The 144179-nt window shown below is 41.4% G+C and overlaps 2 protein-coding genes across 2 annotated transcripts; both read right to left on the bottom strand.

The window, feature by feature from the left end:
* Positions 1 to 72143: 72143 nt before the first annotated feature.
* LOC311182735 (serpin B8-like) lies at positions 72144 to 82046 on the bottom strand. The gene is made up of 6 exons (XM_084251776.1): positions 81873 to 82046; positions 80440 to 80577; positions 78797 to 78914; positions 77119 to 77261; positions 75490 to 75642; positions 72144 to 72642 (listed from the first exon to the last, which is right to left on the bottom strand). The coding sequence occupies exons 1-6, from the start codon at positions 82038 to 82040 to the stop codon at positions 72238 to 72240; spliced, it is 1125 nt and encodes a 374-aa protein (XP_084107902.1). The 5' UTR covers positions 82041 to 82046; the 3' UTR covers positions 72144 to 72237.
* Positions 82047 to 89998: 7952 nt separating this feature from the next.
* Positions 89999 to 120749, bottom strand: LOC311183377 (plasminogen activator inhibitor 2-like; the record flags this gene model as incomplete). The annotated part of the gene is given in 15 exon segments (XM_084252715.1): positions 89999 to 90403; positions 91191 to 91346; positions 94499 to 94641; positions 99363 to 99480; positions 101243 to 101380; positions 101929 to 101994; positions 104100 to 104276; positions 111777 to 112169; positions 112490 to 112654; positions 113271 to 113413; positions 115209 to 115326; positions 115828 to 115968; positions 115971 to 115979; positions 118259 to 118378; positions 120582 to 120749. Coding segments are annotated over 15 exon segments (2460 nt in total).
* Between the last annotated feature and the right edge of the window lie 23430 nt (positions 120750 to 144179).

Genomic DNA, 144179 nt, shown 5'->3' with positions numbered 1-144179 from the left:
TTTCCTTGAAAGCTGCTGATTCTCGGAAGGGGCTGCTAGTGTGGGCTGTTCTGTTCGCCAGTGCTCACAGGTGAGAGAAGTTCCAGAGCCGGGGGGCAGGAGAGATGCAGGATGAGGATTTGGGTACTCAGCCCAACTGGCTTCAGGTTTATGCTAGCATGGAGCTGTGCATCATCTCCTTCACCTGTAAACGAAGAGCATTAAGGGAGGTGAAGGCTGAAGCTCCTTAAACTTGCTCTATTTATGCAAAATAAATACCAGAAGCACCCCTGACTAGAATAAAATACCTCCGAGCTGTTCACACTAAGTAATTACTTTTATATAATGCATTCAGTCCGGAGAACTCGGGCTCTCTGAGATTTTGTTCTCCCTAATTGTTAGAAAATCTCCCTAAGATGGGTATTGCTCACCACTCTTTAAGAAACAAAACAACGTATCAGAGAAATGACATTGCTTATTTACAGAAGGGCAAGAAAAGAGAAGCAGGCAGGGCCTAAAACAAGCCTGATACCAGGAGATGGTTTCATTTCCACACATTATGAGCCTCTCAAGGTGGGCTTGACTGTAAATATCACTCTTCCAGGCTCAGAGGGAAGAAATACCCAGGAACACAGAGAAAGCAGCTGGATCTACTGGTTGGAGGACCTAGAATTGTGCTCTAATTACACAGCGGTGATTTTACCACTCAAATATCTGACCCAGATACTCTTCCAAAAACTCTTCTGAGTGGGGTAAAGAGCTGTTAAATATGCGCCCCCTCCCCCAATAAAGCTGCTCTGTTTCTTCTGCTCTCGTTGCACATACTTCCATGGGCCAAGACACTCACTATGAGGATTTTATCCCTTAAGTAAAGGTCACAGAATTCCAAGCCCCGGAATGTGATTTATGCATCGGCTATCAATCTCCCCACTTTACAGACGAGGAAGGAGCAGAAGGCACAGGAAATGTACTGCTTTTGCAGCCAATGAGAATGAATTTTGAAATCAGCTCTTGATTACTTATGAAAGCTGGAGTATGAGGCTTTCCTTATCTGCAAAGCAGAACTAATTCCTTTCTCCTATAAATGCGATAAGCACTAGATAAGATTGTTCGATAAAGGGCCTGTCATAGTAGGGGTGCTTAGTAGGAGTCTAATTATTGCTAACCTGGAGTGCTTGGGAAGGGGCAGGCTGCTTTATCCAAGTCACAGGGCTCCCGAGGGGCCGTGTTCAGTGTTCAGGACCTTGAGTCAATGCTCCCATTCCCTGCAGAACAGAACCCGGCAGAAAGATCAGAGTTAGCATTTTGTTCCAATTCCTGAAAATGTTCCAAGGATTGTCTTTAAGCATTCAATTTATTGAAGTAAGTGAAGACTGAGAGCCTGAGAAAATTACTAGAGAGAATAAATTAGGCGCTGCGAAGAATGAAACTAATTGTTATGCAAACATAGATCAAAGCTGCAGTTGTGTGAATTTTATTTTGCTTTGTTTTCACAAAGGAATCAAGTATGTGGGTTTTAGCACACAACCCCAAAAGATGCGCTTTCCCACCTCAGGACTACAGAAGGTCTATGGAAAACTTGGACCTAAAATAGTTGTGAATTAGGACTTTTTGTTGTGTAAGAAAGCAGGGCAATCATTTTTACGCAACTATCAAAACAAGAATTGCATTAGTGGGCCTCCCCGGTGGTGCAGCAGGTTGAGCGCAGCGCTGTGAAGCTGTCTGCAGCCTCTGCAGCGCCAGTTCGATTCCCGGCCGGCCAGGGAGCAACCCACATCGCGACGCAGACCTCTCCTGTCTCGCTCGCTGCTCCCCTCAGCAGTGTCTTCAGTCCGTCTGCCTCTTCTGCTCCCCACTCTGTCTCTGGTGAATCCTCTCACCCTCCCGTGCCTCTGACCTGTGCCCTAGTTCTTCTATAAATAAAAATAAATCTTAAAAAAAAAAAAAAGAATTGTATTAGCTACATTAAACAGGCAGGGAAGACATTATTCAAGGCTATTGCAGTGGAGAGAGAGTGCGCAGAACTCTCTCAAATCTACTTAAACATTGAGCTGAAGGGTTTTAAAGAACTGAGGTGGGGACATTAGGCCTCTGTGTTTGCTGATTGGCCTTATCCAAGGAACTGGCAGATCTTCTCCTAACTCCTAAGGCAGTAGTTCTATCTGTTATTGTTTTTTTTTTAAGATTTATTGTTATTTATTTATGCATACAAGAACTGGGGTGTAGGCCAGAGGTGTGGGGGGAAGAGTACGAGAGTGAGAGGATTCAGCAGAGACAGAGTGGGGAGCAGAACAGGCTGAATGGCTGAAATACACTGCTGAGGGGAGCAGCGGGCAAGGCAGGAGAGGTCTACTACCTAAGGCAGTAGTTTTAAAACTTGGAACAAGGTGGGCTCCTACCCGCCCACAGAATCTGGGAAATAGGGGTGCAATCTTCTTTGGTAATGATATTTCAATGTGTCTTTGGTTCTCCCTCCACTGTCCCATCTGATGCACCCTCTTCCTCCTTCTTCGCTCACCCTCAGACAGTCCCCCCCAACACACACATGCACACACATTCACACTCACCCACAAGTACCTCTGACCTCACTTTCCTTCTTTCTTGCAAAGTCCTCAAGCTGAAAAATCTAACTTTGTTCCTAAGAAAGGTCAGGATGCCTCTAGCACCCCGCTTCTTGGGAAAGTTTCACTTTTAGTCCCTACAAAACATTCTCCCATTTCTGTATGCTTTTCATAGATCTCATGAAACCCTACTCAGATTCAATAGTCACTTGTGAAGTATCAATGGAAATTCACATTTGAGAAGATTACAAATGTCAATGTGTTCTAGAAAGTCTGAAGTTCTCTAAGAGAGATCATGGAAAATAGCAGCTTCTTATCATGGCTGGGTGGATTTCCAGTAGCAAAGGTCAAGGTCATAATCACAACCTCTTCCCTTCACATCTGCACTTTACATGTTGGTTCCACACACCCCATCATGGGGTTCAGCATATCTGGCCCTCTTCTCCCTGGTGGTGGAACAGGGTCCTCAGGGTGAAGCAGACCCAGTGCTCAGCAGAACCTACACTCATCTCTGGGGTCAGAAGGAAGCAGAGAATGGAACCTCGACACTCTCAATTACAGTGTCACCAGCCTAGGGGTCTAAACCTGCAGGGTGTCCTAGTAACTTAACAGTGCTTACTTTCCATTTCAGGAAGCTACTTGGGGTAGAGATGGGAAGAGCATAGAGAGCAGAGATAATGAACTGAAAGAAATAGTCCAACCAAAGGAAATAATTGACAGCTGTATGGCAGAATATATATGCATGCTAGATATTAAATGTGGGGTAACAATTACAACAATCTCATTTGGAGTCTCTTCCTAACCGCGAGGCATCGTGAGACATTATCTACAAGGTTTTGTTTTCCATGGAAAGGGGACTCTCATTTTAACTAGAAAACCAAGCGAATTGCTAAGGCACTAAATAAATTGCTAAGTGGCCTGGAAGAGGTGGCCCCATCCATGGGACCGCACACCCCACACTCACACTGCCTCTAGCTTGTTCTTTGGGATGTGCCAGAACAGGGAGCAGCTAACCATGTTAGAGAGTTTCACAAGAGTGGAAAGCCTGGGAGTTGAGTGTCAGAAAGAAATGGTTTCAAATGCCGACTCTGCAATATCCTCAATGTATAACCTTTAGACAAGTTTTTTAATACCTCTTAGTGTCAGTTTTCTATCCTGTAAAATATAAGACATTGTCATGAGCGCTGTCAGCAGAAGGCCCAGAATGTATTAATAGGCTCACAGTAAGTCTTAAGTATTAGAAGCTTCCTTTCTCTTCCTGGTATATGGGGAGGAAAAAAATACCACTGTTTTCTCATCAGGGGTCGGGGGCGGGGGGAGATTGTAATCAAATATGAAACTAAACCATTGATTGGAAAATAAAATATAAAGGATATTTTTAGAGAGGGAGATTTATGATGAGAGACAGGTACTAGGGTTAACAGAAGCAAGATTGGTGACTAAATATGAAGCACATTCTTCCTTATGAAGAGACGAAAAATGAAAGAATTAATAACCAATTTGATGAAATGTTGGCCAATCCTGAAGGACAGGATCTTGTTCATCAAGACAAATGAAATTATACCGTTAATTTTACTTACGTTGCTGTCTTGATTGCTCGATAAAAGCAATACCAGAAATACTGTTTCTTTCTGACAAACATGCATAGGCAAATCTTAAGTCACATAATTTATTCCAGGGGTAAATGTGACTTAACATTCTATAATAAATGTCCCCATTGTTCTTCAGGAGCAAACAAGTTTGGATTTTTTAAAGTAATGTGCAAAAGGGAAACATTTGAAAAATAATTTCTTAAATAGCAGTGTGTAGTTGCTAATGGACTATGACAAGCGATTTTTCTAGTCTTCCATTTTCAATCCATATTTCTGAATAGCTCTGTGAGATTCTGCATTAGTTTCACAGATTTCCCCAAATGATTATGCCACAGTAATAGAATAAGGAGCGTCTGCAGCTGACTGATTGTATCATAGTGTTTACTGAGAATGGAAGACTGTCACATGCAGGCTGATCGGAGAAATAAGCTTGAAGATTACTATTATTAAACAACCAACTGTTAAAAGACCCACACACCATATTAAAGGAAAATACAGAAAAAGTTGGTTTTGTTGCTTAAGCTAAATATTTTGGAATTCATCCACATTAAGCTCTCACTTTTTCTCACTATGGTGCTTGATTTTGTGATAAGTTTGCATACATTATTCTTCCCTGAGGTACATTTAGTTTAATTAAATTTTACTATTAAAAAGTATTAAAACCTGCTTCTCATAATCCTTAGGAAGCCTGGCGTGGAAACATGTCGCCTCCGTAACACTTTCCTGAAAGAGCTCACAACTGCTTTTTCTCAGGCAGGTGGAGAGACCTGCCTGCCCAGGGAGGACAGAGTTGCAGAACTCTGCTCAGTTCTCACCCTAAGACTTGATTCTGCCCCGTCAAGTCCCCTTTTAAGGGGTTCAGGGGAAGACACTTGTCTTCTGCCTTTGCATCCATCCAACTGACCTCAGTTCTTCTAGATGCTATTTTCTGAAATCACAACTGTTTATTTTCCTTACTGTTCTACAGACAAGAATCACATCGAAAACATCAGCCATGAAGGGGTGTTGGGGAGCTGATGTCTCTGAGCCTGAACGAGCACGGTAGCTGCTCACTGCTTCTGCGCTGAGGCACCGTGGACTGAGCACCTACTGTGCGCCAAGTGTTAGCCAGGACCTGGACATCCAGAGATGAGGAAAGCCAAATCCTTTATGCCAAGGAATTTGCCATGTGGTATTAAAAACACCCGCCTTAGTTCCTATCTCACACTGACAGCTGGTCTTAAAGGAAGGATGGCTGTAAGCTCTGTTAGTCATTCTTAAAAGAGATGAAATGGGAAAACATGATATGTCATAATAAGGAAATCAGCCCAACTAACTGAAGGCTACAGGACTGAAGATGTTGGTAATATTTTCCCCACACATTCATTCCTCTGACGGCTTCACCGAGTGCTCATTTGATCTGCAATTGCCAATCATCCAATCCGCCGTATTTAACAAAATGGAACCTCACTCTGTTCCCGGAAAGCACCACACAGGGATTCGCAAGCACTAATCAGGATGTACAAAAACACCCCAGTCACCTGGCATTGAAAACCCAGAAATGCTTCTCGAGCCATATTTCATGCTGGGAGGTCATTAGCGGTGCGTCCATCCACAGCCAAGTGTTTTGCCACAGGTAATAATGGCTGTAGTTATTCCTGATGTTTTCAAGTGTAGCGTGAATGAATGAGCTGGAGCTCAGACAGGCCCAAGAAAAGGGTCTTGTATGGTGGCTGTTTATTTTATTCAACATTCCACACTCGGTGGACAGGGAGTTTTTGGAACTTCAGAATAACTCAGGTGGAAAGGGTAGATACAAGGGCCTCAATGAGGCTAAGTTTCTTCCAAAAAGAAGGTGCACAAGTCCTCGGTGACGGTACCTTTATGTTACCATGATAGACTCAAATGTTTCTTCTTCCAAACCCTGCTCATTTATCCCCTCAAGGCCTTTTCGCTTTTCCTCCAGGCTGCCGTGCCTCCGCAGTGCTCTCAGTGTGGTTAGCTGGTTTAGGGAGCCATTCTGTCGTCCTATTGTCAGGCTTGGGGGACAAATACAGGTTCATACTTCAGTTCAACTGGCTTGGGCTTCCCAGCAACATCACTCCAGGTGCTGCCAATCCAAATAGAAAGAGTGGGGAAAAGCTGTATTTTTTCTTTCTCCCTTTTCCTCTCTACTAGCCTAAATCCAGTTCTTCCTACATCTTATTCATCTTATTTCTCCACCTTAACTCCCTAAAAGTACCACAAGGACATCTGTGTTCTCGTTCCACACACCTTGGAGTGTGGCCCAGGGACTCATTCTGAAATACTGGAAGAACAACATGAAATGACAAATTGATGTTATTTTTTCTCATATTTCAGGGTCAGTTGCAGCATCACAGGACCCAGAAACTGCATGTGACAATTAGCTAAGGGCAGGGAGAGTAGGAAAATAACTCAGGGGTAGGGAGCATTAAAGTGCCGGTGATAGGGGCCCGGAGTTTCTGGGCAGGGAATAGATCACATTTGCAGAATGTGACCGAAAAGAGAAAAGCAGCCATGTGGGAGTATGGAGTCTGATGTCACTTCCAGAGGAGCCAAGGCACTGGCATGGTCTCAGCCACCGTCTCAGTCGATGCTTCTGGCCAACACGCTTGCCCACATTTACAGAAACTGGCTGGGAAAAGCTAACCTCAGAGCAAGGGGATTAGGGGACTAAGCAGAGGTCAGTGACGGATCACTGGATAAAGCATATAGAAAATTCCAAATTGAAAGGTAACCTGAAGACATTGAAGCTGTGTAGCATTAAATAAACCTTCTAAAGTTCAGCTGCCAATCAGAACTTCAGTTTATAAAAGTAGAAACCTCAAAGGCTAACTCTGTTGACAAATCACTAGCATTTCCCTCCATGGGTCAGGCCAGAATGTCACTGGAAACAATGAATGTTGTGTACATTACCACAGTCTGCAGTGCCCAGGAATGCCTGATTGCAGTGGGGCAGACCCCAGAACAAAGAAAGTCTTTTTAATTACAGTTCTTCAAGGACACGCAGGATGATATTTCCCCCCAATTCAGTTCATGTAATATAACTGAACTGTTGAAATATGTGCAGCATCTCTCACCTGCTACCCCACCTTCTGTTTGTGTGAGATGGAGGAGTTCTCATGGCAGAATACGGGCAGAGTCGAAGCACCATCCATTGGGCGTGGCCCTAGGAAAATGCACCCCAGCTTTTGGGGATGACAACTTCACAACCAGTGTGTCCAGTGAGAAAGAAACAATTGGAGATGACACCTTGGATATTTTATGTTTACACCTTGAATGGACTTTCTACTCTCCTTTTTGACCATAAGTTTTATCAGACATTTATATTGAACCATAACTCGTCCCTATTTTCCTTCCCACAAGCAGGTGGAAGGAACTGCTCCACGCTATCTCTGGGAAGCTGAGTGGAAAGTTGGAAACACAAATGTCCTGCACTAATTTTCCTAAGTCTTTTTTGTGCCAAGGGTTTGTGGAGGAGGTTAAGAGACCAGGGTGGGTTCCTGCCATAATGAAGAGAGAGCTTCCTGGAGACACCGTCTTGATGGGGAGAAATGGCTGCATGGTGAGGGTCCAGGCAGACAAGATAGTGGGAAGCCTCTCAGAAGATTTGCTCATTGGAAGGAGAGGCAAAGCACCAGGGGTCACCCCTGCCCAAAGAGTCATCCAAACAAGACAGGTCCTTATCTCCCAATGAGGTTTTACTCTATAGGGTCCACAGAGGCTTTGTTGCTTCCCTATCCATGACAGAAAATAAACACTGCATCACCCAGTGAATCTACTCAGAATGCCCAGGTGTGACTCCTTTGACCTCCCCCATCACAATCAAAATCAGAACCGAAGCTGCAGAGCAATGAGGATGCTGCAGTGTCACAACTGCCAAAGGGTAGGCAGTAGCTGCTTAAGTTGCGAGATGAAAGACTGCCAAATCTTCCAGAATGCTCACAGGTTAGACTCCCAAATAAGCTCTGCTTTTCCTTTCTCTGAAGAAGAGATTGGCATCTGCTTTCCTCTGAAACACTCTGTCCCTCAGCATCTCCTTATAGAACTTTCAGGGTGGAGTAGCGGAGAGAAAACAGGAAAGGCACAGACCTCAGGCCAGCCTGGCTGGTATTCAAGGAAGGAGGGAGTGGTAAAGGCTTCAAGTGGTTGCTCACTCCCACCCCCAATACCACAGCTTCACAATAGACAGCCTGGAGACCCACCACCCATACTCACAGTATAAACTGTGTTCTGACCCCTGGTGTCCACTCTAGACAGAGTCACACAACCAGTCCTCATGCAGGTACCCCCAGTTCACAGAGATCCTCACCCTAGATGGGGACATAACACCACGAGGGTGGAAGGTTGCTTTCTGTCAAGAAATAAAAATTAATTTAAATTCTGTTGTGGCATAGCCCAGACATAGATTAAACAAAGAAATATTTATTTTTTATAAATAATGATACAGGTATAGACATATTTGCATCTGGAGAACTTCACAATGCTTAATTATGTGCCCCGAGTTGCATTACTGCCTATGTCCACAAGCCACAGTAAAGATTTGAAGCTGAAGTTAAAATATTCCCACCTGCACTAACAACACCAAAAGAAGAGAAATAAGGGTGGCACAGGGCAAAAGTAGCATAAGAAATAATGCTAAAAGTAGCATAAGAAATAATTCCAAAAAGTGGGTAGGGATTCTGCTCTCTGTTGTAAGGGCTTTCGTCTTAAAACACACAATGACTGTTGAGAGCCATGGAAGCCTGAATGGAAAGTTCAAATATACATTTAGTAGGAGCTGTCTGAGGTGTAAAAGAGAGAAAGTAGGGGAGATACAATACTCTGAGAGCAACTAAGAATGAACAAAGATATACATTTTCTAATTAAGAAATAAACTTAGGCAGGACACATCAACGCAAATACATTTCTTTTGGTTTTTTTAAAGATTTATTTATACAGGAACTGGGGTACAGGCCAGAGGTGCGGGAGAGTGAGAGGATTCACCAGAGACAGAGCAGGGAGCAGAACAGGCAGACAGACTGAAAACACTGCTGAGGGGAGGAGTTGGCAAGACAGGAGAGGTCTGCCATGCCATGTGGGTAGCTCCCTGGCCTGCTGGGAATTGAACCCGCACTGCAGAGGCTGCAGACAGCTTCACAGTGCTGCACTCAACCCTCTGCACCACTGGGGAGGCCCAAATACATTTCTAAAATGGAGAACAGGGAGGGAAGCTAAAAGGAAACAACCAGGAAGGAGAAAAAGGCCCCATAAAAGAATGCAATTAACAGGTTTTCCATTAGCAACAAGAGAGACAACAAATAAGGAATCATGTCCTCAGGCTATTTAGAAACAAACAATTGTCAACACTTATTCAGGTGAACTTTCATGTCAAGAGCAACAGCTAAGTGAAGAATTTTAACACATATAGGGCCTCCCGGTTTCTCAGCGGTTGAGCTTGAGCGCTGGGTTGCGAAGCTGCCTGCAGCCTCTGCAGCCCCAGTTGGATCCCCAGCCACAGGCGAGGGTCCCACATGGCGCGCAGACCTCTCCTGCCGCCCGCTGCTCCCCTCAGCAGTGTACTTCGTCAGTCTGCCTGTTCTGCTCCCCGCTCTGGCTCTGATGAATTCTCTCACCTTCCTGTGCTTCTGACTATACCCAGTGCTTGTATAAATAAATAAATAAATCTTAAAAAAAAAAAAGGTAACACAAATAAAGACAGAGAGAGTATTTCAGGAAGCAAGAAACTGATAAGGAAAGAGTAGATTAGAAGCGACACTGAAAAACGCTACAACTATGGATAAATCGAGGTCTGATTTTGTGTTTTACTTTTTTTAATTTTGTGATCAGGGAAACTGGATATGGAATGTGTTAAGGGAAAAAAGTAAGCAAATTAGGAAGAAATTGAGAGTTGCTTCTATTGTTAGAAATTATAAGGAAACCATTACAGGGTACATGCAATGCGACAGCTGTAAGTCGGGGTCCAAACATAAATTGCTCCAAGGCAGAACTACCCAGACTTACTTCAAGTGTTTTTTTTTTCTTTCCTGGTAACTGGCTGGGTGTTTATCTTTCTTTCTATATCATCACTTGTTAAATATCAAATATTTTCGATTTCTTTTTATTTTATCTGTTATGTTCTCATTATGAGACAGAGGACCTGTACACTCACACTGAATGTTCCTGAAAGCTGACATCCTAATGTCTGTTGAAAATGCATCCAAAAGTTGCTGTGAAACCTGAAGAAAAGGTGGCAGATAAAAATGTTAGTTTTTGTTATTTTTTTATCCCCTGAGCACATTATGTCTGATCTCACCAGATGCAGAATTAATGTGGATGAATACAATAGGGACAAGGTAATCAATCGGCCCTTGGAATTCTCGCACAAATGCCTTTTGGTGGGTTGTTGCTAAGTATTTATGGCCGTTAAAGAAAAATTTCAATTGTCTCTGAAATGAATGGCAGTCACTGGGGCACCGGCTTGGGAAGGTGCTGTCAGATTGTGAAATTGACTAAAGTGACCAGACTTTCCAAGGCTCACGTCCCAGGCTGAGTTTACACCAGACTGTAGGAAATGCAGGGGAATCTGTGCTCGAAAACTGTGTTTTGACAAATCACACCTAGTAGCCTGGAAGGGTCAGCCACATTCAAGAAGCCACATTCACTGTAGCCAACGGCTACACTATGAAAGAATCTGACTTTATATTTACATCATACTCAACTTGGGTTCCTATTTGGATAAATGATCCCAGAAAATTGGTTTGATTTTTTTTTTCCTGTGAAGCAGCTCCGGGAAACTGGAGACGCCTTCAGAGGATGAACTGGATTGGAGAGTTTACCCCTAAAACTCGTGACTACCCAAAACTTGTGAATGTGAACTGATTTGGAAATAGGGTCTTTGCAGTGTAATTCGTTAAGATGAGGTCATGCTGGATTAGGGTGAACCGAATTCAGTGACTGATCTCGTTAGAAGAGGCCGCTCTGGACACGTGCGCATGTACGGAAAAGACTATGTGAAAGCAGGAGGGAAAATACCATGTGACGATGAAGACAGGCGGAAAGCTGCTAGGGTCAGAAGAGAACAGGAAAAGCCTTAGAGGAATAAGGAAGGCTCCAGAGAAAAGGGCAACAAACTTCACAGGGGATGTGTCAACACCCCAGGACTAGGGGCAACAGGACATTCTGGAACAAAGATGATAAAGGAAAAGGACTCTAAGATAAGGGCTGGGACACAGAGACTTAATTCTGGGCACAGAGAGATTCAGGCAGAGTGAACGAGGCCACCGAGAACTAGCCAATCACACAGACTGGTGGGGCTTTAGAATAATTAGGGCAAGAAGGTGCATATACCCTGAGGCACGGCTCCACTTCGGCCTCCTTGCTTCTCAGTCCTGCTTTATTTCTGTTCCTTTTCTCCTTAATAAAATTTTCTTTCTCTAAACAAACCTGCCTCTTTGCTTGCTGGCCTGAGCGTCAGGGAAGTTCCTCCTGCAGCTCCGTGAGACAGCAGCCCATGGTGGTCTAGTGCCTGGGGCTCAGCGCTGCCCCCACAGCCTGGGGTCCATTCCTGGCTGGGAGACTAGGCCTGAAGACCTGAAATAATGGTATCAACAATGCAGGCAGACAATGGGGGGATGCATCTACTAGCCAAGAACCCCAGAGATGGCTGGTGCAGCCCAGCTGGAAGAGTGTCATGGAAGTGTGCCTCCTTCCAGCCTTCAGAGAGGGCGTGACCTGATCAGTAGTTTGGTTTCAGAATTCTGGCCTCCAGAACCAAGAGACAAGAAAATGTAGTTGAGTTTGCAGTGTTTTGTCATGACTAACAGCTCTGAGAAATTATAAGACTCTCATCCCGCAAGAGTGATATTATCTTCAAGGTAGTCATGTTCTCCTCCCTCAACCCTGAGTTTCCATCTCTGAGCTGAGTTCTTTCTCCCGAGTTGAGGCAACCATAATGGGTTTACCAAATACAAACCCACAGTGGACTTAAGTTAGAATGTAGGTCAAGAGCACCTTAGGCCTGTAGAAACTGGGTTACTCGGTGCCTCCCTTCCCTGATGTCCACATGAAGTTCCTCATCAGCAGTGATCGTTCTGCCCAGAATTTCCAGCAGATGGACTTGCAGAGGAGTCTGGATCTCTGGAAATGAGCATGCTGTTCCCCTCCATAAAATAAAGGGGGATACAAATGTGTTTTATGTCAAACAAAACCACAGTGACAACTCAGCAGCGGCCTTCGGGATGAAATTTGTTCATTGCCATCCCACTCGGAGCCCTAGCACTGAAGGAGGCCGGCCACAGCCTGGAGGCTAGCCACGCCTGATGTGATAAAGCAGGAGTAAGAACATGTGGGCCCAGATGCGCACAGGGCTCTAGAGCACTGATTTCAAAATACAGTAAATCCCGAGAGAAATGCATAGGCCAAATCTGCGTCGGAGTCAGTATGGCAGGTAAAAAGAGAATCTTTATTTTTGATTTCAGATAAAAGGAGACATTCAATGTATCCTAAGTCTTGGAGTCATTTCAGTTTTTCGACTTTACTTGCTTAAGCATGTGGGGAAAGGTAGGTTAAACTCATCTTCCGCCATCAGCTGCTGCTGAGTTGTTTAGAAGATCCTTCAAGTTGTTTAGAAGATTCCCTGGGCAAGACCCAACCCTGGTGCAGGGACAGTCCTGACATATTGAGTGGCACTGCCTCTCCCCCAAGGGGCCTGTTCACCTATGCAAGGAGTGAAGGGTTCCCATTTATTGTGTGTGGATTTTATGAAATGATGCACCGTGCGTGATTAGCTTTGTTGGAGAACTGAAGAATCACACAGACCAACTCCTTCGGTCCACAGCTCACTCATTATTTTATGTGTTACATGGTGCACAGAACTTTCAAGAGGACCAGAGAATCTGGGCATCCAACTCCTTTGAAAACAAACAAAATCCCCTTCTACCTAATACTTGGAGTGAGCAAGCCGTTGTCTTATAATAATAATTAACTGTTAAGTTTTTCTTTTAAAATATATGATTTATGGAGCCTCCCTGGTGGCGCAAGGGGTTAAGAAGCAGCACTATAAAGCTATCTGTAGCCTCTGCAGCACAAGTACCAGCCAGAGAGCTGACCCACATGGCTCAGCAGACCTCTCCTTTCTCACCTGCAGTTCCCCTCAGCAGTGTATTTCAGTACATTTACCTGTTCTGCTCCCCACTCAGCCTCTGGTGAATCCTCTCACCCCCCGCAAAAATAAATCAATCTTTAAAAAAATATATGATTTATGTAAAAGTGGGGTCGCATTACTAATAGACACTGTTGCTAACACAGAGTCTCAAATGCTGCTACGGAAGGTCCTACAGCTTAGCACGACTGAACTAATGTGTCTGAAAGGTGGTACATATGGAAACTGGAAAGCACAGTTTACATTTTCCCAGGCACTTTGACTGGCAGACTTTGTTGTATAGATCAGGTAAGTGCAGCAAATCATTTGCAAGGTGGAGATGCTATAGTAAGCTAGAGCAAACTACACACCAACTGTAGTTTTGCTATTAAAATGAAGAGCATGGGAGTAAGAAGTATAACCTAGAGTGCAGAATGTAACAGTCATGAAGATACTTCTTTGTTAAATTAGCATTGATTGTGCACAAGTTCTGCATTCAATTTTTGGTTCCAATATAGCATCTCCAAGCACCCCTAAGTTTATGAAGTGCTCAAACATACGGGCAACTGAATTACTCGTTTTAAATCTGAATGTTGATACAAAAATGTCTTTGATTAGATTGATGTATGGATACTTTCAAATTTGGCATTTATAGCATTATCCCAAATGAACTTTGTCTCTGTGTCTCTACTAAATAGCTCATAATAAAGTTTTATTCAGTCGTGACCTGTACATGTCTACTTATCACCTGCCATCTTGTTCTTTGGTTCATTCACCAACTTTACTACATACAAGAGAGAAAAACTAAAATGTATAAGTAAATACTTCAAACAGCCAGCTACCTTGTTGGTTAACAAAATTTACAAAGGTCAAATGTGTAAAGTGAGGACAGTAGTTGGAGTAAGAGATGAAATTCCCTTGATTAAGAATGAAGAAAAGTTCAGTATCTCATTAAATCATGAAACAAAATGAATTTTTAAAGCTATCATAAAGAAATATTTCTGTGGCTACATAGTTTTTCATTAGTATTCAATGTGTGGACTTGAAATAATATTATACTTGTGATAATAGAGTGCTTAGATTTTTTCTACTTTTTGCAATCTAAAAGCTCCCTCTTCTGACTGTGTGGAGTAAGTTTTCAAACAGTGTCTGCATTTTAGAAACTCTTGCAAATCTTCATAAGACCAAACAAGTCTGATATAATATAAAATATAGTTTGTACTTAAACCCCTGTCTGAAAACATAGCAATTGTAAATTTTATTATTTTTCTCCAAGTTATAGTAAATAGTATTTCTGAGAAAATCAGAATTCATTGTCTTAAGTAATAATTGTGTGGTTTTTATTACAAATGCTATTTTACTGAATCACCAGTGCTGGAACTCTGTTTTTTTATAAAAATAATATAATTTTATATTATATTTAAAAAAAAATTACTGAAAATATACAATGTATTCAACTCACAGCATATTACTAGCTTTTGAAATTTATCTTTCCTGGCTGCATAATATTCTCTGATAATCATATACCTTAATTTTCTTATAAAATAGCATAAGGTACATAGTTGGATTATTTCCAGTTTTCACCATTGTAAGTAACAGTGCAATTATTTATTTTAAATAAATATTTCTGATTATTTTATTATGAAAAACATAATAACTGAATGGCCCTAAACTTATAATTATTTCTTAACATTTTGGCACTGGGGCCTCCCTGGTGATGCAGGGCTTAAAGTCTCAGCACTATCAAGCTATCTCAGCCTGTGCAGCATGAGTTCGATCCCCAGGGCAACCTACATGGCGCAGCAGACCTTTCCTGTCTCGACTGCTGCTCCCCTTAGCAGTGTATTTCAGTAGATCCACCTGACCTGTTGCCCACTCTGTCTCTGGTGAATCCTCTTACCGCCCCCACACCTCTGGCCTACACCCCAGTTCTTGTATGCATAAATAAAAATAAATCTTTAGAGAAAAAATATATATATTGACACTAAGACATCTTTCTAAATTCCCTTTCAGAAGCATACAAAAGTTAGCAAGTCCATCAACAGTAAGAGTTATCTTTATGTCCTCAATTCAATTCTTAGGATCTTAGTAATTCAGCAAATTCATAAAGTAATATAAATGCTATATTAAAAGCATTTTATTAAAATCATAAAAAAACTTTTCCTTCCTGCTTTTGACACTATTTTTTTAAAGATTTATTGATTTATTTATACAGGAACTTGGGTACAAGCCAGAGGCACGGGAGGGCGAGAGGATTCACCAGAGACAGAGCGGGGAGTAGAACAGGCAGAACAGCTAAAAACACTGCTGAGGGGAGCAGCGGCGAGATAGGAGAGGTCTGCTGTGCCATGTGGGTTGCTCCCTGGCTGGCCGGGGATCGAACTCATGCTGCAGAGGCTGCTATTTTTATCACTTCTTTGTAAATCAACCTAGAGTTCTTCTAAAAATTTCTAGTAGGGTGTTCAAGAGTTTCTAATGGGTTTAAGTAGTTCTTCATATAATTAACTAGTTTCTTAATATGTTCTTTTGCTATAATATATTTCGTAATATAGAGTATTTTAATATGCCATACAATGAAACTCACATTTATATGTGGACATATTATTTCCCTTATGTTTATTATTTTATGGAATTGATATTTTAGGTAATTTTGTAATTAATCTAGAGTTAATTTTATAGCACAAAAAAGAAAGAAAATAACAGTTTACAAATAATAAACATTCTCAATATTATTTAATAAGTAATTCATATTTTGTACATTGATTTTAATGTCAATTGAATGATAAACTATAAGATTCTGTATTTGTTCCTATTTCTGTCTTTCTATTTTTGTTTACTGACTTCTCTTTCTAGTCAGCTGTGTTCATATTAACACTATAGTACAAAAATCACTCTTAGTTATTCCAACTTTTTGAAAATTTTTACTCATTTTTTCACATTGATAATTTCATAGACTCATTCTGCCAAGTCCCAAAACATTTCTATTGTTATTTTAACTGTAATTTGGGAAAAATTTTTATCACTGCAATATCAAATCTTTACCTCTAAGATTTGGAATTAAGTTCCCACTTATTATAGTTCTAATCCACATCACTCAGTCAAGTTTTATAGTATACACATAAAATTTATAGATAGATAAGTTTGTTCCTAGCTATTTATTATTATTAATTTTATATTTAATACTTATTTTAATAAACTGCTTTGACCAGTAGATAGAAAAGCTAATCAATTTTGATATTTTTTTATCAGTATTATTACAAGGCTCTGTCAACATCTTTCTAGTATTTTTTTCTATTTTGTTTACATAGCAAATATTCATGGAGAGAAAATTTAGATTTTGGTGTATTTTCATAACATTCCCCATGTTTCATAACTTTTCCAGTCCTTATTGAACTCTCTCTATATGAAGACTTGAAATTCTTAGAGCTCAGAAAAATTCTATTTTATGTCACTGAATAATTATACTTGTTTTAGTCTATGGCTAGGAATTATCAAATATGCATTTATCAGAACTCCTAATCTGTTGCATCAGCTATTGGTCATTTATCCATTTCCATGATGTTTAAGTTCCTGCTATGTGGATTCTATCTAGTTTTTACAAATCTTGTAGTATAGACAATCTTGATTGTTTTATGACTTCTAATACATTTTAAATTCCATAATTACATTGTAATTTTCTTAAATTATTTGACTTCATTTAGTTTCCTTTATTTTTGGCTTTCAGACAACTCAGATGACAGTCCTGTCTTCCATGATTCCTGTGGCATCTTTCACTTCTTTAGAAAACCCCCTTTTGTCTTATATTCTACTGAGGCTGTAAAGGAGGTATTGCCAAATATAATTTATTTCCTGTAGTAAGTGCTTTCAAAACCAGCTCTTTGCTTAGACATTGAGTATTATGTCCCTTTCTTTATTTTGAGCTGTAAAATCCTTTCACGGGCCTCCTGTCAGTGTTTTCTGTTTGCACATCCTTGAGAGAGGAAGGGTCTCCATGAGCCTCGAGTCTGCACATAAATAGAGTGGGAGGATTCTCCTCATGTCTCCTCACTGTCCATCTGTTTGCTGTTGGAAATCTCCTCTTACATTTAAAGCTTGACAGGTTTTTTTATTTGTTTGTTTTTATTTAAATTTGTTTTACCACTTTTGTGAAACCAATAGTCTAAATGGAATGAGAGGAAATCAGGATGGTGGGCAACCAAGTAAGTGTTGGGTTTCTCTGTGTGACTTGGGGGACAGCTCTCTGCAGGGGACTGCACTCGTCTGGGGCTTTATGACAAAACATGCCTTAGGAGGCTGCTTGTTCAGGAAGAATTTCTGCTTTATTACTGTCTGGAGAAGAGACTTTTCCACACTGCACTCTACTTGACATAGCTTTGCTGGAAGTCCTGAGCACTCAAGAGGATCTGTCATGGGTTGTTCCTTCATTCCCAGCAGCAGAAGTGATTCTGAGAGAGAGGGCTTCCAGTCTAACCACTCTGACCATAGAAATATTTTTAAATATTTATTTATTTATGTATACAAGAGCTGGGGTGTGGGGCAGAGGTGCAGGTGAGTGGGGTGGTGAGAGGAGTCACCAGACACAGAGTGGGGAGCAGAACAGGCAGATCCACTGAAATACACTGCTGAGGGGAGCAGAGGGCAAGACAGGAGAGGTCTGCTGCACCATGTGGGTAGCTCCTGGATGGCTGGGGAATCGATTTCATGCTGCAGTGACTGGCAGTAGCTTGATAGTGCTGTCTTTAACCCCTGCACCACCAGGGAGGCCCCCTCAACATAACAAATTAAGAAATATCCATGAAGTTACTCTGGACTTCTCTCTTTAACTCCCAGGTCTGCATCATCTTCTCAGAAGAGGACATTGTGAAATAGTCTTCAATTTGGCCCTGAAACTGAGGTTAAATAGTTAAATTGCTGCTAAGGCCTTAAAGTATGAAAATAAAAACAAAAACAACCTAAACTTTTCTTTGAGACTTGCTTTGGCAGATAAAGCAGTCTCTGGAGGTTTATCAGCAGGTTATACAATCTGAGCAGAAGTGACTAATCTTGAACGGAACCCCAAACCAACCAGATTTGGGAGACTACAAATACAGAGAAAGGAGTTACCCAGAGTTGAGGGACCCACCAATAGAAAATTCAAAATTCCAGTTACTGAAAAAAAAAGCCTCTTCCTACTCCTCCATGTATGAACTTCCCTGTAAGTAGACAATGAAACTTAGCCAAGTGCACACTTCTTTACTCTTAGTCTCTCCTTAGTCAATAAAATTTAACACCTTTGTTCTCAAATTTTCCCCCCACAGACTCCCCAAACCTATGTAACTTCATTTCCTTTCTTAATTGGGAAGGTATATTTGAGTTTTTTCCCTTCCTCCTTGCCAACTGATTTTCCATAAACCCTTTTTTTCCCTCAAAACCTGCATAAGAGTAATAGGTTTTTATGCACATTATTTAGCAAGCTCATTTCTAGGTAACATCTCATTTTTTCTTTCTCCAATTGAAATTCTATAGGATTTCCCTCAGGAGATTGGTTCTCTTTCTAGTTTTCAGTATAACAACATTGTCTACCTTAGTTTTATAATATTTTGTTCATTTCGAGTAAGATCTAGGAGAGGAATGAAACCCCCAGACATGATCAAGATCCATCTGACTAAAATACCATTCATTTAATTTTTCTCCTCCAGTCCCCAGGTATATTAAGGATTTGCACTTACCTAATCCTAAAATCTTTCAACTGAAAATTATTTCTCCCTCTTCACAACTGAGGACAATTATTTCTCAACCTCTATGTATACATCTCTTCCCAACCAGATCAGAAATTCTTTAGGAGAAGTGAAGTGATCAACATCTTCGTGTTTGCCTGGAGTCTCTCCAGAGTTGAATCCAAAGGACCCCTGCAGGCATCCATTCGGGCCTAGAATCAATATTACCCTGATTAAAGTCAAGGTAGGTGGCATTTAAACCCCCCCCCATACCTAAAGCAGGTGCTAGTGAAAGATATGTTGAAGTAGTCATTTTTCCCTGCCCTGGACTATAAGCACATGTTTATAGCACTAGTATATCAGCCTATGATTGTGAACCAGACAAAATAAATAAATTAACTAGCATGTCATGTATAGTCATGTAGTGAAGTTGCAAACTTCACTAATAATAACATAATAAATCACATAATATAGTTCATGATCTCAGATACTTACAAATTAGAAGAAACCTCATCACTGGAGAAGACATAATTGCAAAGAGTAAAGTAAGAATGAGTCTTCTAAGACTAATATTTTCAGAATCTATTCTTCTGTTCAATAGATAAGCAAAATCTGTTTCCAAGAGCACTGGTACCTCAGGCTGTCCTCCGTATCCATTTAAAATATTATAATTAATTACTTACTGGATGTGTAATAGTATACCAAATGTGCTTCAAGATATGTTCCCTGTCCTAAAGAAGATTTTTTCCAGAAGGTGTGAGGGCTGTATCTGTTTACATTTTCCCTACAGCCAACTCAAAATCACCCAACTACACCCCTAATAAAATATGTTCTGAGAAGTTTCTCACTTCTTCAAATATTCCTAAATGATTTTCCCTCTTTTAATAGGAAGAACATGTCTTGCTATCAGTTGTGAAAAAAGATGTTCGACGCAAATTAAATCGATGCCATCATGTGCTTGAAACTCCATCTTATAGAACTTCTCATTTTAAACTATTTACTGACTGGCAAGAACTACTTTCCAGCTAGACACAGCCTTCTCTGAGAACGATGCAAAGACTTTTTTTTCCCCACTTCTTAGAACCAAGCTTAACTTAACTAAAAGCCAATGCACTGTAAGTATAAAATCTGTAATGAAGGCCTCCCTGGTGGCGCAAGGGGTTAAGCACTGCACTATGAAGCAATCCACAGCCTCTGCAGCATGAGTTTGATAGCCAGCTGGCCAGGGAGCAACTCACATGGCGAAGCAGACCTCCCCTGCCTTGCCCGCTGATCCCCTCAGCAATGTGTCTGTCTGTTCTGTTCCCCACTCTGTCTCTGGTGAATCCTCTCGCCTCCCGGATCTCTGGCTTGTGCCCCAGTTCTTGTATGCATAAATAAATAAATCTTTAAAAAAAAAAAAAAGAGTTCCCTTAAAAAAAAAAATCTGTAATCAATCCTAGTACTTGACAGTGTTTGTAATCCTGATCTTCTTCCTTGATTCCTTTGTCCTTTGAAAACCCCCTAAACAAAGTCAGCAGCAGGACAGTTTGGGTTACTGTCTGCAATTTTGCTCCCCAATTTGTACATCTAATACCTTCAAATAAATGCTTTTATTTGATTTTAACTTCCTCATATTTTTCGCCATCAACACAATAATCGTTGTATGCAAGTCTCAGAGAATTTCATGAGGAGGAGAGAAGTCACTTGAGTCCCTGGTGGAGAGCACCCCCCCCCATTCGTCTGCAGCATCTCATATACATGAGTACTTCAGAGGTATCAGAATACAGTGGAAGGGAAAAAAAGACAACCTGCTTAATTTGAGGGATTGGTTAACTCAACAAGCATTTTCTAAACCACTGCAATATAGTAGACGAAAAAAAAATCATGAAGGCTATAGCAATTGATGTTAAAAAAAATAGAAATTAGAAAAATTCTGTTAAGAGGAAAGGAACAATTTGAAAATATGAAAACTTGTAAAAAAAAAAAAAAAGGCAATGTTGGTGAACTTTTCCAAAGGGAATTTTAGCTTTCAAACATATTTGAGTTTCTTGAGGACAGAGAAAAATTCTTATAAACTAATCCATTTTTACACTCATACCTCGGTGCATAGGAAGTGGCTTTGTGTGGAAATGAAAGAGATTGAATTTAGATAAATATGGCTACAAGAGCAGATGTTTAACTTGGATAAATGAATGAAGCACAGAGAGAAAAAGTCATTTGGAAATTAAAATTAAAAATCATCTATTGATTGTAGAGTGACTAATCATTGGACCAAACTACCCAAGACTGTGCCATCTGTCTTCAGAGATCTCCAAATATAGCAGCTGGAGGGCTGAGCTTGCTGAAGCTGAGGCAGTAGATCCCACAGTTAGCACATGGACTTTGGAGACTAACGACCTCATTCAAATCCCAGTTCTGTCACTTTCCAGGCAAAGCGACATTGAATGTCACTTTACCTCAGTTTTCTGAATCATAAGATAGGGATAATATTAACACTCCCTATGTGGGACAATAAATACCTCCTTAGAAGAATGAGATTGTGGGAGATGACATCACAGCTTTCTGTTATTTGATTCTTAGCATATGAGTCTGTGTTTGGCAAGTGTTCTCATTTACCTCTTATTTTATAATGGACCCATAATATCTTTATAGTCTACTGAAGAGCACACTTTATGCTTTCTGCTTCCAATCATTTAGTAATTAGGTAAAAATTCTCCTACTTGGGTTTAAAGAGATCTTTCTTTTTAAAGATTTATTTATTTATGCATACAAGAACTGGGGCGTAGGCCAGAGGTGCAGGAGGTGAGAGGATTCACCAGAGACAGAGCGGGGAGCAGAAAAGGCAGACTGATTGAAATACACTGCTGAGGGGAGCAGCGGGCCAGACAGGAGAGGTCTGCTGCGCCATGTGCATTAGCTCCCTGGCCAGGGATCGAACTTGTGCTGCAGAGGCTGTAAGATAGCTTCATAGTGCTGCGACTTAACCCCTTGCACCACCAGAGGCCCTAAAGAAGTCTTTCAAATTGGTCTCATTTCATTCATTGAACAAGTGCCCTTATATTCCTAAATACACGTTTCCATGGCTTGTGCAACCTGAATAGTTGCTTCACTGTACCCCACAAATGCTACGTGTGTTTCTACTATGTCTTTGGTTCTCCTGCTTGTTCCCTGAATTATCGTTCCCTGTGCCAGATCTGTGCCTATTTGCTTGATAATATTTCCCCGCCCTCCTCTTATTCCTGACTTTTGCAAATGATATTACTCAGGCTTTGTTGACAACTAGTAACCTTTTGGGTTTGGCCAGTGAAGCCTGAAGAGCAGTGGGCAAAGAGAAACTAAAACATGTCTTTTCACTGTTCCCCAACTCTGGCCCTAGCTGGGTCTCCTGCTGCTGCTGCCAGAGCCCCTCCTCCTGGCTCACCACAGGCAGCCCTGTCCCCTTAGTGCTCACAACACCAACTTCCCCTTTGTCCCTCTAGCCCTGAAACTGGTCCATGTTCTGTTGATGTTAACTTCTGGCTTGAGTTCTGTCCTCTTCTTTATCTCCAATTTTTTCATTGTGGTAAAATACACAGCACATAAAATTTGCAATCTGAACTATAAAGTGTGCAGCTAATTGATATTCAGTGCTTTCAAATTCTTGTGCAACCATCTCCACCACTATCGCCAGAACTCTTTCATCTTGGAAACTGAAATACTGTAACCAGTAAAACTTTAATACTCCCCACCCTTTTTATCTAGTTCTAACTGGATGTCCTGTCAATGTCCTTAGTCAATGTCCTCTCTTGATGTAACTGTCATGGGGTCTTCTTTCTTGTTTGGGTCTCCCACATTCAACTTAGAAGATTTCCAAAATTATTTAACAAGTGATTATTGAGTGTCTGTTGAGGGCATGACATTAGTGATACAGAAATGAGTTAGACAGTATAGTTGCTATTCCCAAAGAATTTATAATCTCATGGGGATAAGATTGAATTTAGATAAATATGGCTAAATGCATATATGATTGCATTACGGTATTTTGATAAGCAAGTGGGCTTTGGAAGCAATTCACATGGGTAGGAATCCTGGCTTATGACTTACTGGCTCTGTGAATATGGACAAGTTGAGCTCCCTTCCCACAGGTGTCTTTGACTATGAAATTGTATTGGGTGGCACATTTTGAACATCAGGGAGAAGGTTAGGACAACTGCCCAAGTAGGAGCATTTGGAATGCAGAAGGAATGTCTGACTGAGTGCTGGGTTCCCATTAACAGGATGGCACCATAGTTCAGGCTACTGGCAGTGCAAATGAGATGTTGGATGATTGGGAGAATCATCTGGAATTACCAGTAAACTGAGAGAAAGGGAAAGATGGAGAAATAACAAATGTTCTAGTCATTTCTAAAATCTTCGGTGGAACATTCCAGGTCAAGCTGAGATCTTCTTTCTGAATTCCTATTGAGAAATAGTTTCATTATTTGTAGATCATTAAGCCATTAACTCTTGCCCTCCTCCATCCAGACTGAAAGATAGGTCCTTAAAGAAAAAAGCATTAACTTACCATTTTTTATATCCCTCAGTGTTCCTTATAATATTTCATGTATCAGGATGTTGAACAGATTTCTTTGAGCAATCTGGATTTTTTAAATGTTCTTCAGAAATGATATATTATCACAAGGCACATTAATAATTCAAGAATTTAATAAAATAACTCTCAATTTGTAGCTTTCCAAAATATCAATTTAGTAAATACTAATTACCAAATGGAATAAAAATGCAATCTTATTTTCCAGAGTTTGATCTTTATGGAATCTGCTTAATCTTACTAACCTTCATTAGTAATAAAGAGCTAGTAAGGCTTGATGATTTGAATTCAGAAGCCCAATTTGATTGGAGTTTCTGATTAAGTGGACTAATGTTAACTATGCAATGTAATTATGCATAATAATATTTCAAACCCCATTTTTTTGGTTCTCTTTTAATAGAGGACTTACTGCATGGTTACAAAATGAAAAATGTAATTTTTCAGGATTCATTTACTGTAAATTGACTGAAATTGAGTGGAAGAAAAACCCAGGCCTATTTGCCTTATTGATGCTTTTTCCATGTATATAATAATTATATCTTAACATCGATTTGAGAAACTGTAATTTGCTTTCACATTTAATCAATGGAGAGCAATATTTGGATCAGAATCCTTCTGGAGTAATATCATAATCACCACATTATAGAGCCCTCTCTTGCCTTTCTCGTGCTAGCGATGTCAGGTTTCCGTTTCCTGCTAAACTGTTTGGAATTCAGGCGACATTTTACATGGGAAGAAGTGTGAAATGCCACTTTCCATACTGCTACCTTATAAATTATTCATCCCTGCCGTTTATCAAGGCAGCTTCTGCTTCTAGATAAGAAGTCACCTCTCACTTGCCACACGTATCTCAGGGACCTCAACAATCCAAAATAGTGTGTAGCCTGCTAAGAGAGCAAGAAGAAAATCTAAGCAAGCACAGGAGGGGAGGAAACCCTCCCACTCTGAATCCAGCCCCACAAATCTTCCCTGACGTGAAATGATGATATTTAGCTTGCCAAAGTGGACAGTTGGGAGAGAAATTCACATCCTCACCAGAGGACAGGCAATCTAGAGGAAATGTTCTCTATCTCAATGGGTAGTTTTACTCAATCAAAAACCAAACGAGAAACCATTATCACCCTTACAAGCAACTTCACAAATTGCCAAACCTGCAACTATCAAGAAAATCTCTTTTTTTCACTCTTGAGAAATGTGCAGCCTTCCTGTCTATGTGGTCTCATTATGCACACTCCTCTCCCGGCCACTTTGTGAGCCCTAAGTTGGGGGTGACTTTTTTTTGCATAGGAGAACGGGTTTGGGCCAGAAGTGCAGGGGTGTGAGCATTCACCAGAGACAGAGTGGGGAGCAGAACAGGCAGATCTCCTGAAATACACTGCTGAGGGGAGCAGCGGGTGAGACAGGAGAGGTCTGCTGTGCCCTATGTGGGTTAGCTCCTTGGCTGAGGTTTGAACTCAGGACTTAGTGGTGATAACCCTGAGACTTAGGAGTTGGCTTTTGATCTCACTTGTATTTTAATTCGAATATTCATTTTTCATACCAATTTAAAATAATAAATCCCTTAATAAATATAAATATATATGTATAATCCACAGTCAAACACTTGAGAATTTATCGGATTATAATTTGATAAAGGATGGGGTTTATTATGACTTTTCTCACTGACAGATCACTGAACAAGCTATAACACTTCTGGATCAGCTCTGTTTTTCCCATTGAGTAACATTCTTTGCTGCACTTGGTTCAATCCTAACTATGTATTAGATTGAGATTAGATTTTTTTTTTTGGACTTTTATCTCAGTCCTGCTGTGTCTAGTTTAATGAAATGGATACTTACGGGAATACAAAAGATAGAAAGCCTCACCCCTGTTCTCAAGAAACCTATAGTTTAGTTGACATTATAATATGCCATTAGGTGGCACACAGAGAAACAGACAAGTTACTTAGCTATATAAAAGTAGAAATTGCCTTCCTTGAATCACTATCTGTATGGGAGACATTGCTAACCAGCTGAAGAAAAATAGGGAACTAGCATAACGGTGAGAGAACTCCCCGAGGGACTTCAAGACGTCTGGGAAGGAAGCCTGTGCAATTCTGATTTCCATTCTCAGTCTGAATGTGAACCCTGGAGGTTCAGAATCGCAAGCCCTCGTCACCCACATCCTCCAAGGTAACAACAACCCAGCGCAGGGGCCCTGGCCATGAAGAGTTTCTGGGGAATAAGGTCCATGTCCAAGATAACAGCCTTTCTCCTCAGGCAAGGCCCTCCAGGCAGTTTAGATTGCCAGTACAAATCCTAGCAAATTAAGATTGCTATCAAGTAAGCTTATTTATGTGTATACATATATCCCTTAAGAAAAAAAGAGGGGGAAAAAATACCTCTACTCTAAATAGATGCCCTGCAAACTTTGGTAGGCCCAGAAATTTAGGAGCAGCTCTGGGAGATGATGCAGAATAGCCCCTGGAAGCTTCTATCAGCATAGCCGTGAGGCTAACTTGCAGAGAAGGGCTTTAGCCGCTGGCCCACACTCCTCCCTATGAGCAGCTCAAGCCCACTTTCTTGTTCACCATGGACAAGCAGGCCAGACAAGGCTTTTGCCTGAAGCTTCTCGTCTGGGCTGTGATCAACCAGATAGTGTTTTTCTCTTGGCCATTTGTTTCAAATGCAGTGGGGTGTGCATCCGTCAGTAGGTTTTAAATTCACAGGCCTTAGGTAAAGGCCAGAAAGTGTGAGAATTTAGGATGAGACACTATTCTGGGAAGTCAGAAGTGTCAGGCATACAAATTGAATGATAGCTGGTGGGACAGTTGGCATTTCAAGGTGAGAGGTTGAGGAGTGTTCCTTGCTCGGCCTAGGAACTGCATGAGGAGAGCCCGGGGAAGCCACAGAGCTTGTGGTGGGAAAGAGGACGTGGCCCCAGCAGCTCCTGTCTGTGGTGGGGGGCAGGGAGCTCCCCACAGCTCTGATTAAATACTGAAGTTCTCTGGCTGTTTTAGAATTATTTATGAAGAGAGAAAGAAAACAGTGGAAAAGCAGGAAAGAAAATTTGCAACAGGAGACCAAGGGAGGCAGGTTGCTAATAGGTGATGAGAAGTAAAATTGAAGGACAAGGTAAGAGAGAACCAAATGATTAAAGTTTAATAGGAACAATGAAAACCCCAATAATATACAAAATTTGAATTTTAAGAATTGAATCAAATAACTTAGGGAGTTGTCCATTTTTACATGGTGTTGAAGTCTACTATTTTTCTTTAAATATGTTAAAAACAGGAGTGTCAAAGGAAGAAAAAGACAAAAAGGAAGCAGCAAGAAGCCTCAAGCAGGTGAGATTAACTGAAGGATAAATGGAAAATAAATGTGAACTAGTCATCACTTAGCAACCAGGGGCCAAGCACAGCCCCTGCGGGTGAAGAGGGCGCCTGGCAGAGCAGGCAAGGAGTGGTGGGCGTGGAGGCACAGAATTCACACAGTGACCAGAGTGACAGAATTTACATGGGCTAGGGTGGTAGCTCCTGATTAGGCCTCGTGGGATCCATTTTTTGTTTATGCTGCTCATAGACATCAACCCCCAAAGCCTCAGGTTGGAGGTTCACCAAGGCCATCTGACATCTCCCCCGAATTTGCCCAAAGAATAGTCTTGTGAAAGCGCACATCACATCCCAGGGGGCTGTGCCCACCCAGAAGGGCTATTCTGCTCCCCGTGGTCAAGCAGCCTGGTCTTCCCAAAGTTTGACATCTCAAACGCTTAAGTCTTTGTATTCTTTTAATCTAGTCTGTATATGATTCGCTTTGAAAATATGCAGGAGTGAAATTCAAACTGGTATGTTGAACAAAAGCCACTTAAATTCTATAATAAATCACTTTTTATTGGCAGCAAATTAACCTAGGGAATCACTAGTGTTGTTAGCCTTTGAGAAGCGTGTTTTTTCTCTGCACCTGTTGGTTTATACAAATCGCTCTCTCTTAAGAGCTCACCCCCGACGTGACAGCTGGAGCACGCCACAGTCTCCTTCAAATGTTCCCTTTCATCTTCCCCCAGCCTGACCTGGTCCTTGTATGGTGTAATCCTTGTATTAATATTTTAATATAGGTTTGATCTGGGTTGAAATGAGCAAGAACATTCACGGGATTCTATCTAAAGAGATTATTTGTGTGATTTCATTTCACTGCATTAGTATTCTAGGAGTGCTGCATTCTATTAGCAGAGCATATCTGCTCAGAATCAATGTCTTGCCACCAGGTAAGGTGACAGCTAAGCTTGAGGTTCATAAAAAATAACTATTTGGCTCAGAAAAAATCAAACAGCTCTCAACTTTTCAGTTAAACCCAACTTGTTCCTCTTTTCTGGTGGATTATATTGGATAAATTTCTTTATCCTCATCTTCAATACTGACACACACAATTTGGACCTTGAGACCAATATTTTTCCTTTCTATAATAAATAATTCGACTACATTTTTATAAACAGAATGATTTTATATTTAAAACATAATGAATTGTAAAAAGAAACTAAAAGTTTCTTTAGAGATTTCTAGTCATACCTATAACAAATAATTATTGCTAAGATTTTAAATATAGTCTTACAAATATGTTATGTGTACATGTAAATGCCCATACAACCACGTATCTTAAAAGCTGATTCTAATTGAAATATCTCCCACTTATCATCATATCTCTTTCAAGATTATCTTTTAATTAGATAAACCATAAATTATATGACCTAGGACTTGAGATCTCAATCAATAAACTTAAAACTAGTTTATGGGCCCTAATTTGTGAATAATTCTTGATGACCTTCCTTGTGTAGATATAGATTCATACAATTATTTTTAGAATAATTGCCTGCAAGTAGAATTCCAAGCAATTATTTTTTAGAACAATTACTTGCAAATAGAATTTCTACTTCAAAAAGTATGCACACCCTAATTCCAGTATGTATACATTCTTATCATTTGGTTAAGATTTTTAAAATCCCTTGAGGTTTTGATGGGTTTCTTACTGAATTTGTAGAGTCGGTTAATGAGAATTCATTCATTTATTCATTTAACAAATATGAATTTAATTCCTACTATGGGCCAGACACTGGCACAGTGGAGGAAAAAAAAAGAGCCTTCCATAGTGTACATCTGCATAAAAGAGTAGAAACCAATAAATGAATGGATATATGGCAGGGAATCAGGGCGCTGCGTTGGGGGTTAAATCACATGGAGTCAGGGTGTGGGAAGATATATCATATGGAGTTAGGGGGTGAGGGCAGCTGAAGGGTAAGTGATCTGAAGAGAAGATAAAGCAACATAAGGAAACAAGGAATGAGAGGGTTCACAGTGTACAAACAATGATTAGGGTGGTTTCTGAAACCAGTATTGATCAGAGACCTGTAGGAAGTCACCTTTTTCACCAAACAGAAGAGGCAAAGAGGCAGAGGAGCAGGAAAACAGACTGGAAAGGGCCAGAGGTGTGCTACAAAGACCTTAGGATAAATGTAAGGCTTCAGATTTCATTTTGAGTGTGTTCAGAATCCATGGAAGGATTGTGTGCGGGGGAGTGACAATTCTAAACTGCTCCATCCTCTCTTCCTGAAGTAAGAGCTGCTCTCCGTTTGTCTTCTTTTACATCTCCCAGTAGAACATTTAGCTTCGGCACAGTCTTAATAAATGTTTTATTGCATATTTGTTTTACTCCATTGCTTTTCTAAATAATAATTTATTTACATTACTTTCTTAGTTAGTAGTTTACCTAAAATGTCTTGCAGGCCTCTTTAGTACTTAATTCTTGAAACTTTGATCCCAATGCTACTGTCAATGATTCACACATCTATGTGGTTTCACCTGGGAAAACAGTATATTTGTCTTTAATAAAATTGTTGGAAAACCAAACATGAAAATGCCTATTAAAGTATTCTATTAACAGCTACACACTTACAAACTGTCTTTCCATTTATGGTTCTGGAAAGCACATGCCAGTAGTGAGTGCTCCTTTACACAGTCCTCCTCAGGACAGAGTAGACAGACATTCAAAACTTGGGTGAAGACTACTTCTGACCTGATCCCGCTAGATAATTTGAGATCACAAAGCATCTGTAAAGACTGAAATTTATTAATAATACAGGACTGATTTTTTTTCACCAACTACTGCCCGCATATAAAAATAACAGGAAAAAATAAAATAAAAAACCATTGGGAAATACCCAGTTGCCTTTTTCACACTCACAGCACAGGACTCCTAAGATATTTGCAGTCTGCCTTGTAACACAAGCCAAGAACCACAGAGAAAGGACAGAGAACAGATGACACACAAGACCCAGCATTGTGACTTATTCAACTATTTTCTAAAGTTGATCACATACTCTATGAAACAAACTCTATTAAGCACTGAAGGGCATCGAGAGAGCAGGAACCATCAAAGAGCTTACAATTGGGGCAGGAAAGACAAACACACACCTGTGAACATTCAAGTAGTAAAATGACAGATTAAATAGCTTCCCCAGGAGATGTTAAAATAGAAGCAACAATGAATAGGATTCAATATACAGTAGGGACAGAAAAATCTCACTCTGGTTTTCCAAAGAAATGACATGTGACTGTCACATTGGAGAGTGACATTTAAAAGGATAATTCTCAAAAATAGGTATAGAATGAATACACGTTAAAAGTTTTATTTAACTCATCAATAATGAGGGAAACAGGAAGATGCTACAAGTAGCTCCAGAGAAGTGAAAAAGCATAAATTTAGATGTGAAGAATTTAATATGTAAAGAAATGTTGAAATGAATTTATAAATATAAAGGAAGCTGACTATGTAGAGAGGAAAGTCAATTAAACCACCAGACAAAATTATTTTTATCTGTCTAAAGGTAAGACTAAGTTTGTGTTGTTCAATTATTTATATCTTCTATAAACAGAAAAGTAAAGGCAGGGAAAGGCCAGGGTCCCCACGGCATTCAAACTGAATGACCCATGAGTCTGTCCCAATAACATGCTTAGCTTCCCACTAAAGCAAAAAGTTTCCTTCCAAGTCACTCAAATCCTAAACTGCCATTTTCCAAACTTGGCTTCCAAAGTGGATTTTGTCAGGAAGATATTACTAGCATGAGAAGACTTCCTAAGATTTATTATGTATTTGTACCATCCAAAATATTTTAATGACTTTAGTAATTAGCAAGTAAATCAATCAATATATTTGTGTCTTGATATGATGATGTATGAAATGAACTGTATTAATTGAAAGTACAGATCATCTAATGGAATTAAACATAAAGTGTTAATTTAAATTGTTACATATAAAAATATGAGACATCTGTAAAATGAAGTCTCCAGCCACATGTGAAGAGTCTCTCAAAAGGCTCAAAAGGTAAAATGTTTCTCAAGATCAGTTAAATCACTTGGTACACATTATTTTAAAATTTTTACAATTGAAAATAAATCTCAGAAAATTCTCTTTGGACAGTTCTAAAGAGCTTCTCTTTAAATCTTGTTTTTTGCCAAGGTATATCATACCGCTGATCTAATGTTTATCCCACAAAATAAATAAGTCTTAATCCCGAAGGAAGACAAGGATAGGGAATTTATAGTAATTCAAATCAATTTTTCTCTCCCCAAATAACAGTATTCCCAAAATGGAAAGTTTGTGTCCTGCTGAGTCATGGTTCTAAATAGTCACCTTGATTCCTGCTTCTCTTTTTGTCATTTAATTGCAAGTCTAGGATCTGCTAAATATAGCATTTGGCTGCTTTTACCTCCTCTGAGGGTTCTAGGTGATTTACAAAATGACACTGAAATGAGCTGGCTGACTCCCCGGTGTCCAGCCTGGAGATGGCACCCGGGACCCTTCTCTGGGCTCTGAGCCCTAACATTTGGGAGGATTGATCACTTTATATGCAACTCGTAAGTCTCAAAATAGACTTGCCTCTTAATTTCCCCTAGACTTAAAACCATGTGCTAAGGAAGCATTAAATCCCAAATTTAATTTCAAATTCTAGAAGGATGCAGGAGTGTCATCTCCTCCCAAGGATAAGTAATAGGATATTAGAGTCTAAAGAGTAGATCAACCCAACTTTCATTCTTTCTCGCACACGTTTAACCAACTCTTCCTGGGGAAAAGGTCCTGTGGAACCCAAAGCACAGAGGAGGGGCCTTCACTTGTCTTCAGCTTGACACCAAGCCCAAGATGCATTCCTACAAAATACTAGGGATACACGACACTGGTGAAGTAATTGGGGGCTCGCCATATCAGTTTATAAAAAGAATGGGAAAGATTACTTCTGGGAAACTGCATGACTTCTAGCTTATGAAACAGCTACATGTATACAGTCTTGGAGTGAGGCAGGTGCTGGAGCCAAGAGGCCACAGGTGGACGTGGGGCTTGGCTCACCCGAATTTCAGTCCCAGCTCTGCCACTCATCAATTCTCTAATCCTTTGAGCCTCAACTGGTTCATCTGTAAAATTGGAAACAGCATAGCTACTTTACAGAGCATTCTAACAAAAGTGAAAAACATGTGGACATTTAATGAGGTTTTTATAATTACTTTTTTAAAAAATCCTTTCTCCAGTAAATGAAATTACAAACACAAACTTATAGGCAAAAGGTTCTTCCAATGGGCTCCACAGAGAGAGTTTTTCATTTAAAATAAGAAAACAATGCACAATGTTCAGTGGGGTTTGTTCACCTTCAGGCTGATCGGCTCCTTACTCCTTTTCATCACTCTCAGGAGTGGCTGCTGTGTGCACCAAAACACTGACGCACAGTGTCTGAGAGAAACTGCAGCCCAGGTACATGACCCGTGGGAGAAAGAGCAGACACAGCTTCCCATCCCGGCTCCATTACGGTCTTTTCAATCATCTCCAGACTTTGTTCTCCAGCCTATAAATAAAGAAAATATCATCTTCCTTTAATGATTGTTGTAATAGTTAAATAACACATAATTGTCACATAATTGTATTGCATATGTATATTCATACGTGTGAGTGTATAAAAACACATGTTGGCCTCTGTTTATGTGTCAATGCCCTTCCCTTTCTGCCAGATGCTACCTATTATTTTAACTACTGCCAAATGTTACTCCAAAAATAGGCCTATTTCAAAGAACTCAAGTTCTATGGAGAGATGGGCCGGAACAATAAGTCAGGTGAGGGGTGCAATGATGTTCTTTGTGTAGCAAAGAATTAACCTGACCCTACAAGAGCTCTGGCATTTGCTGTCGGCTCCTGGGAGTCGATATCACACACCAGGGATCGTCCTTCCCAATGGGACCACCTTTGATTTCCTCAGGGTTTGGCCAGCAGACAGTCAAATATTGTGAATCCCAACAGGGCCTTGGTCTACACCATATCAGTTAATTATCCTACAAAGGAAATGATGACTAAAAGTATTAGCTGGACCTCCAGGAGGGCTGGAGACTAAACCAGTCACAGAGGCAGTTTGTAAGTGAATAAAACCACATACCAGAGACTCTGATGACCTTCCCTGGTTGGCAGTACTCGGTGTGTGATATCACACACTGTGGTTGGGAAGAGGGAACACCACCGTTTACTTCGCAGGAAGAGGTCAACCAGCACTCCACACGTGGACCCCCTCATCTCTCCTTTGACTGATTTTAATCTCCATCTCTGGCTGCAATAAACCATAGCCCCAAGTGTAATAGATCTCAGTGAATTCTGCGACTCCTCATACTGAATTACCAAAGCTGAGGGTTGTTTGGGGAACCCCTCAAACTTGCCCTTGGGGTGAGAAGTGAGGATTCAACTTGTGATTGTCTCAAATTCCTTTCCCTGCTTTTTAAAATGGGAAACACTCAATAGGGAAGATTTGCTCCATCCAGAGAGCTCTCAGGTTCCATTCCGATTTGGTCATTCGTGAATGAGCAATCCTTGTAGGATTTCTGTGTTGTTAGAGGACAGTGTTTCACTTCTGACCAAGTGACCCTTGTCACCATCAGCACAAAATCAAAGACAAGCACCCAAATCTGGGTATTCTAGCCCCAACATCAAGGGTGCGTTTAGGTATTTTTAATGTTATGCTTCTTTAACCACACCAGTTCTTTCATGTACATTTCTGTAATTAGCATCACTTATCTGATACTGGCCTTTTCCAGGTCCACAGGCTCCATGTGTCTCCAGGACTGAGTCCGAGGACCCCCTAGCTGAGGCGTATTTATAAAGAAGACCATCCACAAGACCCATGGTACCAGGCTAGCACAGGTATTCAGCGTCAGTCCATGCATCTAGCCAAATTGCTACCTCTATTCATTAAGCAAAATGTAGCTCTTGAAAGAGAACAGAGCAATTTAATGAGTGGAAGGACCTTTCAGACACTCACAGAACATAAACAAGTTTTCCAATAAATTATCCACTGAAACAAATAACTCAGACAAAAGAGGTATAGGTGTTGGCTTCTGTTCTCTTCAAACCCTTTTCTTCTTTATTGTTCTTAGTAACAGAATAGCCTTCTTAATGACCAGTTCTTTACCGACCATTCATTGAGAGAACATCTTTGAATAACTTACTCACATCAAGTTCTGCTGGGCAGATAGAAAGTTGTTAAATTCACAGACCCATCCTGCCTGCAAGGAGTAGAGACTGTGATCACATAGTTACATAGGACTAGTCTCACCAGTGGTCACTGGAATTCCAAGAAGGGAAAGGTCATTTCTACCTGGACAATCACGGACATTTGTGATCAACATCTGGGTTTCAGAGACTGGGAGCATTTGGGCAGATCAACATGACTGAGGGAATTTTAAGGGGATATAATTTTACAGGGGAACAGACAAAAAACTAAAAGCCTGGGAATGAAAGGACAAATGAGGGGCAGTGATGGGCAGAGGCAGCAGGTTGAAGAGGCTTTTCAGAGCAGTGCCAAGCTAGACACATAAGTTCTAGCAGGAAGCTTTCTGAAAATAAAGACTCTAGGGTCACCCCTCCTGAGATCCTGATTTAGTAGGTTCAGAATCGGGACTCAAAGAATCTATAATTTTTAGAGTACCCTGGGCGATTCTGATGGGCAGCCAAGTTGGGGGACAACTAATAAATGGGCAAATTAGAGAGGACTTGAAATGCCAAGCTAACGTGAGTGAACAATTTTTTCTAAGTGCCTGTCCCATAGGTCCTTTCCACTAAGCTCTTTTTTTAACAGCTAACAGAGTTCTTTATTAAAAATTCATTTATGATTTCCAAGTATGCCATGTTTAGCAAGGCAGGAAGAGTGCCCTTCAGTCTGAGATCACTTGAGGAGGCATAAAAGGCACGCCAAGCAATTCCAAACAGAGCTCCTCTTGTACCTGATCTTCATCTTATTCTTCCTCTCAACAGGGCTGCTCCAAGAGACAGTTTCACTAAATTAGAGGACAGAATAGACCCACACAACACAGCAAGATTACATGTGGGGTGGTCAGCTCTCCATTTCCTGGGGGTTCCACCAGAGGTTCCCCATCACCTAAGTGACCTGTGGTTTCATCTTACTGATAAACTTCTCAAAGTCTCCCACCTTTGTATTGCCAGCCCAATCCTTCACAATTACTTTCCACAGGACTAGTCTCACCAGTGGTCACCCACTTGCTGGGGTTCCTCCATCACCTTGTTTGACTCTGGGAGGTGGCCCCACCATCACGCTGCATCAAGGCGCCATTTTCACAGTGCTTCACATGACTTTTCCTCTCTCAGAGCCTTACTTCCCTTTCTCCATGAGTGCCGCCTCTTCTCTAGGGCCCAGTCACCTCCAAGCATCCTCATGCCTGTCATGCAGTCACATACCATCATCCCTTCTCCACAGGGGATGTGCTCCTCCTGTGACCTGGTCTCACAGCGCATGCTCTGCCGACTGAGCTAGCCGGGCCTACAGGGAGCACAGTCTAAAAAAGATGTATGTGGGTCCCTTTGTCCCTGAATTTGTGCAATTATAATAGAAAATATTATAAGAATTAATAAAATTAATGGCAGTGCTATTACAAGAATTAATGAGATATTTGTCTAGCAGTTTTCTTATCTAGGTGACGTCAAGTCTTTATCATACGCAATGATCTGCTTCAGGGAGAGAAGAGAATCAGAGAAAATGCATTTGAATTGTTTTATGACAGTGGTTTCCCGATGATAGATTTCATAGCCATGTATGAGGAGAGGAGACAAAAGACAAGTTTTGAGCTGTTCTTCACAACAGCTGGGAAGGGAATTTGCCACAAGTGGGGAGAGAGCCACGGCTAAGAAGCATGTGAAACTTAGAAACTTAGATCCACCCAAGTGGATCCACTCCAGGGTCCCTTTAAAGAAGTAAAACACAAAACCACCGAAGGGCAGGTTGTGCTCCCCCCTATGGAAGCAAGGTGGGTAGTGGCTGTTCTGAGTTCAGAGTATCACGTCAGTTTGAGAAGCAAGCTCCAGGCATCCCCTGACGTCTTGACCTGACTTGTGCAGGTAGATGAGATATAAAAGGCCGTCCAGCTCCAGCTTATATTGTAAGGTAACCCTCCTTTATACACTCACACTCAGAGAAAGACAGGAGACTTCAGATCTCAGCTAGAAAACCCAAAGGCTGTCACCCAGTAGAGCCTCCACAATGAATGTTTCTTCCCTTTCCCTTGAAAGACAAGCCCTTATAAGACACCCTTGAAACAGATTGCTCAACTCTTTCATTAGCATCCCCTGGATATAGCACCCTCATTACCTTCAGAAGGAATTCTTCATGCAAAGCGCCTGTAATTAGCCTACCAAGGAGAACCAAGGCTGCAAAGGACAGTGGTGCCGGCTTCTTATTGTCTCGCTGCTTCTTATCTCTGTCTGCTCCCCGAAGTCAGAAGGCCCCCTACAAATTAAGATGCAAGCAACTGACCGGTTTCCAAGTTTGCTGTTTTCCACTAAAAACCCCGCCGTGTGCTTTTCTTGACTGGGAACCCAGACCTGCACTTCCCATAATTAGTGCCTGATTTTCCTTTCACTCAAATGTTTTCTGTTTCTCTTTCACGGTTTCAGCCACTGGGTATTTAAAAGGGAAAAATCGTGTCTCAAAGTGCGAATCATTTTTCAAAGCCGGGGGCAGAGTCCAGTTTCTTGATGAAAGCTTCAACCTTTTAATTCAGATGATGTGAAGCTAAATTTATATTGTCAGAGGACTGGAACTGGACTGGGAGGCATGTGGTTCAACAGTTCAGGCTTTCTGTAATTAACTGTCAAATAAGAGTCGGGGACCATGCAGTGACATGCAAGTGGGTCAGCCTCAGAAGGATTTAAATTCTGATGAAATTTTATAACAAGAATAGCCTTTCATGGAAACAGTCAATAGTTCACGTAAAAACAACAGCTGGTGTAGGTGGTTATCAAAAACGCAGCTTGAACACCCATTTGCTCCCCACTACCCTTTCCCTGCTTGGTGGGGAGTTCTTTATGAGAAGCTCTCTCCCCTAGCACTTCTGTGCACAAGGACAGGCCTTTGAGGATGTGGGGCTGACAAAGCATCCTTCCACTGCTCTTGTGCCTCAAGTCACAGAGGGAGGCTCTCCAGAACCCCGACTTGGTCAGGGCAGTCTCCTCTCGCACACTTACAAATGAGTTGCTGGATCACGTAGCTCAGGGAGGTTCACAGGCTGGTGGGCAAACAGAGGGACCCATCCCACCTAGATTATTGTCATAATCTGAGCAAAACACAAGTGCTTGTCCTTTGACACAAAATTAAAATATTTCCATGACAACAGAGAGCTTTTCAACTCTACAGTGACTCAGAGCGAAGTCTCTGTGATGTCTTGACATTTATAATCACAGAGCATCCTAGAGAAGGGAAACCACTTGTCTGTCTGGAACTCGAATTGCATGGAAATTCTCCAAATTGTGCATAAAGTTGGTTATTTTCTCACCCTTCCTTTTACAGGCTAGTGATAAATAAAATCAAACCTAATTATGAGTTATTGACATGGACAGGAAAACCAGCTGCTGAAAAAGAAATTTATTTCCAACTAAATTGTAAAGGCCTAGAAAAAGAAGGTAATCACAAGGGAAAGTATTAGCTAAGACACAATTTTACCCTGGGTGGTCCCTGTAAATGCTTCCTTTTCATTATTGATCAAATGTTATTATTCCCTGCCCGCCATCTTGTGTCTGCCAGCTTTCCTCTCTCTAGATTTCCAAGTCCATCCTACATAGCAGGAATAAAATGCAATATTCTGCATTAAAAAGGAGAATTATGTTTTAGCACAATAAATTGCTTTCTCTAAGAAAGTAATTTCCAGAAAGTATAGAGGCAACCACAAGTCGCCAAAAAATACAAAAGCTAAGTCAACTACTTGTGCAGAGAAAATTCAGTAAAAGTGGGCAAAGCTTGAAGTATATTGACTTATTGTTAAAGAAAGTCTTCCTAGACTATATATGCATTCACTATCTCTGGTGTAACTATGTGTTAAAAAAAAAATAAAGGAACAAATTCTAACACCTTAACTCTTAGTCTATAGTTCTAAGTGTTAATTCATTTGGGATTTGTCATTTCAGTACAGATTTATTGTGGCTTTCTTTTTAAAAAAAAAATAGCATATTTATGGGAGAAAATTTGACATAAAATAAATTGTACACCTATAAAGCACTAGATTTGGTCAATTTGAATATATGTATACATCAAAGAGGTCATGACCATCAAGATAATGAACATCACCCCAAAAAATAGTCTTCTACTCCTTCTCAGTCCTTTTGCCTTTTTGGCATCCATTGCTCTGCTCTTCCTAGACATTAGTTTACATCTTCTAGAATTTTGTATAAATAAACCTTTTTTTTTTTTTTTGGGCGGGGGCGGGGGGGGGGCGCTGTGAGGGGAACTGCTTTCTTTTGTTAAGCAAAATTATTTTGATTCATGATGTAAGTATCAATAATCCATTTTTTAACTTTTTTTTTCACTTCTGAAAGTATCCATTTATATAAATGTGCCACAGTTTTTAATCCATGCCCTGGTTAAAGGACATCTGAGTTGTTTTTGGGTTTTTGTTATTACCAAGAAGAAGCTATGAACAATAATATGCAAGTATAAGTATCAACAAATGCTTTCATTTATCTCAAGCAATTTCTAAGAGTAGGAAAAATGAATAATATGCAAGATGTATGTTTAACTTTTGAAGCATAAATGAATCAGGAAAGAAATCTGCTAAATTGTTTTTCCAAGGTGACTGTATCATTTTAGATCCTAACAGCAATGAATGAGGATACGTCTTTCCACATCCTTGTCAACCCTTGGTATGGGGAGACTTTTTGATTTTAATCTTTCTACTACATGTCTACTGGTATTAATTTTGGCAAAGTTTGCATTTTCCTAATGACTAATCATATTAAACATTTTTTCATGTACTTATTACAGTCACTTCTATAACTTCCTCTATACTTTATAAGTCATACTTTGGGTATTATATTTAAAATCTAAAACCAGATCCCAAAGGATTTATCTTTTATTTTCTTGTAGAAATTTTATGGTTGTAGATTTTACATTTAGGCATATAATCCATTTTTATAACAGTTGATTTTTGTATACATTACAAGATCTGGATTGAAGTTCTTTTTTCTGAAAACACATATCTAACATTTCTGGCAACATTTGCTCAAGAGTCTGTGCATTTTTCATTGAATTGCTTTTGATCTTTTGTCAAAAGTCACATTTTTGTATATGTGTGGGTTTATTTCTTTTTTTATTTTTCGATCAGTCTGGCTAGAGTATATCAATTTTACTCATTTTTCTCAAAGAGCCAGATGGTGGGATTTTTTTCATTCTCTCTATTGCTTTGTGGTTTTCTGTTTAATTGATTTCTACTTTAACTTAAGTTGTTTCTTTTCTCCCACCTATTTTGGGTTTAATTTGCCCTTCTCTTTCTTTCTTTCTCTTGTTTCCTTTTCCTGGAACTAGTAGGTAATTGCTATCTAGAGTTGAACAAAATAATTCATATTTTTCCAGTGTGGGGGCTATTCTCTGTGAATATTTTAGATCCTGAAGGAAAAAAAAATTCATTCATTCATAGAAGGACAATCTCTTGTTTTTTAAGTGGAAACTTTCAGACACTATGTGACTTGAAGCATATCCTCTGGGCTAATGCCTTCCTGGAGAGTAATTGAGATAGAGGGAAAACCAGACTTCCTGCAAGTTACTGGAGTGCCTTTGAATTTAGAATACACTGAGGTTGAAATGACTCTGAAAAGTACCCCAGCCAAGAGCTCTGAGTGCCTGTGAGAAAATTCAATCTAATAATGCGTGGTGAATATTTACATCTTTATATGGTTTATAATATCTTTGTTTTCCCCAACCTTTATTATTACTTATGTATACTTCTCTATTCAATACTCACCAAACCCTGAGGCTACCCAATAACAGTGTAATGTTCTTTACTTCAGTCAATGAACTTTAACAGAAACCAATGCATTTTAACTGAATTTTTGTTTATCTCAAGGAGCACATTTTAATGAAATCAATACATTCTTGCTGAAAGCCACATGAATCCATTGGAAAGAATACATTGTTACCGAAACCAATATACAGTTTTATAATGTCTCTATGTTTTAGCATAAGCATCACCATACATTTTAGCTGTAACCAATATATTTCTGCAGGGCTGATACTGTGAGTCTTATTTCATAGTGAAGTCAATTCATTCTTACAGAAACTAATACTGTATTCCATATTCCTGAGCCAGCAGTGTCAGGCTAAATGAAGACTATGATTTATATTGCTGAAAAATGTAAATACTTCCAGAAAAGACATTTTTAAGTCATTTTGAAAGTTTATAAAGTATTTAAATATCTTCATTAAGTTACAAAAGAAATTGGAAAAAAGTTTTTGAATTGAAAAGTTAAGGCCTTGTTTACAATTTTAATTTAGATGAACCATTCAAATATATTCATCATTTAATATTCATCATTATATTTGTCTTACTCACTGAATTTTTTCAATTGTGTTTAATTAGCAGTCCACAAAAAAGTGGATTTCCTGAAGGAGAAGTCAAAGGTTAAAAAACATTTCAAAATTTCCAGTCTTAGAAATATCACATTTTAAGATGTAATAAGTACAACCATTTGACCTTAAGAAACACCAAAGTTTCTCCCTCTGAATCCCTTCTCTTCTCAAAAATATTAATATTAATGAAGTCACTGTAGTAAAAAAAAAAAAAATTAATGGCGAGACATTGCAGGAAATAAATTCAAATAATGAGTCAACAGTGAAGCACTCAAATAAAAATCTTTAAAAAGTGTTATGCAAATGTTTATATAGTATTAAGCATGTAGGCAGTACTCTAAGTATCCGTAGTTACAGATGTCAAAGTCTCTGGACCTGGATTATTGTATTTTCACACACAGGCTGGCCTACTGCACTGTGTACTTGGCCTAAAATGGAAAATGCATCCACCTAAAGCTAACATTTTTAAAATCCAAATGTGTTGTGTTTAGGAAGTGACTGGTAACCTCCCAAGGACATTATCTAATTGGGAGAGTAACCTTGTTGTATAATTTATCCAGAGGAAAAGCAAGGGCAGCTTCTTCCCTAGACATCTTCATTTGCGTCTTTACTTTTCTCTCCTAATGACATTTCCAAATGAGGAATAAAATGAGGAAGAATTATACTACAGTAAACATAATGGACCCAAAATAAAATTCAGAGTCTTTTTGAAAAGACTCTGAAAATTCTGCATTCTCATTAAAATCGAAAGGTTGTGCTGAATATTTATCTCAACAATAAGAAATCAACAAGCAGTAAGAAAATTCCCAATCCACCTTGTTGACTTTTCTCATCAGAAAAGGTAGAAAAATGAACACCAAAGATGTAAAGAAAGGGCAGTATTCTTGTTAAACAAATAAATGAAACAAACAAATACAATTCTATGGAGTGGATGCTAAACTAAAAGGTAGCACGGGGATCTCTCGTATTGAAGCAAATCTTTAAGTCAGTCAAATTTCTTTGGCCTCAAGGCTTCTTTCTAGACAAGTTTAGCAAGATTCCATGACCTGAGTATCCTTTCACACAGGCTTTATCTGTCTTAATGAGGCTCAATGCAGATGCCAGGCTCAACTTTAGAGATAGGTCTTTACAGTAAATCCCTAACTTCTTTAAGTCTTGGGATGCTAGAAACTTAAGTAATCAATAGATCTAAGAAAGCACATTTAAAACAAACTAAAACATCACAAAAATAAATGTTATGTTCTCTCACTTTCTTTCATACAGGTTCCCCGTTTTTTCCCAGCTATTCAGATGCTGAAGTTGAACTGAGTGTTTCCAACCCATGAAGGACACTGCACTTGCACCCTGGTCTCTCTCTTTGTTCTGCTTCCACATCACTATTCACTTACCCACTTGAAAAACACTCCATCAATCTTCAGCCTTGCACACTTACATTGCATTTAAATCATTTAAGACTGAGTCTAAATATCAGCTTGTCCTGAGCAGGTTAAGGAAACCCTGATCTTGCAAACCTGCCCCTCCTCCCTCCCTAGGGTAATTAGACATTACCCTAATTCTCTGAGACACCCCGAGTGAGGGCCAGGACACATTCAGGGAGTGAGAGCTCTCACTGGCTCGGAAGGGAATGATTGTTCATTCCCTGCTACCTCTAATTTGCAAATGGCCTTGACCAAAAACATATACACATGCTTTTCTCAGAAGAGGTGCAGAAAGCCAGATCAGGAAAACACCTGTCTTACTGTTGCCTTGTATCTGCCCCAACTTGATGCTTCAAATCTCACCCCTTCCCAAGGACTTTTCCTGCCTAACCTTGGCTTCTTTCAAGGTTTATTCTTGATGAATATTTTCTGTAAAATTCAAACTTGCTAAATTTTCTTTTCTCTTAAAAACAATACATTGTCCTCATGTTCTTTATAATCCCACCATTTGGTTTTGTTTTACGTCTGGAAAAACGACCTCATCAGCATATAAAATTCAGCATCCTAAAAGTTGAGCTCATCATACCCACCCACCACTAAAGTTCCCTCCATTTCCAGAGTTCCCCAATTAGTACCACCCTCTATTCAGCCACTCAAGCCAGAGCCATGGGGCACATGCGCCAGACACATCTGTTGGGGGCATCTCTTGATTTAACCTATTAACCCTGCAGCCAGCCCTGTTTCTACTGCACGGGGCAGCCTCCCTGAGTCTCATCATTTCTCCCCTAGAATATCGCGAACCCTCTTCCTGTTCTTGTCCATTTCCACAGCTTCTAAGGCGATCATTTGACAAGACAGACTTAATCAGGTAGTACTCAGCTTTAATTTCCCCCCACTGCTCGCAGAATAAAGAGCAAATTCCTTAGCCATGGCATATCCGATTCTCCTCAGCCGGATTCTCCTTCTATCAGTGTTCCCTGTCAAGTCTCCAAATTCACTCCGTGCAGACTCACTCAGCAGGGACGCTGCTGCCTCTACCCAGTGAGCTTCCTAGTCCCTTTTCTTGCACACCTCCCTGTCCTTGGCCAGAGAGTGAGCTCCTGCTCCTGCACCAATTCAAAATGGACATCATCACCTCTTCTCTGAATGAGACAGAGTCCTCTTCTCCCTGCTGCATGTTGCCTTAAATACACCTGCATTGAGCAGTTTCCACATAGTTTTGTAGCTATTTACATATATATCTAAATGTGCATGCATTATTTGTGCATATACCCACTTGAATAAATATATGTATATTTATATGTGTGAGTGTATAGATACATCCCTTTTACAATTGGTGATTTTGAAGGAACACAGGCTTGTCATCTCTGTCTTTGTATGAGAAGTAGTATGATACAGTGAAACAGCTTTTTGAGGCAAACTAGTTGGAATTTAGCTGCCTGCTCTACAAATCGATCTAAGCATTTGTATTAGAGATTTAGCCTCCTTCTCTGCTCTTCAACTTAAAAATGGAGATAAGGGACCTCCCTGGCGGTGCAAGGGGTTAAGCATCAGCACTGTGAAGCTGTCCACAAACTCTGCAGCAGGAGTTCAATCCCTGGCTGGCCAGGGAGCTATCCACCTGGCGCAGCAGACCTCTCCTGTCTCGCCCGCTGCTCCCCTCAGATGTGTTTCAGAAGATCCGCCTGTTTTGTTCCCCACTCTGTTTCTGGTGGATCCTCTCACCCCCAACACCTCTGTCCTGTATCCCAGCTCTTGTATGCATAAATAGCTAAATCTTTTTTTTTTAAATGGGGCTAAAACAAGTGAAAAAAGTTTGATACGGGCCTGGCACCTAAAAGGGTCTCAGCAAGTCGTGGTTGTTTCTGTCACTGGCCCCATCATAGCTGCCTCCCTACCCTTGTCATGCCTGCTACCCTTCAGGTACTCAGTAAGTGCTTTACAAATGAAGGCCAATACTTATTATAGTATTATTACTGTAAATGACTGTCTTGTGGATAATAACTCCTATTATTTATTGTTCTTCCAACAATTTCTAAAATGATATCTTTCAAGCAGGCATTCTCAAAATGTTTATTGACTTAATTTCTCAGTGGACTTTTGCTTCTTTGGGTGGAGAAAAAATAAGTATTTCTCTTTTTTTTTCAGTTTTATCAATCTGTATTTATTTAATTTCTTCACATCCATAATTTTATAGACCGTAAAACATTTATAAAGAGGCTAGGCATGAATTCAACTAAAATATCCTTGCTATACAAGAGACTTTCAAGAAAAAATTATAGCATGGGTTTATAAAATAAGACTATTTTAAAAAGGGGCCTCCCAATTCAGCTCTCACATGCAGTGGAGGCCTTGAGTTTAGACATGGGGAAAAATATGTGCAGTGGTCACCTCTGGCCGATGATCTTTATTTTGCTTTTTTTTTTTTTTTGTCTTCTCTAAATCCTATAGTAATTATATTTGTAATAACAAACACAAAAATTACTTTTAAAGTCCAGCTGAATACTGGCTAGGACCTTTCAGCTAAACACATGAAACTGGGACAAAAGACCTATCAAAACGACTGAAATTGTCTCTCTTTCCTTGATTGCAACTTGTGGAGCAGATACAGAGAGCGGGTTCAGAAAAAGCTAGTGGCTGAATCAGAATGTTGCAGACCAAAGACTCATCAAACTACCAAAGAAAATAAGCTATTATACCCCAAAGAGAGAGCACTGGATACCTCTCCTTGTGCATTGTATTTCACCTTCTTCTATCATCTAATCCATCAGTCAAGTTTTATTGCATTTCATATTTGACCTGTGTCTCTCACAGTTGACACTATGCTCTTCACGGGGAAGGAATATATCTTATTCATCTTATCTCCCCAGTGCTTAACCAGGGCTGGGAAAGAGAGAGAGAGAGAGAGAGAGAGAGAGAGAGAGAGAGAGAGAGTACGTAAATGAACAAACAAGCAATTGGTCCTGGGGCTTTGGACTCTGCCAGAACACCCACTCAGTCTTGGCAGATTCCTGAGCTCTCTGAAGCATGGAGTCTTAGCACCCAGAGGTCTGCAGGTGTAACCCTCTTAACAAAGAATCTCCTTCTTCCTGTGCCATCTCAAGACTACCGTTGATAGAAGACTCACTGTCTTCTGAGGCAGTTTGTTCAATCTTTGAACAGCTTAAATTGTTAGAGAGTTGTTTCTTTTATTGAACTGACACCTTTGGCTTCCTCCCACACATTCCAGCTGTGCCCTGAGGGCTTCCGGTGAATAAATACAATCTCTCAGAAGATTCTTTGCCATTGATTTGAGAGCCACGTCCAGGCTCTATCTGATTTCAGTCTAACCCTGTTACTCGTTCTAAGTCTTTTCATTCACAAATCCTAATAAAAGATGATTGGAAATCCAGTGGAAATTGTTTAGGGCTGCAATATCACAGGGATGGGGCCTTCTTCAGGGTTTCACCCTAGTTTATCCAAAAAGAAGAAAGAACAATAATCTGGTTAGTACCCACAGTGTGTCTGCTAGTTCCCACACACCTCTTACCTCATCTGAGTCAACTTATCAAACTTGGTTCAACTAACATCATTATTTTCCTTTTATAGATAAGTTAATAAATATTGTTCAGGAATCTAGCTGTCTCTGCTTCAAAAATATAATGTTCTGCATTTGATTTTAGACAGATTACTGAAGGATGTCATAAATGAATGCATGAGGTATAAGAAATGAATTCATCTTTGGCAGAGAGATTGCCTTCCTGTAGGTAGACACCATGGATTTTGGAACCAGAGGGACGTTGGTTTGATTTCCTGGCTCTCTCTTTTCATAGCTAAGTAATCTAGAGCAAGTCATGTATCTTCTCTGACTCATGATCCTAATCTGTGAAGTGATTATAATAAATAGACCTATGAGGTTGAAGTGAAGATAAAATGGGATCATGTATGTAAAATCTGAGCACAACACACAGGACAGGATGATAGAGATAATGATGAGGGAAACAGAACATAAGACCAGCTAAAAGCCTCCTATATTTGGGCCTCACCAGTGGCGCAGCGGGTTGAGTGCAGGCTGTGAAGCGGTCCGCAGCCTCTGCAGCACCAGTTCCCCGCAGGCCAGGGAGATAGGCACATGGCTGGGCAGACCTCTTCTGTCTCACCCACTGCTCCCCTCAGCAGTGTACTTTGGGTCAGTCAGCCTGTTCTGTTCCCCACTCTCTCTCTCTGGTGAATCCTCTCATCCCCCACCTCCATGCCTCTGGCCTGTATCCCAGTTCTTGTAAAAAAATAAATAAATAAAAATAAATAAATAAAAGCCTCATATATTTATAAACTGACCACAAGCCACTGGTTTCACGTACATTCATAGAGCCTGCTACCTGCTGCCCAGGTCTCCCCTGTGGCCCATGGAGGCTTTGAAGTTTGGCTGGTCCGCACACCATGTCTGTCCGGTCCGGACAGACACCCGCAGGCCAGGCAGCCCCCCAGCACTCAGCCTGTGTGGGGGGTGCAGGGGAGACAGATAGCACCTCCTGAGTCTCTCCACATACTTTCTCCAATGTTCCTTTCATATTCAATCGCCAAAGACAGTCACATGAAAAATAAATCTTTATTTCTGTGTGGTCCACCTGCTCCCACGACTCACCTGGACATGAGAGAAGACTCATGAATGCACCTCAGTTTCAAAGGAACAGTCAAATAAAATGCCACCATCCAGGCTGCCTCACGGGGATCAAAGCCACAACGTTGGGCTGCTCCTGAGGCAACTGGCTCTCCGCCTCCCTCCCAAATGGCTGTGATGTTCCTATTAGTGAGGAGGATAAGAAGAGTCTGTCAAAGCTGCTTCCCCAGGACATGGGCCCTCAGGCAGTCAGATGTGCTGAGTGTGAAGAGATAGTTTTCAAAAGCCTTCTTCACTCCCAGCCCGGGGCAGAGCAGATGGGGCCTGGGCCATCTGTGCCAGTTACTGGCCTCCAGGGCTGACACCACAGTTCCTTCGCCCTGGCTCCCTCAAATCCAAAGGGTCAGTTTGATGGAAATCTTGCTCCATGCTGGAGGGTCACTGCCCTCCAATGATGGCATCCCCAGGGGGTGTGGCTGGCATTTCAGGGGCTGCAGAGACTGAGGACTCACCACCATTCCTAGCCTGTAAATGATTTCTGTAGCTGCCAGCGGGAGATACCCATTCCTGCCCCGAGGAATGAAAACCCCTGTCAACCAGGCTAAGATCTTCATAGCAATTATCTCTGTGCCACCCGAGGCAGGCCGTTTGCCATCACAGGCCTTTCCCACTGTCAGGGAGGCTTGGCCTCACCATGGTTCGCTCGGGCTATTTGAGAAGCGCTGAGACCCACAGGGCCAGGGGCCATTAACAGTGAACCTCGATCAGAATAGCGAAGGCCTGGAATGAGGGCAATCAGAGCCACCTCCTCCACACCCTGGGATTCCGAGTTTCCAGACAAAACTCTTCTGATACAACATGGATGATTGCAAAGTACCATCCAGGATTTCCTGTCTCACATTTCAGAATTAATTTGAGAATATGGCTCTGAAGTCAGGCGGCAATCAACCATCAGCAGCAACCAGACCGGCAGACATCACCTGACCCTGGGGAGCTGCAGTTGTGGAAGGAGTGAGGAGACAGGACACAAGACACGGAAGAAGCAGAAGCAAAGAGCCCCGAGAAGAGAACGGCCATGGCCATAAACTGGCAGCTACAAACATTGCTCAGAAGGGTCAGAACAGCTGTGTAGCCCACAGGGAACCCCAGGGGGACAGAGACACACCCTTACCTCAGCCAAGCTCACTCTCTGTTCAACCCTCTGTTCAGCCCTCAAGACACTGAATAAAAGTGTCTGTGTCTGAGGAACCTGACGGGCTAAATAATTGGAATGCGAGGGGTGGGTCACAGAAGATTGTGTTAACATGAAAAATAAGGGCAAATGTTTAAAAGCATCGCAGTAAGAGTCTCCTTCATTCATGTGGAGTGAACGCCTGGGAAGGCAATGAACGTGGCCTCCCAGGCTCCCTCTGAACCTCATGAACTCAGGGCATCATCTGGGAGAAAGAAGTGTAAGGGGGAAAAGGCTGTCTTAAAGCTAATTCCATACAGGCTTTGTGGACTCCACCCCCACCCCAGGCCAAAGCCAAAAGACACTGGGAACTCCAAATCCCATCCCCACCCAAGGGAAGGTAGCTGGGACCTGAGGGTGGGGTTCAGCAGCCAGGATGGTATAAAAGGCAGACACGTGGGCTTTGGGGCTCCCCCCATTTTGGCTCTCCGCCAGCTCGCAGCATCCGGCCAGCTCTGAGAGTGCCTTTGGGTTTCCAGGTCGGCGGATCGGGTAGGACGCATTAAAGACTTTATTTCCCTATTTTCTCCCTGAGTTGTCCATTTTCCTTATTTCCTTTTCCCTTGTAAATAACCTTGTATTAACCTTTTGTGTGCGCCTGTAGTGGAGTATTCATAAGGCCCTTGTAAGCGCGCGGGTGAGGACGCACAGCCAGGCAACCCGTTCAATAACGGGGCTGCTCTATAACAGAAGGACTAGCCAGGAGAGAGCCTCAGACCTGGCCAGGCTCCAGCTGTGCACTCTGTGGGAGAACCTAGTGCCTCCTTCCTTTGTTTTCCTTCTAGTGCAGGGCTCCTCCTTTTGTTTTTACTGAAACTGTCAATTCTGAGGGAAGCTATTAGGGACATGAATCTGCTTCTCCAGGTGGGCAGGTTGGACCTGGAGCCTGTTGACGACTGGGTGTGGAGTGAGGAAGAGGGACCCCCAGGAGGGAGCTGGTGGAGAAGGCCAAGGAGCGCCAGCTTGTGCTGGGAACAGCTGGGGCAGATAGAAGTGGAGGGTGGGGCTGGGTGTTCTGGGAAAAGCAGGGGGTGGGGAGGGAGCCAAAAGGGGAGTGGATCCAGGACCCAAAAGGGTAGAAATCTTGGCCAATAAAACAGAGCTCTCGGCCTGGGTTTGAAACTGGAAGTGGAAAAATCAGCAGGCTGGAGAAGGGCCCCAAACTCATAGTTGGGGCCCTAATTCACAGTTGATGAGAGGTGGGAATTCACAATGAAACAAGGTTTTCTGTTCCTCTTACAATTGTGTGTTGGTGTTCACTTTTTAAACTTTTGATGTTTGATATCATCTATAAAAAGATTATGAATCTTATTGAACTTAATAGGGTTTTCTAGAGACTTTCCCATATGAAAGTCAGACTTTGTATTTAGACTCTGTCCCCTGCAGCAAACAAACTCTTAAGAGGAGAAAGTAACAACACAATTTTTCAGCTATTAGATTCAAAATTTTTGACTTTGAGTTTTCCCATTTTGGAAGTAAATATTAAAGTAGAGAAAAAAGTTATAGATGACAAAATTTTAAATATGAAAGAATAAAATCTTTCCATCAAGGCAAAAAATGGGTAAATTTTAAAAATTTAAAATATTTAGGAGCAAATCTTCTGTAATTGGTGCTAAAAAAAAAAGGCAGCTAGCATAAATGCTAAAGGAAGCCATCCTCTAGTTTACTTAGTAGTAAGATGTGTTTAAAACAAAAGCTGAGTGAGTCACAAACTTCAGTAGCTAACCCTGTTTAATGCTTTATTTAACAAGATGTAGATATACTTTTTTAATGAAGAAAAAAATCTTCATTCTCAAAACGCCTAATTTTAGTTATTATGGGTTATGTTAACTATACACGAAGGATTTTTTAGCCATTCCCAGAACCAAAGGCAAAATATACTGGAATAATTTAAAACCTATAATAAACAAAGGATATAAGATATAATAACAAGTCTAAAATAGGGAAAATGAACTCATTTTAAAATTGGTCTTTAGCAGGTATAATGAAGAAGATAAATTTGCACAATTAGGAACTAATGAAGATTTTGTAAAAATTGCTATTTACAAAGAATAAGTGAGAAATGCTTGGGAAACACGGACATATATTAAGCAACAGGCCTGAATAACAAATGTCCAAAGCTATTAACGAAATTAGTCAAGAAACTTAATTAACTAATAATGATTTTTCAAAACTCCTACAGTAGATTGGATACTGGTAAAGGGTACCTATCCTCAGAAAAAGATTAGGAAGAACGAGTTCAAAAATAACCACATGGTAATTTTCCCACTACTCATATTAATCACTAGTAAAATCACAAGGTTATAATTCAGTGCATAAGCAAAAGATCACGTGACATGAATTATAATAATCATGAACATGTTTTATTATTTTGTACAAAAAGCATACTTAACAGTATGGAGATTTCTCTACATTTTAAAACTAGATCTGCCTTACAGTTCAGTAATCCCTCTCCTAGTTATCTATCTAAAGAATGCAAAAAGACCAATTCAAAGGGATGATATATATACTCTCTGATGTTCCTCAGCACTGTTTACAATGGCCGCACTGTGGAAACAACCTAAGTGTTCAATGACAGGTGAGTGGATCAGGAAGCTGTGGTGCATTTATATATGATGAACTCACATATAAAAAAAAATGATGAAATTTAATCTAAAAAATGATAAACTCGTGCCATTTGCAACAACCTCAATGGACCTGGAGACAAAATAAACACTGGATCCTGTGACTTATATGTTGGATATAGAAAAATCAAAGAAAGTGTCAGATAACACCCAACCAATAACAAACCTTATACATCTGACTATAAAATTAAGGCAACCAAAGGGGGCGTGGGGAGCAGGGAGTGGGGGAGACCCAACAGAAGATGGTGGAGGACTCTGGACTCCTTGGTGGTGGGTGTAGTGTGGTAACAAACCTCTACCTCCAAATCACATTCAGGATTGGAAACCAATGTTACCACAATTTTTTTTAAAAAGGAGCAAAAAATCTTTTTTAAAAAAATCTTAAAAAAAAAATAACAAAGCAATCTTGCTTCTTTTTCCCTCACTCTCCTTGAAATACTAGAAAAGAAAAAGAAAATTTGCATTAACTATCAAATATGTGTCATTCAATATAATTTTGGATTGTAAGAACTCAAAGATTCACTTGCCGAATCATTTTTAATTGACTTGTTTAGAAGTTCAGCTATGTAAATTGAAACTTGTCCTTGGCAAGGGAAAACTGATAATTATCTTCACATGAGAGAAGTCTCTAGTGAAGGGTCACAATAGTTGGCCAGAGGGCTAATTTCCATTAGTTATACCCTATACTAATGATGTCAAGACCGAACATTGTGACATTTGGTTATGTCTCAATAGTGAGAGCAATTTTCGGATTTAAGCTTTCATTGCACTGGGAATTTGTGGTTAACATTGGTATGGGTAGAAAATAAAGTGTATCTAAAACCTCAAAGCCAGGGGAAAAGTAGCTTTAAATGGGAAAATTGGAGATGAGGTATTTGTGAGGAAACAAAGTCTTTAATGAAGATAAATGTGTGGATAAAAGCAAGTAATCTGTGGAAGAAGGGTGCTCCCCAGCCAGTGGCGATCCTAATGAATTATTCACTAGAACCGTGCCCAGGCCTGCCGGGAGCTGAACTCCACTCTCTGCAGCTACTGGCCAAGACAATAGCTGTGTCCAGACTTCGTGCAATCTGGACCAGGCCTTCGGAGAGTCACACTGCAGCAGCTTTGGGGCACTGCCTTCCTATGGTTGGAATAGAAAGTAACCTAAGTCCACAGGCCAAACATATGACACTGAAAGCTTTAAGAGATCAAGACAGAGCCATTTTGTAGAATATTAAACCTCTGTCTCGTGAGCTTTCTTCAGGTTAAAACTAATAATAAAGTTCTTCCCAGCTCCACACAATTAGAAATTGAATCTTCATTTTCTGCTTTAACTGTAAAGTTGAGATGGTTTTGTGAGTGACCTACTTAACAAGAGTTATCGGGCATATTGAGGGGCATCCCAGGACACCCAAACTTGCATAGTCTAAAGGGATTCTGCCATCTACTACATGAAGTCAAAACACCCTCTTAGAGTGAAAAATCTTTATAGAATTGATTAGAGAGGAAAGAATAGAAATGACATTGTTTCCCAAAGAAATACCCAACGTTACCCATCCCCTTGTGGGTAAACGCCCAGCCAAACAAGGTTGGCCCAGAGCAGGGCCACAGAGGCCTGAAAGCTTGCCACAAGTCTTAGGTTAGGTACTTTCTGGTGGGGATCCATAGGAAAGGGGCAGAAGGGCCCAGACAAATCTGGGAGGAACCTCAAGCCTCTCACCCACATCTCTCCCATGTGCTTCTAAGTGTCTGCAGTCCATGTGTGCCCCCAAGTCCCCGGTGCAAGTCCAAGGCTGAGAAGCAAGTGCATCCTCCTTCACAAGTCTCTCTCCTCCACGTACCTCTCCTCCTGTGACTCTCCTTCCTCAATCTCTTCTGTGTCTCTTGAGCCACCTGCCTTCTGTATTAAATGGCCTCACTTAGCCACACATCATGCCTCTCATTAGGTAAAGTAGGGAACCCACAACCTTCCCTTTTTATGGAGATTACTCTGCTATGCAAGGTGAATGTGAAGATTAATTACATGCCATATCACGTGTAATGTTAGTCACAAACGTTCAAGTGTTACATGCACTAGTTACGATCTATGCTGATCATTCTGGTTAAGTCATATTTACACCCCTCACCAAAGTATTAACACGTACAAAGACCATTTCACAAATACATACTGTACCAGGGCCTCCCTGGTGGTGCAGGGGTTAAAGACAGAGCTATCAAGCTATCACCAGCCACTGCAGCACAAGTTGAATCCCCAGCTGACCAGGCAGCAACCCACATGGCGCAGCAGACATCTGCTGCCTCACCCTCAGCAGCGTATTTCAGTAGATCCTCCTGTTCTGCTCCCCACTCTCTCTGGTGAATTCACTCACCCCCAGCACCTCTGGCCTACACCCCAGTTCGTGTATGCATAAATAAATAAATCTTTAAAAAGAACACACAAATACATACTGTACCTCCAAATACTGTGTTACTAAAACAGATCAAAGAAACAGTGATGAGTAAACAGTTCTCCACCTTTATCATTTATATTTCTGGAAAGAGTGTGATATTACAACACAACACAGCTGTGGATCTGATACAAAGAGAAAGAAATAGGGTATCCTTGGAGGCACGTGTATTCCAGTCTTGGGCAAGGAAGTCTTTCTGGAAAAATTGACAGCCAAGGGGGGAACAAAGGATATGGAAAATTTAGCGAAGTGAGAAAGGTTTTGAAGGAACGTGTAACCCAGACAGAATAAATAACCTGTGTGGAGACCTGGAAGAAAACTTCATGGTAGCCTTCTAGAACTGACACAGTCCAGTTTAGATAAAATGAACAGTGTAATCCTGTATGAGGGAAAGATGAGACTTGAAAGTTTTCTATAACCCAAATCGTGAATGATCTTATACCACCTTGGAGAGTGTGGACTTCCAGTGGCCCACAGCAGCTGTTAAGGGCATTCATCAGGCTGTGGTATGATCGGATTAGCATTACTAAGGATTGGATGAAGGATTTAGATTAGTTTAAGGGAACAGATCTCAGTAATCCCGATAAAACACAGTGGTAAAGGCAGGAGAATGCAAGCTGTCACCACTCGGAGAATTTCATTTGGACTCAGCCACATTCATATATGTATCATTCTGTCTATTTCAGCCCCACAATTGCAGGTCTTGACAGTCATGATAGAGGTGGGTTGCCCCCCCCAACTTAAAATATTTACTATTAAGCACTGACCAAAGACATTTGCCAACCTCTTGACAAATAGCAATGGAACAAAATCAAAGGTATTTATGAATATCAAGGAGCTAACACTGAATTTGGGACTGATTCAACATGGAGTAGGAAACAAGACAAGTCTAATTCTGTTGGGGTGAATGGGTTGAATGAATGGATGATCAATTATTTTTCCAATTTTATTGACCTGTCAATGGTTTACACAGGTACATAATTTTAGGATTATACTTCACAGCTTCATATGCATGATTCACTCGCCCGCCACCAAAACCCCAGTATCAATACCCAACCTCCCTCCCCAATCTCCCTTCACCACCCCCACCTTAGGTGGCAAATAAATAGCTATCTCTGATGCCCTGTCTTTATAAATACTCAACTACTATGATCATGGTTTCTGATAATCACAGCTTATTGTGAAATATACAAAACATGATTTATTTATGAGGGGGCAGAGCAACATGGTGGCGAGGAGACGCTGCGAGTAAGATCTCCCATTAAAAAAAGTTAATAGGGAGGAAAAGCGGCAGGTCCCAGTGAGAACTGGGACACGGAAGATAAATGGGTGACTCCAGCAAACTGCCCGAAGAAGAAAGTGGCCATAAAAGAGGACCAGAAGGGAGGGAAGCGCAGAACCCTGCTCCCCTCCCCCGCCCACAGAGGCGGCACTCTCCGACAGGCAGAGAGGAGGAAAACAACAAACCAAAACGGCCAACAAGAACAAACGACGCAGCAAGCGGGACTGTGAGTGGAAAGGAACTATTGCAGCCACCACACCCCGTGAACGGGAGCTGTGGAGAACCCTGCAGGATCCACCGCAGCAGTGAGCGAAGGGCTCCGGGCGCCATTAGAGAAGAACAAAGACCCCGGGAGACGCGCACACAGCCCGGGCTGCCGGTAAGCTTGCGCGGAAAAGCGGCGCGCTGGGGCATTTGAAAAGCAAATGCAGACCCAGATCCCGGCTGCCCAGGTCTCCGCGCCTGCGACCTAGGCTTGCGGGGAGACGCGCGGAGGTCCTCACTGAGGTGAAGGTCCCTCCCTGAGTAAGCAGGAACCAGGCGCCCAGGCACGGCACGGGAGCGGGTGCAAAAGGCGCCATTCCCACGCCACTGAACTGGGCTACAGCCCGCATCCTGGAACTGAGGGCTTTGAACTGAGACCCGGGGCACGAAAATTCGGGGCGTGGGTTCTCCACGACGGTGGGGCACAAGGCAGACACAGCACCCCAAAGCCGTTGAGGTGTACCCTACCATTCCCGCTCTGTTCCCTGTCCCACGGGGTGGGGGGAGGCTAAAAACAGCCCCCCAAGGCCACTAGGAGAGATCTCTGGCGCCACCTAGCGACCAGGAAAAAAAAGTCACTAACACCCCATAGAACAGGAAATTTCTTAAGACTGCTTGAAAAGGGCAGAAGGCTTCTGGAGGACCCAGTGGCCAGCCGGGAAGTTAGCCCACGCCAGGCCCCTTCCGACCAGCAGTCTGAGCCCACAGAGGGAGCAGGCACCCACGTCCGGGGCAGACCGGGTGCGCAGAAGAGTGTGCCTGAAACCGGAGGCGCAGGGACTGCATCCCGCTTCGCCATTTTAGAACAGGGACATTTCTTCAGTAAAAACTGCCTAAAACCAGCAGAAAGCGCCCCCAGAAGACAGAGATGGCTCCGGGAAGAGCCAGAGGGGAGTGGAGAAGTTCACCCAAGATGCCAGTCAGTCCGAGCAACACAGTGTCCCAACGCATACGACAAATTAGAAAACAGACAGTAGGGAGTAGAAGAACCACACGCAACCTAACAACTCCTCAGGAAAAAAGTACACCACAAAAAGAAAACCACTCCCCAGATTGCAACGACAGCAACTTGGAAGAACTCTGAGCCTTCCAGAAAGAGAATTTAAAATTGCCATGATTAAAAAAGTAATAGATCAGAAGAAGGAAATTGAGTCCCTAAAGAGGGAAGTAAAAGAAATGCAGGAGATCAAAGAATTAATGGAGGAACTAAAGAACTCTGGGAAAAGCAATGAAAGCAGAATAGGTGAAATGGAAGAGCGAATAAGTACTCTTGAAGACACAGAAATAAAAAGAACCAAAACAGAAAAGGAAAGAGAAGTACGAAGGAAAAAGAATGAAGAAAGACTTCGGGAACTATCTGACTCCATGAGGAAAGGAAATATAAGAGTTATAGGAATTCCAGAAGGAGAGGAGAGAGATGTAGGAACAGAGAAAATATTCATGGATATAATTGAAGAGAACTTCCCAAATGCGAAGAAGGAGCTGAAAATTGATATACAAGAAGCAAGAAGAACACCAAACTTCCACGACGAAAGGAAAAACACAGCAAGACACATAATAGTAAAGCTCCCAAGAATCCAGGACAAGGAAAAAATAATGAAGCTGACAAGAGGGAAGAAACAGATAACATTCAAAGGAAAACCAATCAGGCTGACATCAGACTTCTCTGAAGAAACACTACGGGCAAGGAGAGAGTGGAGGGACATAGTCAACAGACTCCAAGAAAACAGATGCCAACCAAGAATACTCTATCCCGCAAAGCTCTCTTTCCTCCATGAAGAAAGGATATGGACCTTCCCAGACAAAGAGAAACTCCGGAATTTCATTACGACTAAACCCCCACTCCAAAAAATACTACAAGGAATCCTAAAGCCAGAACCTCAGAGGGACGAATAACAACGAAAGAAGACCAAAAAAAAAAAAAAAAAAAAGTTATTAAAGGAATAAATAAATAAAATCAAAGGAAAGACAAACATAATGGCAAATACAGATGCTAACATATCAATATTAACCCTAAATGTAAATGGACTAAACTCTTCAATAAAAAGACACAGAGTTGCAGCCTGGATTAAGAAACAAAACCCAACCTTTTGCTGTCTCCAGGAAACACATTTAGCTACAAAAGATAAAAATAGGCTCAAAGTCAAAGAATGGAAAACAATCCTACAAGCAAATGGGCCAAAAAAGAAAGCAGGAACAGCTATACTTATATCAGATAAAACAGACTTCAAACTCAAAAAAATAAAAAGAGACCCCAATGGTCACTACATTATGATTAAGGGGACAATACTTCAAGAAGAAATAACACTCATTAACGTATACTTACCAAACGAAAGAGCACCAAAATATATCAGACAACTGTTGTCCTCTCTGAAAACAGACATCAGAGAAAACACATACGTAGTGGGAGACTTCAACACACCACTATCAACAATGGATAGATCAACAAGACAAAAAATAAGTAAAGAAACTAAAGCTCTAAATAAGGACCTAGAGCATTTGGGCTTAACAGACATCTATAGAACACTAAACCCAAAAAAAAAAACGGAGTACACATTTTTCTCAAGCGCACACGGATCATTCTCCAGGATCGATCACATACTGGGGCACAAGACAAACATCAACAGATACACCAAGATTGAAATCATACCAACCATCTTTTCTGACCATGAAGGCATCAAACTAGAAATAAATCATAAAACGAAGGCAAGGAACTATCCTACCTCATGGAGATTAAAAGCCACACTACTGGAAGACCGCTGGACTAACGAGATCAAAGAAGAAATTAAAAAATTCTTTGAATTGAATGACAAGGAGGACACTAATATCCTAAATGTATGGGATGCAGCAAAAGCAGTAATAAGAGGAAAATATATAGCAATAGAAGCTCACATCAAAAAACAAGAAAGAACTCAAAGAAACAACCTAATCTCGAAGCTCAAAGATCTAGAAAAAGAACAACAAAAAAACCCCAAAACCAGTAGAAGAAAAGAAATAATAAAAACCAAAGCAGAAATAAATGAAATTGAAACTAAAAAAACAATCCAAAAGATCAATGAAACCAAGAGCTGGTTCTTTGAAAAAATCAATAAAATAGACAAACCCCTAGCCAGGCTCACAAAGGAAAAAAGGGAGAAAGCACAAATACACAGGATCATAAATGAAAGAGGAGAAATCACAACGGACACAGCAGAAATCAAAAGAATAATCAGTAACTACTATCAACAGTTATATGGAAACAAGTTCAACAATCTAGAGGAGATGGACAAATTCCTACAACTCTACAATCACCCAAAGCTAGATAAAGAAGAAATAGAACACCTAAACAGACCAATTACAAGCAGCGAAATTGAAATGGTAATCAAAAACCTCCCCAAAAACAAAAGCCCAGGACCTGATGGATTTACAAATGAATTCTACCAAACATTCAGAGACGAATTAGTGCCTATCCTTCACAAACTCTTCCAAAAAATTGAGAAGAAAGGGACAATACCAAACACGTTCTATGAAGCCAACATTACACTAATACCAAAACCGAACAAGGACAACACAAAAAAGGAAAACTACAGGCCAATCTCCCTAATGAACACTGATGCAAAAATCCTCAATAAAATTTTAGCTATCAGAATCCAACAATGTATCCATAAGATAATTCACCACGACCAAGTTGGATTCATTCCAGGGGCACAAGGATGGTTTAACATCCGAAAATCAATCAACGTTATCCAACACATCAACAAAAAGAAATATAAAAACCATATGATAATATCAATAGATGCTGAGAAAGCTTTCGACAAAGTGCAACACCCATTCATGATAAAAGCCCTTGAAATTCTTGGGATACAAGGAACATACCTCAACATCATAAAGGCCATCTATGACAAGCCAACAGCCAGTATCATTCTCAATGGTGAAAAGCTGAAAGCAATTCCATTAAGATCTGGAACAAGACAAGGATGTCCACTCTCACCACTGCTTTTCAATATAATACTGGAAGTCCTAGCCAGAGCAATAAGACAAGAGAAAGACATCCAAGGAATCCAAATAGGAAAAGAAGAAGTCAAACTATCACTATTTGCAGATGATATGATAATATACATAGAGAACCCCAAAATCTCCACAGAAAAACTAATTCAACTCATCAATCAATTCAGTAAAGTGGCAGGATACAAAATCAACACGCAAAAGCCTTCCTATACACAAACAATAAATCTGAACAAGAAGAAATAAAAAAAACCATCCCTTTTATTATCGAAACAAAAAAAATCAAATATTTGGGAATAAATCTAACAAAAGAGGTAAAGGACCTATACAAAGAAAACTATAAAACACTGTTAAAAGAAATAGAAGAAGACACATAGAAATGGAAAGATATCCCCTGCTCATGGATTGGAAGAATAAACATTATTAAAATGGCCATCCTACCAAAAGCAATATACAGATTCAATGCTATTCCAATCAAAATCTCAATGGCATTCTTCAAAGAAATAGAACAATTAATGATGAAATTCATATGAAATCACCAAAAACCCCGAATAGCCAAAGCTCTCCTGAAAAAAAAAGAAGGGAATGGAGGTATCACACTCCCAGACTTCAAACTATACTACAAAGCCATAATCATCAAAACTGCATGGTATTGGAACAAGAACAGACATACAGACCAATGGAATCGAATAGAAAATCCAGAAATAAACCCACAGATTTATGGTCAACTAATCTTTGACAAAGGAGCAAAGACTATGCATTGGAGCAAAGAAAGTTTGTTCAATAAATGGTGCTGGGAAAACTGGGTCGCTACATGCAAAAGAATGAAGCTTGACCACTACCTCACACCATACACAAAAATCAACTCAAAATGGATTAAAGAACAGGACATAAGACCTGAAACCATAAAATATATAGAAGGAAATATAGGCGAAACACTACGTGATTTGCACATCAAAGACATCTTTACAGACACATCACCCAAAGCAGTGATAGTGAAGACAAAGATAAACAGCTGGGACTACATCAAATTAAAAAGCTTCTGCAGAGCAAAAGAGACAATAACAAAAACAAAGAGAAACCCCAAAAATGGGGAACATTTTTGTACCCAACACTAATGATAAAGGACTGATCACAAAAATCTGCAAAGAGCTGATGAGACTCAGCAACAACAAAGAAAATAATCCAGTCAAAAAATGGGCAGAAGAGCTAAAAAGAAACTTCTCTGAAGAGGAAATGCAAATGGCCAACAGACATATGAAAAAATGTTCAACATCACTTGTAATCAGGGAAATGCAAATCAAAACTACCATGAGATACCATCTCACACCAGTGAGAATGGCACATATTAAAAAAACTAGCAACAACAAATGTTGGCGAGGGTATGGAGAAAAAGGAACTCTTCTGCACTGTTGGTGGGAGTGCAAACTGGTCCAACCACTATGGAGAGCTGTGTGGAGATTTCTGGACCTACTAAACATAGAGCTTCCATATGATCCAGCAATTCCACTCCTAGGTATTTACCCAAAGGACACAGAAACATCAATTCCAAAGAGCACCTGCACCCCTATGTTTATAGCAGCACTGTTTACAATAGCTAAGCTTTGGAAACAACCCAAATGCCCAAAAATAGATGACTGGATCAAGAAGATGTGGTACATATATACCATGGAATATTACTCAGCATTCAAAAAAGATAAACACATGCAATTTGCAGCAACATGGATGGCGCTGGAAGGGATCATGCTCAGCGAAATAAGCCAGAAAGAAAAAGAAAAATACCGGATGGTCTCACTCATAGCAGGAATCTAGAAAACTTAAATAAGGGACCAGGAAAATGAATATAAGAAAGTGAAAATCAAAATCAACAAAAAACTATGAACCAGAGACACTTTTTGGGGGTGGGGGGCGGGAGGGGAAGGATTGGGGTCAGAATGGGGCGTTTGCAATTGTATGGGGGAATATAAAAATAAAATTTATTATTTAAAAAAATAAATAAATAAAATTATATGCATGTATTTCTAGGATAAATAAAAGTATTTTTAAAAGATAAAAAAATATATATACAAAACATACCACAATACATGAAACCTACACAAACTCAGTTCACATGGCTTAACACGTAAATAGAACAGACCAGTAATTTATTTAGAATCAAAATTGAAATGCACGTGATTTTCTTAGTAAAGTTAAACTTGCCCCTTCATATCTGAATCTCATCGCTGTTTGTCCGTAGCATTACCTATGCATCTGGGGTAAATGTTTTCTCAGCTTTCTCATCTGCAAAATTATATTTACATTGTCTCTAACCTCTAAAATTCCAAGCCTTAATTATTCTAGATCATTATGATCAATTAATTTGCAGCAGAAGAAAGGAACTAAAAGATGGTTGAGGTAGCCTCAAATCTAACTGAGAACTAAAACTTCAGGAAAGAGAATAGTCTAAGGGAGATATTATTGAACTAAAATAGAAAATTCCAAACCCGATGCTTGGGAGGCATACATCCCTCTAGTCTAAAACTGGACTGGTTACACACTATAGTTATTTGGACCCCTTTTAAAAGATCAAAAATGTGAAGCCTCCTTTCTGCACTTGCTAATAGTACTGATGCCCAGATGATTCAGCTCAGCCCAGAAACCCAGTGCAATTATTGATTTGTTTCTTTCTTTATTAGAACCAGTCAGTATAATGGTCTTCTCAACTGACCAACAAGCAAGTATATTGGAAAGATTAGGTGGGTGACCTGAGATGCCTACTTGGTAAGCCGCTTTGATTTTTGATGTTCTAGGATGCTTTCTTTGTATTGGGTTTTTCTTCCCATATCCTAGTAGAAGGTGAGAGGAAGGAAGGATCTTTTGTAGCATGATATGGTTGGTTGCTTCTAAAGATACTATTAGTCATTCCAAAGAGGGAGATGGAAAGAGCAAAAGTTGCACATACTGATTTTGTGCTGCATTGTCTATTACTCCAGCATTTAGGCCTTTGCATTTAAAACCCAGAGCACAATATCGCGAGTCAGGATCAATTTTGCTTTAAATCAGTTGGGTAGGTTCAGAGCCAAGGCCCACTGGCAGCCAAGGTACCTGTTAAGGGAGATGATGAATTGAGTCCTTAAGTCCTTGGCAGAGGAGCTGACTTAGAGATAAGAGATAAGAAAATGAGTTTGCAATAGAATCTCTAATGATTAGTTGGGATGGAAATCAGAAGGTCTTCTGCAGTCTTGATTACATTTTTTTATTATCTTGGCAACTTATTTGGTGCATCAGCATATTTTGCAACTTTCCCTACTCCATTCCCTTCAGTAACATCTTTTGCATGAGTGAGCAGTAAATAACAAGGAGAAGTAGGGACAATTAACTATTATTGTAGCCCTATGACTAATGAAAATTCGTACATTGCACTTTGGGGGAAAATGTACTTATTAACATGCCTGTGGGGGGTAGGTTAATGTTGCTATTTTAACGTTGCTTGGGAGAAACTGGAGTAGAGGAACGTATCCAAGGTTATTCAGCAGCCAAAATCACACCAGCAGAAATCCTCCCAACGATGGCCCCGAGACACCTGGTGGAAAAAGTTGGGGGGCGTGGAGGTTGGCCTGCAGTCACAACTCTGACCACACCCCAGCCAGGATTTCCCTCTGCCTGGTGAAGTGCCTTTGCTGGTTAAATAGATGTGTATGTATTAACTAGTAAACCATAATACTACCAAATTTCTTCACATGCATTCACTCATTCATTTAATTTTGGAAGATTTTTAAATCTAACAAAATTTCAGGACTCAAAAGAAGAACGTTTTAATGGTACTGTGACATTTGATGGGATGAAGACACGTGAATCCATTAGCCACCAAGTTCCACTGCTGCACAAGTAAGTGGGTGAAGTTAAGGCTGACTTCCAGGCTTCTGACTTGGGGAGCAGGGTGGGCGATGGTGCCTTTCAGGGAGACTGGAACACAGGGTGAATCCCATGGGCACTGGGTGGAGTACAAAAGATGCAGCAATGTGCAAAAAGTCCTTATTTTAAAATATGTTGGGTTGAAGTGACTGCAGACAATTTCCAACAGGCAGTTCACGATATAGATCTAGACCTCAAGACCAAACTCTTCAAGCCTAAAGCTGGGAGAGTAATGAAGCCGTCGACACTCACTGCCAGCCTCGATTCTTCAACTCGACGGGGTTTGATCCTGAATGAAGGTTAGGATCCTTAGAGCTGAAAAACCAGAGATGGTCATTCATTTTTCTCTCTGACATTTCTTTAACCTTGAAGAAATATGATGATCTTAGCAAGTCGTAGGAAAAACATGCAGTTAAATATCAAGACGTGTCTTTGACACAGTTTCATAAATCTGTGTGAGGGAGTATAACTCACAGATGTTTCCTGGGTTTTCTCTGGTTTCTAAAGGTTTTCCTGAGTATTTTTGCCCTTTGCTCTCTACCTCAAGGGAGGCATTAAGACAAAGTGATTTGTAAGCTGCCAAAACATAAAAAAAAAAAAGTGACAGTGATGATTAGCGATGATTATACGTTTAAATCACTTAACCACTATCTTCACCCCATAAATAGTGAGTAATGTTATTTGTTTAGCCCACATCAACAGGTCCAAGAATCATAGTTCGGAGTCACAGGAGAAACTGAAGTAAGAGTTAGGAAATAGCTGAGGGGGAGAGACAGACAGACAGACAGAGACAACAAGAGAGGATGATGAAAACTTGAGCTAGATCATGCTTACAGCATCTCCAGCACCATAGAACTAGAATACTGATCATCAAATTACAATAGGGTTAGGGCATCCCCGGTGGCACAGCGAGTTAAGCGCAGTGCTGTGAAGCTGTCCGCAGCCTCTGCAGTGTGGGTTCGATTCCTGGCCAGCCAGGGAGAATCCCACATGGCACAGCAGACCTCTCCTGTCTCGCCTGCTGCTCCCCTCAGCAGTGTATTTCAGTCTGTCTGCCTGTTCTGCTCCCTGCTCTGACTCTGGTGAATCCTCTCACCCTCCCACACCCACACCTCTGGCCTGTACCCTGGCTCTTGTATAAATAAAAATAAAACAAATCTTATGAATAAATAAATATTTTAAAAATTACATCAATTCTAAACAATCCAATTTACTTTGCATTGATACCATCGCTGATATTTCAAAGGTTTCCTTCTGTTCCCTTTATTTCTGTTCAACACACCAAGATGACTTGAATACAGTATCTGAGAGTTTTTATTTTTAATTAGAGAAGATTTATTTGTTTAGGAATATGTCTACTGAAAGAAACCTAAAGTTGATGTCAGTTAGGTTTTGAAAAATAAAATTAAAAAGCAGAAATGTTCGTTGAATTCTGGTAAATCTCTTCCAGGTTAGCACAAGGTATTTATTTTAATGAACAAGTTGTCATTTGTCTAGAATATCTGAAAACAAAAGCGCTTTCCAGCTAACACCATACAGACTAACAGTGACACCAAGTGGTCTCATATTGGAGATTTTTTCTAATCTTTTTTTCAACACCTAAAATCACAGTCTGGGGAAGCGGCTGTCTCGACCAGTATCACGTGCAATCTGGTTCTCAGTAGGTGGGGTTTTGTGTTACAATTACACCCACTGCATCCGTAATGAAAATTTTGTCTCTAGCCCAGACTCATTCAAACAAGAAACTCCACACTAAAAGCCATGACGGGTAGATAGAGGTGCATAAGTCATTTCATCGATGTCTCAGAAAGGAGGAGACAGATGTGCCTCTGCAAGATCTCAGCACCCTGCAGAGGCAGCTGCTGCCCGGATGACGGGCGCTGCCAGTGGGAAGGTTCAACCAAGGAAGGTCAAGTCCTTCCCTGCCTCGTAGGAGTATGACTTGTAGTCAGTTCTTTAAAATCTCTTGGTGGGTATTTTCCCCTCATCTCTAAAGCAGGAAGAGCTAACTCTAGGATTTTCATGAAGATTCAGTTGGTTTGGGAACAAAAAGCTTTCCTGCACTGCCTGCCATAGGAGAGAGCAGTGTCACCCAGAGACAGTGTCTGACTTGGCTGCCCTCAACCTCTTCATTAGCAAGTCGATCGATGGAACTATGGTTCTACACACAGGATCCTCTCCTTGACTGATAGATTAAAGATCACTGATAGATTAAAGATCACTGATAGATTAAAGATCAAAGCCTTATCTGATTCCTGTCCTCAAAGGAAAAGATTGTTTTAGAATCAGGATTTGTCTCTTTAAAGATGTACCTGAGTGATTTTAAAGCATTTTTCAAATGACATAAGGATTTACATAGAAAAATCTTTTATTGAAGAGTCCTTCACCAAATCCTGATTCTATTTCAAAGATTCCTAGAGTTCTACGTGCAGCTCACTCAGGAGCAGAGCAAGGAGACAGGAAGTCTATGCCCAAACCTTCTGCTGATGCCACCAGGCTGCGGGCTCTGGGGAGCACCCCAGAAACAGCCATGTCACCTGGAGGAGAGGATTGTTCCTGGGTGGATTTGTGACCTTGTTATAATTGGCTCCCACAGGCTCCCACAGGCGAACTCACTGTCGCATCCTGTGACAAGCTCTGCTTCCTTCCATGCAGTTCTTAAACCTTCCTTATGGGATTAGAAAATAAAAAACTCCAGGGGACGGAGAGATTTGGGGGAACACACAAGCAAGATGGCAGAACAGATGCTTTCAATCCAGCCCTCCTCTCGAAGATTTAACAACCACCTGGGGATGGGAGGGCTGTGTTGGAGCCTGGAATCCAGCAGAGAGGCTTCAACCTCCTGTTAGAGCCCAGAATCCTGGAACAGGTGCGCTGAAGAAGCTGAGGCCAGTGTCCCTTTCCCTGCACCACCCCTCCCCCAAAATGACTCAGCTCCATGCTGCGACCCCTGGAGCCCACAATTTTACCTTCCCCAGCAGACCAGAGAGCTGCCCGGAGGCCCATTTCTGAGGAAATGATCTCAGTGAGTCATAACGAAGGTTTTTCTGGATACCTTCTGGAAGCATCCGGGGTAAGCAAGGCCCCTTCCCAGGGAAGGACTTCATGGCTGGCTGGTTCACCTGTGCACCGCCCCTCAGGGGCTCACCTGTACAGCACCCTGCGGGCAAGGATAGCCGAGGAGAGGAGGCACGAAGGTCTGTGGCTACAAACAGGCTGGCTTCCCAACAGCAGCTTTGAGACAAGTGTCACCACGGCCTTCGGCAGTTTTATTTCCTCCCAATCCTAGTCCTGTCATTGCAGGCAGAGGCCCAGCTGACACTGGGTCTGGCTGGCAGAACCCAGTGAAGGCCTTGATTCTGCTGAGAGAAACTTTGAAGGCCCCAAACGAAGAAAGACGTGTCACTGGAAAATGTGGAAGAGACGAACAGCAACACTTCCGCTGACAGAAGATGAAGATGAAGCAAACATTCAAACAGAAAAACATGATTTTATTTTGCCCGGCTCTCCCTGGACACGATCATCAAAGCCTTAAACTGAAATGAAAAAGGTGTGGATGTAACAAGCACACAAGAGCCCACTTAGGTTTCTCACAACAAAAATCATCTTTGAAATAACAAAAGCTTACAAAGTAATGAAAAATCTCAATGTGGAAAGTAAAGCGCCTGCCTGAACCATCTCGGCTGCACACTTGGAGGAGGTGAGGGCGGGAGCCGCCGGGGATCACGGGCCAACCCTTTCATGTTACAAAGGGGGAGACTCTGAACCCCAAGGACTTTCAGTAACCAGCTCAAGGTCATATACTTCTACCTCGTTACTGGCTTTTCCATTGTTAGCAGCTGCCTTTTCCCGGTGTGCAGCCCCCTCTGAATCCTGTCTGCAAATCCGCCTGTGCCCACTTATCCGCCTGTGCCCACCTATCCTGTGCCCTGAAGTTCAAGTTCACCACAAGGGCGGGCCTATGATTTGTCTGGCTGCCTTTGATCCATTCTGTGTTGGGGTCCTGGAGCCACAGGCCTGAGGAAACCAGCCTCCCCCACTCCCTCGACCACTGCAGAACCAACGGCATCTGAGAAAATGGACCGTGAGAAATTTCAGACGGATCCTGGGCAAAAAGGATGGCAGGCTGGGGAAGGCAGGGTGCACTGAGAAGAAAATACCATGGAATAAAAGTAGCTAACAGCGTGACTAATTAAATAGAAATATTTTTATGGCATACCCCACCCTCCATGACCCAACTCCTTTGCCACCACCCCTGAATCACTGCCTCTGGCTGTGACCCCCACACCCCACACCAGCACTGTTCCTGCTGGCATTCAGGAAGCATCTGACAGGAACCTGGGCCAGCTCTCCCTTCTTCCTGCAACACCTTCCTGGTTACTCTTATTTACAATTTAGAGCTTAATTTAAATGGTTCTTTCTCAAAGAGGTCTTTTCCATCATTGCCACTGTGAAGAATCTCCCAGGCCACCCTTGCTGCATCAACAGCTTCCTTTCCTCGTACCTAGATGGCTTGTGATGATCTTGTTTTGCGTCCCTTTTGTTCATCATCATAATCTCCATCATATCAGAGGGGCTGGAACAAGCCCACAGCCCACAAATAGCAATCTTCTGATAAACAATAAAGAACCTATGCTTGCCTCCTTTTCTTCTAAATACCCTATTTTAGTGACTGTGTGGATGGAGAAAAAAAAGAAATACACCAATGAAAACAGGAGTGGAGGTTTGGGTTGGCTTCGGAAGTCATGTTGCCTATGGCAGGATATTGATGGATCAGTCGAGATGGAAAGATACTTAGCATGGCATTCATAAGGGAGAATCATCCATAAAGGAGAATGTTGGGGTTCTGGTGGGGGGCACAGCCTCCAGACAAGCTGCAGATGCTGAGGGAGCAGCAGGTGCTTGAGGGAGCAGTGCTAAAAATGTTCAAGGAATTTTAATTATTTTAATTTATTTATTTATTTTTATATAAGCACTGGGTATAGTCAGAAGCACGCGAGGGTGAGAGAATTCACCAGAGCCAGAGGGGAGAGCAGAGCAGGCAGACTGACGAAGTACACAAATATTCCAAGTTGTATTTTTAGCAAATCCAGGAAGGTATTCACAAGCTCGTGTGCACAAAATCACATGCAGACACACAGATTTACCTAAAAAAAAAAAAAAGAAGGAATAATCAAAAGGCAAAAAGATATGTTTGTGAAGTTTAAAACATTATTGCCAAAAAAATCAATAGAAGGACTAGGAGGAAAAATTCAGTAACTCTGTCAGGATTTAAGGATATAAAAAACAGAGAAAAGTTGAACTGTAGATGATCAGTTGGTGTGCATGCATTCTTGACAGTTAGATACAAAAGGAAGAAATGATCAAATTGCAGTGCACTTCATCAATGCTAAGTTGACCTCAGCTCTAAAATGCATTATTATTTCATGTATCACTAAGGAAATAAAGGCTCTGCCAGTTGAATTTATGGTACAATTCTCTCTCTTACTTGAATTTTATTTTATGATATGAAAAGAGTTCTTTTGGATATATTTGTACATGCTTTTATTATATCATATTCTTGTCCACATGCAAAATTAAATATTTATAAAAAAAATTACAAAGTACACTTAAAACATTTTGAGAGTCAGACTCTTGTCTTGGGACTTGAAACTATATTTTTTTAATCACTATATTGTTTATTGTGTCATTAAGAACTCTGCTACATGAGCCCCACCAAACACTACCAAATGTGAGCCTAAATTTCCTTTCTGCAAGTTTTCATGTTGCGTGTGGATGATAATACTGCAACCCAGTTGCTTCTCGTGTCCTTTCTTATGTTCTAAGAATCACAGTCATTGCTTTGTAAGACGACAGGGAAGCTCACTCATTCCTCCAAACCTCAGTCCTTGATGCTCTAATATCACTGTTTCACTTCAATAATTTTTAGTGTTCACAATGATTTTTTTCAGTGTCAAATACTAATATAACCTTTAAAACTTTATGACAATCCTCAACCCATAGAAGACCAAACTGAAGTGAAAAAAGTATCAATGTGACAAAATACAAGCACTGTATAAACAATGACAATTACGTAAGACAGTTTCAATTTCAGAGGTGTGAAGATGTACAGTATGGGTTTTAACGTAAAATTCAGTGTAATGCTGTGAGTTTAAGTCAAATTTTTGTGATTTATTTCATTTATCTTTTTTCTATGTTTTTCTGTTCAGTATCGGAAGGGGCACATTAAAGCTTGAATTTTACCTCCACCATGAGTCATACCTTTTTCTCCATCAAATGACAGCACTTTTCCATTTAAACTCATTTCCTTCAAGTTTACTTTTTCTGATTTAATAGCTTGACTTCTGCTGTCCTTTTGTTTTAATTTTCCAGCTATATCTTTGTTCATTTTTTTCATTTAGTTTGAAATATGCTAATTGAAAAACTATATTTGGCAAAACAGTTTTTCATCTCCAACCTCAAAGATTTTTGTCTTTTAATAGGAAAGTTACATTTCGCTTGATTATTAAATTTATAACATTTAATGTTATGTCTCTTAGCTGATGTAGTTCTTATCAGATCATATTATGCCATAATTTCTCCATTTGTTTGCTAAATTTCTTTGTATTGTGAAACATATCAGCATAAAACAAAGGATATATATACATATATACACATATATACATGAATATATATATATATACACATGAATATATATATATATATTCAAAGGTTAACAGGTTAATAGCAAATTGAATAAACATCTAATCCATTACCTAGCTTAAGAAATGGAGAATCATGAATAACTTTGAAGCTTCCTGTTAACTTTATCATATTTTTTCTCTGCCCTGGATTAAATGCTATCTTAAATATTATCCTACATTTTGTATTAATAATTCTTTTGTTTTTCTCCATACCTTTACTAAAAATGTTTATATATGTACATATATGTTTATATTTATTTATGTGTGTTTGTATAAATTTTTATGTGTGTTTGTATGTATATTTATATGTTTATATATATATAAGCACAATGGTCATTTTATTGTTTAAAACAAATGCAATTGCTGCTTATTATTTTGGGTCAGCATTGTGTTTATGCTAGTAGCTGTGACCAGGAGAAAATGATCTCATTTTCCCTAATATATGATATTCTGCACACATTTGTTCAACCTCCGGAAGACACCTGTAATATTGTGATTTCTCTGAAAGGTGCTAACAATGTGACTGGAGCCCAAAACTGAGCAAGATGATGACCCTGCCTCTGCTGTATGAATACAACATGATTTATTCATTTTAACAATTCAGCGTTTCTCCTTGGGTTTTTTGGGGGGTTTTGTGTGTGTGTGTGGGTGTGTTTTGTTTTCTTTATTTTTTTTGCTACCGTGAACAACATTGCTATGAGCATTATTTTCCATGTTTCCTGAACATAGAATTTCTCTAGGGTTTTTAATTCACATTGACTATCTGGTCACCCTGACAGAGGTGAGGCATGTGTACAAATGTTTAACATACAAATGCTCAGGAATGTCATTTGTCTTTCTAAGTGGCTTTACCACCAGCTTCTGCTCCCACCAGCTTTTTGTGAAAGCTGCTATTGTTCTTGGTGAAGATTTCGTATTTACAGACACTGTTTTAAAATCTAGAAACTATAAAATCTAATTTGTTTTTAAGAGAGAGTTCAAGATTGATAAAGTTGCCTCCATCAAAATGAAAATTCATGTCATGGGCTGGAATAAAAATGTTTATAAAACACTTAGCTAATAAAGGATTTGGTATCCGTAACACAAAATTTCTCAAAAGAAATGAAAAACAATAAAGCAAGCAGTGAAGATATCATGCCATTTGCAGCAACATGGATGGAACTGGAAGGGATTTTGTTAAGCAAAGTAAGTCAGAAGGAAAAAGAAATATCAGATGATTTCACTGTAAGTAGAATATAGAGAAAGGTAACAAAGGGTCAGGAAAAAGACAAAACTTGCAAGATGACCATAGAGCTGAGGCATCTAGCAGGGGGGGATGGAGAGAGATCAAACAGTGGAGGGAAGAGCACAGGGACAGGGGATCGCTGGTGCTGTGGTGGTGGTGAACGATAGGAACCACACTGGAGGAGAGAAATAAAATGCTGTCCCAATATTAACAATGACGTAAGACAATAAATAGATAAAGAGATATAAAGAAATTTCAACCAACATTAAAAAATTGTCACTCAAGAACATACAGAGATGACAAACACACACACACACACACACACACACACACACACACACACACACGGAAAAAATGATTAACATAGTTAGTCCATGGGAAATTAAGCAAGTTAAAACCACAATGAAATACCACTACACACCTAAAATAAGAGCATTGACTTACCAAATGTTGATGGAGATGTAGAGTAACTGTAACTCTTATATGCTTTATTGGGAATGTTAATGTGCAATCATGTTGGACAATTTGGTAGCTTCTTAAAAAGTTAAAAGTACACCTTCCATATGACCCAGCCATTTTACTTCATATATCTACCCCAAAGAAATAACATGTGCCCATACAAAGACATGAATAAGGATAAGAATGTTAATAAAAACTTCATTTGTAATAGACAAAATCTTGGGAGCCATCTTCAAATGTACATTTATGTGCATCGAAAGAGAAAATGATAAAATGTGGGCTATCCATACAATAGAATAATGTATGAGTATGCATTATATGAATATTGCTATAATAGGAACAGTTCTTGTATCTATGAACTGTGAACCAAAAACAGAGTGAGGAATAACCACTTTTCAGTCCAACTCATAAGAAAAAAGTCAGGCAAGTTTTTGGTGCTAGGAATGGCTAGAAGTCAAGTTTGTGGAGACCAATTTGCAGGGCTCTCAAAATGTGTCCAACTTTTGGTTGGACAGTATCATTTTTAAGACTGTCTTTTAAAAAATATTTAGATTTATATTTAGTATACTCATAACTATATAGTATACAAATAATTTTAATTACTCAAATCATCCAAAAAATTTGATTGTAGAAGCTACAGATGGTCATGCAATTTCATACATCAAATCAATGGCATAAAAATAATTTTCTGAACGTTTATAGTGAGGATAGAAATAAGCTACAAAATATATGATTGTGTTAAATGTTTATAAACTAATATTTATATATAAAGGGAGCATATATATCGTGGTTAACAGTAGTGATTATCGGATAGTAGGATTGTGGGTGACTTAAATTTTCTTTTTTTTTTTAATTTTTCAACTATATATCATCCTAGCCTAAAGCTTTTTATATCAAATAATTTAGAATGGCAAAATTAAATTGTTTTTAAAAAGGCAATAGAATAGAATGCAATCATGCATTCATATCGTTGTTATTAATCATGTTGATATTCTCCACAAACAAAATGATAAAATGCTATGATATTAATATCATGTGGAGAAAGCATTTGATGAAATATAGCCCCCATTTATGATAAAAATTTTGAACAACAGGGGAATAGAAAGAACCCAAATCAATATAACAAAGGTCATAAAACACAAGCCCACAGGCAAGTTCAGTCCTGAAGCTCATTGCTGAGGCCTGAATTTGCATCTGGGGTCCACAGCAAGAGGATCTGACGGTCTCTTTTGAGATAAGGGACACAGGGGCTGTCTGTGACACTGATGTGGCCAGAGACACATTATCTTAGCTGTGCCTGAGGCCTGGGCAGCTGCAGGGTTTGCTCCGGCATCTACCCTGAGCTCTGCAGCGGGGGTGGCAGAGCTTCGAGATCACGGCATGGAAGACTGGAAGGACTCACCAGTCCCTGACACCCTCCTGAAGACACCCACAAATAAGGGGCACAGACTCTGGGGAGAGCTGGTCATCTGACAGGTGGGTGAAGACAGGACCTGAGAGACAGAGGAGCTCCAGGAACACCCCAGAACAAGCCTCACCCTCTGCACCCCAAACCTCACGCATCTGAAGCCTCCCTGGTTCCCCATGGCTGTGGAATAATTAGTAACATGCTCACAAACACCCCAAGGGCAGACACTTTATTTTGGCCATCAGCCCCTAAAACCATCTGGGCCCCCCGGAATCTGAGTTAAGGCAAGTGGGGCAGACGGGAGGGAAAGGGACGTGTGGACAGCCCTGCAGCTCTTCACGGAGACGAGAACCTGCCGCAGAACAAAATGTTGTTGGTTTTGTGGTGCCTGATGAAGAAAAGGAAGGGGTGGTCCGCGCAGAATCTGGGTTCCATTTTGCAGCACCGGGAGTTCCTGACCACGGCCGTGGTGGCGGCCGCCTCGGTGCCCTCCTCATTCACCTCGACAAAGCACTTGTGTGCAACCTTGGACACCGGCACGTTCTTCTTAGTCGACATTCCAGAAAAGTCTGCCCTGACTTCCTCAAAGGCATCCGTCATTCCTAAACTCCGAAGAACAGACTCCAGGTCATAACTCTCTTCCAGCTTTAGTCGAGGAAGGAAAACTTGAACTTTATCCTTGGTCATCTTCTCTGGATCTGTCCATTCGCTCAGCTTCTCATAGGTAAGTGCTTTTTCCACCTGGAATAATGCCGGGTCAGAGCTCAACATCTAGAGGACAGCGGCTCAGTGCCCACCCGCCCCCACACTGTGCCCCCCACCCATGACAGGCAACGAGATGGTGAGTGCCGGTCCCGGCCCATTTCGTCCACAGAGATCATTCCTCTAGTAACCACACATGATCTCACCTCAAATTCTCATCTTTTCCCCACCCCCATCTTATGGACTCTAGAACAATATGACCAGAAAGCACCTGAGACAATAAGGCGTTTGAGAAGAGACAATAAGAAAGTTTCATTTAAACCATCTGTGCCAAGTACATTTCAAATGTTTTTTAGGTTAGAAAATTCTCAACCAATTGATTGTATGTGACACGCGTTCCTGTGAGTTGAGGATTATTTGACAGAGATAAACAGAGTGACTCAGGACTGACAGGTACGTGGTGGGTGTGAGGAGCATCTGAACAGGAAGGGAGATGTGACTTCTGAGACGGGGAGAGTCAAAAGGGGAATTCAACAGGGTGCTGCTGCTGGCATCCCTTCGCCCTCTGTCTGCCCTGGAGTTCATGAGCGCCAAAGCCTCGAAGACCCATCACTCATTCTATTTATCCACAGGAAGGAGAGGATGGAGCGGGCCTTCCCCTGCATCTCTCCCTTTACCACCTGGAGCCCAGGTGAGTCTGGCGCTCCCTTAACAGTTGTTTGGACTTTAGCTCTATTCCTAGACGATCCTAATATTCTTCTTAAGTGGCCATCACAGGTCTCATCCTCAACTCATGCCAATAACTTCCTGGTTCCATAGAGAAACCAGGGAAATCAGGCTGGCCCGCCCTCAGCATCCTAGTCCCTGCTGGGCTGCCGCTGGCCTGTATCTCTGATGAGTCAACTGTAAAACCCTTCATGAAATAAATTCAGTATTTATACCAGGGAATCAGCAAATGTTACCTGCACCCCCGGAGCGCAGGACACCAGCATACCACTGACCCTGCACCTTCCTTTTTACGAATATGCTTTCTCCATTCGGGAATCTTCTGTCCTGAGAAGAGGTTTCTCTCCTCCTAAGGTAAGGTCCTCACCTGTGCTTTAGATTTTTCTCCTCAATGTGTGGTCCGTGACCAAGAACACCTGACTACTGGGATCTTGTTAGAAATGAACAATAGCCCTCAAATTAAAATCTGCATTTAACAAGACCCCCAGGACACTCCTATGCACACTAGTGTTTGAGTTGTGTTCTCTCTTTCTCCAGCACTTTTGTTCAATAATTATTGGACCCTCGATCAGCTCCTCCTTTCAAAATGAAGAATACTATTACAGTTTTGGAACTCTTAACTTCACCAAAATCTGTCCTCTTAGTAATTCCACTCCTAGGTATACACTCGATGGCAATGAATACACTTGCTAGCTTAAACACGAAAGGGTCACTGTCAGCACTCCTGCGACCACCCTAAACTGGAGCTCCTCCAATACCCTCTGTCGGGGGAACGTAAAGAAAGTAGCTCAGGCTGCATGCACAGATACTCCTGAATCTGAGCCTAAACGATTAAATTATTTCAAACTCTAAGAGCACAAAACAAAACAAACCCATATTCTAGGCCTTTCTCTCTGAGGCTTGTATTTACAGAAAGCAGAGCCTGCTGACTCAGCCGAAGCCAGAAGAAGCAAAGGACCATCTGGAGACTGAGAATGCAGGTGAGGAGGGGGCTGCCACGGGCAGGGGCCGCGGACAGAATTCCAAACTCCACTACCCGAGGAAAAGCCCCTTCAGATGTCATGCATCAAGTACCCTGTGCCTTGCCAATGAACTTCAGCCACGTTCTCATTTCTTTGCCCCTAACTCAATACTCAGTCAATAAAATAAAATGTTCTCAAAAACTATGAACCAGAGACACTTTTAGGGGGGCGGGGGCGGGAGGGGAGGGATTGGGGTCAGAATGGGGGGGCTGCAATTGTATGGGGAATATAACAATAAAATTTATAAAAAATAAATAAATAAATGTAATCACAATTAAACTTAACCATTCAAGAAAATTGAAATCCTTAGGTATTAGTCTAACAACACATGTTTAGGACTTGTATGATGAAAACTACACAATGTTGATAAAAGAACTCAAGAAAGATCTAAATAACTAGAGAAATATACCATGCTCATGGATTGGAATATGCAGCATAATAAAATGTTCATTCTCCCCACACTGATAGCTTTAACATAATACCTATCAAAATCCCCGCCAGGTTTTTGTAGCTACGTTAGTATACAAGATTAATCTATGGAAAAGCAAAGGAACTAGACTATCTCAAACAATGTTGAAAGAATAGAGTAGGAGGGATCAGTCTTATTTCAAGACTTGGAATCACTCTTATTTCAAGACCTGTTTATAGTTACAGTAATCAATTCTGTGTGGTAGAGAAAAGGAACAAGTACACAGATCAAGGCAACAGAATTGAGATCCTAGAAAGAGACCATACAAATATGTCCATCTTATTAGGTGCAAATGCAACTCAGTGGAGGAAAAAGCCTTTTCACCAAATGATGCTGGAGCAAATGAACATCCAGAGTCATTTAAAACACACTTCAGCCTAAGTCTCACACCTTTTACAAAAAGTAACTTGACCTAAGTAGAAAAAAAAATAAATAAAAAATAAAATAAAATAAAATAAAATGTTCTCAAGCCTGAGAACATTTGTAAACCTTTGTACCCTTATTTCCTGTCTTTATCGGAGAGGAAGATTTAAGTTGATCTCTTACCTCCTTGCCAGTCTATTTGCAAATAAAGCTGATTTCTCGAATACCTGACAGCGTTATCTAATCACTGCATGATGAGTGCACTCCCGCTGCTCAGCCACACTCGGGCCCCGGCCAGGGACTCACCTCATGGAGCCCAGCGTCGTCATCGGGGAGCAGGATGACCATGCTCAGCTCCTCCCCCGCGTAGGGCAGCTCCAGGACCTGAGCGTGCACCTCGTCCACGTACCCCAGGTTAACCTGCGCTTGCTTGAACATCATCTGCACTGTCTTTTGCTCCTAGAAAAATGCGGTATTAATATCAGATTATGAAAACACGCGCACATTTACTGACAATGAGATATGTCAAATTCTAGAACCCCTAGGCGCCTACAAGAGAATTACTATTTCTGTGCATTTATACTGATAGTTATAAAATCTTTATTACATATTAGTATTGAGCACAATCTGCTACTGTCCTAGCAAATCAAGTATTTGCTAGATAAGAGAATAAACTGACCAACAGGGACAGCCAGAAAGCTCTCAACGTGATGTTTGCGAAAAGTTGTGTTCTTCTCTTTTGAGAAGATGAACAGAGAAGTATACCAAGGACCTTAGAGTTAAAATTATTTCTTCAGGGCCTCCCTGGTGGCTGAGGGGTTAAGTCTCAGCACTACCACAATATCACTGCTGTGGCCTGAGTTCGATCCTCTGCCAGGGAGCTGACCCACATGGCGGAGCTCGCCTACTGCTCCCCTCGGCAGTGTATTTCAATCGGTCTGTCTGTTCTGCTCCCCACTCTGTCTCTGGTGAATCCTCTCACCACCCCCCTCACCTCTGGCCTGAACCCCAATTCTTCTGAAAAAGAAGTACAGGCTGGAAGAACTTCCACTTTTATTCTGAAAAGTAACTGTTTTTCTTGGAAAGGGAAACAGCCACGTGAGCAGCTCTGCCATCTTTAAAGCTTACACCAAATATATTCGAGACTTCTGAATCATTGTGCAATATGTATGCTGTTATGAAGTGGATGGAAGTCAAATTCTGAGTTAATGTCTACTGACCCCCAGCCATTATCATATGAAAAGGAAACGAAAAAAAGTGTCTTTAATGTTAGGCTTTTAGGACCAGATATCTATGCCTATATTTAACGACACTGGAAATTTGCTAACAGAGTAGATTTCAGGTGCTTTCACAATACAAAAGATGGTGACCACGTGAAGAGAAGGTACATGAATTAATTTGACTGTAGTAATAAAAGTAATAATTTAGCTAAGTATATCAGATCATCATTTTGCACACCTAAAATATACAGTGGCAATTTTATTTTTTAAAAGATCCAAAAATGAAAAAATAAAGTTAGCTATAACATCTACTAACAACTTTGGTCTTGTGTTCAGAATTATATAGCCACGAATTCTAAGGCAATAAAGAGACACAGTTGTCACTGACGTTACAAAAAAAAAAAAAAAGCATGTAAATAAATACAGAGTGACAATACAAACAAACACAACACCAAGGCTTAGAAGAAATTGTCTTTCAATCCAGATAATATAACCAGATAGAAGATCAATTTGACCAAGGATGCAAAACAAAAGCAGCAACATAAAAACTTTTTCAGCATCTCCCGTCCCTTCTCCCAGAGAAGCTGTACAGCGGGCACAGAATACATTCACGAATAGATTAAGGATCAAGACAGCATGAAGTCATTTATTTATGTTTTCCATTTTCCAGCGTGTTACTTTCAGGAAGAAGTGTATCTGAAAAATATTCCCCTACCTGGTTGGTTTTAAAGGGCATTCCCCTGGTGTGCTTTCTGTCGAATGGCTGGTTCCATTTTCCTTTGAAATAAATAGCATTCACGAGCACCAGCTTAGTCAGGGGGTCGACAGTCCCAGCACCCAGGATCTCTGAAATCTTACCTGTAAAGAATACGAGAAAAGTTTATGGCTACTTGGGGGTGAATAATATTCTTCCACCAAAACCTCCTCAGCATGTAAATTCTTGGCTTCTTTGAGAGCAGCCAGAACCCCGTCCCTCTGGCACCAGGTGAGGGTGGTGGTGTTTAGGGTCAAGTCCCTGCACACGATGCATTGTTCGTCCTTCGATAACCATTCGAAACGGCAGGACAACTATCATTTTGCCCTAACTAAAAATGGAGAATTTCAGATTCAGAACATCCACCTGACTTTGTGCCAAGATCATGTAGGCAGCAAGTGACTGAGCTAAGATGATCACCCAAGAGCCCTGATTCCCCTCTTGCACTGTAATTAGATAATTCCCTGTGGGACTGTCCTGCGCAACCTGGGATGTGTGGCCAGTACACGCCCCTGTTTGTGACAACTGAGATCATCTTCAGTCATTGCCAGTGTCACCAGGAGTTCGATCCTGATCAGGAACGATTGCTCCACGCCAACTCTCAGCCCTCACTTAGGTGAGGAGAGGCTTCCAAAGGATGGGCAGCAGCCCAGTGAGCGGGGAGGCTTCCTGGAGGGAGGGAGTGGGGCAAAAGAGTGTGGGAAGGAGGCCCAAGTTGAACTGTCCAGTGACGGTGGGGACAAGGGGATAATTCTGAGGAATGGCAGGTGATCAGCCTGATGGAAGGACATGTACACAGCTGTGGGGGAGGGGGTGGGTACAGGGAGGTGAGTGTGGAAAAGCATCTGAATTCCCCAGGTGACCTGTGCTGTTGCAAGAGGCTAAGCCCCTGGGGCATCCCTGTTCTGTGGCTTCAGCACAAAGACCCAGGCCATGGCTGCTCCCTGAGGCACAGAGGGCACCCCCAGACTGATGGATGGATCCTGACTGCCAGGTTGGAGCATGGAGAAAGGGGCTGTAATGCCCCCACATTCTGGAAGCCTCTAAATTATACACTAGGTATTTAGGGTGCCTACAAGCTTGTTTTCTCTGCCTTCTAGTCAAGAACTGGGAGAAATATTTCTAGTGAGAGGAATGTGATCTGGGCAGGGGACACGGCAGTACCTCCGGCATCAGGAACAAATTCAAGAAAAGCTGCCTCTCTGAAAGCCACACAGCACAGCCCGGCTGGGGAGGCAGTGAAACCAGAGCTACTCACATTGGCACCAGGAGGGACCAGAAACTCTGTCACGGCTGATGTGCAACCGAGCAAAACCCCACCCCTCCACCGCCAGGCCCTCCCAGGCCGCGTAAACAGGTCTCCCAAGAGGAAGCATCTTTCAGGAATTCTCCAGCATGGCCCAGAGGGGAGGCTACTGAGATTCTTACACTAGGTTCAAGTATTTTTAGCAATCAGGGCCTCATGATCCACTAAACTCAAGAAGAATAACAGAACTTCATAGTTGACCTGAAACCCCAGCAAACACACAAACCGGCCTCTGCAGAATCCCGTCCCAGAGGCGGCAGCAAGGAGGTCACCGCCCGGCCAGCCCGTCTGCCCTTCCTCCCGTCCTCAAGTGCCGAAGCCCTCATCTCTCACCCTCTGTCTTCTGGGCCACCCAGTCGTTGATGCGTTTCCTGCAGCCCTCGGCGTCCTCAGCAAAGGGCAGCTCCTCGAGCTCCGCATGGTAGAACTCCAGGCAGGAGTCCTTGAAAGCCTGCATGGGCGACAGACAGGGTTTGGCCCCACAGCATGAAAACCTCTTGTTCTTAACGTTTTTTCTAGCACAAACGCTCGCACAGGACATCCTGTCCTGAAGACTTGTCCACGTAACTGATGCACAGAGCCAGCTCTGGCCTGTGCTGCAGCCCAGGGTGAAGTCGTGATGCAGACTGCGGGCTCACAGGCCGCTGAGCAATGCGGGTGCACCGGAGGGTCACACATGTTAGAGACCCTGGCAGGGGTACCAGACCCACAGCAGCCCACGAAAATCCCGGCCGACACACTTCCTTCCACCTCCTGTTTGACCCCCTGTCCTGCTCACCAGCAGGCTGACTCTCTTTACTCACTTCTGCATCATCGGTACCAACTACGGCGTCTAAAACATACTTGTTGAATAATTGAGAGAGCCCATGGTGGAACCAGATTATCCAGAAATCTTACAGGCCCTGTAGGAGTGGAAAGTGATAGACCGAGATCATAGTGTGTGTGTGTGTGTGTGTGTAAGGGATTAGAGAAAACACAGTGATGGCAGATGAGTCTTGAAAGGTAAGCTGGGTCAAGTCACAAAGGGCCTTACCCGCAGTATGTTAAAACCCAAGAATAACTCACTCACAAAAACTCAGTTTTAGAGAGACTATGCCTGGCAACCAGGGCCTTGTTCTCATCTCATGTTTGCAAATATTTTAGCCTCTACAGAAGATGTAGAAAGAAGGAGCAAAGGAACCAAGAAAGGTGGAGGGTGGTTCCTGTGCCCCGATATTCCCCAGTTTCAATGTTCAAAGATCAGGTGGCTATTCAGAAGGAACACTGATTAACCAGGAGACCCCAAGTCTCTCCTGGAAGACCGAGCCAGTGGAAGAATGCAGAATCAGCTCCACCGGTACTTCAGCCCATTGCAGCCACCCTCCATGGGGTGCAGCCCTCATGTGGGGTGGGGAGGGAAGAGCAATCAGGACAGGGTGTACAGGAGGCTTCCAGAGAACCCTTGGAACTTCCAGTCCAGAGAATGGCGGGGTGCCCTGAGGTCACTGCATGGCCTGCAAGTCGTTGGGCCTGATTTCCAGGACCACGCCCTTTGCTGGACTAGGGAGTGTTGGAACTGCATGCCAAACTCCTCAGACTTCAAACCTCCCTTTTATGAACAGTTTTTAATTTTAGAAAGACTATTCTGTCAGTAGTGTGGATGGATGAGATGAAACAAAGGAGTTGGCTGGGCTTGGAAAGCAGTTGGGAACCCATTAAATAAGGATGTAGAAGATGCAGGAGAGTCTTCAGCCAGGCTAGGGGCAGCTCAACTCCCAGAGATGGGACAGGGAGGAGCCTTGCACCCCCGGGGAGTTGCTGCAGTCGCTGAGATGGCGGGGAGCAGAGGGTGGCCTAGGGGACACTGACATCCGGGAGGGATGTATCAAGAGCAAGAAAGCAAAGGACATAATTCAGAAGCAATCATACAATTTAAAGTCACGCGTTTGCCACGGCTCTCTGATTTTCAATTTGTCCCCAGGGTGAGAACTACTTACAGGAAGGAAATCACAGGTCTTTTCTCCAAAGAGTCTGTTGGCGGTCGTGAGCACACATTGAGCGTCAGCTTTGTTAACTTCTGCGAGAAGAGACTGAAAGCCCCGATGAACATCTCCGCCTTTATCCAAGCAAAGGGCCTGTGAGCAGAGACAAGGACAGTGATTCGATCATTGCCATTTCACTCCACCAAGGAGCAAGCTCCAAACCGACCTCTGTGCTGAAAATCACCGAGGACCACAACATAAAAGAATCTGGTTTGACTGCCTTTCGCAGGGTTTCTCAGCCTGGGCACTGCTGACATACGGGGCCCATGCTTTGATGTGGGGACCACCCTGTGCATTGCAGGGCACCTTGCGGCCGCTCTAGCCTCTGTCCACTAGATGTCAGCAGCACCCCGCAGATAAGAGAAGCCCTCTGTCCCCACCAGCCAAAGGGCCTGGCCATTCTCCCCTAGAAAGTTTATCCACTCAGCAATCCTGGTGATCCCCCAGGCAGGCAGCTAGTTGTGATAACTCAGGGAGGAGGCAGAACAAAACAAACAGGCCTTCGGAAGCAATCTACCGTGACAAAAAGGAGCAGAAATAAACATAAAAAATGTTTCATCAGCAACTTCACAGTTCTGCAGACCAGTGATTTTGTCAAGGCAGAATGGGAACTCAGGTTGTTCCTGCATCCGCCGTCACCCCCAGCGCAAAGCTTCACTCCTCTGAGACTAGAAGGACAACCGCAGGGACTTCCACTGACACCCGGGACGCACTTGCAGAGACGGTCCCGCTCCCCGGCCTTAGAGGCAAAGTGGCCGCAGAGGGCAGCCGTCCGGGATATTCACCAGACAGTCGAGGAAACAAGGCAGGAGGAGGCTAAGGGCTGCTTTCCTAGACTCTTAGCTGCTAGTTCATTTGTAACTCGGCTCACATGTCACCCATTTCTGATCAATCAGATTATATGTTGCCTTTAAGTCACCCCAGGAGACGAGCCCACATCTGTGTCATATTCTGTTCCCGAGCGAGCATCATCATGCACCCAGCACAGACCCACTGAAGGCAGTTTGCTTCTACAGCCGCATTGCCATCGGAAAGACGATGCTAGCAAATGTTTCGAAGGTAATAAAATTGAAATGCTTTGCCTTTGGTGGGGTGGAATTTAGAGTTTCCTCTCTTCAGCAAAAATGCAGCTTTGCTACAACCCACTGATGCTTTGTTTATATGACTTGCTGGCTCCCATGAGCACTAAGGGAGTCTGTCCTCACAATTCACCTTCCTGCCCATGTCTGTCCTCTGGACAACACCGCATGCTCCCCACCCCACCCCACCTCCCAACCACCACTACCAGCCATGGGACTTTCAGCTGCTGTGTGAGGCAGGTAAATAGCCGCTCCGGGCAGTGCACAGAAAGAAGCCAACCCTTGTTCTTCCTCCGTGGCGGCACATACCTGGGACATCTGGGTGGCAGTGTTGCCTTTGGCCCCCATGAAGACCATGGCCAAGGCAGAGGAGATGCTCAGCGGGGAGAAGAACATGTTTCTTGAGTGGTTCTCTTCCCCCAACATGTTAAATAATTTGATGGCAAAAGTGCCATTTGCTTCGCAGAGGTCATCCATGAGAAAAGGCCTGTGTCAAAGCATAGACGCACATCAGCCGAACTTGCCGGTCTCACCTCTGCTAGCAGGACTCTGGGTGCGGCTGGCAGGTCTCATCCCCCCAAAGTGACTGTGTTATCCTCATGTCCCTGGGTCTCTGCAGATGTGATCAATTCGGGATCTCCATGTGGGGAGATTCTCCTGGATTCTCTGGGTGGGCGTGTTGTATTCAGTGTCCCCATAAGCGGGAGGCGGGTGGGTCAGAGTGACAGAAGGATGGAAGTAGGGGTCTGAATGATGTGGGTCCACGGAGCAAGGAACCCAAAGAGCAAGGAAATGACCTGCCCCCTAGAGCCACCAGGAAAAGCGTAGCTGGCGACCTGTCAGACTTCCGAGCTCCAGAACTACAAGAACTCGCTGGGAAGTGTTCTGGGGCTTCCCTGCTCTAGCAGGCAAAGCAAAGCCAACTGCTAGACTTGCAGCTGTGAAGCAGCTGTGCAAAAACCTGCCGCCTGTGGCTAAAACCCCCCACTGAGGACGAAGGAGTCAGTTAAATAAGAGTTAACAACGGGAGTCTCTGCAGCCGATTCCTCTCCAGGAAAGCCTCAGCGCCTGCCCACCCTGCCCGCTGTCCCAGTCACATCTATACCTTACAGCTTTGGGGAGGGCTGGGCCATGAACCGACATGGATCTTGCCAACAACAAAAATATATATATATTAATTTCAACATAGCAAAAGATAGTTCTTGGGGGGCGTGTATCAAAATTCAACGGTGTTATCAAAACACCACGGGCTGGAGAGATGGGATTTTCAGTAAAAAAAATATATATGAGGTATCAGCATCCAGTTTTCGGGAGATTGTAGGGAAAGCATGACAGGACCGGGGGCTGCGCGGCGGAGGGAAGACAGGACGCGCTGAGGCCTTGCGGGCCCCGAGGAGACAGGACTGGACGTGGGGGCGCGGGGAGGGCGCCCTGCGGGGCGCAGGGAGGGTCTGCAGGGCTGGAGAGCCGGGTGGAGGGAGGAGGCACTGCGAGGCAGCGGGCAGAGAATCTGGATTTGGCTGGAGGCCGCAAGGCCCCGGCACCTCCCAGGACTCGCCCGAGCTCCCAGGCAGCGCCAGGCGGGCGGCGCCTGCAGCGCACCCCTGGGCTCCTCCCACGCAGCTGCGCAAAGTTTCCACACCTCGCCCGGCCTCCGCGCCCGGCTGGCCACAGCCTCTTCCCCCGCGCAGGCCAATCGCGCGCAGCGGCGCCTGCACGTCCCGGGGCGTCCCTCGCAGGCCGGGGAGCCGGGGCACCCCGGGTGGTCTGCGCCCCGCGGGGGCCCCGGGGGTCAGCCGGCCCGGAGAGCCCCACTTCGGAGCCAGACGCGGGGTGGGGCCGAGGGCCAGGCCGATGCCCCGAGACCCCACGGCTCTGCGCCCCAGCTCCCTGCACCGCCGCCCAGCTCAGCCCGGGCTCCGGGAAGGGGGTGGCCTGGGGAAGGGGGTGCGCCCGGACCGCAGCGCCTCCCGGGCTCAGTACCTGGAGTTTGCACCTTTGCTCGTGCTGCTGCTGCTGCTGCTGCTGCTCCAGCCGGCGGATGCGGTCTGGTCTCTGGGATTTCGGGCGAGGCTTCCGGCAGGTGACTCAGAGCTGAGGTTGCGCCAGGCCGCCGCCGTCCCGGCTCCTCCTCCGGGGATGCACCCCTGGGGGCCGGAGCTCCCCGGCCGGGTCCCGAGAGCCCGAGGGTTAGCGGGCGAGGTCACTTAGCCCTGGCCGGGAAGGCCTCACCCTCGGGGGCCCGGGTCCGGAGGCACAGGGTTCCCCCACTCCTTGCCCTGGGTGTTGTTTGCAAACCCCAATGGTTTCAGAAAGGAGCTTTATGATGCAGATTTACTAAAACCAGAACCCGAGGGAAGAGAGTCTGGAAGCCAGTGGTTTCCAAGCTAGTTTGGCAGAAACCCAGCAAAACAACTTTTGAAAACACATACCCCAGCCTGCATGGATGTCTGTGCTAATAGCCGGGGTGTATGGAACACTGTGAACAAACAGAAGTTCCACAGGAGAGGGGAGAAGTAGTAGAAATGAACGTTTTTGTTCTCAGAAAATTATTTTAGAATTAATGAGAACCGTGTGATTGCATTTGTTTGTTTTAATAATCTGTAGCTCTTTGCAAAACAATAATAGGAGGACCTGGGTTGTTTGTTTCAAGACCTGGTTAAGAACCTTTAATCTTGGATTAAAGGCTGCCATGAGGAATGGCTACTCAGGAATTGGGTGGGTTTCAAAAACTCATCACTGGGAATACAGACTTGACCTTGACCTTGATTTTCAATCTGCACACTAATCATGCAAAGAATTGTAGTTGAAATCTAATCAGTAAAATGCAAAAGTTGTTCCTGCAAAAGGTTTTATAATTATTTTCAATACTCTGAACAGTTTGAAGACCAACCAAACCTTCATTTCCCAAGATTTTAAGATTACATCCTTTTAGGAATAAAATCAGTTGATGCTGGGAAAATATCCAAATAGATGTTCTCAAAATGGATGCACTTGTACCTGATGGCAGCAGCTGTTTTCCCAGAATATCTGCGAGGGGTCACTAGTGATGGCCACTTGTCACCAGAAGGGTTAGCGCAGTTGGAACCTTGGGCTTTTTGTAAGAAAAAAAAAAATGCATACAATGAAACTGGTGTTTTAAGTATAATAAGCAAGTCTGGGTCGATTTCAGGCTTTACTTAGGACACTACATTGATTGTTACAGAGTATTGTCAAAGGGCTGTCACAGAACACTTCTGAAGAGTTTCAGGGCCACCTCTGGCTTTTCAGACACCTCGTACTCTGCACAGTCTTAAAAGGTCCTCAGCCCTGACACAGTCTTGACTGATGATGAATGGGACAAAGAACAGGATTCATTCTCTTGGTCTCTAGCAGATAGTGGACAAGGAAAAGTCTGATCCAAAACACTTGTATCTTTAGGATTTCCCCTTTACTGTCCTCATGGAGAAGTGACCGCTGAGGACTATTGGGGCATCAGTGGCAGGCAGGGTGTAGAAACATGTTTGAAGAGATTTTAACCTATAGCCCCTGAAACAAATAAAATGAAATACCAACTTTACCTCAATAAAATCCTAACATGGAATCTTTAAAGAAATTTCAAGGACAGACCTTTTGCTAGAATAAAATGGAATGGTTCATTTTAGAATAAAACAAAGAAGAAAACATGTTTCTTTGAGAAACTAAAGATGCAGGCGCATCCTACTGGGGACATTAAATTAACGTTCAATGATCAAGAATAAACTTAGTTAATCTATTCTGTCTACCTTTGTGAATGTGCAAAAGTCTCAAGTCAAATGATAAAGAATAAAACAACTGTATTAGGTGAGAGAAAGTTAAAATCTTTTCTGTAAATAACATTTTCAAAGATGAAAATAATTAAGCTCCATGTCCATCCTATACATACCTTTCATTTATCTATTTTTAAACAAAATTTGGTGCCTATGTTATTTTTGTCACCAAAAAAGAATGAGGATATTGCATTGGGTCTGTATTTCTTTACTATGACATCCATGCTGGGTGTTTCTGAGAAAGCATTCTCTGTCCTTGAATACCATTGGAAGGCATAAGACTTCTTTCCCCCTGCCATGCTATTCACCCAGCAGGGAGCGCTGTGATGGCTGGGAGGAGAGCATCAAATGGGACAGTGGTGCTTCCCCAGGAAGGGTTCCCTGAGGTAACACCAATGGAAAGCAAAGAGCATGCAAAGAGCATAAATTTTGTATCCAAATTATGAAGAGCTTCAAACATTATACTGTGGAGTATTAATCTCAAAAGCCACAATCAGAGCCTCCCTAGTGGCTTAAGGGGTTAAGTCTCAGCACTCTTAAGCTACCCACAGCCCTGAAGCAGCTCAATCCCCAGCCAGGAAGCTACCCACATGGCACAGCAGGACCTCTCCTGTCTCACCTGCTGCTCCCCTCAGCAGGGTATTTTCAGTAGATCTACCTGTTCTGCCCCCCACTCTGTCTCTGGTGAATCCTGTCACCACCCCTCTCACCTCTGGCCTACACCCCGGTTCTTCTTTGCAAAAATAAATAAAATAAATCTTTTTTAAAAAAGAGCCAATATCAGTACAATCTGATGTATAATATAGTATATCACAATGCAGTTGATACAGGAGCCTGGACCAGCAGCTTCCAAGCACGTGGCATTATTTGTGAGTGATAAAAAGGAGAGGAAGTTGGGAGGGAGGTCGCAGGTTTGTGGGAGTGAGGAGCTGGGCTCCACAGGAACATGGAAAGTCAATGTCGTTGAGCTGAAGCCACACTCATGTTATAAAACCAACATGGACACAGGGCTGGTCCCAGCACTTGTTTGGACAGTGTGAACTGTTCACCTTGCTGATCTTAAAATGCATCTCCATGGTCTGCTCTTCCTGCCTGTTTGGTGTATATTTATGTGTTCCTCTTCAATTCACAAATCTCTACACTCAAGGAAGCAACTGCATCTTGAAAAGCCTGGATGGCACAAACTCCTAATCTTCCAGCTTGAGCCTGGTCCCCTAATAGGCCCAGGGGGTCAGGGTACTTGGCCTGTGGGAGGGATGAATCACCGGGGGTCAGGGGAACAACTATGACAGTGATCGGTGGCCTCAGGGTCGCCCCTCACTATTTCCACCATTTATGCCTTGTGTGGTCACTCAGGCTGGCCTGAGCTTGGTCATGTGACTGCCTTGAGCCAATGGAAGCAAGGCCCAAGTGGAGACCTGCTAATCACAGTCGTGTTCAAGCTTGTCCTCGTGAAAACACTCCCTTGCAGCAGCCTGGGTCCAGGGCTGAAGGAAGAGCCAGCTACCAGGTTAAGGGAGCCAGAGGGGAATTCAGGGCATAATTACTCAGAAAGTGGACAGCAGCAGAGAAAGCGGTGGTGGGTGAGCTCAGTGGGGAGCAGCACCTCTTTGTCTGATATCTTTTATAAATATTTACCGTTTAAGATTTTACCAGTCATGGCTGGCTGGGATTCTACGATACCCACAATGACGCACCTGAAAATAGGCATCAAAATTCAATACTTTTGACTGAAAACATTTGATGTCCATATGTCAAAAGATGCCAACCATGAGAAGATAAATGACAAAATAAGAAAATGTATGAAAAAGTAATTTAAATATCACTTAAGGGGCTCAAAGAAAACATTGATAATAAAAAGAAATTCCCATAGAAATATGGACAAAGAATATTAATAAATTTGCAATAATGAAAAGGAATAACTAATAATTACATAAAAGGTGTTTGGAAGGCTCCGGTAGACTAGGAGGGTGGACAAGGAAGGAACTGAGTATTGTACCCGGATTACTGATTTGGACAAACCCCTGATGATGGGGCACTATGTAAGGCTAGGAGAAGAGGAAACAAATTCTGAGGCTTTTGCTTTGTCATGGAAGGTTACAGCTCCATGGAAGGGCCACAGAGAGGTCTGGGCATCAGACAGTAATTTGGGAGTCATGAGCAAATGCCCACAGCTGAAATCCTGGGCCATGGGCATAGTAAGATTTTCCTGGGAGTGTGAAAAGGCAAAGGAGCCACAGAATGCCAATATATAAGGAATGAGTTGAGGGGGGAAGCCAAAAAAGACACGTGGAATGGCCAGAGGAGACATGAAAATTACCAGGGAGGAGATTACTCACAGTGGCAATACCAAAACAGGGGAGGGCAAGGTTTGGGGTTTGGGGAGGTGACAAGGTCGATGAGTGGCCACGGGTCAAACAGTAACCGTCCTGGGGATTGAGCAGGTATAGGACTGGATGGATTGGGGCTCGGGCTAGGATTGCCGTCTAGGAAGACACATGGCTGGGATGCGTGCGTGATGGTGGAGGGACGGATGGAAAGGAAGCTGAGCCACATGCTAGAATGCTCTGCTCATGGCCTGGAAGGACCAGGTGGGCAGGACATGGTGGTGGAAGGGGAGATGGAGGCTGACTCTACTTGGTGTCCTGGGAGCAGCGAGCCAGAGAGCCAATTTGCCTCCCATCCCTTGGACCTGGAAGGAGACATTCCACCCACCAAGAGGACTGCAGAAGAGGGGGCCCCCAAGGGAGATAGCACAATGGGATAAAAAAGTGGGGTTTTCCCATGTACGTTTATATGTGTAAATGTGATTATTTTTTACATTCTGCAAATAGACATCTCTTCATCCACCAAGCTCAGCCCAGAGTATAGTTTATCAAGCAATGTTGCCAAAGCAGTGCAAGTATAATTTATAACAAAACCAACCAGTGCAGAATAATAGAAATAAGGAGGAAAATAGTCTTCTCCACCAGACACCACTGGATACATTAAAATCTGTATGTGAGAATGTCTGTATTTTACCTTAATGATTTTCTATGTATTAAGTTCCATAATCCTTTTAAAAAGAGAGGTATACATTTTCTTTGAAGGAGGAAAACTTTTAATGTCAGCAATGTTCTCCACTTAAAGTCTGTTTATAAAAACCCACACATACCCCTCCAAGATGACTCCATGGTATTTTGCAATGATTTTTCTTTGCACTAACTTCCACTTTGAATCCAGTTCCCCCAGGATTTGTAAGCAACATGTCTCCAGGAGACTAGGGGACCCAGGTCTGCTGTGGTTGAGGCATATAGTTTCCTTCTCCAGAATATCTACTAATACACTTTGGGTGCTCAGTAAACCTAACTAGACACTTCCCCGACTCTTACCAATGTGAAGTTTCTAATATCTTTTACCCTTTCTCGTTGATTGTTCGAAAGAAAGCATGCAATATTTTCTCACTGGCAGCCTCTCAGAGAGTGTTGGCTGGTGGGTATGATATAGAACATTTAAGGACTTTTAACTTACTGGAACACAGCTACAGGGACTTCCTCCATCGCTTCTTAAATGTGAGGTGTTATGGATACAAGCCATTTCTCTTGAAGATATGATAAAATACCACACAGTGCAATTGCCAATCTTTGAAACAGAAAATCATTTTTTTTAACCTTATAAGACCAAACCAAGACTTGAGATACGAAACATTTATTCTTGTACTAGTTTTTATCCTTTTACTATCAGATCAGTCTTTCACTTTATTCGTGCACATGGAAAAAGCAGCCCAGAAGGACACTATCGGTTCCGACATTTGGAGTAACAGCTGATGAGACTAGCGACACAGAGGGGCAGCTCAGCATTTTTAAACAAAATTAGAAAAACATCACCAATTTTATGGCAATTTAGTATTATTAAGAGTATCTTCTTGTAACAAACAGTACGTAAATTAGAAATTTAGTCCTCTAGTTCATAAGGATTTTAAAGGCAGTAATGCCAATATGCCTAAACTTTTATGCACAATAATTAATTCTGATAAAATTTTATTTTGGGATAATTTTAGATGCACAAAAAGTTGTAAAGATGGTACAGTCCACACAGTTTCCCTTAAGGCTAAGAGCTACCATTGTCCTGGTAAAATGTTTTAAAACTAAGAAGCCGAACAAGATTTCTTAAATAAACTCTAGATTTCACTTGTACCTCACAAGTTTTTCCATTAATGTCAACACAAGTATTTTTTTAATAGTCAGCAACAATCGGGGATTTCAATTTACAGTGGTAATTTATGAACCATCAGGATAATTCTTGGAAAAATTCTTGCTTATTAATCTGTCACCATCCTAAAGATTTTTCTTCATGAAATGATGCGTGTGAAATGAAAGTGACAGTGGGGCACAGATGCAGGACATGCAAGGATCGAAAGCAAGTGGCTGAACAATGAAATTTCTAAAATGTAACTAAAAGTCACATGAAGATAAAATGTTTAGTGGTAAAAATAAAACTTGCCATTCTGTCTAGCTATGCAAATCTAATAAGACCTCTAAAGTACAGATTTTCTTGCTAATATTCAAACGAGAAGAGATCCAGGGAACCAACCGGTTTTTATTTTCATTGTGTATTTTCCATCTTATGGTGCCTTTTTCTACCTTGTTGGTGAGAGAGATGCAGGGATTAGGGAGAGCTGAATCTCCCAAAGAAGAGAATGCTGTCTGTCTTGTTGTGCTTGATGAAAAAGAGGAACGGGTGGTCTGCATTGAATTCAATGGAGGGGAGTCTAATTCGGAAACCCACCTCGCTTCCAGTGGCAGCTGCAGCCTCGGTACCTTGCTCATTTATTTCCACAAAAGCCTTGTGGAAAACATTGGACAGATATAGGTTTCTCTCCCCAGACATTCCTGAGAAATCAGCTTTGCCCTGGATAAAGGCGTTGCTCATCCCCATGCTGCTCAGGATAGACTTGAGATCGTAAGTCTCCTCCAGCTTGAACTTGGGCAGGTGCAGCCGGACGTCATATGCCTCCATCATGTCTTCGCTGCTCCACTCTCTCAGCTTCTCGTAGGTGATGTCCTTCTCCAGCTGCGGATATGGAACCGAGAAAGAAGAGTCAGTAACTTCAATGTGGAGTGGCAAATACAGGTAAGACTTCTAGCACCACGGGGCTGAACTGTGACTACTCCCATGCTAAGGGTGACAAAGCAGACACAGCTCGAAATTCTTTGCACAGTGGAACCCTCCACACTGCTGACCCATCAGAATCTCAGGGATTAAGGGAATTAGACCTTGATTCAAAATGGAAGTACTTCAATAATATGCAAGACATCAGTTATACCAGCAAATATATCAATGTAAATATTCATTAAGACATTGTCTACAGAAAAGCAGACACTCTAGAACAAGTTGTATGTCAAGGCACAAAAAGCATTTGTTTTAAAAACATGGGAGACCACATTTTAGAAGTCAGTTTAATGTTTAAACATGTGTATCTAAGTTAGATTAATGCTAGTGATTAAAAACATGAATCTCTAATCAGGTAGGTTTTGCCAGAAGGAGAAGACTGACTAAACGGTTTGGGGGTGAGTCCACACAACGCTGAGACTGCCAAAGAACACCTGCTTCTATTGCTCGTGTGGCTGATGTGTGGCTGGGGCAGCCTCACCCCCCAGACGTATTGATCCATGAATTCAACTTTCTGAGGACGCGCGAACCAGCCTTGCAGAGTTGTATGTAAAGGAGAGACACCTGTGCGCAGGTATGTGGCTCGCCTTCCTCTATGGGAACTAAACAACAGGACAAGACCTTGTATTTCTCCCAGGAGAGGTAAACACCAGAACCATCTTCACATCACCCAGGCCAATGTGTTTACCTGCTCCAGCCCACCAAAGTCTTCCGGCAGGAGGACGAACAGGCTGAAGTCTTGGTTCTCATAGTAGAGTTGAAGGCCTGTGGCTTTCGGCTTTTCGATGTGAAACACTTGAAGTTTTTTCTTCATCGACATCATTTGCACAGGTTTGCTTGTAGTCTGTAGAAAATAAGCTGTGAAATCACTGAGATGTTCCCAAACCTTTCTTTTTCAGCATCACTTCCCATTAGTTGGGGGCGCTGGCAATACCAGCAGTCCTCTGCTAACTACTGAGTAAGTGATGTGGCCCATGCTTTCTGGGGGCAGGTGTTACACAGGATAACAATATCAATACACAATGTGGGAGTTTCTTTTCTCACACTATTGTGACAACCTCTGTAATTCACAGCAAGCTGGGTTCCACTAACTACATAAAAGAGATATATACTCTTATGTAAACCACACAGATGTCTTTTATTCAGTTAAGAAACTGAGTAGGGTGTGTTTCACATGACAGTATTTGAGAAAATATTTTAGAGTCATAGGGCCTCCCTGGTGGCGCAGGCGGTTGAGTACCACACTGTGAAGCTGTCCGTGGCCTCTGCAGCATGGGTTCGATCCCTAGCAGCTGGCGAGAATCCCACATGATGTGGCAGACCTCTCCTGTCTCACCTGCTGCTCCCCTCAGCAGTGTATTTCAGTCAATCTGCCTGTTCTGTTCCCCACTCTGAATCTGGTGAATCCTCTCACCTTCCCGTGCATCTCGCCTGTACCCCAGTTCTTGTATAAATAAATAAATCATAAAAAAAAATTTTAAAGTCATAAAGCTGAAATACACTAAGAGAATGAAAAGACAAGCAATAGACTAGCAGATAATATTTTCCAAGTACATATCAGGTAAAGGACTGGCATCCGAAAGTTACAGAGAACTCAAAACTCAACAATAATAAACAACCCTATTTTAAAAATAGGCAAAAGATTTGAACCAACACCTCCCTAAAAGAAGACAAATAGTCAATGACAGAATTGTCGATCACATGTCATTAGGGAATTACACATTCAAGCAACGAGGACACCACCTACCTATTATAATAATTATGAATCCAAAACACTGACCGGGCAAACTGTGGGTGAAGGTTGGAGTTGTCATTGCCTGCCAGTGTGAATGCAAAAGGGACTTGCAGTCTCACTTTGAGAGGCAGTTCGCAGTTTCTTATCAAGCTAGACACAGTCTTCCCATGTGATCCAGCAACTGCACCCCAGTGAATTTGCCAAAATTCGTTAAAAACTTAAGTCATGAAAAATCTTGTACACAAAGGTTTTTAACAGTTTTACTCATAATTACCCCAAACTGGAAGCAAGCAAGATGTCCCCATCTCCGGTTAATGAATAAACAAACTGCTACATCCTTACAACAGAAGATTGTTCAGCCATCAATGAAATGAGCAATGGAGTCACACAAAAAGACTTGGGAGAACCCCCAATACAAAATGGAAGAAGCTGCTCCAAAAAGAGGCTATATGCTATGTTATTCCAATTTGTGACATTCTGGAAAAGGCAAAGCTATAGACATAGTAAAAAAAAAAAAAAAAAAAAAAATCCCTGGTTTCTAGGAGATTGGGTAGGAGGGATGAATAGGTGGAGGCCAGGACCTCCTTAGCATGCTGAGGAGGTCAAACCTCACAAAATGTACAGCACAGAGAGTGCAATAGTGCAATCTATGGACTTTCTTTAATAATAATGTATCAGTACTGACCCATGAAGTATTACAGGCATGCCACACTAAAGCAAGATGTTACTAATAGGGGAGAGGCGGGTGAGCAGAAGTGGTATATGGGAATTATTTATTCTTTCAACTTTGCTGAAAACCCAAAAATGCCCTAAAAGATAAAGTCTATTTTTACTAAAACCAATGGTGAAACAAAACCAAATCCCTGTTGCCGATAGTGTACGCTCGTTGTTTATCCATTCTAGAGGTCAATCTCAATGCCATGCTGCTGCCAACGTCAACATGAATGAACCAACCAGTGTCTTCGGGAGTTTTCTGTAAGTGCTTTGAGTTAAGAGCAGACTCTGCCTACTAGGGTTATGAAGTGAGAAGGCTGAAAGAAGGCAGTCGCATCCCCTGGTCTTGTGGGAAAAGTCCATCCTCAGTATATCAGAGAATGAAGGCAACCTCCAGAGAGGAGAGAGACAAACGCAGGGAGAGAACTAAGGTTCTATAGTAATACTCTAGTGACCCTACTGCCAGATTTTCCAGTCCCTCTTAGTTGCATAAGCTAATGCCAGTATAACTTGTTTCGTATGGAACTGGGTTGGAATGTGCTTTCTATCACTTGCAGCTGAGAATTCCTGGTGCGTGTACTAGGCCTGGTATTAGCCTAGTAGACTGTATGTTGGGGCCTTTTCCCCATCTTTACTCCACAGATTGCAAACTTCCTATTGCAATTTCCACATGACTCTTGCAATAGGTTCCCGGCAGGCAGCTCTGTTTGGATGAGTTGTCCCACCCCGTGCCTAAGCAGCCTTAATAAATGTTGGTCAATCAACTCCTGTCCTGGGCTCTGGCATGAGACTGTCAGCCAGGCTCTGGCATGAGGAGGTGTTGCGGGTAGCTGTGTCCTGCCACTTGGACTGGGAAGCCGAGAAAGTTAAACTTCAGTCTGGGAGGGAATGATGGAGAAACAGTGGTGGAGACTGAGAATGATCCTGACAACACTGGAGTCTTTGATTCCATTTTCATCCCCAAACCCAGCCACAGCCCAGTCCTGGAGCTCTGTGGGTATATCTGTCTCCCTACATGATCTGCTCTTTGCTGTAGTGGGTTCCGACTTCAAAGACAAGTATGTTGTATCCTAACACACAGAGAAACCTTCAGGAAAGAACTGAGAGTTTATATTTTTATTTCTGTTACTTATGGAAGGATAAGAGTTTGGCAGCGAGAGTTCTGGTTTAGTAAAAGTAAAAGAAGAACAGAAAAGTGATGAGCTTTGGGTTATGGTTCTGGCGGACGGCTGGCTCAGGTTGGGCTCCAGTCACTCAGCCACACTGTATTGATCACCTGGGCACTGAGTAAATGTGGTTACTGCCTTACCTTCTCTACAGATGTGACAAGGACTGAGTGATAAGCTCAATAAATGTAGTCATTTCAGAGAAAAATGGTGAAAGAGGAATTTCCAGGTGGGATACAACTGGGAAGCTACAGCTCAGCCATCCCTGCCCTAATCAGAGTCACTGGTTACAAGATCGTGTCTCCAGAAAGAAGATGGAATTTAAAATAGAATCTTCACAATGCCATGTAAAAATCCTAATGATTATTAACAGGTTCCTACCTTGTTTATTCTGAAAGGTTTTTCTGTAGTGTCTTGGGCTAAGAATGGATATTCCCAGATTCCTTTAAAGTACAGGGCATTCACCAGAATCATTCTGGTTGCAGCATCCACAGCATCTTCAGGTAAAAGGTTCTGGATTTTACCTACAAGAACAAAAGTGCAGGTTTCAAATGGTATAGTTACATCCTGGTGATATACCTCACTTAGGAAAATGATATTTACAAAATACTGTTTTTACGATTACATCTTCTATCCACCAATCATCCAAACCAGGAGTTAGCATTGACAGTCTACTATTAACAGGTCCTATTTAAATTTCACCTGTAACTCCAATAAAGTCCTTTTTCTGGACCAGAAATCAAAATCTCATGTTACTCTTATTTGTCATTTCCTCAGTCCCCTTTAATCTGAGATAGTTTCTCATTATCCATCTTTTATAACTTTGACACTTTTGAAAATATCTGTGGTTATCCCTCAAGTTCTCAGTTAAGATTTATCTGATATTTTCTCAAGATATTCAAGTTGTACATTTTTCTAAAACTACCTCTATATGGATTGGATTGTGTCACCCCAAAAAAGATATATTAAGTCCTAATTCTCAGGTCCTATAAATGTGGCCTTATTTGGAAATAGAGTATTTTCAGCATGAGATCATCCATGGCTACAAAAATTAGAGATCAAAAGTCTGATGAGAAACATATTTACATAAAAAGATAAGCAGAAAACCAACAGGAGTAACAATTAAGATCAACCACATGACAGAGAAGCACCAAACTCAACAAGTGAAATGAGGAAACAGCACTCAACAGCAAAACAAAGACATAATACAAGTGAGATTTATAAATCTGGAGAGACTTGGTAGAGTTCCACTCCTGAAAAAAAGAAATAACCAACAACCATGAAGCTTGAAGAGGAAAAACAATTGCAAAGTAGAAAATACATAATTGTTGAAGTAAAACTTAATTAAATGGCCAGGACAGCAGAGTGAATACAACTGGAGCAAGTTCATGAGCTGGTAGAAAATTTGCAGAAGTAAGGCAAGGTCAAAAGGAAGACTAAAATTTGAAAGGTTTTAAACACTGCATTTACATTTGGTTTTAAATGGTGATGTCTAAACTTTCCCAGGTACTTAAGAATTGGCTTTACTAGCTTACTAAAATTAATTTACATTAAACTTAACATAGAAGTATATTGAATATAATTTTTAATTAATTTGATGACTCAACATGGGGAAGTCTTCTGTATCACTTTATTTTTTTTTTGACAAAAAATATAAAAATAAACTTTTAATCACTGGCAGACATTTCTCTTAACTATATGCAAACCCTTAATAAGGAAGTCAAGCAAGGTTGAATAACAAAAAAAAATTCAGTGTACAGAAATCATTTACATTTTTATTTTATTTTATTTTATTTTATTTTATTTATTATTTCATTGTTGAGGTTTACAAGAGTGTAGGTGAGCTGTGCAGAGGGGAAATCTGACTCATTTGCATGTCACTACACCAAATCTACCACTAGAACACCCATAGTCTTTTATCCTAGGTCATTGGCATTAATCTCCCCTTTGGTCCCACTCCCACCAACAGTAATGTCAGTCTATGGTCAGATTTCTAGGGTTGTTTTGGTTTAGTTTTGTTATTTCCTCTACATTGTTTTTGTTATTTTCGACATATGAGTGAAATCTTCTAGTATTTGTCTTCTCCTTCTGATATATTTCACTTAGCATAATCCCTCCAGTTCCATCCATATTGTTGCAAATGGCAAGACTGCATCTTTTTATAGCCAAGTAGTATTCCTTTGTGAACACTTAATCCATTCCTCTGTTATTGGATACTTAGGTTATTTATTGATTGAGCTATTGTAAATAGCACTACGTAAGTGCATCTATCTATCTTTTTAAATTATTTTTTGCACTTTTTAAATTGTTATTTTTATTATCTTTTTAAATTATTATTTTAAATTATTATTTTTTGCACAGATAGATAGCTAGGGGTGGAGTTGCTGGGTTATATAGTGGATGTATTTTTAATATTTTGAGGACCATCCATACTGTTTTCCCAAGGGACTGGATCAGTCTACATTGGCACCAACAGTGTATAAAGGATCCTTTTTCTTGACACTCTCACTTTAAATCTCTTCTTTGTACAAAAGTTTCCTTGTTTAGAGCTCTGTGTCACTGTTAAACACTCCATCACTGATAGAGTTGGGGGTGCGAACAGACCCCATTGAGGCTTGAGGTTTGCACAGATTTATCTCAAGTTGGTTAACAGTCAGTTGATTTTAATAATATTGCATTGTTCTCTCGGTTCATTGGCTTTCAAGAAATTTAGCTGCTTGAGCCCACAATTGTTAGGACATTAAATATATAATTTATCTTACAAAGTATGTACCAAATCTATCAAAAATACAACTTCAAAGGAACACACAGAGCAAATTTGACTGCAGTGAAAATTTGTTTTCTATTGGCTGGTTCATTGCAAGGCCCTTGGTGTTCAGGTAAGAGAAAGACCTCGCTTCTCACACTAAGGGTAAATCCTACTGGACACATGTTAATGTGACACTGCAGTACCCACTGTGCAAGCATGTGATAGATTCGAAATTACAAACATGGAGACAACCTCTACGGCCCCCCACTTGTAAGACATTTGTAGTCTATAAAGAAAAACCAGGACAAAAAAATGGCAACATATGACGGATTCCTTATCAGTGAAACTTGGCTGTGAGCATCACGTATGAGCTGGCAGACCCTATGGCTGCCTGGGAGAAGGCTTGTTCTAAAGCTTCAGAAAAAGAGCTAAAATTTGTATTTCACAGAAATTTATTGCAGCAACTCTCATGACCAACCTTCCCAGTTGCCTAGGACTGAGAGGAAGTTAGGAGATAAAACCATAAAAGTCTCAGATAATTGTGGACAAGCTGTCTCCCTAGCAGGAAGCGTGCCACGTAACCCAGTTTGGACCAGTTGAGTTGGCGTGGAATGGAGGTGGGAAACTTCCTTTTAAATCAAAACACTTTCCCTGGGCTTTCATTTCCCCATTTCCTGTTGACTTTAAGTGACAATTTCAAGAATCATCCTTTTAAATCAAAACACTTTCCCTGGGCTTTCTTTTCCCCATTTCCTGTCGACGTTAAGTGACAATTTCAAGAATCATCTCAGATGCAGAGATGACAGCCATGACTTGAGAGGGGTGGACTTGACCTCCTCGCCTGGACCTTTGGACAGCCTAGTGGGACAAGACACTGACCTATGTTTGCACTACACTGGGAGAGAAAGAGCCGTTTCTATCTTAGTATTCAGTCACCAAACTTTAGTTCTCTTTGTTATAGCAGCCTAGCCCGTGCCTGAACTAATATATGTTCTCATCATCTTGCTTTTTGATTTTTCAATAAAAATAAAGACAGATGTGGGAGAATAGGGTGCAAGTTCAGCATGAACTTCTAAGCTTAGCCAGCACTTTTGGGCTTGGGGGAAAGTTTGGGCTCACATGTAGGTGGGAGGGAGGTTGGGGGTGAGCGCATCAAATATGCAGAACCCTTGCTGACAAACCCCAGCATTTCCCTATCCTACTTAGGAGACTTGAGGGAGAAATGAGAAGCCCTGGCTTCCGTGGCAAAGCTGTTCATGCCAGTGTTTCAGGATGGGGGGACCGTTCATGGCACCACAACACAGAGCCAGGTTAGCGGGGAAGGTCACCCACCATCACCACATGATAACAAGATCCTTCCGGACCTGTCAGCAGATCACCTCCGACCTCTCCCTGCTCCCCCCTTGAATTTATGCGAGAAGTCTGGGCTTGAACAGGTCAAAGACAAAACAAAACAAAGCAACTCTATACTCCTGTGGAAGTTGGTGTGGAAGTGTGGTCTAAGGTTTCATTGGGCATTCTGAAGGGGAAATCTGGGCTCCTCCTTCCAGCCCTTGATGGTCTCCCCAGCAGTTGTCCTAAGTGGACCATAGCCGAGGTTATGGGGACACCGCCTTGGGAACATAATTAATTCCCCAGGACAGCTGTGGTGCTCCTGTGGCTTGCTCACGTGTTGCAGGAAATGTGTGTGGTTATAAAGTGGTGAATCAATGCAGCTTCCAGGTAGCGGAAGGAAGATTGAAGATAGGAATTACAAGTTCTGTAGAATGTATAATCTAGTCAAAACTGAAGGCCGCAGGGCACACCAGACACTGTTTGATGATGGGCTCTGATTGAGCTCTCTGAGCACATCCAGGGCTTCTGGACATTTTTTTAAATGTATCACTGAATATCCCTGTGTCCTCATTCCCAGGCGCCCACCCAGCTCAACAGCTCTGCATCTTTTGAATCAGATAGAATTTGTAAGACTTTCAGTGTTAAAAATGTCTTTAAGACATTTTGTGAAGTCTGGGCTTGAACAGGTCATGTTTTTCTCCCTTGATCCTTTTCCCACCCCCTCCCTCTTAACTTCAGAAACTTCACTTCGGTCATCAATGGCTGCTAGTTTTTACACATGATCTTACTTTGAAAAGTACTTCAGATCACCTAGAATGTTGATGTTTTCAGTTTTGTTATTAATTAGTAGCTAGTTTTCTCTAAAAACCACAAGTGCAGCAGTATTTCTTATATCCTTTATACATTTTCCTGCTTTTTATCAGTGGACTCCTCTTGGGAATTCTGGATATGATTGTTTTCTTGTCTACTAGGCAAACAAGTAGGTGGTTTGACATACATGTTAGATAAGACTTGTTGAGAAAGATGTCCATTTAAAAATAATAAACATGCATAGGCAGAAATGTGAATATTCCAAATGTATAACAGTTCTATTTAAGAAATATATAAACATATCCGTTACACGGATTCAAAATCATGAAATGATACTTGGAGAAAGCTTACCCTGGGTCTGACTCTCAACCCAAGAGTTGATGTCCTTTCTGATTTGGTCAGAATCTTCTACAAAGTTAACAGATTGTGGTTCTGCACCAAAGTATGTTTTCATGTCTTCTAAATATTTCTGGAAGATACAGGCAAAGTTTACTTTTGTAGAGTTAATCCATATCTCCAAAATAGAAATCAAGTCTATTTAGATTATTTGAAAAAAAAAAAAAAAAAACTAGAGAGACAATTGCAAGCTCCCAACTCATTTCTCTCTTCTCTCTCTCCAATCTCCAACCTTGATCAAAAACTAAACATTCCCCCCTTTAAACTTAGCTGGGTGCTGACAAGCCACCCAGAACTCTACATGTGGAAGGGAAATCTGCTTCCCACAGTCCCGGAGCTTCCACAGCCCTTCCTACCTGTATCTACTCCTGGGAAACTGGGCTGCATGAAAAAGGAGAGCCCTCTCAGCATCCACGAGGGACTGGGGTGCTGAGAGGCAGTGGGAGATGTACTTGGCACCAAAGTGAGGCCATGGACTCTATGTAACCCCAGACCCAGGCAGGGTCACTGAGCAAAAACAAAACAAAACAGAACAACCCTCTATACTCCTGTGGAAGTTGGTGTGGAAGCGTGGTCTAAGGTTTCATTGGGCATTCTGAAGGGGAAATCTGGGCTCCTCCTTCCAGCCCTTGATGGTCTCCCCAACAGTTGTCCTAAGTGGACCATAGCCGAGGTTATGGGGACACCGCCTTGGGAACATAATTAATTCCCCAGGACAGCTGTGGTGCTCCTGTGGCTTGCTCACGTGTTGCAGGAAATGTGTGTGGTTATAAAGTGGTGAATCAATGCAGCTTCCAGGCAGCAGAAGGAAGATTGAAGATAGGAATTCAAAGTTCTGTAGAATGTATAATCTAGTCAAAACTGAAGGCCGCAGGGCACACCAGACACTGTTTGATGATGGGCTCTGATTGAGCTCTCTGAGCACATCCAGGGCTTCTGGACATTTTTTAAATGTATCACTGAATATCCCTGTGTCCTCATTCCCAGGCGCCCACCCAGCTCAACAGCTCTGCATCTTTTGAATCAGATAGAATTTGTAAGACTTTCAGTGTTAAAAATGTCTTTAAGACTTCTTGTGGCTTTTCTGCTTTTAGTAATAACAAAGCCCGTTTCCTGACCTCCCCAAATTCCCCATATATGGGCAGGATAGCACTGCTTGACATCAACTGTGAAATCACAAGATGGCGTTATCTTGTCTCTTGCTATCTCTCCAGTTTCCTTGCTCTCTGGTCGCTGGGCACCCTCCCCTGCTCTCCTCTCAGATGTGCCAAAGGCTGTGCTGGGCAGAGGAGTAAATGCTGGCTCTGGTGACCCACTAAGGAAGCCCTTGAGTCTGAGGACAGAGGCAGGGTCTGCACTGGGCATCAGAGGAGGGAGAAGCTTGAAGAGCCTTTCCTAACCCCTCTAAGTCATGATGTGAAGGGACTTGTCCAAGCCCAAAGTCAGCCCAAAGTCGCGCTTCAGCAGTGTCCGGTCACACCCTGTGGCCAACACCCCCTCTGCTCCTCAGGAATTCCCCTACTGAGCTTCTCTCCAACTGTGGTTCCATGTCCTGTGAACACAGGCTGACCCGAGGATTACATAAATTCTGTGTGTGCTCGTAGGCGATTGCTGAGGTGAACCCTTTTGTTCGGGATAAGGATCAGATCACTACACCCAGGTTGAGACCCATTTTCCTTTTCAAGTAGACACTGATTGTCTGGTCTACAGGATGATTTACCGGAAGGGGTGACCACATAAAGTTCCCTGTTGTTCCTAGAGAAATATACAAAGAGGCTATTGATTGGGCTCATGTGACTCATCCTTTTCCCTTAAAATAACATGTTTGCACTCACATTGTGAAATGGGTAACTTTTCTCCCCGTATATCCCATTGGCTGTTTTAAGTATGTTGGCATTGCTGGAATTGTTGATTTCTGAGATAAGTTTCTGGAAATCAGAGTGTATTTCATCAGCCTTGCCTGAGCTGAATTCCTTGAAAAGAAAAAGGATTAGTCAAAAAAATGTTGATCAAGAGTTATATATACTTTTTTCAGCAAATATTGACACACACATGTGCTCTCTCGCTTTCTCTCTCTCTTTCTCTCTCTCATACACACACACACACACACACACACAAAACCTATAGCTAAATGAAATGATTTTGTATATTCTGAGCAAGAACTATACTTGAGTCAAAGACACATCAAACGTCTTCTTTATGTTATGAATGCAAAAAGTTAAGTTACTGAGGGTATTTTTTTCCTTCATGTTTATTTTGCAAAGGCAAATACAACTTTGAAACTGGAGCAGTTTTGAAAGGAAAGAAAAAAAGAGGGAAGTATAAAGGGTAAGAATATGGCCCTTCCAAAAAGTATTTGTATTTAAAAAAAAAAGTATTTGTATTTTGAAGTGTTTCCATGATTTTAATGCATTTCTCAGATAAAGCACCCATTAAAGTTTGCTTAAATCAACCACTAAAATGCATGTACTAAATGTGCTTTCTCCTTAATCGCCAGATGGATATTAAAAGTAAGACATACCATTTTCCTTTTCTTTTCACTGTCAGGACCCGTCTTGGTGTCCTGGTCTCTGCTAAACTGAAGCACCTATAATTTCAGTAAAAAGAAATCATGAGAGATAAATTGCAGACAAATGATCATCCCAAACATACATCCACTAACACGAGTCAATCCTTCCTGAAGCTGCAGAACATGCAATGAGTTACCAAGAGGGCTCCGGTGAGTCAGCTGAGTTAATACAATAAGTCAAGAGCTGCTTTTATAGATTGTTAAAAGTCTAATTTAAGTTGTTAGTCTCTTTATTTTAACACTTTTTGTGGGATGTTTACGATGATGTTGGCCATATACTTAGAAACCCGGATACGGCCAGGATAGCACTGCTTGACATCAACTGTGAAATCACAAGGTGGCGTTATTTTGCCTCTTGCTATTTCTGCAGTTTCCTTGCTCTCTGGTCGCTGGGCACCCTCCCCTGCTCTCCTCTCAGATGTGCCAAAGGCTGCACTGGGCAGAGGAGTAAATGCTGGCTCTGGTGACCCACTAAGGAAGCTCTTGAGTCTGAGGATGGAGGCAGGGTCTGCACTGGGCACCCCACGATCAGAGAAGAGAGAAGCTTATATTTTCCATGTTTCATTTCTGCGTACTGTTGACTTGGAAGGAGAGCCAGGTGTTCAATGGAGAGTGTCATTTGGACAATTGAAGCAAAAGCCACTGTGGCCCCAGTTAGCTGGAAAATCAGGACTGGAGTTATTTTTGCTTGGGAAGTGCTTCAGCTCTCACTGTCTACCCCGCTTGACATCTGCTGACATGTTCTCTGTGCCCACATGCAAGTTCACAGGAAGGATGTGGGCAGCTCTGTTTCCTGAGTTATGCAACAGCCAAAAGCAAGATATTAAAGCCATCTCCAGACCCGGGTCTCAGCTCACAGTGAGGAGCATGATAGTTTACCAAAGGCGGCCCTGACCATGGGACAGCCGGGAGCCACTTACCATAAAAAGGGTTTGTAGCCGTTTGTGGAATTACAAACTGAAACCATGAATATTTAAAGAACATTTAATAAAACAAGAGCAAACAACACCTGGCAGTATTTCTATGAAATGGACCCAAATCAGGAAACTTCTTGAATAAAGTCTGTCACATTCATGGTTAAGTCTTTTCGTCATTAACTGTTTTTCACTAGTTGTGAATTGGATTTTGTTTTTAACCACAGGATACCTTGTGAATTACAAGAATAAGGGTGATCTCCTAGGTTCAAACCAACAGAACAGATATTCTGTCTGTCTGACTCAAAACTACTGAATGGCCCCATTTTCACACTTGGTGTACAGAGTACCCGCTTGGGTAGAAATTCTGTCACCTGAACTTACATTGGCTGAACAATTTGCTCTTTTCAGTTTTTTAGGGTTTTTTAATTTTTTTTTAAAAAGTGTACTTATATAATTACACTTGCACATATATACATGGTTATATTATTGTATATCTTATTTTATTTATCTTATTTTTATTTGTATTTATTACACATACTGCATTTTGGGGATGCTTACAACAAATCAATATTTTCTTATACAATAATATTATTTTGCTCTTTTTATGCTCTGATGGATTCTTCAAATTTATTCAGAGACTGAACGAAAAAAGAGCCCCAAAATGCATAAGAAACAGAATTCACTTGATGTTTCTTGTGTCTTCAAGAATATCCCCTGAGAGGTGAAGGAAACTCTACGGGTACTACACCTGAGGCAGTGGGGGGAAGCAAATATTGTTTAAAAATGAACATTGATGTAAAAAAAATTTAAAAATTAATGTATATAAAAAAAGAATATCCTCTGAGAGAGACACTGACTGCTTCTATTATTTAAAATTTGAGTCATTAACTTCTTGAATTTTTTTAATAATCAAAATAAAGTTATTTTTTGTGTTGAACCAAACTCGACAAGTTAATTATCTCTCCATTTGACTGTGCCAGAGAACACAAATTTTTAACTGGCATTTCTAGGAACAGTTTTCAAATGGGTTTTCTTTTCCAGATTCCTTTGTATGGTCTAGAAAAAAATTTTAAGTTTCTCTTTTGTTTTGAAGGTGATGGTTGCAAAAATAGAGATTACTTGGGTTTCAGAAGAAAAATAAATATGAAAAGCAAAGAGAGCACTTCATCTGAAGGCAGAGAGAGAACTACTGCCCTTCCCACTCACCTGTGCCATTTGGGAGGCCGTAGTCCCTCTGGTGCCCAAGTATACCATGGCCAAGGCAGTGGAGATGCTCCAGGGAGAAAAGAAGATATTTTTACCCTTGTCAGATTCAGCAAGCTTTTTGCTAAACTCTAAGGCAAATTGGTTGATTGATTTTGCTAGAGAGTCCATTGAGGGATCCTAAGGAAAATGAAACAGAGAGCACGTTAATAACTCTTTCCATTTACTTCATGCTTGTAAAAGCATGTATTAGCTTACACAATTATCTGTTTTAAGTCATACTTTATTTAACTGACAAAAATGTATTATATCCAATATAATTATATCCTTATATAGTGGTGTGTCCATATGTATAGATATATACCCATCTTTCCATACATGCAAACTCATTGTATGTGTAGATATATTTGTGTGAGCTGAATGGACTTCAGGACTCCCTCCAACATTATTATTTTACATAGCAGAAAACTGAAGTTCACAGTCCTCCAGTTTGAGTGCTAAGTCTCACCAGGGAACACAGGTCAGTGAGTTCTCTGCCCAGGATTTCTTCTCAAAAAGCCACAGGCCTGCTGACTTTACACAGCAAATGAGAAATAAATATACATCTTTTCAACAGTGCACATTTTCTCACTTATCTTCATCCCTGTTTTTATAATTTTAAACCTTGTTTTTTCCTACTTAGCTGTATGCTCTTTGTGGTTCCTGGAATTCCTTTATCCTCCTTGGTTCTATTGAAATCCCACCTCTTCAAGTTCCTCTTTTCCTTGAAGCCCTTCCTGACCTTTTGGGTCTACAAAAGCATACATGCTACCAAAGTCTCATAACATAGCTTGTGTCACTTGCTTGACACATCGCACTGGTACTTGTGTTTTCATGTGTCTTTCTCCAATTCCAGGGTCAGTTCCTTGAGAAAAAAATTGCCTTGTACAGCTTGGCACATCCAACACACCTACCTCAGGACTTTGACAAAATCGGATATTTATTAAATACTTGTTTATTACTTGCTTAAATGCCATTGTTAGGGCTCTATCACCATTTTTCAATTTGCTTAAACTTAAATCATGTGTAATTTAGAGGACATTCATGGAGAAGTAGAGAAGTCTTCACTTTCACTTACTTGAGACCCTCTGAAATTGATCTTCTTGAACAAAAGAACTCAAACTCAGGTGTTTTGCTTTACTGGTTTTTGGTTTCTGCTATTATATTCAACTTCTAAATTTCATATCTACTTAAGCTGATATTTCAATTTAAGTCTTGGGTTTAAGTCTTGGGTGTCTATCAAAAAAAAAATCTATTGTCATTTTATAGCCAAATAATTTCTCAAACTGGTTAAATGACTTAAACAAAATTCCAAAGCCTGACACCTACACAGGCCAGTGTTGAGGAAACAAGTTCTGTGCTGGCACTACCTGGCCCAGGGGAAACCAAGACCATGATGAACTTGAGCAAAGTCAAGAGGTAGCACTGTCAAGTGGCTGAATAAAGGGAGAGGCACAAAGAGTTGACTCAGGGAGAGGCGTGTGCAGGCAGAATTTGGTTTCATCATGATGTGGATTCTCAGTGATACTTTTGTAATCCCTCCTGGTCCTGGCCTACACATACCCAACTTCCCAGTCTCTAAATCGTGCTGCTGTCTAATCCAAAAACTGATGGTAATTCAGACTAATATTATTTGATTGCAGAAAAACACACTAACTCTAGTTTTGCAGTAATTCTAGACCCTCATGTAATATGTGAAACTTGCCTGAGTATTCTTTCTCAGCAGATGCAAAGTCCTCTTGCAAACAACCTCTCTATTGACTTTAGAACCATATTCATTTAAATGATGTTTTCTTTACTGCCCATAATTAAGCTTTGTCTCTTTAGAACTCAGGAGTCTCATTCAAATGGAAAATGTGTGAGTCCATGGCTGAGGCTATTCACCAGGTGGGGTGAAGAAAGTTATATCATAGGGCCTGGAATTTTTATATTTTACTTACAGTTCGTGGTTATTCTAAAGTTAAGTTAATTGTGACAAATTCCTGAAACAACAATCCGCTCTAATGAAGGAACAAATTCCTTGTGGGAAATTAAATCCAGTTCTCTCCAACCTCAATAATTCTCTCATTAAATATCATCATTAATATTAGGTGTAGCCCAGAACAGGCAAGAAGAACCATTCCTCCCTTTTACATTTTTAAAGAAGTTGGTAGAAGTGCTAAAGCAGTCATAGGTAAAATTTAATCTTAGCCTGAAATGAACTTGCTCTAGCTACATCCAAGACCACCTTCATGGCCTAATCTAATCCCACTTACCTTCCAAAGAATGCAGAATTTTGGGAAGAGACTCTATGGTAAATAATTGACCCATAGAGAAATGAACAGAGGTCTTTTCAGAGAAGACTATAATGTCTAGGTCTGAATCACTGTGCCATTTTCAGAATTAATTGCTCATTTGCAGTTTCCAGGCGCTATAAACATATATATGTAAACTGGTATCTCAGTCTATAAATGAGCTTAAGGGAGGAGCTGAAGAGAACTAGAAAGAGAGAAAAGGGTGGTCACTCATCAAGTTTCAGAGATACAGGTACTCCTAGCACAGAGTCGAAAGGACCTTGAGGGACCGTCCAACCTAGTACAGCTCCAACGCTTTGTTTGTTAAGAAATGACGGCCCAGAGAGTTTGAATGAGCTGACTGACATTCACAGCAAGCTAAAAGCAGAACCAGCACTGCTGTCCCAGTCTGAATTCTGAATACTGTTGTTTTTGTCTTTGTATCTCACTGTCTTTAAGAATCACCTGGTAAAAGAGAGAGGTGGGGTGAAGACGGAGCAAGAACAGAAGAAAACAAATGATGATGAAAAGGAGGAGAAAGTGGGAAAGATTTTCATCCCCTTTTCCACAGAGAATGCCCAAGGCCTCGGACTCCCGTGGAAACCAATGATGTTGCTCCATGTTGGGGTTCTGACATCAGGGAATGTCACCTCCTCCCTCCTAGCATGATATATTACCTAAAGCTCTTCTCCAAGGGATGTAATAATTTGGGGTGTTTCGTGGTGATTACTGAGTGTAATCATTAGTGAATGATTAGGGGGATAGATTTTTTCCATGGAAAACAAGAAAGCTAATGACTCATGGAAAGGTGAGGAGGCAATGTTGAGTGGGGATCGGGGTAGAGATTTGAATTTGATTTCACCTGTTAATGACTGGGATCAAATTAATATTGCCAAGTCCACTCTTATGAAGATTAGGAGGGTTTTGGCTCAATAATTCAGATAATATTCTGTGCCTCTTTGCCTATACTAATAGCAAGTCAGGGAACAGAACTGGAAGAAACTCCATTCATAGTTTCATGATTCCTGGTAAAATAATTTCTCTAACTTCTTTGGAAATTAGCCCTCTTTCTAGTAAAACTTTACATCACGTTCAGAGTTGCCCATTAAATCCATCCATTATAATTACACAGAACTCTTGAATTCTTGGGAAAGGGTAGAACTATTATTATTTCTGTCTGGCAGTCACCCCAATCATTTGTTATTTAATCAGTCAATGAAACAAAGAAGAAAAACATAAAAAAATGTTAAACAAATAAATATTTACAATACCTTATTTTCTTCTGCGGGAGCAAAATTGGAAAGTGTTTCCTTTAGCAAAAGATTGTGGCTGAGTTAAGTAACTTCTAACTGTAGAAATTTAAAACTGAACTTCTAGCACCTCCCTCTTCTTGGCCACACCCTTTGATTCACATTCTCATCTTGTCATGTTTGTTTTGGCCAGAAGCTCAAATAAAAAGACCAAGAGTACGATGATTAAGATTTCACCTGGATGACTTAACTACCCGCATTTTCCATGTCTGCCCACAGGTAGAGACGTGAATCCTGACAAATTGAATGACACACTTGCCTATCTCCGTGTCTCCTCTATTCTGCCAACTGGCAACAATTAGAGAGCTCTACTCCAGCAGATCTTTTATAAGAAGCAGAAATAGAAAGCTTCAAATGGGTGGAATAATAATTGATAATGCCATGGAACATTTGCTGTTCAACTGCTCCTGTTGTTCTTGCCACGTGGCCTGTTACTGTTGAGCCTCAAGTGTGACTCCAGCAAGTGTGGGGCACATTCTCTTCACCCAGGGACAAGGGTTAATGCTCTGCACACAGTCGCAGGCCTTGTCCAGCTCTCTTTCATTTCTCCCTCCATATTTGTTAGAAAGAAAAGCAGTCGGTTATAGCTCCACCTCCTACTTCCATACACATGGGCATGGAGGAATGGTGAAGGGAGTAGAGAGAGGGATGGGCATGGAGGAGCAGTCCAGAAGGGGTGAAGAGAAAGAAGGGGCCTCTCATTTAGAACATGTTTGGAAGACTTGACTTCATGCAGTCTGCATTTTTCTCTCCATGGAGGCACACGCATCTCATCAATCGGTTCAGCTTTTAATATTGAATGTTGGTATGGAATCTAGAGCAGAATGTTTCCCTGGATTTCACCGGGGAATATAATTCTGAGCAGGAAATTCCATGACTCCAACTGACCATGCTGTAGATATTATTCCCCAAGGATGCCTCTAGACTATTATTAGCACAAAACAGCATGTGGAGGCTCTAGATAGAGGCACTGTTCTTCCTGAGTGGACGCCATCACCATGCAGCCTAAAGATGCTCTGGTAAGTAAGTGAAGCTGACTTGTGTTGTGTTAAATGCATCACCGTAGATTCTGTTGAACACGCCAAGAAATGGTTTCATCTTCTTTAGAATAACAGACTAAGTTTGACTTATGTTCCCCTAACATTTCTCCAGATTCCTTTTCCACTTACCTCTCAATTAAGATCCTATATCTAAGCATCCTGTCTGCGTAGGTAAAACCATGGGTGTGCTTTATTTTGATGCCAGTTTTGTGGGGAGGGGAATGAAAATAGCAAGTGGTCATACTCTTTGGGTAACAAAGTATTGATAGCACAAATTTGTTGATCTGTTGTTATAATTTCATATGGAGGGATTGAGGGGTAGCTGCTGAAGGAACAGGGAGCGGGGTTGGGAGGAAGAGCCTTGCTCTAGTCCATGCATCCTGTTTGATGTTCAGACCACATATATGAGATATTAAATATATGTGATATTAAAGAAAAGTCTTGAAACTGACAGACGAATTCCAGGTGTATCAATATTGAGTAGGAATTTAGAAAAGAAAGTCGATAGGGACAGGCAGAGATAAGTGAGTGGATGTGGTGTTATCAGTTGGGGAATGAAAACAGAATACACTTATGGGGACACTTAAGGAACAAAATTTTATTGTCACAGCTCTAGAGGCTGAAAGTCTGGCAGAAGTGCCCACTGGGCTCTGTTCTTCATGAAGACTCACCTTGGTTCGCTCATGGCTGCCCATCCTCTGTGTCCTCACATGGTAGGGGGAGGAAGTCCTGGTCCTCCACTTATATGGGCACTGGCTACACCACCTTCATGGCCTAATCTAATCCTACTTACCTTCCAAAGACCTCATTTTTTAAATTTGGGGGGATGGGGACCAGGGAAGGCACCAATATTCTGTTCACAGCACTGGCTGAGGGATCCCACAACTGAAGCAAGATACAAGTTTGCAGATGAAAAAGCATTCTGTTCATCAGTGGCAAAGATCAACTTTGGTGCCACAAGATAATAACATCGTCCTCTTAAAGTGCTGAAGGGTGCTTTGAACCTAGAATTCTGCATTTATAGTCTTTCTCAATAATAAGAGCAAAATAGGGGTATTTTAAGCCTCACAATGATTTAGAAAATTAATACTTATCACCTTGCTCAATGAAACATTATTAAAGTACATAGAAAAAGGAATCTAAAAGTAAGTAGGATAATGCAAGAAGCAAGAACCCATAATTTTCAAGTGTCTGATTAGAGGAAATAAACCATAATTCAAGGTTTAAAATATTAACTATGTAATTTTCTGGAATTCTATGTTTAACCAGCTAAGAAACAAAACCAGCTGTTTTGTTACTGACACAGACAATAATTAAAATGACTAGTATTTAATAAATACTCTGTAAGCTAAGTATTCTTTTGTTTGTCATGTATGAATTCATTTAACCATTATAGCAACCTTGTGAGAAAAGCATTATTTCATCCATTTACAATGAAAGAAAACTGAAGCATGAGGACGCCCCACTCCTGGCCTGCGGTTACATGACTGGTGTGTGTAAAGACAAGGATTTGGATTCAGAAGGCCGAGCTCTCATGGCCCCTCACCGGCCACCACACTCAGGGACCCATCCCTGCCTTCCACCCCAGGAAGGGCTGTGGGGCCTAGAAGATATCTCCAGGAACCAGTCAACTTCTGCAGGCAGACTCTGCAGTCAACTGAGGCTCTCTAAGCTTCAACTCTGCCTTGTTCTCAGGATTTAAATTGCGCTCCACCTCTGATTCCATCAAAAGCACCAAGTGCTTACAGGTGTTTAAAAGGGGCCACTTGTGTTTCCCTCCTCCTTGCACACACAGCATCTCCACACCTCTGAACTCTCAGCTTAGTGACTGTCAGTGATTCTATGTCTGGGTGACTGCTACCCTTGAGGTGTACACGCGGGAGACTCCAAGTGACTCTGACCCAGATTATTCTGACTTGCTGTGCATTGCACAGCTGTGAGAAGGCAGCTCTAAACAGTTTTTCACAAACCACACCTCACCTCTAATGTTCAGGCTTTTGGCAATAAAGTCAGTTATTCTCTCCATGCCTTTATTCTGATTCCTTGCGGGGGCAGGTGTCTAAACACAAGTGACCCACAATGCCTGATTCCTGGGATAACCAAGTGATGGCAAGTCTTATGCTTTTTTTTTTTTTTTTTGAGATTTTATTTTTATGTAGCGAACTGGGGTGTAGGCCAGAGGTGTGGGGGGGAAGGTGAAAGGATTCACAGAGACAGAGTGGGGAACAAAACAGGCAGATAGACTGAAGTACACTGCTGAGGGGAGCAGCAGGTGAGACAGGAGAGGTCTGCTGTGCCCTGTGGGTCAGCTCCCTGGCCGGGGATTGAACTTGGGCCGTGGTGCTAATAGCGCTGAGATTTAACCACTAGGCCATGAGGGAGGCCCAGGTCTTACACTCTTAAAACCTAAAGAGATGTCAATAAACAACTGGTTGTGAGGAAACATGTTTATTTTTTATATCTTTTTTACTTAAGATGCAATTTTGACTCAAGATGCAACACATCTTCATGACATAAAGTGCTAGAAAGGCACATAACAAATATTAGCCTGTTGTTCAATTTTTTCTTCTAGGCTCTTATTACAGAAGGACGTCTAAGTGCACTACACAAACTTCATTATCAGAGTAAGTACATGCATTTCCTTACACAGAAAAATAACTGCTCACCTGTTTCTGTAATTGTGCCAGTTACATTAAGTAGACAGTGAGCAACAATACAAAACCATTATATAAAATAATAAATAATACAGTAAAGGCTAACACTATAAAATAAGCTAATAATAAGGACTGACTAAATGATACTCCCATTTAGGGGGTCAAATGATTAAAAGGGTTCTAATGTTACAATTGACAGCTGTCTAGTGATTCTTGTACTTGTATTTAGTCTCTAGTAGAAGCTGCTCAGAGAAACAGAAATACATAATTAAAAAAAAAAACTCCAAATTTTTGACATTGTTAGCAATTCTGAGGCTTATAACATCCTATGCAAACAGAGAGACTTTCCATTTTAGGGTGAAGCAAATCTTCCAAAAAACAGGATGCTCATGGTTACTTTGTCCATGATGAAGAAGAGAAAAGGGTGATCCGCCACGAACTGTGGGCCTCCGTGTCCTGTTCTCCCAGTCATCACGGCTCCGGTGCCAGCAGCTGCCTCAGTGCCCTCCTCATTCACATCCACGGTGGCTTGATGGAAGACTTGGGACAGAAAGAGGTCATTACTTTCTGACATTCCTGAGAAGTTAGCCTCGCCCCTGCTGAAGGCATTCTCCATGCCCATGCTGCTCAGAATGGGTTTGAGTTCATAATGCTCTTCCAATTTGAACTGGGGTATGAACACCTCAACATCATCTTCAGCCAGAGTGTCATTGCTGATCCACTTGTTGAGCTTCTCATAAGTTATTTCTTTTTCCAGCTACAAATCCCCAAAATAAAATTAAATTAATGAGTGCTTGGAAAAGAAAGAAAACAACTTTTAGAGCTAATGTTAAAAATCCCTGACTTTAACTTTATTGTGGGTGATAGAACATTTAATAGATGGTGAAAATTTTGCAAAATGGTAGCATTATGGCACAGTACAAGGTTTTGAATGAAAGTCTGACACATGTCATGTTTACTATCAAGAAATTCACATGTTTCTGAGAGGAACTGAGCACCACTTCCTAAAGTATAGACTTATTCATCATAACAGTAAGTTCATCTAGAGTTAAAGCAATTACAGTTGGAATGCCTTACCAACTCCAAGCCAGTGGAAGATTCACCAACTTCATCTGGAAGCAGCAGGAACATGCTGACGCCTCCAGCATAGGGGAGTTCTAGGATCTGAGTCTTTAGGTCTTCTATGTATCCGATGTTCAGCTTTTGCTGCAAATGCATCATCTGCACGGGTGTGCGCTGAGTCTAAAATTATGAAAAAGTAATACATGAAAGTACATATATGCCAAGTTGTCAAGAGGTTTACAATTACATAGAATGGGTTGTGCTTTAGAGTTGAAGAAATAGAGTTTTTAAAAATCCACAAAGTAAATTATTTGTGTATCCTTACAATGGCTGTGATCTTCTTAGATGGTACCAGTTCAAGATCAATTACTATTATTAATAAGATAGAGAATAATCATAGTAATAATGGTACTAAAATATTTGTTCAGTACCTACTATGGGCAAAGAAGCCCGCAAAACATCAACATATCCTTCCATCTTTTTGAGTTGGATATTATTATTATCTCATCTTCATTGATCAATAAATGGAATGCATTCAACATGAGTAGCACCATTTAATGGAGATCCCACATTTGAATGCAGAATTGTGTAATTATAAAACCCATGCTCTTCATCACCACTCATATTGTCTCTCAGAAAATAAGTGAGTCACTTCTGTAGCTTGAAAGAATCAATCAATTGTCCAATGTGCATGAATTATATAAGAACATTAACCAGTGGACCCTAATTTTTCTTTTTCTGTTTTGTCTAGAGTCCTAAAATGTATGTTAGGAAAATTCATCTTGCTCTCCCATACCGAGTTCACACGGAAAGGATAAAGCCCATTTAATTTCTTCTGAAACGGAGTTTTCCACTTTCCCTTGAAGTAGACAGTATTCACCAGGACCATCTTGGTATCCACATCAACAGAACCTTCAGGTAACAAGTTTGGAATTTTACCTGCAGAAGACATGATACATGTTTAGATTTGGTGTTTAAGAATTGCAAAGTTATTATGATTTCTTGAGTCTTTTGAGTTGCCATTAAACTCAGCATCCACATTTGTCAAGCTCTACAGAAATGTTGATCTTGAAGCTCAAACTTTTCCCTAGATTCAATAAAAGCATGAGGAAAAACTCAGACTAAATTTCTCGGGTGGTTTATAGCATTCAAGATAAATGAAGAAAGAATATAGTTAAATGTTAGAATTACTATCAAACTTGGAAAGGAGATTTTTCACTTTCTTTTATATTGTTTTCACAAAGCTTTTGTATTCAGAAGGGATTAAAAAAGTCTTTTAGGACAATAACAGTATTGGGGAGAAACTGTTCCAACCCTATCCTAAGAGGTGAGAGGAGCTGTCCTGGAGGGGGCTGAGAACACTGGCAGAGACCTTCAAAATCAATTTTCAATCAATGTGATAAGTTCTATAATTAAGCTAAGTAGAGCAAAGTACTATGACAATACAAATAGAGTTAATAAATGAGCCAGAGATGGCCCCAGAAATGATAACATCCAAGTGTGATGGCTTTTTGAAAAGTTGATTTAAGAAATGCCCAATTATAGTGAACACCCTCTGCAACATTTCAACCTCTACATTCTTTTATTTAATCCTCTCAACTACTCTATTAGGTGACAATTATTAGAATCATTAACACAAAAGGATACCATTGTGAAAAAAGCTAGAGGTCTTCCCAAGGTCACAGTGTTGGTAAGTTTGCTTCCCAAGCTCACATGCTGGCAAGCTAGTCAGGGTCCTGCCTTCACAAATCCAACACCTTCCTATCTTACTGGTGGACATGGGCTCTAATTCGAAGGCCACAGCAGTCTCACCAGTTCCGTATCTCCACTCATTATATCCTCCATGCAACTAAAAGTCTTGCTTACGATTGAAATCTACTAATGTTTCATTTAACTATATGATACATGTGACAAAAATTTGACCATAACCAATAAAACTAAAAATTCTCTCAAATTACTCTAAAATGTGGTGAAATGATTAGCCTCCGTGACTATTTGGCATTCTGACTCCGGCCATACAACTGATGGACAGCCACTCAACAAATGCTTAAGGAGAAAGATGATTCACGGTACTTTCAAAAAGCAAAGCTGTCATGTGTCTCCTTAATTTTGCACTTTGTTTTTACTTTCACTTTTTTTAATCCTTATTTTCCCTATTTCCCTTGTACTAGGGATTTGTCAGCATTTTAGTAACTTAAAAAAAAAATCCATACTGGAAATGAAAAGCTAAAACAGATCAGCTATTTTTAGAGAAACTATCTTTTTTTAATTCTATAGAATTTTCCCATTTGGTGGTAAAACAAAACACCAAACTATTGTTTCAACTATTATTTGAAACAATTTATAAACATAAGACTATCCATTGGTTTTGTATTAAGTCCAGAAACTCTTTAAACACCAAATGAAGAATTCCAGAGTTAGCTGAAGGATTAGAAGAAGGAACCCAGTTTCACCACTAACTGGTAGTGGATCCTGGTAGAGACAATTACCCCCGGGGCACAGATTTGTGGTGGTCCACAGCCAGAGAACGGTGAGTTGGGATAATGCTTTCCAGGACCTTTCCAATCCTAACAACTCCTAAACCTGTGAAATACCTAAATAGTTCTGTATTTGTTTTTCCTCTTAGAAATCAACCCATTTATCTACCAGGAAAAGTAGAAGTTTTAGGGTGGCTTTAAAAAACAGATGAGCTTTCTAAATAGAAAGAACAGAAAGTATTCCCTTAGTTTTTTACCTTTGGTTTGAGTTTTGACCCAGGCATTAATCTTTCTTCTGGCTTCTTCTGCACATTCTAAGAAGTTGACAGCCTGGGGTTCTGTAGCGTAATATTTCTTAGAGAGCTGCATGTATTCCTTTAACATAAAACAAAACAAAAGCCAAAGGTTACATAGAATATCTATTGAACAAGTTTTGGTGCAATTGTAAATTGCAAAGTTCCTGTCCAGATTAGGGGACCTGATATGGGGGTACATGTGGAGGCTGGCTCTTGGGGGAGGGCAGGGACTGGAAGGAGAGATGATGCCATTAGAAACCTTCTGTGTCTCCCTTGCCCCACTCTCTGGCTCCAACTCTATTTGTTGCAAACATTCTTTGTTTATAGACATGAAATAAGAGTGGAGTCTACTTGGGAGAGAACGGCTCCAGAAATCAGTCGTGTTCTCCTGATCTCGGGTTCTGCAAGTGGGACTTTCATGGCAGGGAGAGGAAGCAGGACAGAAGGACCCCGCCCCCCATACCCTCAATGGCCTCGGGGTGCATGTAGCAAACTCTCTGCATAAGCCTTGAGAACAGCCCTGAAAGTGAGCTCCTCGCAGATTTGGGGCCCTGCCATCTCAATTACAGGGTTCACTTACTTCCTTGAAGCCCGCAGACTTATCTCCAAACAGCTTATTGGTGCTTTCCAATAAATACTCCCCTGTGGATGAGTTGATTGCTGAGCTGAGCGACCTGAAGGATGAATGAATTCTCTCTCCAGCTTGTGCCTTAAAGATAGAAGGGAGATGATCTTTAGATCAGCCAATACCAAGAAACAAGGTGTTTCTTAAACAGTGCTTTGACTTTTCAATGCAATAATAGAACGTTGTACTCATGCATACCCTTTTCCTGGCACTTTAGGAGACACAATTTAGAAATTGTCTTGTTAGCTTTAATGTACAATGTCCTTATTAAAAATAATATTACAAGGCCTCCCCTGGTGGTGCAGGTGGTTGAGCACTGGGCTGTGAAGCTGCCCATAGCCTCTGCAGCCCCGGTTCGATCCCGGCCAGCCGGCAAGGGTCCCACATGGCGCGGCAGAGCTCTCCTGTCTTGCCCGCTGCTCCCCCAGCAGTGTATTTTGTCAGTCTGCCTATTCTGCTCCCCACTCTGTCTCTGGTGAATCCTCTCACCCTTCCATGCATTGGTCCTGTACCCCGGTTCTTGTATAAATAAATAAATAAACCTCTAAAAAATAGTAATAATAATAATGCAAAAGTATTACCCTTTTGCTTTTCCCTCCTAAATTGAAGTGGGGCACACATTAAACTTTCATGGAATTCTAAACTCAGATTCCAAGAAGAAAATCTCAGTTTTTCATCTGTGAAAAGTAATCATGTATGTGGACCTGGCAGCCCCTAGGCATGACCACAGAAGGCGTGTAAGACAATTAGTCTTGCTGGGAGGTACCGACAGTGGGGCAAGATTAATGTATTTGTTTTTCTGTAAGTACAGTTTTGTTTGGTAAATGCAGTCCAAACTGCAAGCTTAAAAAGAATGAAGCCAGAGTGTGCATTGTAGAATATTCCCTCTATATTTTTAATTATGGCCCCTTATGCAGTTACAAAAAGATGACTTCTTTCAAATTTTGCCCTGCCTCTGAATTGGACTTTTATCATGCAGTATTCAACATCTTAGAAGACGGCAGCGTTCCTTTCAGTTTCCCAAACTTCAACACTGTGAAAGAATTTTAATTATATTAAAATGCTGCCTCAGAGATGTTCTTTAAAAATTTGAAATCACTTCTAGAAGTTCCATCTTGTCATTAAGGCAGATGATGTGTGGAAACCCAGGGCTTTGGAAAACCACAAAAGTGAAGGGGAATTCAGTCCTCAACCTACTGCGAGAGATGCAGGGCTGGGAAACAACAGCGACCATGTGAAGCAGAGGACAGGGCCCTGCAGGTGGGCTCTTGAAAATCCCAGGAGACTTGGTCAATCTCCACATTGAATTGTTCTCTCCCTATGGCGGTGGACTGTGAGTTCTTTGGTGCCATAGTGCACACTCTATCATGCAAACAACAATGGAAACTAACATTAACTCAATAAAAAATATTTTAAAAACAGAGTGGTGCTCTCTGACTCCTACAGACATGGCCCCTGGGGGAGGAGCAGACAGGACATCACTATTCCCAAAAAGAGCATTATGGGAGATATCTCCCCATAACCTAACTCAAGAAGATGGTTGACAGTAGGTGTACATCCAGGACAGTTGCTATCATTTAGCTGGGTAACTGGTGTTTAAGGAAATAGAGTATTAATAAAAGATATTACCACCTGAGATGGATGCATGGATAGATGCAGAGTTGGGAGTGATGCCTGAGGGTTAGTCACCTTCCATGAAGTCGTCAAGCCTGATTTTTCTCATTCCTCAAGTATTTGTCTCTCCTGAGCCTCTCCCCTCTGAAAATGCATTCATCTGCATATATTCTAGGAGTCTCTACCATGGTTTTTAAATAAATAAATAACACACACCCAACCAATGGCAGAGTGATGTTGCTAGGATTTGGAAACAATCTTGGCCCAAAAGTCTGAAGTCTGGCTGCTCTCCGGCTGTGCCCCTCCTTATCCATGTGGCTATGAGATGTTTACTTCAGGCCTCTGAGCCATAGTTTTCTTTCTGTGAGTGAGGGAAGTTCCCTACCTGACATTGTGATTTTTTTTTTTAAGATTTATTTATTTATACAAGCACTGGGTACAGTCAGGAGCAAGGGAGGGTGAGAGAATTCACCAGAGCCAGAGCGGGGAGCAGAACAGGCAGACCGATGAAATACACTGCTGAGGGGAGCAGCAGGTGGCAGGAGAGGTCTGCACGCCATGTGGGACCCTCGCCGGCGGCCGGGGATCAAACCAGCGCTGCAGAGGCTGCAGGCAGCCTTGCAGCCCAGCACTCAACCACTGCGCCACCAGGGGAGGCCCCTGACATTGTGATTTTAAAGCAAGAAGATTCCCTGTCTGACATTGTGATTATAAGGCAAGAAGATTCCAGAAATAAAATACAATGATAAAAATATGAAAAATGAGTCATTACCTTCAAAATGGCATCAGGATAAGTGCCCTTCTGGATCTGCTGTGTGAATTCACAACCAGTAAAGTTCCAAGGGGTCCCTGGGGTCACTTCATAGGCTCCAACTTTGTTAAACAGAAGCACCTACAATTGGAATTAGAGGAAAGGGTTGTATTATCAGGCTAAGTTATTTTACATGTAAACCAATGGCTATCAGGCACCTCTGAGTGGTCCTATGTCTGTTTGGAACTTGAAATTAGAAAGTCACTATAATTCAATTTGATTCACAAAATACATGAAATGCGGTATGGTAGCACATAAAATAGAAATAGGAAGCCACTGCTATATTCTCAAGCTTTATCATAGTGGACATGTAAAAACATGCAGTTAGAAAGCTCATAGAAAGGTCCCTGGCGAAGGCTCTAAGAAGTATTACACTTTTAACAACTGCTGCTGCTAAATGTTTTACCTACAATCTTTAGTTTCCAAAATAACCCTGTGAGTGATGCATTTTCATTCTCATTTTGCACGTGAGAAAGTGAGATGCGGCTTAAACACCTTTGCTCATGCAGCACAAATCGGATACAAATAGATCTGTTCCTAAGTCCATTTTTTTTTTTTTACAGCCAAAGAGTCTCTCTTCTTTCCTTTTAGTAGTAAATTAACCAGAGTTGCCTTTGAATTTTAAAATCTGGATGTGCCACAGAATCCTAAGAAAACCATCCAAATCTTGGCATAAATCCCACGTGATAAAGCACGTTCCAGACACAGAGAGGCTACATCATGTCCAGAGGGACGAATACATTCATTTTCCTCTCTTATCAAATCCAGATTTCTACTTTAAAACAGCAATTCATTTGTCATTTTTCTCAAAATACATTGCTTCAGATTCCTTTCCATTTTAAAAATCAAGACTCTGGCGGTTCCTGGAGATTTCTATGCAGTTCGATGGTTCTATTTTCCTAAGAAAATAAAAGGGAAGCTGTGTCACAAAACGTTGCTGGTGTCAGGGGGTTACGCAATTGCATTCCGGTGTTAAGTCTCCACCCCTGAACCACCATGAGCACAGCAGCAACGAGTTCCTCGGGTCCCTCCTGTGTGAGCGGGGCCAGGGTGCTCTCGGAACGACATCAAGCGAGGCCCATCTTAAATGGGTCACCACGTACCTGGGAAGGATCTCTATCGACACACTCAGATACAATTCTCACAGAAACCTGAGAGTTGCCTGTGGCATTTTGGTGTGACTGAAAGCACAGCTCGTGCATGCGAAACCAGAGCCTGTGCCAGGAGCACTCGTGTCCAAGGCTCGTGTTAAAGAATGTGAACGAGTTTTCATTTCATGATGGCTGCCTCTGGGGCACTGGGCTAGGAAATAACAGACCCACGTGAATTTTTAACTCGCTAAATCATTCCCATAGGACTCTTCCCAGGCAAAGCCAAAGTAGTTCAAGGTATTTTCAAGGCCCCGGGCTCATCCGAAGGGTCCCCGACTGGGCTTGTGTCTGTTCTCCAAGGAAGGGGGGAGCAGCATTGGCATCGAGACACCTCATGTGCCCCGCTCCAGGATGTGGCACACCAGCGAGCATGCCAGGTCCCGCTCGGGTAACAGGCCCTCGCTAAGGTGGCTGAGGCCCTCTGAAGACTCGTGGCTCCCAGACACCTACAAGAGTGGTGTGACCACAGCTCTGAGATGATTTTCTTTTTTCTTTCCACGACACTCTCTTAAAACCCTTAGGAGGAAATCTTGACATGAATGGGGATCCTAAAACAGGGCACAGCAAAAGGAAACAGCTTGAGCCAGGAGTGAGGAAACCTCAGGAGACCCAGGAGAGGCACTCCATTTTGGTGCCCGTCCTTCCGTCTGCAAATGGAAGAGTTGCCTTCAAACCAGAAGAGAATGGCATGCAAGAGACTTTGAACTGTACACACATTGTATGATTGAAGTGTAAGATGTTGTCCCTGTTCACTATTTCCACCTTGCAATTAAGAAACCCCAATTCTCCTTTCTGCGATCTACGGTTGAGGTTTTCATGGATTGGCTGTTTTGGAGCTTTGAATCTCAGGAATTTGTGTTGTGATGACATAAAATGATGCTCACCTTGTAATAGACGAGGGACCCCAGACCACAGCTATTGTGCAGCTTAGATCAGGAATCCTTCAGTCCAAATGTGGAGTTTATCAGAACTTACTGTCTACATGGCCAATCAGGAAAAGGGGGCAGTGGTGTGGGGAAGGATAAATTTGGACTTTATGCCATGTGTTTGTATGCTGATTCTCAACAAGGCACATGTGAAAGTCACATCATGCTATTGTGCAATGTTACTGCAACACAAAAACAGAAACTCACTCTGGCCATCTGGTCTGCAGTGTTACCCCGAGCTCCCAGGTAGACCATGGCCATGGTGGAGGAGATGCTCCATGGGGAAAAGAAGATATTCTGGGAGGCGCTTGTATTTGCCAGATGCTTGAAGAAATTGAGAGCAAAGATTGTGTTGGCCACGTAAAGTTCTTCCATCGTTTCAACCTAGAAGAACAGGAAGGTAAGGAAAAAAATGGCTCTGAGAGATGACTCAGGATTTCAGGTGATGTCAGCAGACCGCAACAGATTGTGCCCAGCACTGCGCAGGTGCTCTGTCCCTGTTCTTCCTCTGTTCACGCGGCAGAGAGCAGGGTAGCATTGTGGCCGCATGACCTACGTAGCCATCAAGGGCCCAAGCTTGGTGCGGGAGCTGTGCCATCACCAACTCGATATTCTTAGTGATTTTAAACAAGGGGCCCTGCATTTTCCTTTTGCCCTGGATCCTAAATATTATATAGCCAATCCTGAGATACAGAGAACATTTACATGATAAGTAGTGACACTTGCTAGCACTCCGCATAATGATAATAATGACAGCAATCAGCAATCTTAACATTTACTGAATTCTTACTGTACAACAGATGCTGTTCTATATATTATACCTATACTAACCATTAAATTCCTACCCGAGCCCTATGAGGTAGGCATTGCTATCCCTATTTTACAGACAGCCCCACACATAAGATAAGAACAGTGACTGTGGCACTCAGCCATAGGAGGTAGGACAGGAAATGAAACAAGGTGGGTGGATTCCAGGGTCATGCTCTCAACCTGTTCTTCATCCAAACACACCACACGCATATATGTGCAAATACACATACTCTCAAATATGCACAGATGGTTGATCCGCTTTCAAATTTCCTGGACTTATCTAGGGGTGGTATTTTTGTCTACCCCCACCTCTTGTAACCGCATCTTACATACATACATTCCACAACTTCACTAGAAAGTTGCTTCATATCCTGAGGAGTTATCACTGGGACTGCTGGGGTGATATCTTTTACTCTTGCCCCACCCACCCTAGCAGGGAGTCACTGCCAGGCAACACTGCAGGTACATGGGCATGAGAAACAAACATGCTATCAGTCATCTGAAGGCAGGTGGCAGACACACCTTCCATGACCAAAGGCTCCACATGCAGCCCCTGGTTGGACACACCCAAGGCATGTGTGGGTGCCTGCGGGAGCTACCCAGGAAGCACCCCGACCCTGTGTTATGCTTTCATAGTGACTTTAAACACATCCTATAATTATCAAAATATATAAATAGACCAAACGACGCTGGCGCTCATTATCCTACAGGAAACTTCTTGTGACCGTAGCTTCCCAGAGTTGGGGAGGGAGGAGCCAGGAGGGATCCAAGATGCTAACTGACGTTCAACTGTGCTCTTGGCTCACTCGCAGAGCTGCCCAATAAGGGCCAGTGATCATTTCTCTCCCTGATCCTGCGACTTCTGCTGCGATCACTTGATTCTTGAGTTCTTCTTTTCAAGAAAGCGATTATAATGTGCCTTCAAAGCTCTCATTTGAAATGCCACCCAGCTGCATTTTATTAAGATAAAAATAGTAAATTAAGCAAAACTTGTCCCTGAAATTCTCCCAGCAATTTTTGCTTCCCCGTTTAATCTTCATGGGCTCTGCAGGTTTTGTAGGTTACGCCCTTACGTGCAGAGAGGTGGAGTAGCTTGGACAAGCTCACACTGTTTATATGCCATGGAGCAGGATTCAAGCAGGTGTACTTCAAAAACTCACTCTCTCCAGCACCCCTCACTGCCTCACGGGCTGGTGTCTAACCTCAGTATTATGTGGAAGAGCTTAAGCAAGTCACTAGTTTAGGAAGTGCTAGAGAAAAGGAACGCAAAGAGGAAGCTCATCAGTCTTTAATGCTCCTGAGAGGCTTATTAAGTAAAAAAATAAATCACTATTTTTCTTCTTGCCTTATCACTAAGACTAGATCAATTCAGGAATTTGTTTGTTCATCCTCCCACCAATTTAAAACTAACCTTACAATTACATATATATAATTATATTTTATTGAACAGGTATTTTTTTTTGGTAAATTATCTCAAAAACTTTTTGGAAATAACAAAAATGAACAACTTAAAATATTTCTCTATTCCCTTCTGAATAGAGATCAGGGTCAGAAAAGTAAATGCAGGCTTTTCCTTCACTGACTCCTTTATAATAATCTGCATAATCCTCCCTTTGACACTAAGAAAATTTAAGTGTCAAGACAAAATAGCAAGGAGGACTTTGAATGCCAAGTTAGGGTATCAGATGGATTTATAAGGAAATAAAACAGTAAATAAGAACAAGACTCAATGGTCCCAGATGTATTTACCTCTTAAAAATAGTCTAACTTTTATTCTTAATATAATTAGCTGCATTTAACCGAAGAATGAACGTCTGAAGTCTGTGTTGCAGTTACTGACCTCGTTCAGCCGTCTAATTTTGTTTAGTCTGTGTCATTACATGTCTAGTAAAGTCTAGTAATTCCTGTTATACCATCGAAACTATGGAAATGGAGACTGCACAGCCAAGACTGAATCCCTTCTGACTCCAAGCCTGGCACGTTTCCTACACACCTCTCACAGGTTTGAGAAGGTTCTAGAAATCTGTGCAGGCATACCTAGCCAGTGTTTCCTGATTCCAGGACAAGTCCACGTCTTACATTTGGATGCAATCTGCCTACAAATGTGCAAAACTGAAATCACGGAGTGACATCAAGTGTCAGAATCTCCCAGAACAGGTAACACCTGTTGTGAGTTTCTTAATACACTATAAGTTATACAACTTCAATAACTTCCAAAATGTATGCTCCTAATTAATGGTTGCTGTTCCCATTGGGAAGAACGGGTGGAAAACTAACATGGGGCTCCGTGATGCCCGTGTTATTCCTGTAACACAGGTTGACAAATGTGCCACTGAAACTTGGCACAGCTGGCAAAGAGCACAGGCATAGAAACACAGTCCCTCTTCTCGCTTCCTGGTGTTATATCTGACTCTGCTGTGGCATTTAGAACAATTTTCTGTGTGTGACTCACAATGCAAATTATTTTGATATTAACCCCTTTAAATTAATGGAAATAAAGACAAAACAATAGCTCCAAAGAAATTTGCCACCTAGAATAACCACATTCCCCCCAACACAAAATTAAAGGCAACTTCTGTTATTTGATGACTTTCATAACTAATAATTGGCTGTCTGTAGGTGATTAAATTATAGATTAGAGTTTTCAGTCACTTCAACAGCCAGTTTAGCTGACTCTTTCACTAAACAGACAGATCGTTGAATTAAATTTAGTAAATATATTCTGATATGGAAATGATCCAAGTCAGAATACTGCTTAATTTCTGCCATTTCTCATTGCTTTAAATGAACACTGAGTTCATCTTTTATATTTTAATTACATTATATACCATTCTTAGATTATTTTCAATTGTTTAAATTAGTACATTTCAATTGATCTCGCAATTTCCATCAAAGTCGGTGTCAAAACACTAGCTAGCAAAGAATATACATGTTAGCCTTGAAATCACAAATTGAATATACATTTTGATTTTGTTAATGATATGTAGATATTTTCCAGCTACTGAGATTCAAGAGTGAGCCTTGCTATGCATTTCATTAAAATTTTGAACTAAAATCTTTTCAGGCAAACCAACAAATGTACAAAGAAAACAGCTCTAGATTTTTACTTATCCTCTAAGACTGTCCCACATTTAAATTTTCTAACTAGTAATAATACTGGTACAAAAGACGACAAAGAAATGAAACCATATTTCATAGAGATGGCCATGGGAATGGCTGAAATACCTTATTTTTCTCTGAGGTGTTAGATGACAGGCAGAATCCTCCAGGAGTTACTGGAGTAGAGACATGGTGAGGACTGGTTATAAAGCTCTGACCCACCCACAAAGCTTTTTTTTTTTTTCCTCTCTCTCTCTCTCTCTCTTTCTAATCTGTGATTGGAGTGATTCAACATTTCACCAGAAAGACATCATAAAGATGTGTTTGCCTGCTTAGGCACCATTTAGGAAATTGGTTAGGAGGATGACATCACTCAGAAACCAAAGAATTTAGCAATATCTATACATGCCTGTTAAAATCAGCTCAAGTCTGCCAGCCCCAGTTTTAAGTCACCCTCTTCTACACCTGTGCTTAAAGATATTTACCAAATTTTAGAATATTCCTCCTACCTTGCACAGTCATGGCCCGTGGGCTTGTTACAATGAAGAGACAATGGAATAGTTTCTCTCTTGAGCAAGGTAGCCCCCAAGAAACTCCTTGGGCATGGAAAAGAAGAGCAAAACATCCTTTTTTATTCTGTATTTCTATTTTTCTATATTTCTTCATTATATTTTCTATATGTGTATTTTTTTAATTTTAAAGTTGTCTGACATTTTCTTGTTATGATTTCTTAAATAATTCCAGGTTCCACCCTAATCCCCTGGAACAAGCCACACCCAAAGAGGTTTTTGTTTGGCCTTCATTAGAAATACATCTAATCCTTTACTAAGCAGTAAAAATTCACTTTTAGTTGATTTTTAGTAAAAGTTGAGTATTTTTAGTTGATTTATAACTGGGTAAAAATCATAGGTGCTGATTGGATATTATGATTTCAAACCTTGATTTAAAATTACTATATATTTAGACACAGCCAAAGAAATTTGGGGGGTAAAAATAGATAAAAGAAACTTAAGTCTGAAAGTGCCCCATCGTTAGCATTCACTGAAAAGTGTAACACATTTTGAAGATGGTTTCTCTTTCCTGTGTTTTAGGAAATGCAACAGAGGGACAGAGAGGAAGCTGTTGTCACAAGCTCTGCCAGCTCTCTGGGGTGTCAATGAAGAAAGTCCACCTGAGCTCATTTCAGCTTGACTGGGGTCCACAGAACCATATTATGCTTTCCTCAACCTTGCTAATAGGATCTCCAGGGTTACTTAACCCACAACCCTCATTACTACTAGAAGGGCAAGAGTATAGGCATAGTCTTCAGAATCTGTGTCTAACAGCAAGACAAATTACCAGATTTTTTTTTTAATTGCTGGATGATGTCAGGTCACTTAAAGAAAAAGACCTCAATCATTCACAATAACCAAGAGCAGGAAACAACCTAAATGTCCATCAACAGATGAGTGGATAAAGGTGTGGTATATAAACATAATGGAATACTACTCAGCTATGAAAACAAGCCAACAAACATGAAATCTTGCCATTTGCAACAACATGGATGGACCTAGAAGATATGCTTGGTGAAATAAGTCAGATGGAGTAAGAAAAATCATAGATGATTTCAGTACTATGGGGAAGATAAAGAAGCAAAACCAATAAACAAACAAAATAAAAATAAACTGTTAGACTATAAGAACAAATCAGTGGTCGCCAGAATGAAAGAGGAAAGGAGAGTGGGTAAATCAGGTCAAAAGGGTCAATTTTATGGCAAAGGATGCAAACCAGAGTTTGGGTGGTGAATATAGTGTAGTGTATACAGATGTTGGCTTATAATGCTGTGCACTTGAAACTTATATAATGTAATAAACTAATGTTACTTTAATAAAGATTTTTTTTAAAAAAAGTAAGAGAAAAAATCAAAACCCACCCTCTACACTGATCTTTCTACCCTTAAGTTCCTTCATGAGACAAAAGAAAACATTCTTTCATCACGGACAGTTAACCCGGTAGTAGGTAGGTCGCTGCCTCAGTGAGTGTCTGTACGTGCTACCCCTTGCTGCTCTAGGTCTCTCTCCCCTTTCAGCCTCCGTCCCCTGGAGGGCATCTTCTGGCCCTGTCTACTAACCAATCTGCTGCATGGTTCTTTACCATGGTTCCAGAAACAGTCTGCTGAGCTGGCAGTGAGTGGACCTGGCATTTTAGCCACCCTTTGCTTTGCTCACTTTTCAGTCTGTTGGGCATGTCCAGGGAAATTTTTCCGATAAACACACCAAGAATTTCCCTCTCCTATACTCTCTTCTCTCATCCTACCTGATTTTGAGTACTGGTGTATGAAGATCGGACACAGGGACATCTTACTGTTAATATCACAACCATTAAAAAAAACCTAAGAGGGTGGCATAACGGGTTAAGTCTCAGCACTATGAAACTATCGTCAGCCAGTGCAGCACAAGTTTGATCCCCCACCAAGGAGCTGACCCACATGGCGCAGCAGACCTCTCCTGTCTCTCCTGCTGCTCCCCTCAGCAGTGTATTTCAATAGATCTGCCTGTTCTGCTCCCCACTCTGTCTCTGCTGAATCCTCTCATCTCTCTGCACCTCTGGTCTACACAAAAGAAAACATTCTTTCATCACGGACAGTTAACCCAGTAGTAGGTAGGTCGCTGCCTCAGTGAGTGTCTGTACATGCTACCCCTTGCTGCTCTAGGTCTCTCTCCCCTTTCAGCCTCCGTCCCCTGGAGGGCATCTTCTGGCCCTGTCTACTAACCAATCTGCTCCATGGTTCTTTACCATGGTTCTAGAAACAGTCTGCTGAGCTGGCAGTGAGTGGACCTGGCATTTTAGCCACCCTTTGCTTTGCTCACTTTTCAGTCTGTTGGGCATGTCCAGGGAAATTTTTCCGATAAACACACCAAGAATTTCCCTCTCCTATACTCTCTTCTCTCATCCTACCTGATTTTGATGCATTTTGATGCACAGCTCTTGTATGCATAAATAAATAGATCTTTAAAGAGAGAGAGAGATTTACAGAGATGTGAAACGAGAGCCCTGACTTCAGACACTCCTAAGTCCGTGCTGGAAACCACCGACCTCTAGTTTTTGTTCTCATTGTTGCACAGAGCAATGAATAATAAATCTGCATTATGTCAGCATTTTAACACACCTTTGGCCCTCGATCATTTACAGCTAAAAGCAGTCTTAAATGACACAGTCTTTTGTGAATAGATGATATAATGTTTGTCAAGTGTTTAACAGGTAAGTGCTCCACAGTATTAGCAGGTAAAACAGGGTGATTTTTGGTGGCCAGGTTTAGGAGTTATCTTCCTGCCTCAATTAGAAGAATTATATGAATTCAGTATAAGAAGACAAGGTGTTCGCACACCAATCAGCGAAAGGTGTAAACGGTAATATTTGAATAGAGGTCAAGGTGAGTGATGCCAATGGTAGTATCACAGGAAGGAGGGGTAAGGATTGTGTGTGCATGAGGGCTTCAAGGAAAAGAAGGAGAAAAATTAAAAACTGGATGCTTGGAAAGGGACAGCTCTAAAACTAGAGAAGCATGAAGCCACGACGACAGAGTGGCTGTATGACATCTGCTCGGAGCTGGCGTGGAGTTGTAGGGGAGAGAGGAAGACGAAGGAGGGCACGTCCCACAGGGAGACTCTGATTCCAGCTTGAGTTGAGGCCTAATCTAAAGGCAGCCTCTTCTGAACTCCAGAGAAGAAAAGCGACTGGTAAAAAGGAGTGTCTTAACAAGAAAGTCCTGGAAATTCTGAAAGAGGAAGAACCCAAAGGGTGAGACACCTCTTAGACGGCCACAGCAGTAACCCAGTCAGCAAGGTCAAGCAGAAGAAGAATTTGCTGCTCCAGAGGCCCTTCTGCCATGAGACAAGGTTAAGGGCAAGGTTCTCAGATTACCTGGAACAGCACATGCAACTATAGTAGAGCAGAGGCCTTTGATGGAAGCTGAGAATAGTGAAAGGAAAAGTCTCTCACCTCTTGCTTCCTTAACTTCTAAAATATGCATTTGCCATCATCATAAGCGCAGTAAGATTTCAACTCTATTCATAAATGTTTGGAAAAAGAATTGAAAGAACTACATCAAGATAGAAACAGTTTGGCTCTGAGTGGTAACTTTATGGGCATTTATCTTCTTCTTGACAATTTTAAATTTTCAGCGTATTTTCCATAATAGATATACGTGCATTTTAAAATCAGAAATATTTTATCAAAATATCTATATGGTGGGATTTATTTCCTTCCCAGTAGCACTGCAGTGAATCATGTATAAAAGGAGAAGTAACATCCCAAGTAAGAAGATTTTGTGAGTAAAAGTCTGATATTCTATTTTTTTTTAATTCATGTTCTCCCCCATTATTGATTTATTTATTTAAATTTATTTTCTGTTGAGTAATATTTGGCTATTCCCATCAGGTATTGCCACCATAGTATACGCAAAGTTCTAATATTCTAATTTGGAGATTGCATACATTCTTTTATTTTATGTTTTGGAAACACCTAGCCAGGCTAGGAAACACCTAGCCTGGGGGTAACTGTTCATTCCTCACCCCTAGATGTCAAGCACTGTGATTTCCACAGCCACCCTTGTCTTCCTCAATGACTGGGACAGGCAGTTGGCTCATATCAAGGTGCTCACTAAGTGTTCACTAAATGACTTAGTCATGTGCAGCACATTGTGATGCATTTCTAGTCTCTTCTCTACTTTGAATGAACACTGGTACTTCCACCTCTGCCTTTTACACGTGACTTACTGGTAACTTGAGAATATACAAATTAGGAAAATGTCTCACCTCTACATCGATAGTAATGTCAGCTCTGGAATTATCTAATGTGTGATATAATTTCATATCAAAAAGGAAGTCCCACTTTGACAGAAAATTCCACATAGTAATTTTATTTTATGAATGACTTTCAGTTAGATAGATTGAAGTCCTATTCAATCATAACAAAGATCACTGAGACAAATTACCCTTTTCAGATAACAATGGATCACTGTAGAAACGTAAGTAGCTATTATTGGCACAAGCTAATATATATGAAGGGGTCCCTTGCATGGTGTGAATTTGGGGTCACCTGACCAAGCATCCTCCAACATATACTTCTTGAGGTATCTTTATCTGAGAATAAATTCTTCCTTTACAATTGGCAATAAAACAGCATGATCTGTTAATGGCTCAGAGAAAAATAACACAGGCTTCCAAATTCCCATAGAAAGGGTTTTGAGGGAGTGGAAGGAGAGAAAGTCACAGAAGGAGTTTCGGGGTGTGTGAAGAGGCTAAGCAAAAGAATGAGAAGGCTTTGAATAGACTGGGCCTAGACCATAGGCAAGGACGTCCAGGAATCCAAGCACCAGAAGCAAACCTCGCCTATTCTAGGATATTGCCCTGGGCCAGCCATGAGTGTGAGAAAGTTTGCACATGAAGCAAGCTTTTTCAGGGAGTGTAACACCTCAGTCAGAGTATTTACCTTGTTGCCAAGTGATACCCCAACATAGCTGCTTTGGTTGGCAGACTGTGGGAACAGATAACCAGTGTTGTGTGATTCAGTGACTCGAGAAAGCCAATAACCTTCCTAAAACTTATCATGTCAAAAGCATGCAAAGAGAAAATGCATTTTCAGAGCACCCAAGAATGCATGGTGAGTCACGAACTCACTCATCATGTACCAGGAGAAACGCAGCTCACAGCACTACATTTCTTGCAGGGATTTAATGATATAACATTGGATGCATGTGACCACTGTTGCATGCCTCATTCGACTCTGTTATCCTCATGGATTATTTACAGGATAAATGGATTATTTATAGTACTTTAAGAATCTTAATTTAGTGTTTCTGTCTTATCTAATAATTTCCTAGTACATTTGGCCAGTGCTGTATGTGTAGCAAAAGTCATTTCAACTTGACTTTCATGGGTACTTAGAAGGTACCCATAAGCTTCCTAATTATAGATGCATTCCAAATCTACATGTCAACTCCTTTTGTTTCCGCCCTTAAAAATGTCTGTATCTCTTTTCATTACAAGTAGGTTAAAGACCAGAAACTGTTTGACACTTAGTATTAAAAATACATACATGATTCAAACACAGAATTCAGATCTTGGTTATCTCTAAAATGACTGGATGGGTCAATTAATTTCTAGGAAGGAAATGTCAAAGAAATGTTAGATGAATCGTGAGACAGGAATGGGTTTCATCACAGGGCTGGATCAGAGAACTGACATCATGTACAAATCATGACAACCTCATTTAGACTTGTGTAAAAATGAGGAGGAGGGAGCAAAATTATTGCTCAGCTCTTCCCCCGTTAATTAGTCATGAGCAGCGATATGGAAATAGATGAGCGGGTGATGGGGGCAGGAGGAAGGGGAACAGCCACAAAGACTCCTACTCTCCCCCAGCCTCAGCCTTTCCATGGATTGAGATGGCAGATCCAGCCTCCCAGTGGATGGCTGCTCTTGACCGCTTGTGGCCACTGCATTTTCAGCACATCCAAAACTCGGCGTCATTCTCCCGTCCTGTTTTTCATCTACCCCCATCTGTCTTCTAGTCGTCAAGACAAAACCAAAGTGACGTCCTTGACTCTCTTCATTTGCGTTCAGTCCATCACTTAGAACATCTGACTGATTTTAGTTTTGAAACCTGATTTGAGTTGCCATGCTTCTCTTTTTTCTCTAAAGCAATTGTCTGCTCTGGACCTCATCATCTAATTGCCAATTCTCTAGTGTCTGGTCCCTGAAGTTATAAGCTAGATCTATTTACAGTTTATTTCTAACCTCCTAAAAACTCTTCAGTAAGCCCATTTTAAGTACAGAATAAGGTCCCAGTTGGGTTCACATGAGTTCAAGATCATCTGTGATCTGCTCTCTGACTTCTCCTATCACATGAGATACTGTAGAAAAGTGATATCTGTCACATAGTGGATACTCAAGCTAGTTAGCAATAATGATTATTATCATTATCATTTCCATTGCTGTGCTTAGAAAAAAAATTTTTTTAATTTGATTTTCTATGTGTGCTTCCCTAGTAAGCCTCTTGAGAGCAGGTACTTAAGTATCTCAACTTTGCAAATCCACAATACTGTACAATACATACTCACTGGAGAGACTGGTTTACTACATTTTAAAACAAACTGAAGACACACTTTTGTATCCCAGTTTTGATCCTCCCTGGCACTACTGAGGTAACCTCAAAGAGTGAGCTTCCTTCTCTTCCCCTTCGCTATGTAGATTAGAAACTTTCACTTCGGGTAAATACCTAGGAGTGGAATTGCTGGATCATATGGAAGCTCTATGTTTAGTAGGGATTGGGGTCAGAATGGGGGGGCTGCAATTGTATGGGGAATATAACAATAAAATTTATAAAAAAAATAAATAAAAAAAATTGCTCATGTCATAAACATGAAAAAAAAAAAAAAAAAAGAAACTTTCACTTCCAGGACAGGGAGCAGTGAGGGCGTGCCCCATGAACAGGATGTGAGGGATGTTGAGTCTTGGGTCTAGGAGCTCAGAGACTTCAGCAGCAGTTTCGGGGCAGGACTCCACAGTCAAAGAAACAGAAACCTTGACTTTGGTGGGTTGGTAGAGGCACAGAAGAGGTCAGGCCTGTGGCCGGGGAAATGTTTGCTCTACCCCAGGATTTGGAGGGAAGATAGCAACTAGGATCCTCGGACTGGTAAGCAGGAGTAAGTGTCGAGTACGAAAGATGGAGGCAAGGACCTAAGATGGAAAGGTCAAGGTCCGAGTAAGCTCATGGACAAACGTCTACCTCAGTTGCCTCAATATTCTAAGTTTTGTACTTAACCCTTAGCTACAAACAGAAATAAAACTCTCAGTGGGAAAAGCAAAACACTTTTGAATGTGGTGCTAGTCACCATGCACCAGGTAACAGATTATATAAGATCACAAGAATACTGGTTCGGAGAAAGAACATAATTTGAATGATTTATGTTTGACACAGTGAGATCATCCAAAGATCAGAAGAGCTCAGTTTTCCATCCAGTCAGGACTTGTGGTGGCTTATTTTATCCTGATACTTAATCCATACCATTGAATCTCTTGCTTATCTGCAGTCTGAGTCAAAGGAATGACTATCGCCAGGAGCATATTTCTTCCCAGTGGTTTTTCTCTTGACACCCTTCCAACACTATTTCAGTCATGTTTCTTGATCACACCCATATGCTTATGGCTTTAATACAGAAGTGTTCCCTTTTTTTTCACTCACTGGGATTGAGCACAGTAATTTAATGTTTTTATTTTTTATTTTATATTATTTTATTTTATTTTTATTTTTATATTCCCCATACAATCGCAACCCCAATTTTGACCCCAATCCCTCTCCCCCCCAAAAGAGTGTCTCTGGTTCATAGTTGTTTGTTGATTTTGATTTTTTTCTTTCTTATAGTTATTCTTTTTCCTGGTCCATATTAAGGTTTTCTAGATTCCTGCTATGAGTGAGACCATCCGGTATTTTTCTTTTTCTTTCTGGCTTATTTCACTGAGCATGATCCCTTCCAGCAAACAAAATCCTTGCCAACAGAATCCAGCAATGCATCCCTAAGATAATTCACCACAACCAAGTAGGATTTATTCCAGGGACACAAGGATGGTTCAACATCTGAAAATCAATCAATGTAATCCAACACATCAACAAAAAGAAATATAAAAACCATATGATAATATCCATAGATTCTGAGAAAGCATTCAACAAAGTACAAAACCCATTTATGATAAAGGCCTTTGAAATTCTCAGGATACAAGGAACATACCTCAACATCATAAAGGCCATATATGACAAGCCCACAGCCAATACCATTCTCAATGGTGAAAAGCTGAAAGCATTCCCATTAAGATTTGGAACAAGACAACGTTGTCCACTCTCACCACTGCTTTTCAGTGTAATACTGGCAGTCCTAATTTAATGTTTTTATAGTAGTGACTTTGTGTTCAAAGGGTCTTTAACTCATCAGACCCAGCTACACATTGTATCAGTCTCACATCTCATCAAGCAGAGTTAAGAAACCCAAAATACACGGAAAGATAGGAAATAGATCCATACCACTTACTCAAGGAACATTCTAGACTTTTCTACAACATTCAGCTATATATATATCTTTGGGACCATTCTCTTAGAATTACAAGTATTTAACCATTCTTAATCTACCACAGATTTCTTTTTGCCTGGTCATGAGAACATGAAGCCCGTTTCAAAAGAAATTTGGGGAGACTTCATCTTTTGGTCATTCCACTTTTCTAATAAAGATTCATGACCCTTATCCTGTATCTATGACTCATATCGAAATTATGGTGCATGACTTGCTAATACAGCATCATAACCTTGAAGCAAAGATCCTCTTTCATCATCATATTGATGTGAAAAGATAAGCAGATGTCCTCATTTCCAAAAGTTCTGATAAAATCACTTAACATAATAAATCTCATGAGTTCCAATATCTCTGGATAAAATTATGAAGTAGGGGAAATTTAAAAGTCATACACCCATATGCAAAAAAAAAAAAAAAACCAAGAGGATAGCTGTTACAAATAAAGTAATGTAAGTTTAAGCAGAGTATCTAATCAAAATAAACATTCATTAATACAATTATTATTACTACTAATAATAATATTACTCCCAATAATAATAATATTGAAGAACTATCGGTCATTATCTCTACTTGATTGTTATACTAACATCTGATATTAACCGTGTGGTTTTGACGCGGTCACAACTCACAACTTCTTTGGGTTTCCCTTTCTCTACATTGTAGTGGTCCCAAACAATTTATAAAACACTTCAGTGTACATTTTTTTATTTAATATTTTCAGTATCTGCTTGAGTAGGAGGAATCACTGTTTTACAGCTGAGCAAAGAGAAGAGCAGTTTAGTCGAGGAATTTGCTGCACTGTTAATGAAAGGTAAAGATGAAGTTAAACCCACATATCTAGGTCAATACTCTTTCCACAGACAGTAACTTTCATTTACTTTCAAGTTTTGAAACAACGTGTGAGTCTATCTTTCTGGATTAATTAAGTAGCTATTAAAACAAGGCCACTCCCTCTGGACTTCCCCAGTACCTGGCAATGCAACTAGCAAGTGGTTAAGTTCTCAGTCAATGTGCTAAGTTAGATCCTGCACCCCCATGCTGCCTCTGCCTCAGCATCCCAAACTCACATATAGTTGGGGTTCACTCTACTTTGGATGCTCTCAGAAAGGGGTATGTGTACAAATCTTTGATTCGTATTACCACAAATCTTATCTATTGGGAGGGGAGACCAGAACAAGGATAAGATTACAAATGGGAAGGAAGTAGCAATCATTCTGGAGTGAGAGTGGGGTATTGGTACTTTTTGGTGTCCCAGTGACCTTTTGTCTATGCTTGAACGAAAGTGTGAGATGACCTTATCTTGTCTCATTTTATCATGGTCTCAGAGTAACGTGTCTGAGGTTGGTGTTCTGTGACCTGGTTTTCATCTAACAGGAGAATAGCAGGCGCTAGCTGTGAGTATCACAACAGCTTCTGGATGTCAGGGTTTGCTGACATTTTTATTTTCTTCTAACTGCCAAACAGCACTTATTTCTGAATGAACAACTTCACGTAAATTGAAAAATCGATTGTGTAACATGGTAGATTACAAAATTCATCCTTGTGCAGTCAAGCTACTTTGCCCCATTAATTTCTTTTAAAGAAAGGCCAGTTCTGGTGTATGTATTTTGTTTATCGGGAGAAGCTGATCATACTTAACACATCAGGTAGCAGTCTATGGTGCGTTTGTGTCATTTATTTAAATTTTTTTAAATAAAACCATACAATGTTTCCCTCTTCTTAGGCTATTATTTTTAAATCCTTTAGCTAACCCTTTACCTACATATTTTTCCTACAAAAGTTTAAGGAGTAGCAGTATAAGCATGGTCTTTAGAGATACACATACACAGTTCCCCTCTTGCCATATATCTAAAACAGTAATGTAAAAAAATTTGGTTACATCAATTATTTGTTGTTTACATTATGACTATGTATAGGGAATCCATAGCTCAGCCACATTTATAACTGTATTTTCTACATATTTTGTTTTCCAAGCATTATTAATTAACTCTTTGCAAAATTTTGTTTAGTTTCACTTTTAAATAACTCAACCGCAAAGCTTCTACTAACTGGAAAGAACTTGCTTTAATACATTCAGACACCTAAGTGTCTAAACAATTTCATTTTGTTAAAATATTGACACTTGAGAGCTCCAACCTGTTCCAACCAGCAGGTTGCTCCCTGAAGGTCTGTCCTCCCGTGATGCCAAGATCCGAGGACTCCTTTTCTGTCTTGGTTGGATTCAATTCTCTCTCTTTTGATGGCCAATAACTCATTGATTTCAGCAAACGCTGATGAATGCTTGACCAAGTAATAGCTGACTTGCTTGTGTGAGCTTCATAAAAATCAGATATTATTTTATACATACTCTAGAGCTGAGATCTGCAAACTCTTTTGTAAAGGGGCAGAGTAGGCACTTCATTATCAAGGGTCACGTGGTCTCTGTCACCATTATTCAGCTCTGGGGACAGGGGAGGGCAGGGAGACATAGCAAGTGGGTGCAGCTGCCTTCAAATACAATTTCACTTCCAGGATCAGATGGTGGGCCCTATGCTGTAGCTGCCATCTCTGACTCTGTAGAAACTGCACATTGATACCCGAAATGCAAGAGCATTTTCTTCAGAGCATATAAGAAACAATGCCAAAGAGTTTACAAAAAAAAAACTGACATATTCTATAGTCTTCTACAACTTGGTTGTCCGATTCTACACTGTTTCTAAAATTCAGCCACTAAAAGTCCAACTTATTGTAATATATACACATGCTGATTTTCAAGGAAGTACAGCTGAAATATAGAATGTTTATAATGCAATGTTACTTAATAGTTAATATAAATAAACAAAAATAAAGATTCAAAAGAGGTAGACATTGTGAATAAAAATAAATAAATAATAAAATAAACTTCAGCCAGGTAGTCTCTTGTGGGTATAATTCGTTTTATCTTTGTTACTCCATCTAATGAATTAAAGCATCACAAGTGATTTATCCATTCTGCAGTCAGTTCACATTTTAGTTGTTTCTAACTGTTATCTCCGATGTCGTTTTCGAGCATATATTCCCACCGACACTCTATAAACACATCCCCAAGAGACACTTCTCCAGCACTTGATACTGTCAAATTCCTTAATTTTTTACAGTCTGGCATGTATAAAATGGTGTGTCAGGATTTTCATTTCCTGATTGCCAAAGACATGGAACATTCTTTCATAATTCAATGACGATGTGATCTTCCTCTTCTAGGAAATGCTTATTCAAATTTTTTTCCTACTTGGGGATGGAGGATTTTGTTTGTTTTGTTATTTGTCTTTCTCTTGTCATTTTATTAGCTTTCTTTATGCATTTTGTTGCAAAAATATTTGCGATTTAAAAAAACTGGGGGTGTGTTTTTTAACAATTAAATCTGTCTACGATTTCTTAGGACATTTTGTGTCTTCTACTTCAAAGTCAGAAAGATGTTATCTCACAGCAATTTCTAAAATTTTTGCCTCAAAGAGGATGAGAGCAACCCTGAGCAGGTCTGTCTGGTGTACTGCAATCTGCTGGTTGCTCTCTGTCTCTTACTTTCTAGAAAATCAACCTCTGGTCACCTGGGTCGGGGAGGGACGGCTAGGAGTGTGGGAGAGAATCTGAATGTCACCTGCTTCTTTAACAGGCTGAATCTGTGCATCTATTTCTGGCTCTTCCCTCCATTCCTGAGGTAGTGGTGCTGTTAATTCTGCAGCCTTTCCTTCCTGTAAGTACATTAAATTGATTACCATCCTTCCCCATCGCTCACTTTCTAGGATTCAACTTTCTTGGTTCTGCAAAGTCAATTTCCACTCGCAATAACCAATCCACTTTTAAAAATTAACTTGCTTGTGTTTACTGAGGCCATATTGGCTGACATTGCTGTATGGTGGAAGTATAGACTCTCCCCATCCGGTGTTGTTACATTTATTGCTGTCATATTCTCTTCAAGTCTCTTTATCATCCTTGGTTAATGTTTTCAAACAACTCTAACAAGAATAAGAAAGTTTATCTATTTTCTTGTGTGATTTTGGAAAGGACCAAAATCACGTCATTAAACAGAGGACCCCCCAAACCCCCACAGCAGCCTTCCAGAGATGGTGTCCTTGCTTTAGTGGACTGACACCATCTTGACTCGGATGGGGAGTTTTCAACATTGTGGAAGAGGCAGTTTTGAACTATTGGGGCCTCTTGGTAACCAACCTACGTCAATGCAGACAGCAGTTTCTCCCGATGTCTGAGCTGGTCACAACACCTCAGAGACAATCTGAGGCAAGTGATTTCCATGTGACTCTCAAAATGCCTTCCAAGCAGAAATGGCGGGGTCAATTCTAAATCTTGCCTTGTTTTCTATTTTTCTCATTGCTATGTCCACATCCAAATTTTCCTCCTTAGACTCTTTGCCTCTCCCATGATACCCAAAACCACCTTGGTTCCAGGAGTGGTGATGGAGGCCACAGAGTCTGTGCCTCATGAGCACCTGGCAGGAGAGCACTTAGGAGAGCAGTGAGCACTGCCCAGCTTTCACCAGAGGATGTGTTTCTTCCCCCTGGTGTCAGCTGCTAAGCCAGGGAATCTTCAGATAGAGAACCTTCCAAGTCCATCACAGCGCAGCCCTGATTTGGATACTTAATTCTTCCTACCAGCTTAGGAGAAGAGTATATCAATTTTCTAATATTCTGGAACCGAGTTTCTTAGAAATTAATATGCATACAAATTGGATGGAATCTTCTTAGTATTTAGATTTTAATGACCTAGCTCCTTGGTGAAGTCTGAGATTCTATGTATCCAGCAAGTTCCTGGTCCTGGATCACCATTCTGCCAATTGGAGACCCACTGGGCCTGGCGCTCAGTCACATGCCTCTGCCGCTCACTTCATCTTTATATCCTGACAACAGCCTTCCAGCTGGAGGGAAGAGCGGCCAGGCTGGTGTGCTGGCCACATGCTGGTACCCCAGGTTATTGTACCCAAATAACTCCTAGGCAGGGCTGGCCCATTCACTCCTGTCCTCTAAAGCATGTGAATGCTACCTGGGGATCCCTGGGAGAAAGCTCAGTGCCAAATGATTCCAGATCCCACTCCTTGGACCACAGATCTCTGCTGAGGCCTTGGCAGCTGGCCGCCTGCTGCTTGAGCCCCACCCTCCACCTTGTGCGGGGAGAGATCACCAGAGAGTCTAGTAATTGCTACACTAACACAGAGCCGCTGACCCAGCGCTCCTCCCTGATGTCTTTCTAATCATGAGGTAAGACAGGAGGGGCATGCCACATGCAACCTCATTTCCTGCATTTCTGCAACAGCAGCCCAGTGAGTGGCCGGGGCATGTGGCAAGCGGTGGTCACGTATTCTGAGAATGCAGGTCCACAGATGCACACGGGTAGGAAGCGTCATCGTTTGAAGGACAATGAAAGTTCATGGAACATTTTGAAGAAACTTCACAGGAATCTTACTTTTCTGATTCCTTCAAATCATCGCATAACATAACAAGAAATGGGAGAGAAAGTGTGTCCTGGTTGACATAGACATGATGCCAGACCAGAGAATTATAGGTGGAGTTGACAATTGAAACACACAAAGATAAAACAATTGTCTGGTTATTTTTTGAAACAGAAAAGGTGTCACAACTTTTTTTATTGGATTATTGTTTGGGTTAGTTTTTGTAAACTTATCATTCTATGACATTTTAGAATAGTATTTTTTTTAATTGAAGTAGCATTTGCCCAAGTAATCATTTCCATCCCTGAGAAGTGGGAAACATCTTATTTTGACTTCCCAAGGAGAGATGTGAATAGTTAAAGATGTTGGCTGAAAGCACGCTCCCTTCTGCTTGACTGGTAAGCAAATACTCTCTGTTGTACATTTTGCTTTGTTATGTATTTCTGCTAATTCTTCACATGGTTTTCTCTTGTTTACTGGTTTATTGTAGCATCGACCCATTCTAGCTTAGGTCTGGTTAGTCCATCATGCTTTTATAATAGACTATGAAATCTTGTTGGTGTGCAGGGAAAAACTGACTTCTTGCTTCCAATGTGATTAAGCACTTCACACACAGGGAGGACATATTTGCATCCTGAGATCATTCATAACATAGTCATCATCAAGTGACAACCTTTCCCATAATAAAACCTTGACAGAAACCATTGTATTTCTGATTTGGGCTGTACTGATATCTGCCATTATGCCACAACCTTTCTGAAAATGAAAATGACACATAGAAGTCATTTATCCAACATGTATCATAAATCTCGAAGCTTTGATCATAATTCATACTCGTTTCCCTTTTGAAGCCTAAAGTTAATTTTTTCTTTACTTTTCTGAATGTTTCTCTCTGGGTCTTTTTTATACAATTCCCAGGTTCCACAAACACCAAGCCCACCTGAGTTCTATATTCAATATCAATAGTAAAGTGCAAATAACTATCCACTTTGTCCTGACAATGTAGTGACCAGAAATGATCAAGAAGCAATTTCAACCTTGACCGCCATCTCTTGGAAGAATATGAAAGATTTCCAGTCGGGAACCCATGGCAATACCACATAGATCTATATATAACTCTTCCGCTGTCAACACCAGCCTAACCCCACACTTGACCTCGCTCCTGCCTTTGAGCCTCTGCTCCAGTCTCTGGCCCAGCTTCCGTGCTCCCTTTCATGTATCCAAGGCTGTTCATGCTACAGTTCATCCTGCCTCTCTCCCTTCCCCTCTTCATCAGTCCTTTGTGGCTCAGGTAATTTACCCTCTGGCTTCTATTCATTGTATCTTGGTTATTTGCATTACTCAGCTTCTCCTGCCTGGAAGCTAGTCCATGAATCAACAAACCTCCCATAAAGAAGAGTGAAGAGAGTAGAGGTGAGAAGCAGGGATGGGAGAGATGTTGAACCCTCACACATTAATAATTTATTAATTTAATATTTTATTTAATTCAATAAAAATCATTAAAAATGTTTAATTCTATTCAAAATGAGGATTTACTTCACATTAATTAAAAAATGTCATGTTACTGTCATAAAACTCTCCATGAGCACAATCTGTGCAGAACATCTGCCTCTCCCTACCCCCGGGCACCCAGTTATTCCCAGCTAGTTGAGACATGTCTATCCCTTCCCGATTCCCAGTGTCTGCTTCCATGGTTCAGTTTTCCTGCTGCTTTCGACCTCCTTTGTCCTTGGACTCCCAGGCCGATGGAACCAGGCGGTGGAAGTGGAGCCAGGCCTCAGGGAATATGCACCTTCTTGCCCTAATTATTCTAAAGCCCCACCAGTCTGTGTGATTGGCTAGTTCTCGGTGGCCTCGTTCACTCTGCCTGAATGTCTCTGTGCCCAGAATTAAGTCTCTGTGTCCCAGCCCTTATCTTAGAGTCCTTTTTCTTTATCATCCTTGTTCCAGAATGTCCTGTCTCCCCGAGTCCTGGGGTGTTGATACGTCCCCTGTGAAGTTTGTTGCCCTTATCTCTGGCGCCCTCCTATTCCTCCGAGGCTTTTCCTGTTCTCTCTGACCCTAGCAGCTCTCCTCTAGCCCTACGACTCCTTTGGATAAAGAATTTCTCATGTAACTTTTAGTTCTCGCTCCTCATTTTTTGATAAAACCCTTCCTTGGGCTGAGACCCTCCCTTGTTCCTCATCACCCACACCTGCATCCCTCACCCCCCATTCAAGCAGGTAGTGGCTTACACATCTGTCCTGTTCTCTGGGCTATGGTTTTACAGAGTGGAACTGGTATTCCTGAATGTTGAGTGTATTCAATTCAGTTGTCTTGCATGGTACTGAATCAAGACCCCAGCTACTCAACGCCATGCTCTGTATTCTTTGAACATCCTTTCCAGAACCTTCTCTGTGAATGCTCCATGGGATCACTTCATCTCTTGCTTCTCCCCACACCCCACGGTCCTCTACCATCAATGCTAACGTAACCACTTCATTTGTGCTCTCCTATGTTTGCCCTTATCTGTAGATGATACTTTTTTCTAATGAAAAAGCACAAGCTTTGGTTCAATTAATAGCAATAGCAGCAACATGGTGATGAATAGTGATGGCTGGGTGTCATCATGTGCCTTCCCTGTGCTGACCAATTTACATGTATTATCTCATTTAACTTACACACTAGCCATATATTAGTGCTATTATTACCTCTGTTTCATAAAAGAGAAAATTAAAGCTTAAAGACATTAAGGCATTGGCTCAGGTCTATAAAGGTAGGTAGTAAAGGTCAGAGCTGAGACTGTAATTGTCTCTGGAGAAGGAGTGAAAGACATTTAAATGCCTGGGTTTCCGTTTCAGAGTGTTGGGTGTGAAGAGACAGCCCCTGAGTCTGAGGGCTGAGGAATGGATGCGCCCCAGAGAGAAGTGTGCCTGTAAAATATCATCTAGTTTCATATTGGTCTGTTCTGTTGACTCCAGCTTTAGCTAAGTCTTATTAAGTGATTTCAACCAAGCTGCGTGTCAGAGCATTAGAAGGTTCAGCTGACACTGGCCAGCTGAGAATGATCTGCTACCACCAACCTTGAAGAAGCCAAGTTTTATCTGTGTTAAGGAAGGAGGGTATGTCTATACTGGATTATCTGGTTATATCCTCCTTGAATGAAGTCTTAAAATATGCTATTGTTGGGCCTCCCCCGGTGGCGCAACTGGGCTGCGAAGCTGCCCGCAGCCTCTGCAGCGCCGGTTCAATCCCCAGCCACCACCGGGCGAGGGTCTCACATGGCGTGCAGACCTTTTCTGCTGCCCGCTGCTCCCCTCAGCAGTGTATTTTGTCAGTCTGCCTGTTCTGTTCCCCGATCTGGCTCTGGTGAGTTCTCTCACCCTCCCGCGCTTCTGACTATACCCAGTGCTTGTATAAATAAATAAATAAATCTTTAAAAAATGCTATTGTTTCCTATTGTGACAAGTTCTTCATCTTAGAGTTGGCTTTTTTTTCCTCTTTTGCTTCATGGATCAGATCCCACGTGATAATGGGAGCACGTCTTCCTCTCTGACACCCCTCACAATTCTCAGTCGATGTCGGTAAGGAGCAGTCCTGAGGGCTCCCCATGGCAGGATGGCCCTGCCTTGGCACTATTTATGTTTGGGGCTGGTTTTTATTTGGGGGGCGAGGTGTGCTTTTGTGTGCACTAGAGGACGTTGAGCAGCACTTTGTGGCTTCTACTCATCAGCAGACCCTCCTCACCTGCCAAAAAATATTGACAAATATGTCTCCAGACATTGCCAAAAGTCACCTGGTTGAGAAACACTGATAAAGAACATTGCAGCGCTCAAACGATTTCACTTAAGACAGGGTTGTAGGGTGTCCCTGGTGGCGGAAGGGGTTAAGCACCGCCCTATGAAGCAATCTGAAGCCTCTGCAGCACGAATTTGATCCCCTGGCAGGCCAGGGAGCAACACACATGGCGAAGAAGCAGACCCCTCCTGTCTCACCCGCTGCTCCCCTCAGCAGTATATTTCAGTCAGTCTGCCTGTTCTGCTCCCCACTTTGTCTCTGGTGGGTTCTCTCACCACCCCCCACAACTCTGGCCTGTGCCCCAGCTCTTGTATGCATAAATAAATAAATCTTAAAAAAAAGACAGGGTTGAAAAGGAGGCAAGGAAGGAATGAAAATAAAAGTTGGCTTACATTTATTAAGTTCTGTCATTTTTAAATATTTACTTTGGTAATTTTTGAAGTCTCAAAGTAAGTGGAAGAAAGGGCAGCACCTTTAATAGAACACCTCCTAGATATTAGGTGCTTAACTCGTAGTGATGCACAAAATATAATCAAGTGAATTAGCATCAGGCCCCGGGGAGGCCCTACTCACTTGGATGTCCTCCAGTAAAGACTCACCTTCAATGTCAAAATAAAAGAACAGCAGGTCACAATAATCAAACCACAGACTGCAGAGACTAATAGTGTGTTCCAAGCCTGGTTTTGCCATCTATAAGCTTATGACTTGGGGCACGTTACTTACTTAAACTCACTGGGCTTCAATTTACTTACCCATGAAGATAAGTTTAATTACATCATGTCCTTCAAAGGGTTTTGTGAAGATTAACTCTAACCATTCTACGTGCTTAGCACATTACTAAACCTTAGTACTCAATAAATATTAGCACCTAGACATAAAAGTATTAATTCTACATAAAAAGAAGTACATCAATTATAAGCTTATCAATTATAAGACCTAAACTAATTTCAGAGGCATTAAAATAAACATTTATCATTTCCCTGGGAATCGATGTACAGCACCTTTCTTGTGCTTATTGGTCACTGATATGTTTTCTTCCGTGAAATGTCTATTTTTGAAAATCTGAATGTCTTTGAGTTCATTATATTTTTAATATAAGTCCTTTATCTGATATATGTGTGCAAAGAGGTTCTTCCCATCTGTGCCTTGCCCTGTTGGTTTTTTTTTTTTTAACAGCTTCTTTCAAAGAGCAAATGTTTTTAACTCTCTTTTTTGTTTGGTTTTCATTTATCATGTGTTCATTTGGTAGTCTCAGAAAGCATTGGCTATCTTAAGATCACACAAGTTTTCTCCCATATTTCCCTCTAGGAGTTTCAACTTGCACATCATGATCACCTCAAGTTAAACAAAATGTGGTATATCCATACAAAGGAGTACTACTCTCCAGTATTAAAAAAGGAACAAATCACAAACCCAGAGAAGTTTACATGAATTTCAAAATCACTAGGCTAATTAAAGGAAGTCAGACCCGAGAGAGTAGATGCTGAATCATTCCTTTTACAAAAAATATTCTGGAAAATAGAAAATCATCTATAGACAAGAAACAGATTAGAGGTTGTTGGAGGATGGGGGCGAAAGAAGGGAATATTAC

Source organism: Talpa europaea (assembly GCF_964194135.1).
Source record: "Talpa europaea genome assembly, chromosome: 13".
In the NCBI taxonomy this organism is placed as follows: Eukaryota; Metazoa; Chordata; class Mammalia; order Eulipotyphla; family Talpidae; genus Talpa; species Talpa europaea.
The sequence above is the reverse complement of the archived record's forward strand: the minus strand, read 5'-3'. Positions and strand labels throughout refer to the sequence as shown.

Excerpts from the sequence above, each read along its gene's own strand:
- LOC311182735 (XM_084251776.1), bottom strand. The coding sequence starts at position 82,040 with ATGGATGACCTCTGCGAAGCAAATGGCACTTTTGCCATCAAATTATTT. Across the intron at positions 77,262-78,796 it reads GGTGGCCCAGAAGACAGAGG|GTAAGATTTCAGAGATCCTG; the intron begins GTGAGAGATGAG and ends TATTCTTTACAG. Across the intron at positions 75,643-77,118 it reads TGCCCTTTAAAACCAACCAG|GAGCAAAAGACAGTGCAGAT; the intron begins GTAGGGGAATAT and ends GCATTTTTCTAG.